Source organism: Pseudochaenichthys georgianus, chromosome 23 (genome assembly GCF_902827115.2).
Source record: "Pseudochaenichthys georgianus chromosome 23, fPseGeo1.2, whole genome shotgun sequence".
NCBI lineage: Eukaryota > Metazoa > Chordata > Actinopteri > Perciformes > Channichthyidae > Pseudochaenichthys > Pseudochaenichthys georgianus.
Genome location: NC_047525.1, coordinates 11,678,136 through 11,800,031, shown reverse-complemented (window position 1 = coordinate 11,800,031; position 121,896 = coordinate 11,678,136). Strand labels below are relative to the sequence as shown.

General features: G+C 41.8%; 1 protein-coding gene across 1 annotated transcript; it reads right to left on the bottom strand.

Moving 5' to 3' along the window:
- Positions 1–760: 760 nt before the first annotated feature.
- On the bottom strand, positions 761–81,776 carry LOC117468321 (muscarinic acetylcholine receptor M2-like). Its single transcript, XM_034112381.2, has 3 exons — positions 81,561–81,776; positions 45,211–45,351; positions 761–2,483 (listed from the first exon to the last, which is right to left on the bottom strand). The coding sequence occupies exon 3, from the start codon at positions 2,440–2,442 to the stop codon at positions 940–942; it is 1,503 nt and encodes a 500-aa protein (XP_033968272.1). The 5' UTR covers positions 2,443–2,483; positions 45,211–45,351; positions 81,561–81,776; the 3' UTR covers positions 761–939.
- Positions 81,777–121,896: the final 40,120 nt, after the last annotated feature.

Genomic DNA, 121,896 nt, shown 5'->3' with positions numbered 1-121,896 from the left:
ATATCTTCCAGTCCTAATGTAACCACTAAAGAGGCAATCTACGCAAGCTGCCCCACTTTATTCTACATGTGGCTGTTTGGAAGTGCCATGATAAAGATCACAGACAGACAGTAAGCAGAGGGGCAACCATGAGAGTACACACTTACTCAGAGTCAGCACACACCCACATGTGACATAAATATCGAGTCTACACTGATATGTACAGTTATCTACATGTATCTCTACTGAACGTCAAACTTCTTAAGTTTGAAAAGTCAGACAGCCCTTTTTCCCATTTGAAGTTGTGTGTTTTCGCACAGTGCAGATCTTCCTCTGCTCTTTATCGTTCCTAGTTTTTTATCAGCTCAGTGTCAATCCCAAGTGCTCCGTGCTTTACACAGCACATAGCTTACTGTTGAGTAAGATAAACACTTGAGTGAAACTTAATTTTGCGCAACCTTCCTAATCTGTTCTGCTTCTGCACGACACATATTGACGCAACTGGAATCAGTTACATTTGTGTGAAGTGCTACAACCAGTTTTTGAGAGGGAAATTGGAAAACGAAAGGATCAAATTAAGGGAACTAATGTCGAATGGACTCATGCAGGCTTTATCATGCTCACAGAACTCAAACACACACACACACACACACACACACACACACACACACACACACACACACACACACACACACACACACACACACACACACACACACACACACCACACACACACACACACACACACCACACACACACACACACACACACACACACACACACACACACACACACAAACACACACACACACACACACACACACACACACACACACACACACACACACACACACACACACACACACACACACACACACACACACACACACGGACACACACACAGATGGCACACACAAACGGACAACTCATACTTCAACTCTTCCTCCTAAGTGGCCCATATTTATCTGGCGGACCTACTATTTTTATATTGGCAGAGGAGAAGGTGCTTGAATGTCTTTTTGAACGTGACATTGCACAGAGCGTAGCAGGCTGGGTTGATGGTGCTGTTGATGTAGCACAGCCAGTAGCCGATAGTCCACATTGTGTTGGGGATGCAGCTTGAGCAGAAGGTGTTTATAAGCACCATCACATTGTAAGGAGTCCAGGTTGCAACAAAAGCTACCAGGATGGCCATTATGGTGCGGGTCACTTTTTTCTCCCGTGATGGCGGTCCTTTCTTCTTCTTGGGAGGTTGCTTTGTCATCTTCACGATCTTCCGCGCCACGTGATTCTGCCGCTCTGAGGCCGGGACGATCTCAACTGTGGCATTTGTTGGGGTGTAGCAGTCACCCTTGGGCGATTTACTCTTGATCTTGATACAGGTCAGCTTGGAGCCCCCTGCCTTGGCTCGCTGGCGGGGGAGGGGCTGGCTCGTTTCAGCACTGGAGTTAGCGGCGGAGGGTGCCGCCTCTTCATCCTTCTGATTGGACGCAGCCACACTGCCAGATGTTGATTCATTGGAGCTTTCCTTCTCTTCTCCAGGAGCGCAGTTCTCCCTCGTCACATCGTCACCTTCGGTTTCTCCCTCAGCATTTGTCGAGGAAGGTCCCTTGCCATTTTGCAGTTTTCCATCGTGCTGGTTAGCTCCATCCTTGGCATTCTGGCTCTGGCAGCCACCTGTGTCCTCCCCCTGTACGTTGTTATTGTTGGGTTTTGGAGTGTTATTCCTCTGAGCAGGCATCAGGGGCTCTGGTTTGGCTGCTGAGGGCTTGCGGACATCCTTCTTCACGCGGCTCTTGCTTGCTCTGGAGATCTGCCAGTAGAGCTGAATCATGATGATGACAGGCAGGTAAAAGGCGGCAATGGCGGTGCCAAAAGTGACTGCAGCATTGGAGAAGAACTGTATGTAGCACTCCCTCTCAGGCACTGTCCGCCCACCGACAATGAACTGCCAGAAGAGAATAGCTGGTGCCCACAGGATGAAAGACAGGACCCAGGCTCCTGCAATCATCATTCCCGCCATCTTGGTGGTCCTCTTGACAGGGTAGCTAAGGGGCTTGGTGACACAGAAATATCTGTCAAAGCTTATGATGAGAAGATTCATGACAGACGCATTGCTAACAACATAATCCAAGGCCAACCACAAGTCGCACACCACCGGGCCCAGGGGCCAGTAGCCCATTACGATGTAGACTGTGTACAAGTTCATAGAGCACAGTCCAATAATCAGGTCAGCACATGCGAGGCTGAATAAAAAGTAGTTGTTGACCGTCTGTAAGTTCCTATTAACTTTGATGGAAAGCATGACCAGGATATTTCCAATAACTGTAACCAAACTGAGAGAACCGGCCACCAACACGATGAACACCACCTCCACAGTCTTGTAGGCGCTTTCGCTCTCTTCCACAACTTCTGTGCCATTGCCTTCGGAGGCATTCCAGTAAGTGAAATTAAATACATCCATGGCATTTGGTCTTTCGTTGCCACCTCCTACTCAGATGGAATCTAAGAGAAAGAACAAAAGAGAAGAGAAGATTTGTTATGAGGCATGAAAGATAACTGTGTCAGTTTAACTTTTGAGTCATCTGAAGTCTTTTTAATGGCATAAATAATAGGTTCATAGCTTAATCACAGTTCAATTATGCTATTAAGGTACATTTGTTTCACTCAAAGGAAATCCCATGCCTTTCATTCAACTTGGCATGGAACATATATGTTCAAAATATCCGGAAAACACTAGGAAAACATTACTGTGGGACTTCAGCAGTATTTTATTATTTAACATGGAGTTACTATTATTGAATATGTCATTATTAGTTTCAGTCACATTCAGAAAAATAAAATCACTTTGCTGCAAAAACAATGCCATTGTTAAATGTGTTGATCCAGAGGTAGATTATAAAATATAACTACACTGAACAAAAATATAAACGCAACACTTTTGTTTTTGCTCCCATTTTTCATGAGATGAACTCAAAGATCTAAAACATTTTCTATATACACAAAATAACCATTTCTCTCAAATATTGTTCACAAATCTGAAAAAATCTGTGATAGTGAGCACTTCTCCTTTGCCGAGATAATCCATCCCACCTCACAGGTGTGGCATTTCAAGATGCTGATTAGACTGCATGATTATTGCACAGGTGTGCCTTAGGCTGGCCACAATAAAAGGCCACTCTGAAACGTGCAGTTGTGCTTTATTGGGGGGGTCTGGGGGGTCCCGAAAACCAGTCAGTATCTGGTGTGAGGGGTAGAGGTAGGGTTAGGGTTAGGGTTAGGGTAATGTTGTGAATCGAGTGGCCTGTGTTCGTCGTCCATACCATACGCCTGCCCATACCATAACCCCACCACCACCATGGGCCACTCGATTCACAACATTACCCGAACCCTAACCCTAACCCTACCCCTCACACCAGATACTGACTGGTTTTCGGACCCCCCCAGACCCCTCCAATAAAGCAAAAATGCACGTTTCAGAGTGGCCTTTTATTGTGGCCAGCCTTAGGCACACCTGTGCAATAATCATGCTGTCTAATCAGCATCTTGATATGCCACACCTGTGAGGTGGGATGGATTATCTCGGCAAAGGAGGAGTGCTCACTATCACAGATTTGTTCAGATTTGTGAACAATATTTGAGAGAAATGGTTATTTTGTGTATATAGAAAATGTTTTAGATCTTTGAGTTCATCTCATGAAAAATGGGAGCAAAAACAAAAGTCTTGCGTTTATATTTTTGTTCAGTGTATATATCCCGCTATAACATCCGAATGAGCAGTGTGACCTTTTCTTACATCAGCTTTAAGCTCGTCTAAAAGAAATTCATCAAATAACAGTACCAATTTGTCTGTATGCCAATTACATTGGTAATTAGCTGCTAAGATATCTGGCACAGATATTTTTCCTAATTATTGCATAAATAACATCTCCCCATTAGACACCTGCTTCATTATTGAGAAAGAAAAAACTCTAAAATTGGGACTGCACGATTGAAATACAATGGCTGATGAAAGATAAGATGCTTGGAAATGAGGCAATCAAACGCAATTTATTTCAAACTAATGAGTGGAAGAACGAGATTGTTCCTTTACTGGACAACTGAGTTTATGTTATGTATAATTCTTTATTAAAGTATTTCATGTAGTCCTGTTTGGACCAAGTTACATCTGCAAAACAAGGATAACAAAACACAAACAGGCACTGGCAACATATTTTCCAGTGTACAAATCCATGCGATGAATACAAAATACATTTGCACATTTATTTTTTCATGCAAAGTGCTCAAAGCTGTTCTTTTTTTCAAGGCTTTTGTTCGCCTATCCACTTTGATGGATACATTTTTGACTACATAATGCCTAATGACTAGCCTTTGGCTTGAATTGCTGTCTTTTCATTTCTGCTGAATGTGCTTCAAAACCCCTATATTTGAAGTTGTTGAATCTTCGAACGACCAAGAATACATATTTTTAGACTGTGCAATGTTTGCCCGTACATTCTTAAAAAGATAGGGAAAAGTGTAATTAAACCCCATTCACACACATAATCCAAATGAAAATTAGTTCAATGAAAACTTTAAAAGGAATTATTGACACAATTAGAGCTGACATTTTATCATCAAAGGTCCATTTCCAACTCGCACTTTAAAATTCTCTTCATACAGCACTATAAAATTCATTTGATGCCCAAGTGACCCACTAGTTCTTGCCCTTAACCTTAAACATGTGCCTGTGTTGTAGACCTTGCTTTGATGTATACACTGCTCAGTCTTGTGTTCACACGCCTTTGGTATTAGGAGTAATGTGGTTTGCCTTCTCTGCCTCCCGAGCTGGGCCACAACTCTTAGAGCAGTTCCAGGCGCTGTAGGTCAGATTTTATGGCACACTCGATGGCATATCACTTCTCAGTTTGACATAAATATCATCAGGCTGGGGAACTGCTTCAACTTTTTCCACAAGCTCCTTCTTTTGTAAACTAATCAAACTTGATCCGCATGTGGTTATTCAGCCTGTAAATGAAAAGCCTTTTGAAAATACCATTCAGCTCAGAAAGATCAATATGCTGTCCAAGAACTGAATACAAATTTGACTAAAAACAATGAGGTGAGCCACAAACATTCATCAATGTTCAGACAACATCTGGAGTTTAATCATGCAAAAGGGAATCGAATTGTCTGTTCAGTTGGGAGATTAATGCTACATCTGAAGAATGTAGACATACTACAAAAAAGCTGAGTCATTAGCCAAATAAATATATGACCAGTATAGTTACAGTCATATATTTTATGCCACAGCTCTTTTGCAATAGCTTTGTACTTTTTGCTGTTAGGTGTGAAGACCTTACTCGACGTGCTGTATGTGAGCTAATATATTAGAACTTGATGAGGACAATCAATGATTTCATCATATGGTTGATGACTAGTGTTGAACTAATGTATGAGGTGTAGCGCATTCAAAGTGAATAGACTCTAAAGTGTTATGGGTGACACACTACTGCATGGAGAGCGGTCTTCTCCAAGACTTTGCCATTTCGGCTTAAGGTCTTTAACAGTTTAGCGCAGTTGCTGAGTAACTAGTGAAAATTCACTTATCTGCTGTGCCAGAAAATCCCTAATCATTGCATTAGGCATGGAGCTAAACTGGACTAATCCCCATAAAATGTTTAAGTCCACCGGTTTATATTCAAAAACACCAACAATACAAATGGGACACACTTGTGGCTCGCTTGAGATTATAAAAGTTAAGTGGATCAGTATTGATGGTCAAAGCACATTGGACGCAGTTAACTCCCTTTGCTGCTCTTTGTCCACCTCCAGCTGCAATAAGCCCGATCCCACACCTGAAATCTCTGCCACAACACAGCGAAAGCTGTGCTCCGGCTAGAGTCAACTAAAGATGCACAAATCCTTTTCAGCTCAATTTGAACAGCCAGGGGAGTCTGATCTTTGTTTTAAAGCTTCCATCCACATATTGTGAGCCATGGTAGCATCAACCTACTGTGAAAACAAACTTTGGCTTTAAAAGGAAAGCCACAGCTTTGCTTCATTTGATCAAAAAGGCCTTAATTTTACAGTTTCAGTTTGTACAATTATTTATTTGTGACCCCAATTGTAGGGAAGTTGTACTGAGCAGGAGGAGGACGTCTTTGCTTCAGTGCTGTTGGTAAAAATGCTGGCATGCCAGCCCGCTGAGAATGAGTGCAGTTGCCATCGCCTGGGGAGAGCAGCAGTGGCACTCTTAGCATAGCTATCAACCACAGAGCCTACCTGCTAGTCTCTGTACTACTGCAGTCAGCGCGACTGCATCTGACAGAGCACAATCACAACATGAGTGACACTTCTATTATTATCCAAAGGGTGATGAATATTAAGACTTGTGCACATCCTAGTAGATTAATGTATCTATGTATACTACATTTAAGAAGATATATTCACTGTCCTTAAACTTCCTAACTGAATTGAAAGTGTTTGAGAGGATTCCACAATCCTAATTGTGCCCTTTTTGTTTAGTGTATTAGAACAAAGTGAGAAAAGTCAGTTGCTGCCATGGGAGGACGTGCATAAATGAACTTGACTATTGTTCTGTGTTCAGACTTTGGTATTGGGGGAGCTGGCTCACTAGAGCTTAAAATTGCTTCTGCCCTCTGGGAAGCAGACAGGGCTAACCTCATCCTTTCTACACAACTTCTGTCCTCCTTGTCTTTTGTAGCGGACTCCTGGAGTGCCAGATCTAAACCCCAAAAACTATAAAGTAGGAAACAATCGATGCATTTTTTTTTCAAATGGCATCTGCTTGTCAAATTCGGACAGTGCAACAGGTCTAAACCTCTGTTGATGTTGCTTCCTAGATATTCAAGAAATATTGTTTTAACAAGCAGCTGAGTAGTTGCAATGATGCCGATGCATTTGGCTGCCTCCCTCGTGTCCAGATTCCTTTTCCCCATTTCTGAGCACCGTCCAAGGTAAAGCCCAGGGCAATTGTTGCATGTCTTCAATGATTACATGCATTTTCATCGCTGGCCCTCTCCATGGGAGCATGCAGGGTTAGGCTTTCGTTTACTTGCTGTTTGCAGAGAAGCATGACTGGAATTCAAAACCCATCATTGCTGCAGTACAGCTGCTCCACAGGGTGAAGGTCCATTTGTCGTATTACAGTTCATTGATATAGGAAAGTTGTATAAAATGAAAATAAACACTTGCTCATCCAAATCTCAAGGATGTCCTATTGTAAAGAAAAGCCTGACAAAGTAAAGATAGGTGTAACTACAACGGTAACAATTTAATACGACAATGAGGGACTGTTCAATGTAGGCTATTAAATATAAAGCGAAAGTCGTTTTCTTCACTGATCACATCTTTTTGGACTCTGCAGTGAGGTTAAGTTCCTGCTTAGGTAAATATTGGCTCATTTTATCAGTGTATGTAAACTACTCTCCATCAAGGCCGTCATTCAAACAGGGATACTGACAAGGAGCAAGGAGTTACACAGACACATAAGCGGATACAACTATTTGAAGAAATGTTTAGCAGGAAATGAAAAAAGCTTTTGAGATGCATGCTGAAGTATAATTACAAATTTGCATTCATTTCCTCAAGCCCTCTCCACTGTCTTAGGGATGTCAGAATGTCAGGGATGGATCTTGGCAGATTCCTGAACAGATTCAGGGTAAGTATTTAACCAGAGAATGATCACAGACATGTATCCACTCCTTTTTAGTCATTTTATTAGGTTGTACTGGTGGTGGGTAAACAACACCCAGCTCTACCTGGGGTGTTCCCTGCCCGGAAAAGATGGGCAATTCCTGCAGCAAATTCTTTAATTTCAACTAAAAGGAGAAGGGGTTCTTCCAAAAGCTTCCTTTGGATATCTGAGTTTCTCACTCTCCCCCTTTAGGTCCTCCCAGGCATGGCCGTATCTACCATTGAGGTCACCGAGGTCCGGACATCGGTAATATTTGTCGAGCTGTGTATATAACAAAACGTGTGAAATAATTGCACTAAACGGGGTTCTTTGTAGTACTTCCATTTACTGACGATGGGGGCGCTGCATAACTACATAGCCTCGATTAAAGCAAACAGAAGAAGATGACATGTATCAACAAACCACCGCAGCCCGGGCCCTTTCTCATTTCATCAAATCCCCCTCCTCGACTCCTCGACTCCTCGACTCCTCGACTCCTCGGTCCTCGGTCCTCGGTCCTCTGGTCGTGACCCGGAAATGAATTTCAGCGCGCCATGTTGAAGACATCTCATTTCTCTAAATGCACTTCGAGGACCGAGGATCGAGCGTCGAGGAGGCTCTCCGGAGGAGCTATAACCGAGGATACACTGATGGGTTCTCCACGGTCCTCCACGGCTCCTTCGTGGATGCATTTCCGGGAACAGAGATGTGACGCACGGCCGGACTTATCTGAGACAGCTGAGACATCCCCCTGGATATTATTTTATTAACTGCTTTCATCGCGACGTGATGTTTACAGTGAGAACAGCTGTGAGGTCCGTGCAGAAAGCAGAGCAGTGTGTATAATATATATCACTCAGTATAACAGGCCTACTCTACTCGATATTTAAAAAATGTCTAAAACCATTTAGTGCTTCACATAATAAAATACACAATGGCTGTAGCCTGTTTTAGGAACTGTATGTGTGTGTGTGTGTGTGTGTGTGTGTGTGTGTGTGTGTGTGTGTGTGTGTGTGTGTGTGTGTGTGTGTGTGTGTGTGTGTGTGTGTGTGTGTGTGTGTGTGTGTGTGTGTGTGTGTGTGTGTGTGTGTAGGTGTGTGTGGTACAGTGTGTAGGTGTGTGTGTGTTTTACAGTGCGTGGATGCAGCGGACAGACAGGTCTCAGTTGGTTTGGTGTCCTCTGCTTACTTTTAATACTTGTAAATAACACTTTTGGCCCGTAATTAATTAATATATGTGTGTGTGTGTGTGTGTGTTTGTCCCCGCATCTGTAGCCTGTTATTGTCTCATTATAACGCACTGTGAATGAATCAAAGTAAATATAGAAGTCATCATGAACACATCTGTCCATCAGACAGAGGGCTGCTGTGCCTCCTGTCATCATTAATGGACGTCTCTTCAAAATGACCGCTCAGAGGAGAGGAGTTCTCATTTCTCTAACCGCCTGCTCTCCTCTGTTCCCCTCCTCGGCTCCTCCGCTCTCATCTCCTGTGGGCGGACTAAGTATCGAGGATAGGAGTCGAGGAGGGGAGGCGAGGAGGGGAGTTCGAGAAATGAGAAAGGGCCCCGGACTTGAACCGGAGCGTCGGAGGAGTGATGAGGTATTTAGAGATCTGAGTCCAGCGGGCTGCTTGTGTTTCTGTTCATCAGGACATCTTATGACCAGCAGATCCTGTGTGAACGCTCTACGTTAGTCAGTGGACGTCCGAAAACATGCACACTAACTGATATTGCAGCTATAGGCTATACTTTGGTTTAAATTGCCTGAATAAACTAGCTAGAGAGCTACAGTTAATTACATTCATCCAATGTCAGAAGGATTAACTTTTAACAAACGTTTTAATGGTTTTCTTTCATTTCAATTTGAGTAAAACATTGGAGATATAACATTGTATTGTTTTCTTTTTACACTGACTCAGATGTAATGAAAAGACTACGTCAGTCGAAGCTCAGCGTTGGTAAGGAAGAGACAGGACAGGCAGAGAGAAAGAGAAAGTGATGGAAGTCAGGGAGGAACTGCAGCCAGGTACAGTCGGACAGAAGAATGTAGGCTTAATAACCCCATCTATCTATCTATCTATCTATCTATAACAATAGTCTTCATTTACAATAGGCATAATTTTAAAACAACATACATCTATTGCAGTTATGATTTCATAATAAAACACCATTTGCTTACATCTTTGTTCTCTTTTGAGAATCAAACAAAACAGGTTTAAATAAAAAAAAAAAATGCAAACAAACAGGTGAAATGAACTAAATGGCTGAATTGCTTTTAATTCACTGGCAGGAGCGACAAGTGAGGAGGAGCAAAAAGTGAACAATGAGGGAGGGGTTGAACAAAGAGAAAGAGTAGAGGACAGAGAGAGTAATGAACAGGAAGAAGACAGAGAGACTAAAGAAGATGGAAGAGAGGGTGCAGGTCCTTCTGCATGTCCAGATCATTAATAGTAACAATCAACTGATTCATGTATTACACTTTCAAAAATAATTTATGCTGCAGCCCACTGACATGGTTTGAAATCAATATATTATCCAATGTGTGACCCCCCACAGGACTTAAAAAGCACCTAACTAGATCATGAAAATCCCCAAAATCTCGGGGGTATCCCCCGAACATGTTTGGACCTCGGTATTTAGGAAATCCTGGATACGGCCCTGCTCCCAGGTAACCCCAGATAGAAGTTAGTATCGGCTACTTCTATCCACAACTTCATCGTTTCGTTCTCTACCCTGATGCCAATAAAGTAGATCACTGTGTAAACTGAGAGCTCAACTCTTAACCGCAGCCGTCCATTACAATGCCTGCATGTCAGTCAACCTCATTCTGTCTTACTCTCAGGGAAATGTTATTCCGCTCAAGTAAGATTTTCAAACCCTGCCTACGTTCCTTCACACCTGGCCAATCACTCAGATTCTTGTTTTTCTAAGGAGAAATTGTCAGACACCATTCGCAACACCCAATTCCAACAATGGAAAGGTGCCAAGGGTGGTTTTCTAAGCTGGACAACTATCCCACAAGCTCTCTTAATTAAGTATTGGCGGCAGCATATTACTTCAGACCCAAATTAAGCAATCCCGGATTATCCAACACGGTGGCAATGCCTCAAACTTGGAGGCCCCAACTGCACACTTGTTGCTGAATAATCCACTAAACATGCACGTGGAATCCTAATGTCTAAATAGCCCAAACTTCATCCTAGTTTTATAAACGACTCACAGCAATTGCCTACATGACATATACTGTATATTGGCTCTAACAAAGTGGACCTCGGAAGCATCTCATTGATCTCAACACTTGGCTGGTGACTGAAGTCCAGACCGTTCCACGTGTTGTATCCAGAACACCGGCTGTGCGTAGAGATGAACACAATTTGATCTAGTTGGTACTGCTCACACCCAGTGGCGGATTTAGAATTGTAGGAGATCCGGGGCTTAGCCCAGGAGTTGTTGGGGGGGTGCAGGGGTAAAGTACTATTTTTTACAAGTGGGGGGTGGACCGAACATCCTTTAGAGGGGTCGTCGCCTCCTCCAGGGGGGTCCGGGGGCATGCTCCCCCGGGAAGATTTGTTTTGTTAAATATTGAAGTTAAAAGCATCAATCTGGTGCACTTTGAGAGCAACATTAACCCTACCTTAATAATACCTTAAAGCGGACAAAAGGCACTGGAGAAGTGTTCTCCATTCTTCACTAACACCCTTTAATGAAGCAAACTAATGCCTTAACTCACTCAAATACAGTCGTTTACTTATTTTGGTAAAACAAATGTGCGTAGAATTTTAAAGGATGCGGATAGTCTCACCTTGATTCTGGCGCATTGCTTATCGCTTTATAGATCTGTTCTCATCCACCATCTTTGTTTGTGACGTAAAGAGTGTAAGAGTCACGTTTCTGAATCGGACACTCTGAGTGGATGCAGTCACAGCCAATCGGAGTCTGATTCAGAGGGTTGCCTGTCAGTTCCTTTGCTATGGTTCCGTTGTTATGAGTACTGAAACGAGAGCCGGTATAATTCCATGCGCGAAAACACAATAAAAATTGGAATACGTTATTTTAGTTTCTTAAAAGTAGACTGAGGTATGAAGGGTTAACGTTACATCTTAGGATAATTTTTATTAACATATAAGGGTATACTTAGTGTGGTTACTCCATGTTTACTAGCTATAACATTAACGTTACATCACTCTTTTTCACTTCTTACTCAGTCAGCCAGAGTGCAGATATCACCATTAGATTCACAAACCTGAAACATCATCAATTTCTTCACTGCTGGTGATGACATTGATACTGCTGCTGCTGCAGCTTGTGGTGCCTGCTTCGATGAAAATAACTTTCTAATATCCATAACTTTATAGGAGATTAGCTTAAAACTTGTCAGGCACTAGGAAGGATCACTTCTTCAGGGCAGGGAAGGCTACACAGTACGCAGGCTAATGTCCCACAGCGGCTGCCTCTCTGGTGGACTGCACATTACTCCCGAGACATTTTCAATAAAATGTTTTTTTTTCATAAAACATCCGGGGATTGAGCCCAAGTAGCCACCCCCTAGCGCTGCCACTGCTCACACCCTCCAAAAACACTCATCACAGTCTGAATTCTAGAAGAGGGTTAGCTGATTCAAGCAGTCTTGATGTCAATTTAAACCAGGCTTCTTACTTGGGTCTAATTTGTTTTGGAAGCCACTACCAGGAGCTTTTGCCCCCTGACAACTCCCAGAGTCACACAACCTCTCCAGCATGATAAGCCTGTGCTTAACAGATGGAGTATCAAACTTATAAAGAATAAATTGACCACGACCTCTCATTAAAAGTTACACATTAGCATTATGCATGAGGGGATCTAATTACAGGGAGAATCTTTGCAGGTGTGATGAAGCCTCTCAAACCTCTATTATCTGGCAGTGCTTGTGTTAAGAGGACATGAAGTTAATGGAGTGTTAACGAGCAGGAAATGGAATTCAAGCGGTTGGAAAACAAGCTGGGATAATCTGCAAACAATCAACTACCCATTGATTCCTTAGAGAACAGGTGGCCATGTGTCACTGGCCCTTTCTCATTTCATCAAATCCCCCTCCTCGACTCCTCGACTCCTCGGTCCTCCGGTAGTGACCCGGAAATGAATTTTAGCGCGCCATGTTGAAGGACATCTAATTTCTCTAAATGCACTTCGAGAACCGAGGACCGAGCGTCGAGGAGGCTCTCTGGAGGAGCTATAACCGAGGATACACTGATGGGTCCTCCACGGTCCTCCACGGTCCTCCACGGTCCTCCACGGCTGCTTCGTGGATGCATTTCCGGCAACAGAGATGTTTCAAAGAGTCGTGACCCATGGCCAGACTTATCTCAGCCAATGACAGCTCTGCATGCATCCCCTGGATATTATTTTATTAACTGCTTTCATCGGTACGCGATGTTTACAGTGAGAACAGCTGTGAGGTCCATGCAGAAAGCAGAGCAGTGTGTATAATATATATCACTCAGTATAACAGGCCTACTCTCTTTATTTGCTTTAGTTTAGTAGATATCTACAAACAAAGAGTCGATATTTTTCTAAAACCATTTAGTGCTTCACAATAAAATACACAACGGCTGTAGCCTGTTTTAGGAGCTATGTGCGTGTGTGTGTGTGTGTGGTGTAGGTGTGTGTGGTACAGTGTGTGCGTAGATGCAGCGGACAGACAGGTCTCAGTTGGTTTGGTGTCCTCTGCTTACTTTTAATACTTGTAAATACAACTTTTGGCCCGTAATTTATTTTCCTCATTGTAGCGACCAGAGGGGAGAGGGGGGGGGGGGTATATCCAGTCTCTGATAGTGTTACGTTATTATGAGAGTGCTCTGTTTGATTCTGAAATTGTATATATTTATATAAATATATACATATATATGTGTGTGTGTGTGTGTGTCCGCATCTGCAGCCTGTTATTGTCTCATTATACCGCACTGTGAATGAATCAAAGTAAATATATAAGTCATCATGAACACATCTGTCCATCAGACAGAGGGCTGCTGTGCCTTCTGTCATCATTAATGGACGTCTCTTTGGAGAGGACCGCTCAGAGGAGAGGAGTTCTCATTTCTCTAACCGCCTGCTGCTTCCCCTCCTCTCTCCTCGGCTCCTCCGCTCGCATCTCCTGTGGGCGGGACTAAGTATCGAGGATAGGAGTCGAGGAGGGGAGGCGAGGAGGGGAGTTCGAGAAATGAGAAAGGGCCACTGTGTGCCAAGTGAGGTGGATGAGATAAAAAAATACACTGGAGAATTTGCATGTCTTTGTGTGTGCACAGATTTTGATTATGAATACAGCGAGGGGGTGTATGAATACAGGTTTTGGCCAGACTCTCCCTAATCTTCCGTTTCAATGCGGTCACCTAAATCTAGACCAAGTGAATGTTCCACTCCCTCTTTATTTGCCTTGATGAATTGTCATGAGTCTTGACAGCAAGAGGCTCATAAGTCTTTCACTGTGACCTTTAGATGCCACTTCATAGAAATTATATTCAAAGTGATTTACCGCAAATTATCCTCAGCATTGCAGACATGTCATTTTAAGGTGCCCTCTATTCAACTACACCCCCTCCTTACCACTAACCAAAGAATGCGCAGAGATCAGCCTATTGATATTCCAGCTTTTTTTTGCAATGGCAGCCTTCACACCATCTGTGAAAAATGACAGTGTCACATACGACCTCTGCTGCTCTGTCAGGCAGCCAATCCTAAGACTAAGATTCACTGTGAGCTACCACATTCAACACACAAATCTGTAAAATACACACAATTTAAAGATAGAATTACCGCAAGTCTGTTTAATCCTTCTAACGGGCATAGATGGAAATAGCAGGAGCCACGTATTCTGAACAGATGTGGGTCAATGGAAAGATCAGATTTGGTTTTAACTGCAGATGACAGTTCAGAAGCCACACTGTTTCGGAAATATCACCAGATTTCTGTGAGGCACAAAAAAAACCCCACTAGAGCTCAGCCAGTAAAGAATGAACAAAGGCCCGAAGCAAGCTGGGAAGGTAAGGGAGACGAGTAAATGTTCTCCTGTCATACGGAGAGACCCTGCAGCAGCGCCGACTTGACAAACACCGTCACGCTACCGACTCAAACGCTCCCTATCTCGCCTCTCACTTCACATTAAATGTTTTATTTCATACAAATAAGTTACCCACGAGTGAAAAACCCTGCACCGTGTATCCTCTGTTGATTTGGCTTTAATTCGCAGATTTCCATATTTCTAATCATAATTGCTTCTCAAGAGTAAATGCGTGAGAACTTCCAGTCCTACAATTTCATTAGGCTGAATCTCAACGGAGAGTTTGTGTCTTAATAAGTAACATCGACCATGTTTACAATATCACCACAAATATCCGCTATTATCAGAAACCTTAATCTAAAAATACCTATATCATCATCTGCCCTTAAAAAGTCCATGTTAGCCAAACCCTTTATGCAGATCAGGAAACACACAGCTTGCCTCTTTGACTTTATCCTCATTTAAATTGTCCCAGGTGTCCCAGGTGTCCCTGTTAGCGAATACATGACAAACATTTTTCACTGGGCACCAAGGACATTTGCAGCAGCCATGAAACGAGCTATAATCAGCCGACAGACTTATTAAGAAACATCTGGCGGCCCAGGGTGACATGCTCCAGGACATTGCCAGCAACAGACCGTTTCCAGACTTGTGCAACGGTAATGCTATGGATGGAATAATCTAAAAATGCATCCAACAGGAAATCCTTTGAGCTAGAATAACTGTATTGACATTTTTATTTATTCTCCTATAAATATAAGCCCATTTTTGATTATCTAATCTGTGTCTCATGTGGGAAAAAATAGAACATCGATGATGCCTTTCTCCACAGCTCGTCTTTGACAGACCGACTACATTTTGAGCCCTGACTCAGATACATCCAAGCAAATGGAGCATCTGTTAAGCTATCCTTGGCATGAAACACAGGACATCTTGCCATATATAATGTACCACATTATATATGGCAAGATGATGTCATACCCTATTGTTGCTATCAGCTAAGAGCATGTCCCATGTAATCTAAACCACCATTAGAATGACAATATAGCCTGTTTCCTTTTCTATATAGCCTCTGGGACTCCCCTGCTGTCCTTGCTTCTTCATACTATGCATGGCAATGAGCTGGCCCACTTGTCTCTCCAGGCAGTTGCTGGCTCATTACTGATTTCACATAGAGCATAGACTTGGACGCACTCTTCACCCGACCTCTGCATTTATGTAGTGGCTCAGTAATCGTCTCACCAGGTGAAGCAGAGCCCTGCTGGTGCTGCTCTCTGGTTTCTTCTCTGGGGTTTTGTTCGATTAACCCTGCTCTGAGCTGCCACCACGGAACAAATATGTGTCGCATCACCAAGAATAGGAAGGGAATATAGAGCAGTAATGGTGCTACAGAAATATGCTAAGAGAAAAAATGTAAAGCAGAATCTGCGGCAAACAAATAAAAAGGTCACCTTCTATCAATGTTGCGCCTTATAGAAATTAGATAGTGTTACGCAAGTGAGCTCTCAGACCAAGTACAGAGTGGTTCTGATCGCGCCACCGGCTCTCTGCGCACACTAACTTTATGACCAGACATTTTAACTCAGGCCGATGTGCAATTATAACTCACCCTTCTACTAGAGCAGGGGTGTCAAACTCAATTTCATCGCGGGCCACATTAGCATTATGGTTGCACTCAAAGGGCCGGTTGCAACTTTAAGACGATATAAATATACATATATAAATATAGAATATATATTAAATAATTTATTATACTATTGGCTCCGCATTGGATTCTTATCAGTCCTGGTAATAACTTCATAAATAACTACGTCTGAAAGCAGAAGTCTAGGGCACATCATTGAAAGCAAATATTCAACAATGAAAGAACATCCATAACATGAATCTGTTTGCAACTTATATATATCAATATGCCAATTACTTGTATATAGACTATTCTGCACTATTTCTATTACATTTTATTTTATTTACTTGCACAATTGTATCCGTTTTATTGTGTTGCACTGTTGGAGGAGCCTGTGACCTAAGCATTTCTTTGTCATAACTACACTGTAGCTATGTACATATGAAAATACAATTGTATTGTATATTATATTCTTTGCAAGCTCTTGCGGGCCACATCAAATGAAGTCGCGGGCCGGATTTGGCCCCCGGGCCTTGAGTTTGACACCCCTGTACTAGATTGTGCTTAGCGGGAAGAACATAAGCCTATTAATGTCACTCTTAATGGGAAGGAGAAGGTTTAACTGCTTCTCAAAAAGGTGTTGAGCACATTGTTAGTATTCAGTAGTTGAGAAAAGTCATGTGATAGTAGACACACACACACACACGTCCTAGCTGTAGTCCTTGAGTCTCATTACGAGACCAGTCTCAAGGGCCCTCGTTTGAATGATCCTCTACTTGAAGTTCATTTTTTCCTCCTAATCGAAAGCATTGAAAAAAGCTAGCTTTATTGGCAACAATAAAACTACCATTTCATGACTGTTTCAGGCCTGTCTTAAAGGTCCCATGTCATGCTTTTCCGGTTATTACCCGTCCCCTTGTGTGTTATGAAGGTCTTTATGCATGTAAACGGTCTGCAGAGTCAAAACCCTCAAAGTACACCCTGTAGTGAGTAAAACTCTAACACAGAAAATACCTCCCCAAAACGCCTCGTTGGAGATACGTCACTGTCCATTTGATTCTTCCGGGTACATCATGATGTCATGTCGTCATCGGAACGAAATGGACCAATCCGTGGAGCCGTTACGTTATGTCCGCGAAGCCGTTACGTTAAGCCCCCGCTGATTGGTCCAAATTTACCAATCCACGGACTTCCTCACACACTCAGTGCAGGCAGCTCTGCTGATTTCTCCTCCCTGGCTGCAGGCTGATAACAGACAGTTGGGATCGCGGCGAAATTCTCTCTGCAGACCCATTCTCACAGCGTTGATCAGCCTTTTTCTTACTCAATATCAAGCCACACTTATTGTTTTTACTTCGGCTGTGACTTTGTGTGTGCTCAGGGTGAGTTTCGCAGTGTTTTGCTGTGTATCGCTAAACAAGGAAATCACACCTCCACGGAGCTTAGCGCGATTCACAACGTCCCGACTGGTCCCGACCAATCGGAGCACACTGGGCTCACAGGGAGGGGGGGCAAGAGCTGCAACGAGCCGTTTAATGGAGAGAGTGAATACACATACTTTACAGAGATGCATATGCGAAACCAATGTGAGTTTGGAAAATTGCACAGTATAAATCTATTCTAGTAGACCTCAACAATGGAATTATGATCAGTGGAAATGGCCATGACATGGGACCTTTAAATACTAAGATCATTTATTTTGCATTTGAAAATACTGTTAAGAGTTTCTCTTTTACTACTCTGTGAATCTGCATGCCTATAGCACTATTCATCGTTCTGCCAGCATCACTGTCACCCTGCTACTGTCCTGTCCTCGTTCCTTGTATGTGCCCTGTCTGTGATATATCACACTGGCACCATCCCTCGATAGAAAGCTGTGGTGCTCATTAAGATAGCGAAAGATAGCAACAATGGAAAAAAGGCAGGGAAGGCGAAGGGAATGAGATAAAGCTTGTGCCTGTCGGATTTGTTCCACTTCATTGTTTCTGTATTCTGTTGCCCATCCTCCCCACACTCCGTCTTTCTCCTGTGATTCCGAGTTTAGTGATAAAAAGCAGAGCTATGTTGCCCTTGGACAGGTTGTTCTATTTAAAGTACCTGTTCTAGTTTTCTCTTAAGTTACAGTAAGCCAGAGGGATACATTCCATCGCAATGTATATTCATCTACCGAAGCACTCAGTGAGGATAACGTGAGTAATATATATTCTTTCAAATTTTTGGATGATTTCTCATCGGTTTTTGATTTTAAAAGTCGGACCAAAAACTAGGAGACTATAACAAACGGTCTATTTCAGTTGCATGTTAGGGGACGTAGGGTCCAAGAACCACTGATGTATGAAGCCTCCACTTTGGTTTTTCCCTTTCAGATGGATCTATCTCACACTTGTAAAGAGGCAGCTTCAGCTAAGTCTGATAAGACGGGAACACAATGTGCCACAGCCATTCACAAGAGGCATCCTTGGCAGTAACCTGCACTCTGAAGCCTAGTGCTGTTGCTGTAAATAAAGCTGACAGATGCTAACCCCCGGAAGTCGATCTGGATCCAAATAACAGATGCGCCATGACCAAAAACCAAAGTGTTCGAACCTGATGGCCTGTCAAGCCACGTGTCACACACAGGCAATTTCGACAGGATCCATTTATGAGGCTTTTCCGATTTGATTACCTTGTCACTACCTCTCATTTATCCGCTGATGAGAGGAGATTAGTGGTGGTGGTTTTTTTTTTATTTCACCTCAATGCTCTTTCTACACAATGTGTCGTCATAACACCGTTGGTTATTTTAAGCGTGAATTTGTCTAACACTCCAAAAAAAACTAGTAGGGGGCCACTGCTTAGCTATTCTGAAGAGTAACATTCAAATAAGCTTCCACCCATTGAATCTGCAATATTTCCCAGACGTTGTCATTAATTATACATGTAATATTTTAAATACTCCAGCTTCACTAACTATCAGCCCTCCATGTATTACTATTGCCTCAAGAGGCTGTCCCGCCTGGAATACCCATCCATGATGGTGACTGCTTAGATAAATTAGCTTTGTCAAGTTTTAAAAAATAAATAATAATCACAAGAATTCTCTTAAAACAGCACTATATATGAAGAGCTGGAGAGGCCTTTAGATACTGCTGCTAGAGAAAGCATGAAGCATTTTGAGAGACAAGAGGCATGCTCCTGCATCATATTTGATTTATTTGAGCCATCTATCTTCCTAGTAGTAGGGTCTTGACATCCAGAATGTATGGCATTGACAACCACTGCTCCCTGTGTTGGAGTAGGAATAACAATGTAAACATTGTGGTCACAACATATGTTATATGTTTTCTATACAAATATCTACAAACAAAATGCTAACACAGCGATGCACACTCAACAAAGCAGTTGTTGGGAAATTAAAAAGCCTGAAAAAAAATGCTTTGCAAAAGGATGTTTGAAGGCAAGGTGTCAGCTATGTAATTAGCCCATCTTGCTCTGTCCTCCCATTGCTTTCAGTATTTCATTCCCTTGAGCTCTGACTGACAGCTTTATACTTCAGGTGGACCGTGCCACTACTCACAAAACATTCTCCAGTGTTAAAATGTGACTAAATTGGTGTTTCACATTTGCTGTAGCAACAACAGTGCAACTAACCTAATATACTTTAACAAACATTTTGCCTAGAGCTTACCATACCCTTCCAACTAACATTCATTAGCAGCCTTGACAATAATGATGGTTATTTTGTTGACATTAGCGCATGCAAAGGAAATCAGCCCAAGGAAACTTGTTTTAATTTCTGATCTTGTATGGTTATGTCTCTTGTAGCCCCAATCCATTGAAGGGCCAATCTTTGACCCATTTTCCGCAATGAAAACATCTTTAACTGGTTTGTAATTTGGTTAAAATGGATGCACTATTATTCCAAAACCTCTACTACAGCTGGTAGTTTGTTAAATCTGTATCTTTGTTCAGGCTTTGTGTATTGCCTTAAGGTGTATTTACAGAAATATCTCTGTCGATATATCTATACAAGTGTGACCTGTTGCTTTTGTAAGCCTGCAAAACCCAGTGGACCTATTCTGGTATTTGAAATTACTTAAGATGACCTAATGAAACAGACAACTCGAAGATCAGATTAATGATGGATTAATGATTAATGATGGTTCAAACAAGGTCAGGTTTTATCATATTTTACTGTAAACACTACAATGTTAGAGCTTTGGACCATACATTGTCTCTTTCGTAAAAATTCACATTGAGAGGGGAGTTCCTCAAGGAACCTGCCTTGGTCCTCGACTATTCTCAGTCATAAGATCTACCATAAGGCCTCATTAATGTCTATGTGAGCTTTTTCATTCACAAACTCACTCAAACATGTTTTAGTTAAACCATATCAATAGAACTAGAAAGTCTACACATTGTGATAAGAGACTTTCATTGTCATACTAACTAATACTCAAGTCATAATCAACCTCAATTTAACCAAAAAACAACCTTTCCCTATTAAATGTACACAGTTATCAATTGACATTCATTCTTAACTGTGCCTAATGTTTTGTATCTGTTCAAAACCAAGGAATTAACTGTTGCATGAGTGCGAGTTTAAACAATTATGCGCATATTATCGAATTATGTTAAAAAGGCTAATGTATTGTGTCATTCTCTGAGTGTTCTCTGATTGCCATTCTGCTTTAACTGAATTATTCTTTTGGCAGTTGTGTTTGAAACATGATTATGGCACATGACTCGAAATCATATTCTGTTAATACACAGTGACAAACCAACAAGTTGCAGCACATGTAGCAACAGCAGGATGTATGGTTGGTGCCACGCCCTGACACTGCATCACAGCCAACCCCACATCTAAATCTCACCAATGTACAGAAGTTCAAATCAAGTCAAGTTTTAAAGTGTTGGTTATAGTGTGACATTTAAGCTACAGTATGCGTTCACATCAGCAAACGAAATGTGATATCCCGCCAACTCCTCCCCCTTTTGGTGGTGCAATTCCTGCCACAACACTTGATTTCCCTTTACTAAATTTCTACCATTGTTACACATTGATCCAACACATTAAAAAAAACTGGCCTACACCCCTTACTTTTTTTTTCAAGCACAGTTTACCAATATAAGATCTTTTTTTTTTTTACCACAAAATTCTGCTTTATTTCCCAACGACTGGATATTCCACTGATTCCAAAGATGCTGATGGCCATAAAATAGTAATTGGAATATGATGAGTTTACATACTGATAACTGAATTGCAAGAATATGGGTTTTTGTTTGCTGTGCTCCAATGTGTGTTTGTATTGTTTTGTTGCCCCACTAAAAGTCCCCTTATTTTGATTAGAAATGTAAACGATAATGAAGATAGTGAGGGTGTAATGAAGGGATTATTTGTCAACAAGCAGAGAGATAAACATTGCTTTCATGAGCAAACCGGTAGCAATCATAAAGTTATGTCGAGCCCAAATAAAAAAAAGAAGAAGATGACCACACAAACACACAGTACATGTGGCTCAGCAGCTGATCAGCTGATCAGCAAGACAATTAGGCCTGCTTGCCACACTGGTGATTATCGCATGCACTGCAGCTGCTCTTAATTGTTGGTCCACTTATGTTGTTATCTGCACCAGGGGCCTGTACTACGAAGCTGGTTCAACCTAACCTGGATGTATTTGAGTTAGCCGTTTGGCCTAATCCAAAACATACGCGCTCTCGCTAAACGGTACTACGACGCGGGTTATCAAGTGGATCGCTCAAGCCAGCCGTGTCCTATCTAGTTAGGTGCGCGTTCACATGAAAGGGGTGGTATTTGGAGCATTCGACTAATCACAAAGATGGACAAGCATACTGACAGCGCAGCATCATAATTCCTGAATGAAAAGTCAACTATAATATTAGACATATGAAGAAGTTAAACTTTAAACATCCATGACTTAAACACTTTATCCAGGATCAAAGCCTGTATTCACCTGCAAGGTGAATACAGCTGGTAACAGAAAAAGTGTGTGTTTGCGTACATTAACAGGTTTATGATATCACTGCCCCGTCTAAAACACTAGTGGATCTGACTTTAATTACATTTGTCTCGAGTGTTTCGTCAACTTAATGTGTTGCTAATGTGTTGCAACCTAACCAGGGGGGTATACTACGAAGCAGGATTTTCGCTTAGCCGGCTAAATTCAGGGAAAACTCTGGCTTTCCGGTCATCCGAAGCTGGTTCTCTTTTTAGCAGGCTAGATCTCCATGGTAATATATGCTAAGCAGCTAACCTGGTCGGGACCAGGTTAGGTTGCAGGCTAAGAGCTCAACTCAGTGAAAGCACCGCCTGCTGACCAATCAGAGCTCAGTGTGCGGAGTTTAAAGCGATCAAGTCATATTACAGGAGAAAGGAAATACAGAAAAACTGCCGTCGCAGGAAAAACGGCCGGCAAAAATCACCGACTGTGTGAACGTGAACATTAATAGAATATCACCTCCATCTTCAGAGCAATCTGACTATTATAACATTAGCGTTAAGAAAGCTTACTTAAATATCTGCCACAACATAAGTAACCGGATCAGAGTACATTAAGTACAGTCCGCGGCATATCACTTCATAATGTATCATATATCTCCTTATCTGAGTTAGCTGAGCCGTATCTGGCCGTGCAACACTCACAGTGTCACATACTGTATGCAGAAGTATTATTTTAAGCAACACATAAGTTGACGAAACACTCGAGACAAATGTAATTAAAGTCAGATCGTGTTTTAGACGGGGCAGTGATATCATAAACCTGTTAATGTATGCATTCAAACACTTTTTCTGTTACCAGCTGTATTCACCTTGCAGGTGCAGCTATGTGGCTTTGATCCTGGATAAAGTGTTTAAGTCATGGATGTTTAAAGTTTAACTTCTTCATTTTTGACTAGTATTAAAGTTCACTTTTCATTCAGGAAGTATGACGCTGCGCTGTCAGTGCGCTTCTCCATGTTTGTGATTAGTCGAATGCTCCAAATACCACCCCTTTCATGTGAACGCGCACCTAATTATATAGGACACGGCTGGCTTGAGCGATCCACTTGATAACCAGCGTCGTAGTACAGTTTAGCGAGAGCGCGTATGTTTTGGATTAGGCCAACCGGCTAACTCAAACATATCCAGGTTAGGTTGAACCAGGTTCGTAGTATAGGCCCCTGGTCCCGACCAGGTTAGCCGCTAAGCATAAGTTACCATGGAGATCTAGCCTGCTAAAAAGAGAACCAGCTTCGTAGGACCGGAAAGCCGGAGTTTTCCCTGAATTTAGCCGGCTAAGCTGCTTCGCAGTATACCCCCCAGGTGTAAGCCTTGGTGGATCCTGTGTGTGTGTGCATATGTGTTTGTGTTCATCTATTTTATCTCTGCAGCTAATAACTCATTACTGGACCTGTAAGTTAGTGCACATTTCTGTCTGTATGCTCGATGACCACTTGGTTTTGTTTCACAAATTAATGTTTTTGTTTCACTGGCTTACTGTTTTATGAAATGAATATATTGATTGTTTTAAACTGCAAACAGTTCCTGTTAGTGATCAACAACTGCATCAGTAGCAAAAGTAATTTCTGTTAATTATCTCGGCTAAAAACAAGCCAGATATTGTCTGGTAAAGTCCACATTTTGGCTAAAAAACTGACATACACAGAAAAGTTCCTCCTTACTGTGGGGGAAACTTCTGAAGCAATGGAGACAGGACTCAGAGAGTCACGATGGAGCTGGAGCTTTGATGGCAAACACTGATAGTTTATTTGGAGCTTCGGCTGGAGAATTCACAAGACATATCACGGGACCACGGGTTGACCACACGGTTGAGATGCCACATCAATTCTGAAGAAACCTTCCTATTCGTTATAGCTGCAATGGTAAACTTTTAAATTAATGAATCGGGGCGAGGCATTGTGGAACAGGAGGGATGGTTGCATTGCAAATTGGGATCAGGCACCTCTGCATTAATAATAAATGCTAAAAGGTGTTCATGCTCCAAGTGATTCTTTTTACAAATGGGATAAAGCTTTTTCCTTTCCCCAGCCTAATGGGGTAAATCTGACCTAAAAAGAATCCAAAGGGAGCCTCTTCAAACTTCTCTTCTAACGAACTGAGTGCAGCTTCTGAGTGTTAGAGTGCCTACGCCACGGTGACAGTGGCAATGATAAATTCAGATTAATTCCAATTAATTCATCCCGCATTTCTGCTCAAACTTTGTCATTGTCTATCATTTACTGGGAGAAAAGAGGGATTTTGATCCCTTTTGTAATAATTTGAATCAGATGACTACCGACTACACATAAAAGGATAATTGACCCGAGTGAAAGGGCAAGAACATCCTCTTGTCTGGAGAATAGATTCAAATCTGTCGGAGCTCATCATTACTCTCCAATCATGGTGTCAGTCAAACTCAGAAGGTGAACGTGGAGGATCAGAACAGAAAAGCACAGTATAACAATATGAACATTTGAAAATGTGAGAAAACAGATATATTTTGTTTTCGGCACTTGTTTACAGAAGGGCAGTATTTCCCCCAAGTTGATCAAAATAAATAAATGTCCCCCTTTTTTTGTGTGTGAATCCTTTTAAACTGGTTTCATTTTCATTGACTGCATGTTCACCCTTATGTTTTTAGCAAATGGCAGGACCTGCATATGGACTACCAATAAGCAATAAGGGAGCAAGAGATTCAGTCGGCCAACTGCAATGTAATTGTGTCAGTGTTGCAAGCCATTTCATTCAAAGGCTATTAGCTTCGTTTGGTTTAAAAGAGAAAAGCGGTTGGCAGTAAAATAAATGATGAAATTCTGAGAAAGTGAGGATTGCAATGTGTTGAGGTGGATGAAATAGTTTGCCAATATTCACCCCCTTTATAGCCCTTTAATACTATTATCTTCCTATTTGGACATTAACTTTGATTTATTTAATAAAGAAATAAATATATATCAGTTTTATAAATCCTGTTTTTAATTTGTATACACTATAGAAGCACTAGTTTTCTTGAATATGTTTAGATTAACCTTCACAATTTCTATGGACGTTTTCTATCCATTCAATTGTTTCTTTATGCACTCAGAGACTTCCAATGCACATAAAAGTTCCAGAGGAGTATGTGAAGGGGTGATATGATTCACTCATGAAGCAAACATGAAAAGGGTTAAACAAATGTCACGTATTTTCAGCTTAGAGTGTCTAACAGCAAAGCAGAAATGGCCTTCATAACTGTTGCACATAGTTTTGAGGCTCAGTTGTTTCCTTCAGTGCAGCATTTATCAACTCGGACTCTACCTACCACCTCACAGCTGCAGGCACTCAGTCAGCAGGCACTCAGTCATTAGGGGATCCAATCAGGGATCCCAAGCTGTTAAGAGCAGACATGCTACTACTCAATCTAGGAGTTATTTAAACAAATACATATGGTGTATCTTACATCTGTAAGTTATAGTATTATGTGTAATTTATTGATTTAGCTCTGAATGTTTTGAAAAATTCCCTTTATCAGAAAGTATGGTGTAAACCTACTTGACAACATGTTGAGTTGGTCTACCAGTCAGTTAGTAAAACAGATGTAAGGGACATTTGCAACTCTTAAGAGATGAACATTGTCCTACAAGAGTGTTTTAAACCAGTAAATAAGGTCAGATATAATAATGGAGACAACTCTTTGTTATCAGCAAATATAGTTTTTAAAAAAGGGTACATTCCTGTGACCTTATGATTAACGTAACATTCCCATTCATTACTCATGCTATTTTTAGGCATATATTATGGGTCTCGGATACATACAAATATATAAAAAAACATGTCTATGAACAACGTAAAGCCAGCCCACGTTTTAATAACGTCGTCATGACCTTAGCAAATCTGAAATGGCTCCGGTGAACCCCCTTTTTTAGAGATTTGGGTAAGGAGGAAAAGAGAGCATTTTGCATAAGTGACCTTTAAGACAGACATCAAAAGTTAAATAAATCCCAGCCTGATGTAGACATTAAAATATGGCTCTGCTTGTATTTTTCCACATGCTTATGTCTTTGTGTTTGCTGTCTCCATATCAATTTGAAATGAGTCCCAAAGGGAATGTGCTGCTTGTAGTACCAGTAGATCTGCAGATTTATACTCCTTCTGAGCTCTGTTGGTCGCTTGCATCATGTAATTGGATCATCTAACGACTGAGTGCCTGCAGCTGTAAGACGGTGGGTTGGGTCATATAAATATAGACCGCAAGTTTGAGACATTGGCTCAGGAATATTAAGATTACACACTGAAAAAGTATTTCGGGTAGAAATATGTGTGAACTAGAAACATTTTTGTTAATATAAATGTCAAAAGCATTAAAGAGTAACTTCTATCGTGGTAAAATAACAACACATTTTCTCCCTACCCTACAATAATGAGAAGCAGTGGGATTGGATTATTTTTGATATCCACTTTATCTATTTTAAGCCACTGTCATTGGCAGCCGGTTTGTTAATTCTCTTCTGCAACCTGTGCTTACCATGTTCATACCTTCCTACTGAATGAGAGGAGCCTACCAAAGAAGACATTTAATTTGAGGTGGATAACGGAGGTTTAACGGTCCTTAAAAAAGCCTCCTATGTTGTGTTTGCTTGGTTTAATGCTTTTGATTTGTTTGTTTTTTCTCTCTCCGTGTCTCTGTGATTTCCCTTGGCTCCCCTGTGGAGCAGTGCTAAATGAAGTGTAGTTTACGCACATACATAAACACATCCAAAGTGGCACTCTACTCTCACAGCAAGCCAGGGGGTATCCATCACTGCAGGTTGCAACCCAGAGGAAATGATTGATTTGCGTTGGCCTGGATCACATCATAAATGTTGCATCTTGGATTTAACAAAGTAATAACAAGACATGACACCTTTTGAATCTATGTTCTAAAAGGGCTTTCTTTCTAAAGGCTTTTCTCAACTGAATGAACCAAACTTGACGATCCGCTGTTGCTTGATTTCACCGTTTATTTCAGATTTTGTCTTGCTAATAAGTGATAGCTAGCCTTTGCTTGCTAATTAGTCTGATGGACATGTGCTCTAGAAAAGCCAAGGATAAATCCGTAAAGGGAGCGATTTTATGTCAATTCAATTGAGAATCATGAGAGACATACAACATGTTTACAAGAGCTATGAGTTTTAGTCCCTATTATGGCTAAAGCTCCACAAGTGCTCGTAACTTGTGTGTTTTACTGTCTAACAAACAAGTATTTTAAACTCCTAAACCCTAGTTTACAATGCAAGCTTCCTGTTAAAGATGTGTCATCTTGAGTCTACATCTGAGGTGGCCCTGATATTATTTCCTATTTAATTTCAGACTACACAATATCAGTCCAATGTTGTAGGGTGTATGACTACAAAATCGTGCTAATCTAACACCGTGAACATTGCTATAGACAGACATAGTGAGTATTCTTAAAACGTATGCATGTATTAGGAAAGAGTAGGGAACACAATGCACATTCCTGCTGCTTTACCAAACATTCTGAAAAATGACTTACCGCGGTGAAGAAAAGGCAGTGAGGAAGAAGCTGCAATTTAATAAACATGGATGTGAACAAAGTTTTTAAGAAATGCAAATGTTTTCAAGTAAAAGGAAAATGCATTCAAGGCATGTGTTTAACTATCGAGAACCTAAAAGGTAAAAAAAACTCCCTACAGCTAAGCTGACTTAAACAGAAATGTACTGTCATTGGAAACAATTCAATCTTCCAGCCTTGTGCTTGTTCAGTTTGACTGATGATGCAAACACCACAACACATTAGGAAGTGCATCATTTCTAAGAACACTTTGCATGTCCATACATTTCATACAGATACATTCTATAATACATCAGCAGGAGCGCGCACATGCAGTCAGTTATTTGCAATGTAGCCTTTTTCATGAGCTACACAAGCCCATCTCTATTAGTCTGCTCTCACACTCTCTCTTTCTCTTTCACCGTCGATGTTGTCCCTCTCTGCTCAGCTGTGTCCATCTCTTAATCAGATTAGGACATTATATTTGAGGTTGTTGGCCTAATCAGTGTAATAAAGGGTCTCTGAGAGCATTGCTGCCCATTAGCGTCATTAGGCTGCAGCTGAAAGGACGGCTTTGTAGACTCTGCTTGATCACTGCTGCTCGGAGGAGATGAGCATCCATCTCTCAGGTGGGCCTATTGATCTGTTTACTCCCATATGAGCCTGCAGGACTGGTAGGAGTTAGCCACCATGCAGGAGCTATACAAGCTGTGTTCTCCGGAAGAGCTGCTGTTGCGTTGCATAACGACTTCATTTCTGCCATTCCCTTGAAGTTTAGGATGGAAAAACTGAACTGTAGTAGAAACAACCTGATCTCACCAGAATGCGTGACTCCACCACGACTCCTTAACACCACAATGCGTGGTGGAGTCACGAACTTTGTTACATTTGCGTGTCGGCACCACGCAAACAACCCCAATGTAAAGTGAATGAGGCTCCTTTGTCGTGGTGCACACACGCATTTCTACAACGTGCATTGTGTGTAATGCAACTGTTATTTTTATTAAATTAGTTAGTTTTTAAGGAAGGCCAGAGCTTCAGCTGTGTCAAATAGATTGTTCCCTTCAGTTAACGTTATTTAAAAGATAATGATCATGTCCCCTGTATTGTATTACGAGCGTCCATTCCCATTGGATAACGGAGAATTTTACACCCGGAAGTAAGTAGCCTATTCTCCTTACTGTCGATTGATTTTACAGTAATTTACAGTGATTTTACAGTGATATCTCATCGACTCATCGACTAAAAAACACCAAATTGTCCTTGTTAATTACACAACATTGATTGGTTTGAATTGTGTACAATGCTTTTGTATTTTCCCCCTTCGATTCGGAGAAACAAATATATTTTCGGAGTTTTTGGACGGCAGAAGACACTACACTACCCAGAATCCTCAGCTATCGTTTGGGACTACACCATGTGCTTAGCTTGACAAACCCGTGATCAGTCCTCAACCTCTGTGATTGGATGCGCGACGTTTACACAGAGCGTCCAAAAGGACTTTGAAATGGAATGAAACCCATCTACGGCACACTATTCAAAACAGGAATCGAACGTGTCCTACCCCCCTCCCCCCCTTAGGTCACAGGCTCCTCCAACAGTGCTACGCAATAAAACAGATGCACAGAAAAAATTGTGAAATAGTGCAATAAGAGTCTATATACAAGTGATTGGAATATGATATATTAGATAAATAATTTCTAAGTAGCAGCCAGATGAATGTTATTTCTAAATTCAGGTGTTTAATAGTCTTCTGGCCTGTGGGATGAAGCTGTCTCTGTGTCTGGTGGTTTTAGTCCGAATGCTGTGGTACCGCCTGCCAGACTGCAGCAGACAGAACCGTTTGTGGCTGGGGTGATGGGGGTCTTTTATAATCCTGAGGGCTTTCTTTAAGGTTAACCTGGTATTTTTAATCCACTACATTTATTTTAGTTACTTTACAGATTTTGATTAATGATGTGAAATATAAACAACCCTTAAATCAGACTTTAGTTACACCTGAATGAAATTCAGTGAAGGTGATTGTCAAGTGCCAACAATCAGGCGAGATATTTGATAGTTGGTGCTTGAGAAGACTAAATATTTATCTGCAGATCCGTTTAAAGCATGTTCATTACTCGTTATTCTCTAATAGTTCATTAAAGACTGTATATAATTGCTATTTTGCACATCCCTTTCAAGATTTCAAGATTTTCTAAGGTTTATTGACATATCATATACACAACAGTGTAGTTATGCAATGAATGAAAAACTTGGGTCACAGGTTCCTCAACAGTGCATTACAAGACATCTATCAATGTGTGTATACTTCCACCATTACACTGTCGTATTCTGCACATTTCTTTAAATAAAGCCTTATTAGTTAGCACATCCTCCTATCAGGCACTAAACTGTTTTACTCTAGATATCATTTGAGTATCTTCTTGATATTTTCTATTCTATATTTATATAATTGACCTTCTACTTTCCCACTATGTTGTATGTACTCTTAATATTTGAATGTTTTCATAAAATATAACACATTCAAAAGTGCTATACAAAAATGAAAGACATTAAGAAAAAGGCATTTTAAACAGTCATTAAAAAGCAACACAATCTTCCTGCATTGCAATTACTCTAAACGTGTAATAACGTGCTTTAACCAGTAGGTGGTTTGGGTTAAAAGGCTGTCAAGTTTACAGTGTTAACAAAATAAAATATACTGCTGTTTAGTTTACGACGAATATTATTTTGTTATGGTTTTGATATTTGTAACACAAAAGCGATGGAAAAAACCCATAGCAACCAAAAAAAGATGGCCTTAACATGACCCAGTCGTATAGTAGTTAATAAAAAACAATAATATCAAAACAAAATATTACTACTAACTTTATTGTGAAATTAAAACAGAACGGTAAAAGAATAGTTTCCGGTGTATTCTGAGCCCGATCTCTGTAGATAAATAAAGAACTAAGACAGATGTGTAATATTTAATGCAGCCAAACCATTTATTACAATGCATTCATGTGATGACTTTCAAAGAGTAAAGCAAGCACTGCTGAATAAAGTATGATTTTCTCTTTTACGAAACCTTTCATATGGAATGCAGTTGGAGGTCAACCAATCACAGAGCTTGAGGACTGATCACGGGGTTCATGATGTAGTCCCAAACGATAGCTGAGGATTCTGGGTAGTGTAGTGTCTTCTGCCGTCCAAAAACTCCGAAAAAATATTTGTTTCTCCGAATTGAAGGGGGAAAATACAAAAGCATTGCACACAATTCAAACCAATCAATGTTGTGTAATTAACAAGGACAATTTGGTGTTTTTTAGTCGATGAGTAGTGCAGATATCACTGTAAAATCAATCGACAGTAAGGAGAATAGGCTACTTACTTCCGGGTGTAAAATTCTCCGTTATCCAATGGGAATGGACGCTCGTAATACAATACAGGGGACATGATCATTATCTTTTAAATAACGTTAACTGAAGGGAACAATCTATTTGACACAGCTGAAGCTCTGGCCTTCCTTAAAAACTAACTAATTTAATAAAAATAACAGTTGCATTACACACAATGCACGTTGTAGAAATGCGTGTGTGCACCACGACAAAGGAGCCTCATTCACTTTACATTGGGGTTGTTTGCGTGGTGCCGACACGCAAATGTAACAAAGTTCGTGACTCCACCACGCATTGTAGTGTTAAGGAGTCGTGGTGGAGTCACGCATTCTGGTGAGATCAGGTTGAGTAGAAATGCTGTACAACACTGTTGGTTCATTTTAAAGCAAAGAGAATAGTCAAAGTTGTCGAAATAGTTGGGTTATGCAATTGCACAAATATCGTTCATGTTCATGCTTCTTCATCTGTATTTTAAAGAGACTTAAATGTACGCACAGGACTTGCATTGCTCTATTATGTCATGGGTGGATGAGTGTTGTTTTTGGAATGCAAGATCAAACATCTGGGACCAAACTCACCAAATGTAGCTGAGCCGTCAGTGTTTAGGGACCAAATACTGTTTTTCAGTTCAATTTCTTTTCCAGCAAAGGGCAAACGGAAAATAAACAATAACTCCATCTGGCTGCAACCCAGAGCTATGACTTTTGTTGAATCTATTCTTATAGTGATGTTCGTTTCTTCTTCCAATGACATAGCACTGAGTGGTTTTAATCTGCAGGCTTCACGCTGTCATGCTGTCATTGCACAGTGGGTTTGATAAACCACTGCTAAGCGCTGTGTGCCTGCAATGGCAGGAAGCAGGCAGAAGCACTACCAGGCGTCAGTCCAGCTGGACGGCCACAGCTAGACTCCAGAGGCTGGCAGCAGCATGCTACACTCAGCTACGCTGCCTTTATGTGACTGAGAAGGAGTGGCTTTGCCAATTTGATTTATATCCCCAGATTAGCAGCTGCATCGGAGGCTGGAGGTTGTCATCCTCTTGTGCTTATGGAGAGATGCTCTTAGGGAAGGTCTTGAGCAAACAATTTCAACTAAAAGCCAGTGTGTAGAGGCTCCATTATGCACATCATATCCCTCCTGTGTGTGTCAATGTGTATGGAAATGGTCAACTGCATGGTCTGTGGGCACTGGGCAGCTCTCTGCTCTCAGAAACAGTCATGAAAGGCCCATTATCAATGACCCCTGCAGTAATAGAGGCAGCGGCTTTGTGCATGAGAGACTGTGGAGGCTGTAGTGATCAGCCAGCAGGGCCAGACCTCAGTAACGGGTCACTGCACGCTCTTAGCATAGAGATCCTCCAAGAAGTTTCCTCTGCCAGTTTAAGTCATCCGAGGAACGTTTCTCTCACTACAGATTTCCCTGATGATACTGCCAGAAGTTCAGAAGTGCATATTTATTAGGTCTGTAACTATTAAGGAATATTGGCAAAGTAAGTAATAGACTATTCCGCTTTAAGGAAGTTAGCGGTTTTAGAGACATTAGTAAATTGGAATCATCCTAAAGAGCTGACTGGACTTTAGATCAAACTTGACAATGAAACTGGATAAGTACCAAACTTTGACCTGGAACTCATCACCTGTTTGTTGCACGGTAGCTGTACTGTATACCTACTGAATACTGCAGTATTATGTGAAAAATGTTGTTGTGACGATTACATCGTATGTATTGAAGCTAACCTAATGTAAAAATACTTAATTATAGACTTTAAATTAGGAATCCATATTCCAATTTCAGCCCATGAGCGATTCAAAATAACTTTTGACATGCTTAAATCACCTCTGTAAATGTTGTACACAAACGTACACATGCCAAAACACATTGTTTCTCAAACGTTGAGGTACAAACAAAAGTCAGTATAAAACAAGTCAGTATAAAGTCCCTTTTTAGGGATTGTTCCACTGGAGTGCCAAAGCACAAAAACAAATCTAGTTAAAAATGATGTATTACTACTTACAACACTTTACTCCCTTTGGCACCATTTTGTCACAGACAGGAGGGCAATTTTACGGTCCCATTCAGAACTATAATTTGCAATTATGCCTTCGGTTATGATGTTATGATTTCGTATTTATCGCCTGTTTCTAATTTGACAGCCAAAAACGATTAAAGTCACCCATCAGCCTGTCATTTAAAATGATTCACCACACAGACAGCCATGGTACATTCCAAAAAAGAAATGGCATGATTTAAGGTTTTTCATCTATATTCAAACATCCCATTTGGGTGACAGAGAAATGAACTGTGCATGAGCTATTGGTGACACATATGATGAAAAATATGATGTTCTCTTGGGCTGTTGACAAGAGTACGACCAATATATAAGCCTGTATTTATTGTGGAGGCTATAAACCTAGCAGAAGTGAAAGCTTGGGGAGAAATGAGAGCTTGCAGGTGGTTACTTCCCAAAAGAAATTCTAGTGTTTATTGATCTAAATATCTGAGCGATTAATCCAGAGGTAAACAATAATTGCTATTGAAAGATTGTCAATCAAATGCATGTGTCTGAATTGAATATCTGACCGTGCTTCTTGGAATATTGAACGGATAAAGATTTTCCTCTCTGCTGGCTCTAACATTGGCTTAGATGAATGGGACAGAGGGGTAATCGCTGGTGAAACAGAGCGATTTTCCATTATGCCAGAGTCGTAGAGAAGGGAGGAGGGTGTCTGAGAAATGACCCAACATGCGCAAGTTGATCACATCTTATTAATTCAGCATGCTCTGCTCCTTCAGCCCTGCCCTGCCTGCGTTTGACCAACTATAGAAACTTCACTCAGAAACACAATCATCCAGGACACTAGGGCATCGCTGAATGCAATTACAACAGCACTGCTCAAAATGGGATCTAGTAACACTGGTCATGCCGAGGACTTATAAAAGAGGAAATAGTTGAAACTGTCTCTTTGATGTACCCCATTCAGATCAAACATTCAGTGCAACAAGAGTGTGCAACTAGGGCTTAAAAAACGGCTGTGCTTCCAGAGAACCAGCAGGAAACTTAAAATGAGGTTGGATAAAGTTCATTCACATGCTTGACACAGAGACTTTATTGAATTCCTGCAACTTCCGACAATAGATCTGAGTCCAGAGTGACTGTGTGACTTTCTCTTTTTCTGAATGTATTACTCCATTATTGACCTCCTGCTCCAATCTACCCTGAACACTCCCAAGCTACTGTAGGCTACCAGAGTTCCTTCGATTTCTATATCATCATATCTGGCCAATCATCTTGCTGTCCGCATTCCTTGAACCAATCCCTTGCTGCTGCCTTTCAGACCTACAATTGAAGAACCCACACCCCCCATCACCCCCATGATGTACAGATTGTTCCAGGAGATTCAACTATGAGATTCTGTTTTCCACCCCATACTGGCCTTTCTCAACCACCATCAGAGTGTAGAGTCCGGGGGGATCTGGTCCCATCTCCTATCTGCAGCTGTCCGAATATAATGAAGACACTGCAGATTGATAGAATCCCTAGTCTCTCTGGCTATTTCAGTAGTGATGTACGTTTACAATTTCCCTCAATATCCAATCGTAATATATTTTATATAATGTTGCACTCTTTATTAAGTCTCTCTCTTCCTCAATAAAGCTGTTGTTGCTATTAGCTCAATGACATTTACACTGCAAATTACTTGCAATGATGGAGATGAAATGTGGCAAAAAACAGTATGAACAAAACCCCACAATGTGTGATAGAGCTTAATGAAAAGAAAAAGGGAGGAAAAACACCAATAGCGTTTTTTGTGTGGATGTGTCATTTTCACTGCCCTGTGCTAAGCTCCTATAACAGCTACAAATTGTGTCCCAAGCTGACAACACCTTCATAACAGATCAAGGTGAACCGACATTCAGTAGCAAGAAAGGGGAAATTAGAGCAGTGGAATAGAGGCATGTCTGGCACGTTGCCAGCCTAAGCATCTTAGAAAAAATTCTTCAACAATGTCCTGTTGCTTCCATTCAGTGGTGGGATTACCTAATACGATTACTAGGGCCACCAATCAACCGTGGTGAATGTAGCCCATCATTACAGTGAGAAGATGAGGCAGGTGTATGACAGAGATTAGGAAAGGTGAACTCCAGTGAGCCATACAAAGCATGGCCTCGCTCAGAAAAAAGCATTCAGTGTTTACGACTAAGTGTGAGTGTTTCAGAAAGTGTAAGCTCTAAACAGGAAGTACCACTGAGGCTGATGAGAACAATAGTTCTGCAGGTATTTGGTAAAAAACAAACGTGTTTGACAAATTAATACCTTGACCTGATATTGATGTAAAAAGGGTTTGGGTTATTTCACTCAAAAATGGAAACACATGGTGTTACCAGAGAAAAATTCAAAGGATAACAAAAGATAGTAAGATTTATCCCCTGCGGACCACCAATGTAGGGAGAAAAATAGCCTTGGAAATTAATTAAATCAGTTTGGACCAAAGTGATGAACCAATCGACATTGCTATCCCTAAAAGCAATGTAGCTGGATAATAATCCTTGGACATGCATTCCTTTCATACATAATAACAATACCTGCATTACTAGGTAACAAGGGTCGAGCTAGAAAATATGTTGGATTTCGATGAGATGACCCTTTAATTTTGGTTATAAAATACAAGTTGACAAGCAAAACTAGTTATTTAAGCCACGTATTGTCACCTTTCTTACGTGGAAGACCATTGATTTTCATCTCGTATAATAGATGTTGACATTTCATTTGCTTCACTGCAATGGGACCCCAAATCAATTGCAGCCACCTCAACGATATGGTAACTCTTCCCAAAAGACATGCCTTCAGTTTATGTATTAAGCGTGATTGCTATGCTATTACATTTGTGGTGATATGTAGATCGGGACATAAATACATGTTTTTGTTTACTGTTACTTTCATTTATTTCAATAGGAAAGAAGAAGACTCTTTATGAGACATAATAATATCTCCCAGGGTTAGGTTTAGGGTTACAGTTATATTTTATGATTAAAAAAGTCAGCAATTTAGGGTCTGCAAAGTAATTTAGTACATCTGGTTCTGTATGTTTTAACTGCTTGCAACCCAGCACATGTAATTGATTCCTAGACCACCTGCTCTGGCTGTCCTAATCATCATCCATCTAAAGTATTGATGGATAGCTTTGATTTAGTTGACATGACTGTCTTCCAGGAAGTGAGGCACATGTGTTTAAAGGATTGTGTGCTCGTAGTTTTTTCCTTTGTTGTGAATGCATTTTTCATGCTTTGTTTGCTAAAAATAAATAAATAATTTAATATGATGCTGAAGGAAAAATAATTCATGTTAAAAGAAACAATATTTGCCACAAACTAACTAATTCATCATTAACGGGCCCATGTGGCACCATGTAGGCCTCACTGCACAGTAGGTTGCCACTTAGCTATCACTTGTGTTCCAGAGTCTGGCATCTTGTCATTTGGCTCATTTGAAGAAATGCAATCTGTTTCTCGAAAGCTGAACAGTTCTATCCCTCAGTCAGTATCCAAGCCGTTTCATGAAAACATGCACAAAGTCAAGGGCATTTTGTTGCAGTACACACACAGGTAAACAAATCCTGATGAGATACACTCAAGGTCTTTAATCTCAAAATAGAAATCTTCACTTTCTGTATTGCATGCATCCCAAGGAAAGAAATGAGCCTTATCTCCGAGGAAGGTGGCCATCCATCAACAATGTCTCTCAGTTTATCAGCCTGCCCAGTCGAAACGCACAATGATGTCATGCATTAATCAAATGCTGACACCTCACATTCAGGACGGACACATGTACCCTTTTCTCTCTGCGTAAATCTGGCAATTTTCCCGCTCTCTGGCTGCAGATTAAAACCCTTTCGTTGCTGTGCGACAATATCAAACAGCTGGCGGATTGTGCTGGAGCCGTGATGAAAGTGCGTACACTGAATATCCAAAAAGCACCATGTAAAGACTCGTGTACTGCAGCCACTTCATTACTGTTTTATTCTCAAAAATGTGTTGCACCAGTGCTCTTAGATGCAGCCCCCTCGCAGAGAGCAAAGTCGAATAGACTTTTACATGTTCTGTGTTACTGTACCCGGACCAATCTCGTCACCCAAAATGCAGTAGGACAAGGAGAAAGAACTTCTTGTGGCGAAGTCTCTTCTTCTAGACTTTCCCACCGGCTACTCATTCATTCTGTTTAGAAATTACAGAGTGCATTGAAGTGCTAAATCGAATCTCTCACGGGAGGCAGGGTTGTCATAAATGGAACATCTTGGACACTGTTGGCTCACAGAAACTCTCCAAGGGGCGGTATTCATGTCAGAACATTCATCTAATGTGGGAAGCCAAAGGTTTTGACTATGTAGAGCAAAATTGAAAATGTCTGTCACTGATGTAAGTGTTTGACTCAGCCTCAGAGATACTTAAACTGCCGTAGTCATGAAATCCTTTTGGAGGACTTTAATTTTCGGATGGATGATTATCTGGATTCGAAATAGCAGGGAGCCAGATGTGACCCTGGAACACATCCCTTCATTCCCTCTCTACTGTCCGAGGAGGATTTGGATTCGGTAGTGGTTGAACTCGATACCTCCCTATGTTAATATACAAATCACAAGTTTTTGCTTGGCATTCAAACTGACCTCTCAAAAAGGGGATCTTACAGCATGGTTATGATCCATATCGTAACCTTTTAACACAAAACAAAGCGTGTGTAAGAGCCATTTAGGCACATTTATTTTGGTAATTAATTATGGTTTTATGAGCCAATTGAATATTCTTTAATTTAACTTAAATGAGCTGATTAACTATGAATTATTATTATACTGTTTTTGTAACGTGTCATCTTGCTTATGGACAGCTCTAGTTTATGTGTTGTTATTATTTATACAAAGCAATAGTAGGGGCGTGCTCAGGTATAAATGACGCTGCCTGCATGACACAGCAGGAAGTCTAGAGAGGCAGTTGGAAAAAGTTTTTGACCGCACACATCCGTATGACCAATGGATCTTATTTGTTTATTTGTTTAAATACCGTGCAAATGTTGCACGTCGGCAGTGGGCCGCCAGCTGATCTATTGAACCTCTCAATAAAGCACCAGAATGGAACGAGCAAGGTATCTGAGTTTTTGAATATACGCGAGTCAATACTCGAGCTCGCCTCCTAGACTAAGTGGCCTTTGAACATGGATTTCTTTGGACAATTGGTCACTACAGCGTGTATCTTTTCTAATCAACTCATTCTACATAAATGTCAGGTATCCTCTTGTGTGCTCCCAAACAAATGTAGTCATATTCAAATCCTGCCAAATAACCCACTCACTCAACATCTTGTTAATGACCATCTGCTATTCTGATACCTTAAACCCAATGAACAAACAAGAAAGTTGATTGTGCAAAACCCTAGATTATGTTTCCAATATCAGTATTGTCTGTGAGGAAAAAACCTTATCGGATACTTGGATGTGTCACTGAACGAACGGTAGATAACCCCTGGCAAACAACCAAGATTATGTTTTTATCACGAACATTTTGGTGTCATAAAAAGGGTCTTTAGTTATCTTCAATCTCTCTGAAGCGGCCACTTTTGGAGACCACATCTTTACGATTAATGTGACACTCTATCGCCCAGCACTCCAGGCTATGAGGGATGACTGATACAAAAATGCAGCATTTCTTTTACTAAGATACCAGCCTGTTCAATAAGAGACTTTTGCACCAACAGTCACAATCATGAGCAATGATAGCAGCAGTGTAATTACAGGTGACTCTCGCTCTCTCTCTCACCCCTTCTCTCCCTCTCACAGTCTATGTCGCACAGAGCTGCCATCTTTAAAAAAGTGAGAATTCACGCAGAACATAGCATTTTTCATCTTACCCACACACTGCCTGCTATAACATGTATGCAAATGTGTATGACCGAGAACCCTTCCCAAGTCAATGACCTGATGGGAATGCAAAAGCTTGTAATAGAAAATGATGTACTGTATGTAATGTGTGTGCACTGAGAGGTACTATGTGGCTTTGTATGAGGGTATCTATTCTAATGATAATAGCAGTGATGAATGGTAATGATCTGAGCAGCCTTATCGTGTTCACACTGCTAATGCGGCAACAACCAGCCACCATTTACGATTGTCCTTTACCCCCCCTGCAGCAAAACAGCGTTTGCAGATAATTCAATACCTTTCGGCATTACAGTACGATAAGAGTGCTGTTTCGATTGACACAATGCTGATGTCCTTCCCTGGTTGTTTTTAAATAACCCAGGCTGTAGTATCTTCCTTTTACAGTTAAATAAACAGCTCTTAAGTAAGGCAACATTACAGTCCTTTATTGGGAATATAAGGGAATTCAAGGTGATGTGTTTCAATGTGCTTCAGGTTTTATCAAGATTTTATATTTTGTCTGAATGCACCAAGACTTTTTCTAGCACTGTAACAACATGCTTCTTCCACCAATAGCGGACAACCATTTAAATAATCCACGAGGTTAGGCAAACATAGGTCATTTTAATCACTTGAACAAACATCAATTAATGCCATTTATTTTGTTGACGAGAGTCTCATACAACTGGAGAACATTCAAAGGGAAATAAATCCTCTCTTTATAATAACCTCCATTAAACAGCTATCCTCAAGCTGAGTGTGATTATATGTTTTGTTGGGAGGAGTCGTCATCAATCTCCATGGTTCAACAAAGCAGGATCTGGGAACAATTGTGTTGTAAAATAGAATATAAATAATACAAATTCAGCAAGATAAATGGATTTCATTGCAAACCATAAAGTACCATGTTGCTATTAAAACGAGATTTGGAGATGTTCCCTTGCCTAGAATCCCCATAGGGCCAGTGAAAGACAGGACTGTAATCAATGACCTGGTTTCAGTAATTACTGTTTACTTTAGCTCATTATTCTCAGAGCCTTGATTAAGCAATAGTCCTTATGTGAAGGATATGTGGCCTTAATTGGTGGTTGCCAGGACGCTCATCTCCAGCTTTTGTTGTAATGCATATTAAGAGGAATGGAGTTCAGGAAGTGAGAGACAGCAGCTATTCTCGGCCCTACCTTTGAGTAATCCACATTCTTTAATTGTCAGAGGATCCAACATGTGACAAGAGATGAACAGCAGTCTTTCCTCCGGCAGAGCAAACCCTTCACACTGCGGAAGACAATTGTTCATATGTTGACATTTACAACCTAATTAAAACCAAGAAAGGAAATGATCCACGCAGGGTTAGATGCTCATTACATGCAGGTGGTTACACATAAAAACATAAACAACCTTACAAGTATTCACACGGACGACGATAGGATCCTACACGCCGTTTAGCTTCTCTACACACATTTAGCAGAGCATCGCTAATCCTGCCCGGCTGGCAAAACCTGCTCATTTGAATCACTGAAATCCTGAGATGATTAAAATGTATTACCATGTCACAGAATCACATACTCGTGATATTAAAGATGTATGTATGCACATAAATTCCCAATTGCCTCCTGTGTTTTGATTAGGGGCTGTGAGAAAGATGTAGGTAACAAATAAAATGTACGAAGGATGGAATCAGCACAACAATGTTGCCTGAATACTTTTGCACATTATTGCATTATGTGTTCACAAAGCTACCCCCGGCTGAGCAGAGTGGGCTGTCACATCTACTTATCTAGAAACATGCCTCTCAGCCAGTTTCAATCTCGCTGGTGTTATTGGACATAAGCTGAGCTTTGGTCTGCAGGTTGAAGGATTTTTGTATATACAAAGAGCATGAAACACACGGTGCTTATTTCTGTTTTCTTCCATTGAGACATCAAACTGTCTCGTAGTCAACACACTGATGATTGAAATAGCCATATTAACAGTACACCAATATCCTTTTTAATAATTCAGTGACTACATCAGAAAACACCTGAAGCATTCCCCAAGCTCCATTCATTAAAACGTCCTTCGAGTCCTTCCTTACGAAAAAGAATACCATCTAGACCTCACAATTCACTTCGTAACAATTCACATAACCAAGTGCACGCTGCGATGATACGCCATGCTGTGTTTGCATGTGCAGAACCTGGTGTTATGAACCTCACTGAATGCTGAACAAAGAAAACAGAGTCATGTCTTCCAGCTCTCCAGTTTATTCTTGCTATCGCATTTTAATTATTGACACAATATTAGGTAGGGGCCAAGAATGTGGTGTTTTGATTAAATGCTCTAATTCAAAAACTAATAAGACAAATGCATTCCTAATAAAGATAAAGCACTAAGCCTCATCACAGGAAATTATTTGACTATATATTGAAAAACATTTGTCCTTCCATCCACATTTCAGCTTCTGAATCCAGTAGGTGCTTATCGTTTAGTGTGTGTTAATCACATGCAACACGCTTTCTGGCTTTTATTTTCACGGGTAATTGGCTCTGCAGCACATGGAACCAAAAAACCTACAGACGACACACAGGAAGGGGAACACTGGGATGGAGATCACCGAAGCATATCATTTTTTCCCCCTCCATTTGATTACTCCATCCTGTTGTTTACTTATTACATTGTGCTCTTTCCCTTTAATCAAACACCCCCTAGTCTTGCCGATTGTCTCTATATTTTGAGTTCTTTAGATGTGCAGGTATTTCCTCCATTTCTCTTGCCTCACCTTCATTTTCCTCCTCGTTCCCACTCCTACTCAGAATGTGAGTGCACCCATATCTCGATTAGACCTCTGGAGACGCCTGTGCAATTTCCTGGAAGATTATAGTGATGAATTTACACAATATCAATCAGAGAAAATGCGCGCCCCGAAATAGCCCTCAACTATCGCAGAGAGATGTTTTTTGAGGTCCAAGAGCCCTACCAGAAACAAGGGTGACGTAAACATTTTCAGTTACGCTTCGGCATGCTTTTGAACGTTTCTCTAAGCTCCGGAGTTAATGTTGTCCTCGAGTGTTTTTCTTTAAAGAACATCATGGTCTAAATAAAACATTTCTGCTGTTAAAAAACAGGCATCGGAGAAGTACAGGGCGCCTGACAGCAGCCACTCCGGATCAAGATGAGCAATCCTCTGGTGACTCTTACGCGACTAGTACTTTCAACAGGCGGCTCTGAATGAGGTCACATTCCTCTGACCTCGGGGTATTATTACCCTGTAATCATGTGTTGCTCTGCATGGCTACATTTGTTATTTCTCGTTGACAGCCTAATGTTAGAAGAAAGCAATTTTACCTGATGGATGATCATACGAGGGTGGAGAGGCTATATCAGCTTCATGCCTTGCCGGTGAATTATGCACAAGAAAATCCCATATATGCCTGAACAGGCTACACCCACCGTCTCAGATATACTACATGTTGGCTTATTATAGCCAGGACTTTTATCAGAATGTGCATGAGGCCTATTGATTACCATAGCATTTACTTGTCCTATTAAATCAAGCAGGCTGTCAGTCCTTACATTACCACAGCGCTATGAAATATTGTTGACTAATTTTCAAGCCCCATTGCTCGGGCGACTGATTCATAGGTCTCACGACATTCATGATCATAGAAATCAATCGGCGCTGCTTCTTTGGTCCACAATTCGTCTGTTGGCGGCAATAGGCATAACATGTCAAAGTGGGCCTCCTCAATCTTGTCACTTTAAGAGCAATCAATACTGCTTCCCCACCGACCGTATACACCACCCCTCTCCTCACACTAGGCTGAACATTTCAATCAATATCTGACTGAAGGCTAAAAACATCTACAGAAGCAACAACAAAAAGCAAGGTAGAATTAAATGCTTTGCAATATATACGGAAGTCCACGACACTTTCGATGCAACGAAAACAGTTGGATACATAAAAATGAAATGGAATTCTGAGTCTACAAATAACGTGTTTGTGATGTGACGATGGTTCACATTTCAAAAGAGTTATTTTCTCTCCAAACACGTGCATGATTGATCTCGTATTACTTCGGCTCAGCAATTCAAGCAATCACCGCTCAATTACGGATCCGATCCAATCTGCAGAACAGAAACAACTTTTCATGTTTAAATACAGATTTTGCAACCGGGTATTTCCACTGTGAGTGTTCTGTCCCCAAAGCCTCATTCATCATTGCGGACAATTCTCAATGCATGGCCCGCCGTCGGCTTCGAGACAGCTCCAATCCACAAAAGGAAGCCTCTGGCCAGCGTACCTGTAAATTAGTCTGTCTAAAAAATTCTCTGAGCCCAGGGAGAGGTTTGATGTGTGCATCTATGGTGCTTGGCCTTAGAAACGATTGTATGAATTGCCTGGAGGATTATGGGACATAGACCTCCACTCCCTCATGCATATTTGACACTTCTAGCAGCACTCTCAGGCCCCGGTTGCAACTAATGGATGATGTTCGGCACTGTGTTGCATATGTATAAGCTACAAAGTTATGAGTGGGTATGCAGCATTCCCTGTGCGTGCCTATCTGTCTGAGCATGTGTGTCGGCTCTGTTATCTTGAGCCAGCCAGGGTAAGCGTTGGGCTGGGTGGCCCGGGTTGCCGGTTCCTAATTGGTGCGACTGCTCCCACTACTCTTGCCCTCAAAGGCTGGCGCTGCACTCTCCTGTTAATCTGTGCCAGGAATTTGGCTGGCTTGACGCAACACTGACCTGACAGCCCTTGGGGGGGGGGGGGGGGGAGCGCCAACAAACACAAAGGGAAAAAAAGTAGACGGATGAATATGCAGCCACTTAGACACACATACACAAATGGAATGAACTCAGATGCAAATGAGAGCAACAGATATGCAGTTAGACAGACAACCGCACACAGACGTCTACACACACACACACACACACACACACACACACACACACACACACACACACACACACACACACACACACACACACACACACACACACACACACACACACACACACACACACACACACACACACACACACACACACACACACACACACACACACACACACACACACACACACACACACAAACCACACTACTGTTTGATGCTGTTCCACCAAAACACTGTCAAGAGCTCTCCCTCCTCACCATAGCGATACTGTCCAGAACCATATCTGAAATGAAGTTGCGGCTCTTTCATATCACCTGATGATCACTGATTATGTCCACGCACATTCCCGCAGAGTGAAGTGAGGTTATTGATATCAAGTGCTCGCACACTGATATACATGATGTTCTTTTTGTCTGCAGGGACACCACTGACACCTGATCTGATGGCCTTTGAAAACTCATGGTACCAAGCTAAGCACTACACTTTTCTTTGTTAAAGGTCTTAGTATTACTGTAGCACAATACAGTGTGTGAGGATTCACAACACCACTCTTTAGTAAGATGACACATGTACTGACAAAAGCTCTTTTGTATCTCTTGATCTAGACTAGCTCTTGAAACTCCTTTCACATGTTACAAAAATGTCAAGTGCAGATTCTGTAAAAATGGTTCAACAACCATTAGCCGGACTAAATTGTAGGTAGCTCTTCAAAGAATATCAGATATCATTTGATGTGCATGGCCCATTCAACAAATTACCTGTATGCATAATGAACACAACTTTATGTATGATGAATACATTTAAGTCGGATTCTGAATAAATTATTCAGTGTATTAATGCTAGCTGCCAGGTTTGTGGTTCTGCCTATACAGTAGGAGGTATAATATATGCAAATATGTCATTTGTGTAAATACATTTCAGGCTTGCCAATTAAATTCATTGTGAGCACAGACCTACAGCAGGTCAAAACGTATGTCAAGAGAGACATGGACATTTTTGAAAAAAAATGTAAGACACTCACCCTCTGCAAACGTGTGCACCATGTGTGCAGAGGGTGAGTGAGATACCTTACTACAATATTTGAACAGCAGCTGCATAATTCGGTAATGAGTCGTTGGGATATTGGAGCTGAGGATGAGTTGCTCTGGTTGGGTTTGACTTGATGTGAGTGTCATGAGTAAACACTCAAAAGCTAACACTGTGGTGTCAGAGTGTGTTGGTACTTACAGCGGGTGTTAAGCGGTCCGTTGGGCTTTGGATGGCATACTCAGAGAGTGTGTGTTCAATATAGCACCAGAGAGGCTCTGTTTGACGGAAGGAAGCGATGGGAGGGTCTGGCTCCAGCTTCATGGTTAATAGCCATGGCCACTGTTGAAAAAAGAAAATAAGGATGAACAACAGGATTCAAATTACCCCCAAAAGCTGTTGCCAATATTTTATTAATCATTCAAACATTGTATTCACTGACAGGACTTGTTCATTGATGGTTCACTTCCAAAGGCTTCAAGTGTCTTGGAAGCTTTGTGGTTAGGGTTAGGGTTAGGATTAAGGCAATACATCTATTGTTATGAGGACATATTTGTACTTGTATGTTCTTGCCACGAACATCAATACCACTTTCATGTTCACTAAATATGGCTATAAGGATTATGGTTACATTTAACTAAGCAAAAATAAGTGTTAAACAAGTGGTTTTGAAAGTCTTTACAATAAGCCAAGCTAAACGTCTTCTCGTCGACACAGCAAACCATGTCAAAATTGAATAAAGATTGTATAATTTTACTGGAAAGAAAAAGAGCACATCATTGTCTGCATTATCTGAAATCATGCTGAGCAGAATGATCCACTCCATTGTGTTTACGAAGGGTTTGTGCACTCGTCATTCATGATCAGAAGTGTTTCTGTTCACGGGTATTAAGGATTTAAGTTTCAGTCCTTTCTATGTAAATTATACATTCCTCAACCCCTGATGAACCTCTACACTCCCACTATGTGCACATTCTGCCCCACAATCAAAGAAAAATTATGGTGGCTCTGACCGCCTCCAATGTAAATGACTGTGGCCTAAGTTCACTACATGTGCACCCTAACAGCCCTCTCCCAGAGTACTGCAGCACTCATATTTCAAGACAAGCGTCTAACAGGCACACCTCGTGTTTAAATGCACATTTCAAAAGAGAACCTTGCAGGAAACACAGCAGTTTAGAAATATGTTAACCTAGGCCTTGAACACTTATTAAAAAAGACTCTTAAGAAGCCACTGTTTATGTCTTTAACAAATGAAGAGCAAAAACGAAGCAATGTCACACCTGCTTTTGAACTTTAGGCAGAGAAATAACTTGAGCTGAAGAGGATGAGGGAAAGACAGGGACGGCTGATACAGGGATTAACCCCGGGGCTACAGTGTTTAGTACACTTAGCAGTCTGTGCTGTGGAGAGATGTAGTGTGATGATAAAAAACTTCTGTTTATAGCATATCACTGCGTGGACACATTAGCCATTACTGTCTGCTGCATGACATTCACTGTTATGACTAATCACAGAACAAAAGACAGTGGAGGAAACGCAGATGCCTCCACAATTGAAACCAGATGGCTGCCTTGAAGAAAGTAGGGTTGTTTTGGGCACAATGAAAACACCAGCAGGGCTTTAGTGAGTGAAGAATTTAGAAAAAAAAAAAACACAGTCTCACTCCCTGATAGTCCAATAGCGACGCTTGGTCAGGGTCCTTTGGCGTGCAGTTGTGGCGTGCCAAGTCTCCTTCAGCTTCATAAACGGACGCAAAGAGCTTTCAACTTATTGCAATATATTCCCATCGCCGGTGGTATTTCACGCTCAAGGAAGCACCGCATCAGTCCATGTCGGCGGCAGTTAAAGGCAATGTGAACGTCCATTCCCATTGGATATCGGAGAATTTTACACCCGGAAGTAAGTATTCTCCTTACTGTCGATTGATTTGACAGTGATATCTGCACTACTCATCAACTCAAACACACCAGCATATCCTTGTTAATTACACAACATTGATTGGTTTAAATTGTGTACAATGCTTTTGTATTTTCCCCCTTCCATTCGGAGAAACAAATATTTTTTCGGAGTTTAGGATGGCAGAAGACACTACACTACCCATAATCCTCAGCTATCGTTTAGGACTACACCATGTGCTTTGCTTGACAAAGAACGCATCCCTCTCCATAAAAGACGATGTCGCTATAACTCCTATGAAAATGTTCAAAAAGTGCTTCACATGTGTGCTAACAGTCCAGCCGCGAATACATCTATGGGACAGTTTTGAGATGTCTTCAAATGTCGTTGCCATGGCAACACAATGCTGGCCATGAAACACGGTTTTCTCATAACTTTAGTGAAAATGCTCCAAATGGCCCAAAACTTCACAGGTTTGGTAACGATGCAGCCATCAACGCATCTAAGCATATTATGGGATGTCATCAAATGCCGTTGGCATGGCAACAGATCATTCACCATCAAGTTGGTTCAAAAGTTTGCAGTTCAAATATTCTGCTGCTTTTCCAAGCCTTTTTCTTTTCTTCTCTCATCACACATTCAAGCCCCCAGTGTTCATGTATCATTTCAATCTAAATTATTCACCTTCTTCTTACACATTACATTTCAGCATAGCAGTTTAGTGTCAGCTTTTCAGCATAAAGCATTCCCACTAGCAATTTCTTCAGGAATTGCATTCTCTAGTTAGTTTGTCTGATTTGCAATGTAACGGAGGTGATCTCTGGGCCCATAGATCTCGGCCTCCGTTACGGGTAATATAGCATTAAAAACATTGCATGGGAATATATGTAATTTATGTAACTAGTTTGTCTGTCTCTGTTTCCTGGTTTCAAGTTAAAAGTGTTCCCCTTCCCCCATGTCTGTGGCTGTTGAGTGTGTGCACCTGGTGCCCTGTGTTGTCTCCTCCCCCCCCCACCTGTGTCGAATTGCAGATTAGTGTGTGTATTTAGGGTCTGTTGCCCTGTCTGTTTTGAGGCTGAGAGTGTGTGTGAGATCCTTGTGGCTGTAGGCTGTGGTCAGGGAGAAACAGCAGGATTGAGGCTGTGTGTCATGTGTTCCTGACTTAATAAATGCCCACACCGGGTGGTATTTGGACGTTCTGCCTCTGCCTCCTTGCTTGGTCTGGCTGCTCAATTGTCAGCTTCACAAGTGGTGTCAGAAGTGGGATTGACCAATTGAGCTGGTGAGAGTGATGGAGGAACTGCGGGAGATGATGAGGTCACTCCTGCAGCTTCAGGGAGCCGGTGGGCAGCAGTTCGCACGGGAAGAGGAACGGAGACTCCGGAGGCAGGACGGCAGATTGGCTGGAGGCTCGACGGGCGCTGGCTCTGCCGCTGAGGCATCAGAGATCCTGGCGGAGAACCAGAGATTGGTGCAAGAGCAGAAAAAGGAGCAGCTCTGGTTACAGAGGGAAGAAGAGAGGAAGGCAGAAGCATTGAGAACGGTTGGGAAGATGGCGGCGCACACTCAGAAGAATAACAAGTCAAGGAAACCTGGAGGAAAGGAGTCGCAGCTTTTGATAATTGCCAAAACTCCGGAGTTCGTCCGGGAGGTGATGGGTTCCAGCGCCGGTGCCGGCAGCGGGGAGTTCCACGTTTACCGGCACCTCCGACGTAGGAAGAAGGGGGAAAACTGAAGGGCAAAATGCGGATGGCAAAGATAGCCGAGAAAGTCCGTCAGGAGAGAGAGCGCGTCAGACCGCAGAACCAGCAGGAGTGCATGGAGAGGAAGAAAGGGAAGCTTCTTTTCGACTTCACGGCCCCCCCTGAGGAAGCCAAGATTCCTAAGACATTGTATTTCCTGGGGAGAGGGGTAAGGAAATGTAACGGAGGTGATCTCTGGGCCCATAGATCTCGGCCTCCGTTACGGGTAATGTAGCATTAAAAACATTGCATGGGAATATATGTAATTTATGCAACTAGTTTGTCTGTCTCTGTTTCCTGGATTCATGTTAAAAGTGTTCCCCTTCCCCCATGTCTGTGGCTTTTGATTGTGTGCACCTGGTGCCCTGTGTTGTCTCCTCCCCCCCACCTGTGTCGAATTGCAGATTAGTATGTGTATTTAGGGTCTGTTGCCCTGTCTGTTTTGAGGCTGAGTGTGTGTGAGATCCTTGTGGCTGCAGGCTGTAGTCAGGGAGAAACAGCAGGATTGAGGCTGTGTGTGTCATGTGTTCCTGACTTAATAAATGCCCACACCGAGTTGTATTTTGGACGTTCTGCCTCTGCCTCCTTGCTTGGTCGGTCCGCGCAATTGTCAGCTTCACATGCACATCCTCCTATTAATATCTTTGTACATCTGGCACTAAACAATTTTATTCTAGATATCATTTACAGTATCTTCTTGATATGTTTCTATTCTATATTTCTATCATTGACCCTCTACTTTCCCCCTATTTTGTATGTACTCTTATTATTTAAATGTTGTCATCAAATATAACACATGCAGCAGACCTTAGGCAAGGAAAGTTTATTTATGTAGCACCTTTCAACTGTGTGTCTGTGGTGTAGCCTTCTTACAGTGCAGACGCTTTTCTGCTTGCTCTTGCCTCTGCTTACTTTTTTATGCTGTTTTTCTATTTTTCTTTTCTCAAAACTTCGAGCAGCGGCTCCTGGACATTAACCTATGACTGGGACAGTTATTCTTCGTAAATAGACGGAGAACCGGAGATCTCTTTCTGATGACCTGGATAACCTGTCCTCTTCACACAGCAGGGTAAGGACCAATAGCTACTCCAAAAGTAAAAGGCTAGAGGGAAAGCTAACGACTGGTCCTGAAACTCTGATTGTGGGTGACTCTGCTGTAAGAGATGTAAAAAGTCTGTGTAGTAAGAACAACACCAAAGTACTCTGTTTTCCCAAGGATATGGTCTCTGACTTGGCTGAGAAGATCCTGCATATTGGGGCTGAACATCCGACTGTGAAGAATGTGGTACTGCACATTGGAACAAATGATGTTGTGAAACAAGAGTCAGAAGTGCTGAAAAAAGACTTTAAATGTCTGTTGGAAACTGTCAGCTCTCTAAATGCAGAGGTGTTCATCAGTGGCCCTCTGCCGCCAGTCAGAAGAGGAGTGGAGAGATTGAGCAGATTGTTTGCACTGAACACCTGGCTTTCAACTGCCTGTACTGACCATTCTGTCCATTTTATTGACAACTTTAACTTTTTCTGGGACCGCAGACATCTTTTTAAGGCAAATGGAATTTGTCTGAACAAGTCAGAAGTGAAATTGTTTATCTCTAACGTATTCAACTGCCTACGTAATCAATCTGTTCCCTCTGCCAAGGACAAGCAACAAGAGGAATCAAAACAAGAGAAAGACACAACACATTGTTCAGAAAACCATGAAAATCTATCACTGCACCCACTTGAGGAATGTCTTGATTATGGGAGACAAATGGAGGAGTCTCCACCGCCCTTCACCCCCCCTATCACCTCTGAGGATACTCTTCCTTCACCCCACAGCTCTCTCTACTCTCCATTCACCCTTTCACCCTCGCCTACCCTCCTGGAGATCGCTGAACACACAAAGGAGATACAGAGGGTTGGCACAGATTCCTTCCTGGAGTTCAAAGACCAAACTAAGGCAATACGCAGGGTTGGCAGCATGTCCTTTACCCCCGCTCCTCAACGACGCCCACCAAAATCACAGCAGAGACACGCACCATCTCCCCCGTCTTCATCACCGTGCCTACGTCAACCACCTCCCCCCCTGGCAGCATGTCATCTACCCCCACACCATCTCCCCCGTCTCCATCACCGTGCCAACGTCAACCACCTCCCCTCCCTTCAAGAAAGCATCTGTAGTCTCCGAAGCCTGATAAGGATGTGTGTGTACAAAACGCAACAAACTCTTACTGATATGTGCTGGGTCCAGGCTCAAGGGCGTATGGCACTCTCAACTCTTTCCAGGACATGCCAGGGCCCTGCATGCCAGTAGCTTTGCCGACATCTGTGTTGATAGGTAATAGATTAAGAGCGGTGAATCAGCTTAGAAACAGGAAGTGCTCAAACGTTTGTGTGAGTTTATCAAATTTAGCAGTGATTCCATGTCAGCCACAGCTTGTCACAAAAAATCTTACTGATAGTGTATCTAACAAACTTAAACTAGCTTTATTAAATGTCAGGTCTCTGGCAGGAAAAACATTTGTAATCAATGATTTTATCACTGAGCACAATCTTGATTTTATGTTTTTAACGGAAACTTGGATTGAACAAAATAAGAGTGCAGCTGTTCTTATCAAATCAACCCCTCCCAACTTTAGTTTTATGAGTCAGGAAAGAATGCATAAGAAAGGGGCTGCAGTTGCTATTTTGTTCAAAGATTCCCTTCAATGCAGGAAGACATCTTATGGGAACTTTGCTTCTTTTGAATATGTGGCCCTTCAGCTGAAATGCTCCTCTCGAGCTCTGTTCCTAAATATCTATAGACCACCCAAATACTGTGCAAGCTTTTTTGATGACTTTACTGAACTGCTGTCTATAGTGTGTATTGACTTTGACCGTCTAGTCATTGTTGGTGATTTTAACATCCATGTTGACAACCCCCAGGACAGAGGGGCTAAAGAACTGTTTTGTGTTCTTGATAGCTATGGACTGACTCAGCATGTGACGAAGCCCACGCACAATAAGGGGCACACTCTGGACTTAATTATCTCAAAGGGTCTGAATATCTCTAAGGTTGTGGTGACTGATGTTGCACTCTCTGATCATTCCTGTGTGTTCTTTGAGAGCTCTATTTCTGTTCACAAAAATGTTCAAAAAGAGGTAACCACAAAGCGATATTTAACGGAAAATACTAGGGAAATGTTTACTCAGAATTTTTCTTCCACACTTGCCCCTGCTAACATCTCAGTTAAAGGAAGTGCTAACATCTCAGTTAAAGGAAGTGACTGGGAAGAAAATATCTCCATGGAGAAAGGCCATGACCGTGAGAACAGAAAAAAGAGTGTCGAAAAGCTGAACGTAGGTAGCGAAAAACAAATCTCCAGGTTCACTTTTAAATCTATAAAGAGAGACTTTATAATTTGGAATTGAAAAACGCACTACAGTCTTTCTTCTCTGACATCATTACCAAAAACAAAAACAATGCACATGCCTTGTTTGCTACTGTCAACAGACTAACTAACCCCCCAGTGTCAGTAGCCTCTGAATTTCTATCCACCAGGGCATGCAATGATTTTGCCTCCTTCACTGACAATTCAGAAAATCATACAAGTAGTCAGTGCCTCTGCATCAGGTACAGCAAATGTGTTGTACCACTGTCTGGCTGCCTGCATAAAGTCAAGTGCTCGGCGCAGTTGTGTGGATAGAGCGCTCCTCTGTTTTCATTTAAACAGCTCCTTATATCCGTTAGCGCAGCTAGCTAGCACCCGATGCTAACAACAACAATGCACGTAAGGTCTCTCCCTCGCTCGCTCGGGCCACACATACACACACCCTCCCGGTCCTCCCGATGGCCAGTCGGTGCCTGCCGGTGAGCGTGGAAGTGTGGTCTGCCACAAGCAGGCGGCAGGAGCGGGGCTGTCAGCATCAGCTTAGATGGTATTTTAAACTCGATGCGCTCTGAAACTACGGGGCGGCCGAGGAAAAAAAATACACATGCGTTAATGGCGTTAAAATAATTAGTGGCATTAATTGTGTTGTTATTAACGCGTTAACTTGACAGCCCTAGTAAATACACATCTGAGTTGATAAATATGACATGTGGGGTTCCTCAAGGCTCCATCTTGGGGCCTCTTCTCTTTAACATCTACATGCTACCACTGGCTCAGATAATGAAAAACAACAAAATAAGTTACCATAGCTATGCAGATGACACACAAATGTACGTAACAATTTAACCAGGAGACTATTCTCCAGTTAAAACACTGAGTAAGTGCATTGAACAAATCAATGACTGTATGTGCCAGAACTTTCCCCAATTAAACAAAGATAAAACTGAGGTAATGGTTTTTGGAGCCAAGGCAGAACGTATAAAAGTTAGCGCTGAGCTTCAGTCTGCAATGTTCAAAACAACATATAACGCCATAAATCTAGGTGTAGTCATGGACTCCGACCTGAGTTTCAACAGTCACATTAAAACAGTTACTAAATCAGCCTACTATCACCTAAAGAATATATCTAGGATTAAAAGACTAATGTCACAGCAGGATTTGTTCTCCATGCTTTTATCTTCAGTAGACTGGACTACTGTAATGGTGTCTTTGCAGGTCTCACTAAAAAATCTATTAGAAAGCTGCAGCTAATTCAGAACACTGCTGCTCAAGTCCTTACTAACACTAAGAAAGTGGATCACATCACTCCTGTTCTGAAGTCTTTACACTGGCTTCCTGTGTGTTAAAGAATAGATTTCAAAATACTGCTGCTGGTTTATAAAGCTTTGAATGGTTTAGGCCCAAAATACATTTCTGACCTACTGCTAAATTATGAACCATCCAGATCTCTCAGGTCTTCAGGGACTGGTCAGCTTTCTGTCCCCAGAGTCAGAACTAAACATGAAAAAGCAGCGTTTAGTTATTATGCTCCAAATATCTGGAACAAACTCGCAGAAATCTGCCGGTCCGCTGCAACTCTGACTACTTTTAAATCCAGGCTGAAGACTTTTCTTTTTGCCGCTGCTTTTAATTGAACTATTCACATCTTAAACTGCACTGTAACTTTTATCCATGTATTTTTTCTTTTAATGTTTATTTTATTATCTTTTCTTTTTAATGACTGATTTGAATTGCCATTTTCTTAATGTCTTTCGTTTTTTGTAAAGCACTTTGAATTGCCTTGTGTTGAAAGGTGCTACATAAATAAACTTGCCTTGCCTTGCCTTGCCTTCAACACAAGGCAATTCAAAGCGCTTTACAAAAATGAAAGACATTAAGAAAAAGGCATTTAAAAACAGTAATTAAAAAGCAACACAATCTACTGTACCTGCATTGCAATTACTCTAAACGTGTATTAACGTGCTTTAACGAGTAGGTGGTTCGGGTTAAAAAGCTGTCAAGTTTACAGTGTTAACACAATAAAATATAGTGCTGTTTCTGGTTTAGTTTACGACGGATATATTTTGTTATCCACAGACAATCACACATATATTGTTTTGATATTTGTAACACAAAAGCGATGGGAAAAACCCACAGCTACACAGAAAAGATGGTCTTAACATGACCCAGCGGTCTAGTTAATAAAAAGTAATAATCTCAAACAAAATATTACTATTAACTTTATTGTGAAATTAAAACAGAACGGTAAAAGAATAGTTTCCGGTCTATTCTGAGGTCCAATCTCTGTAGATAAATAAAGAACTAAGCCAGATGTGTAATACTGTATGTAATGCAGCCGAACCATTTATTACAATGCATTTATGTGATGACTTTCAAAGAGTAAAGCAAGCACTAGCTGAATAAAGTATGATTTTATCTTTTACGAAACGTTTTTTTCATATGGAATACAGTCGGAGGTCAACCAATTACAGATTTTGAGGACTAATCACGGTGGTTTGTCGAGCAAAGCGCATGGGGTAGTCTCAAACGATAGCTGAGGGCTATGGGTAGTGAAGTGTCTTCGGCCATCCTAAACTCCGATACAACTATTTGTTTCTCAGTCGAAGGGGAAACACACAAAAGCATTGTACACACTTTAAACCAATCAATGTCATTTAATTAACAAGGATAATCTGGTGTTTTTGAGTTGATAAGTAGTGCAGATATCACTGTAAAATCAATCGACAGTAAGGAGAATACTTACTTCCAGGTGTAAAATTATCCGTTATCCAATGGGAATGGACGTTCACATTGCCTTTAACTGCCGCCATGGACCGATGCGGTGCTTCCCTGAGCGTCAAATACCGCCGCCGATGGGAATACATTGCAATCAGTTGAAAGCTCTTTGCGTCCGTTTATGTAGCTGAAGGAGACTCGGTGCGTCACAACTGCACGCCAAAGGACCCTGACCAAGCGTCGCTATTGGACTATCAGGGAGTGAGACTGTGTTGCAACATGTTGACGCAGTATGACGCATCGCAGAGGTCTCACATTGTTAGACAATACATTGTCCAAATGATTTCCCCATGGTGAAAATCTGCCTAATGATCTCTGGTGCTCTAATTCATATTATGCTAATAGGAAACCCTGTTAGTCTGTTAAGACGTTTCATAAACATATGTGTTCTTCAATGTTCGCTCATCATGTCGGATCAGGATTTCAAGGAAGGAGTTTTGTTGCATTAAAAAGAGGATGGCAATTATTCCTAAAAATTGTCAGATGATGATAAGGGTTTAAAATATCAAATAGGCAGCCTTGGACAGGGATTGCAATCTCCCTCGCAGTTAATTCCCCCATGAGAAAATCTGAGAATTCTGAATAAATGTGCACTAAGGATTAAAATATTCAGATGACATATCATGCATACTGATTGGGTGTACCCTAAGATAAGTTGTGCAGCTCCAAGAAGTGGACATACTGTATATGTGTCACATTGAAACTGTCTGTCAATGCTACTGTATAAAGGATAGTAGCCTACTGTTCTCCCGGGGCACTAACCTGGGGCTGTCTTTATCCACAATCTATCTCCTTAATCTCCCAAGAATCACCTCAACCTCTGGGGAGGAAGGGGAACTCTTATTAAATAAAGTGACCTGTACAGCAGAATGTCATCACTGAGGAACACTCAAAGTTTGCAGGTTGAACTGCTCAGACACTTCGCTGAGCATGAAACCCTGAGATGTGTCTTAGCCCTGTAAAGGTTATAACTTGACGGCTGAGAGATAATTATAAATTGGTTAGTTTGCTGACGCTTAGCTCTAGTTAACTAGCACTGCTTCTGTCCTATTATCAAATAACAAAATGTGCATTTTCTGGCTTGGTTCTTCAATCTGATATATATTCAAATTGACCTGTTCTTTCTACATCCGTTTTCACACCTGTGGTTTCACAATACATAATAAATGAGATGCTTTAGCTCGTTTGGCTGCATTTAAATCGGACATTCTGTAGATGTGTGTTAGAACAAACCAGACTGATCTCCCAGATTTATGCAGGATTTAGCCGGAATAGTTAAGTAACGTTTATTTTTTTAAATCTCTCTTTGATATCGGTGCTCAGAAATGTGGTTTTTTTAGGGCAGCTTGTCTCTGTATTTGATTGCTGAATGTCATGTTCAGGAGATTGGCAAACCGTGGGGGATGAAGGCTGTAAAACACTCTGGTAATAGTTCTTTAAATTGATTGTGCATCGGCATCGGTGAGTAATAACGATGGAGCATCTGGGAAGATAACAGCTATGCTCCTCAAGGGAAATGTTTTTGCTTGTATGCTCATTTTAGCAGTTCAGTATTTTTCAAAAATTCTGTAAAATGATGTGATTTCAGCATCTTTGTTGTGAGAAATTGCTTATTTTCTTTGTATTACGTAATGTTACATTGAGAAATTAACGACTAAAGCTTCAGCCATTTTAAAGTTATCCAAATGTCCATACTTTTATTATGAATATAATAATAATAATAATAATTCATTTATTTTATATAGGTGCCTTTCAAGGCTCTCAAGGTCGCCGATATGTCGTGAATATGGTTTACTGTTGGTTACTTGAATATAGCAATACAGTGAAATTCCATTTATGCAGGTTACTGAAAATTAGAAAAAGGTGCTGATCAAGCTAGATTTGATATCCATGGAGATGAAACCATTCATATCACACTTTCATATATCACAACTTCCCCTCAAAATACCCCGGAGGGGGGGAGCTTTAGAGAGCTCTCTCCTGAAAGACTGAGCGGCTCTGATAACCTCAGCTCAGTGAGGTAAAGGCACATCTTTATATGATCATTATAGTTATAACAAATAAGAGAATAGATAAAAAACAGGTATAAAATACTATATGACAGTAAAAAAAAGTTGTTATTAATAAACAAGAATACAGTTTAAAAGGGGAGTGATTTGTAAAATATCCATAAATAAAAAGAAAATCTGCTTACAGTTCTGCTTCATATGGATGTTGAGAGAGGTATCCATAGATCTCTTAATGTTGCTCTCAAAGTGCACCAGATTGATGCTTTAACTTCAATATTTAAAAAAAAAAATCTTCCTGGGGGAGCATGCCCTCGGACCCCCCTAGAGAATGTTAGGTGCACTCCCCACTTAAATCATGTTCAAATGGATAGGATACTAAATACATTTGCACACATCTTGTGTCATTTGGGGGGGGGTGCGCCAGCTAAAATCTTGCCTAGGGCAGCAAATTGGTCAGGGCCGGCCCTGGCTCTAAGAGTGCTGTTTGTTAAGCGTCTTTATAACAAAAACATGTGCACACAGCTCAGAACTGTCAGAATCGCTTTGGAAAACCCTCATTGAAGGTATAAGCAATAAAACAAGCCCTCCAGTCTTTCCATTTTTAAATACTCCGAAGGGAAAGCCTGTAAAGCAATTTCCTAGTACTTGGTTTCCCCAGACTGCTACTGCCGGGGCCTTTCTGTCAAGAGTGGGCTGCTGCTTTATTGCAGCATCAGCATTATGATGTTGAGGAGGGAGGGGTTGCTTCTTCAAGTCTGAACCTGGTCATAGCTCTCTGCGGACATATACGCTATCTCTTCATTATCTGCTCTCAGCCAACATCCCAGCACGGGGGCATGTGTCTGGATAAAAAGCCTTGATTATGTAACTGTCTGGCTGCCTGTATATACGCTGATGCATCAATCTTCCGCTCACCTCTCTGAAATATCCGGACGGACTCTATACATGATCAACACATCCTCACTCCCAGGTCGGCCTATGTTGACGTTATGTCAAGTCCCCTGCCGGCTTTTTCCAACGCAAGGGGGGGGGGCCTTAGCGTTCATTTTCAGCTTTCCGGGATGTCCATGTGCTTCTATGGACGCTCATGGAAGCACGGCATTCGTTTGCCCTTAAAGGCAATGAAGACACTACACTACCCAGAATCCCCAGCCGGCAGGGGACTTGACATAACGTCAACATAGGCCGACCTGGGAGTGAGGATGTGTTGACATGATAGATGTTTGCCTGGTCTGCTGCTAAATGTCGTTTAATTGCCTACTCTGATCAATCAGGGAATAACAAGTCACTAAACATGCATGGACAAACCCCCATCATGTATTGAATCTGTGACTAATGGAGACATCACTCTTATTTCAGTGGGTGGATGTTTCTTCACCTGCGTACTTAGCCAAATGTTTGAGCTGGAGGGGAAAGCAAAGCTGGAGAAACACAGACGTCCATGGCTCTGGGTGCCGCTTGGATAAATGCAAAACCCAAACCAAACAAAGAGAGTGATTAGTGGATCTGTTTAACCTCAGGGCAGAACAATCCCGTTATTAGACCGGAGAGTTTACTTAGCTTTGTGCTCTGCCTTCTGCCATCCTCCAGTCCTCTCTCTCCGCAGTGCGTCCTGACTCAGAGCTAACGGCGCTAATTAGGGACGGCACCAAATCCTTTTTTCATCCGTGCCAATCATTCTGTTAAATCTAAACTGTAGTAGCCTTTTTACTCAAGTACTGGGCTTGAGTACAAACCTGGGGCATTTGTACCATTTAGCCACAATTGACTTGTCGCTGACATAATGTTGTAAACACACGTATTAATACTGACAACTTTTTTTCCCACTCCATCGTTTTTGAATGTCAAAAGTAAATTTCTCAATTTGTTTCTTTGCTGAGTTTTCTAGAATTATGCTTTACCAATAACCATTCTACACTAAATAGTTTTAATCTCTCATTCCTCATTTTATCTTCTACATTTAGTAAATAATATAGTAATGAGTTTGAGGGTTCACTGCACTTGAGTTTTTCTCCAGTCTGCAACAAGACGTTAAACCTGAAAAGAAAAGTCTGTCTGATGTTGTAACAACATCTCAATGCGAACCTGATCTCACCAGAATGCGTGACTCCACCACGACTTCTTAACACCACAATGCGTGGTGGAGTCACGAACTTTGTTACATTTACGTGTCGGCACCACGCAAACAACCCCAATGTAAAGTGAACGTTCGATTCCTGTTTTGAATAGTGTGCCGTCGATGGGTTTCATTCCATTTTAAAGTCCTTTTTGATGCTCTGTGTAAACTTCGCACACTGCCACTCCAACATCCAATCACAGAGGTTGAGGACTGATCACGGGTTTGTCAAGCTAAGCACATGGTGTAGTCCCAAACGATAGCTGAGGATTCTGGGTAGTGTAGTGTCTTCGGCCATCCTAAAACTCAGAAAAAACATTTGTTTCTCCGAATCGAAGGGGGAAAATACAAAAGCATTGCACACAATTCAAACCAATCAATGTTGTGTAATTAACAAGGATAATCTGGTGTTTTTTAGTCGATGAGTAGTGCAGATATCACTGTAAAATCAATCGACAGTAAGGAGAATACTTACTTCCGGGTGTAAAATTGTCCGTTATCTAATGGGAATGGACGCTCGTAATACAATACAGGGGACATGATCATTATCTTTTAAATAACGTTAACTAAAGGGAACAATCTATTTGACACAGCTGAAGCTCTGGCCTTCCTTAAAAACTAACTAATTTAATAAAAATCACAGTTGCATTACACACAATGCACTGTTTTTTGAGAACACAAATTCGTAACTAATGTAATTCTTACATTCTGACGAAAAATAAAAATTATTATGAATACAAATAAAATAAAAGAAGCCTCCCGTCAGTTACTACAAGCTATAAAGTAGATTTAAAAAAACATTTTATAGAATAAAAGCTCACTGCGGGACGTTGTAGAAATGCGTGTGTGCACCACGACAAAGGAGCCTCATTCACATTGGGGTTGTTTGCGTGGTGCCGACACGTAAATGTAACAAAGTTCGTGACTCCACCACGCATTGTGGTGTTAAGAAGTCGTGGTGGAGTCACGCATTCTGGTGAGATCAGGTTGGAAATATAGCATCAGACGAGACAAGCTTTTTTAAGATGACATGAGGACAATGCTAACCGCACAATACATTACAGCTCCGACAGGTGAAGTAGAAGAACACCGCAGCCCTGACAGCTCTATGCTGCTATGAATAAAAATACATCAACACCCAGTTTTACATATGGAGATTGATGTATTTGCCATATACAAGATGGTGCGTTAGACGACTCTGTTCACTGTGTCTCTCTCACTCTTTGGCATTAGTGAGTCCATTAAAAACTGTGATTTTCCTCAAATAATTGCACTGCACTCTAACTGTCCTTTGAGGCTCACATGTTTATCAGCATGAGACAGGTGCAATACATGATCTGCCCACCGTGGCCATTTAAGTAAGTATTTACTTTAGCACACTTATATAAGAAGCATGTGCATAGACTGTGAGACACTTTAATAGACCTAAACTATGTGATGGATGTTTTAACTGTCAAACAAGATGTTTGTTGGGTCTGGCCATCAGATGGGATTTAGAAAATGATAAATAACAAGTCTGATTGTGGTGCTAATAAAATGCACCCAACCTGGAGCATTGTACATGAGCCATTAAACCTGTTAAGCCCGAGAGACCCCGGTAACGGGAAGTCGTGGTGGAGTCACGCATTCTGGTGAGATCAGGTTGTCTCAATAAGTTGGATTTGTTTTCTGAATTGATACTCCTCTTTTTGTTGAACAAACGCGTATGTGTAAGGCTGTCACGAAGTGAAAATGAAAAAAAATACAGCTAGTAACATGATTCGTTGGTAATACCCTTTGTGCTCTTGTGCTCTGGAAAAAGTTCTTGCTTGGGAGAAATGTTTGTGTGTTAAAGAACTTTATTATTAAACTAAATCTATGATTTAAAATGGAACAGACGCATGTTTAAACTTCAGGAGTCTGTTTACTTTCAGAGTGAAAAAAGTCAGATTTAACCCAACCACCTGCACCGTGCCTTTCAAATCCATGCTATTGAAAGATGTGCTTTTACACTGCTCATCTTTACTTCAGTGAAAATCACATCCTGGGATTGAAGAAACATTTGGGCATGTAGTTCAGGGCGTTGAAGTTCGAGGTTAGCTTTGCACATTAGAGCCAATCTGAAGCTCCTAATAACCCCTCAGGAGATTAGATGAAATTCCTCTTCGTTTTGATTCTAAAATGATCTTGATGGCAACTGTCTGGACCTTTTTATACAATGCCATCGGGGATTTTAATCACATTATGTCCGGGGGCTGCATTTCAAAGCTCCAGTCAAGAGGTTGAATTGAGAGAATCTTTGTAGGCAGCTTTGTATGAGACTTCAATGGCTTAATTTCACTGTCGAAGATAGGGGTGAAGTAGCATGGCATTCTCTGCTAGCACTGTAATTAATTTCACAATGGATACATTTTTAAGGAAAGACTAACTTAAATCATATATTCACACACCGGGGAACATTTCAGCAAAGAATAGCACAGACATGTGGGTTAAGCAGACATTAGTGGAAGTTATTTGCTCTACTCTCAAAATTCTGTTAGTGTCATTTCTTTTGTGAATTTAACATCCTTCTTACACAAACTGACATTAATTTGTGGGATGTTTTTGGTTTTTAGGACAGCTGAGAGCACATTTAAACTACTTTTGATCACCATAATCCTGTTGGAGGATTAGGAGTAACACTTTGGAGAAAATATCAACTTGAGCAGCTTTTCAAATCAAGCCTATCGGACAGCAGTGTGGGGTATTGCAGAGGTTTATTCGGGTTTTTTTCTGAATTTGCATGTAATGAGCCTGTATTTTTCATAAAATCTATTATTTTGTGGACATTCCTGGGTATGAAGTGCCACACAGGGAACCACTCCAGATTCCATGCTGTGTTGTTTCTTTTAAATGATTTACTGCTTGGGGCAAATCCCATGGGGCAAAACGCCAGCACGGTGTTTACAAGTGAACAACAGTTTTTGTACTCTTCCTCTTGAACTAGCGTGTACAAGGAAATATCCATGTTAAGCCAAATTCAGACACAGTATCAGCCTGATAATAGCCTGACCAAACAGACGTGGGGCGTCAGGATTGAAATAAAATGTCTCTTTTGATCAATAAAGTCAATCTTATCTTTATCTTTGTTTAGTTACAAGGTGTCATAAACCAATTTATTGAGTTGTCGGTAATCCAATTTCAACCACAAATAACAGCAAGGGAAAACAAAGATAAGCAAACATAGCTTTAGCCAAGGCTAGCCGATGCCATGTCAAAAAACTAGGTTTCACTTGATACAGCTTGTCAACAAAGAGATGCTAAATTTGATGATCTAAATACGTTTTTGTCCTGTCTGGTGTTGTATCGCGCTTTCCTGTTTTTACATGAAAAGCAACTCTCCCTCTAGTTTCTGGTGTCTGTGCTTCTTGCCCTTGTGTGTCCCGCGTCTGCCCTGATTGTTTCCACCTGTGCCCCCTTACCTTGAGTATACATCCCTTTGTCCTGTGCCAGTTCTTCTTGTCTAGTGAGTCAGAGAACCAGCGCATCGTCAAGCCAGAGAAACCTTTTGACTATAGTGCCTTGCCATTATTTATATGTTTTACTCATAAGAGGGATTTTTTTACATGAAACATTTTTCACTCTCTGTGTCTATCAGTAAAGACTCTCTTTTAAAACCTTTGTTGTCAATGAGTTGTGCATTTGGGTTCATGCCCCAGAGTTTGGTCGTGACACAGCTCTTTCTTTAGCTGTCCTACTCTATATGACAGAGATAGTAAGAAGATTATCAGCATACATTTCTGGAAAATTGTATGGCACAAATTGCAGTTATAGCTTGCTGCTTTGTAGGGCAGATTTGCTCATTTTATCCCATTTGGTGTGTCAGAAAAGACATCTGGGACATGTCACAATGTTCCAACCAATTCACTATCATGTCAGAAATGTTTTGCCTTCTAGTAACACAGTTTAACAACTTCTATGACATGAATCCACATAGGAGAACAGAGCGCTTCTTTGTTCAACTGACGAAAAACGAAAGAGTAATGATGTTCAGTTGTATTATACCACATTAATCACACCTGTGGGTTACCCTCTGCACACATATTTATGCAGATCATCAACACAATTCTTCTCCCTCTACTAACCGGCTGAGTCCACTTTCACCGCAGTGATGAGTTTCCATTCTCTCTTTTATTAAACCCTGATTACATACATAAATGTATGTCACGCAAGTTGTGAAAGACAGCAAGCTTTCCTTAGGGGTCCAAGATGGATTTTTTCTTGTCTCTGTGATCATCTCAAAAGTCTAATGCCGCCTTCGCACTTCCTCTATGAGTATCACTTTTGTTTCAGCATCCTGATCAAAGAAAATCATGCCCACACATTGCAATGAAACAAAGGAGACCATTTTCTCACATTTGAGCTACATTTTCCTTTAAAATATGAGCAAAGCCTTAAGGTTACACGTGTTCATTGCACACATTTAACAATGTATTAAAAACATGATGAAATATTTGTATTCAAGAAATATTGACATACTTTTTCACAAGCTGCAAATCATCTTGCAGTCTTCTGGGAGGCTCCATCCCGCGGTCTGCTCCAGATTAATACCGAGCTATTTCTTTGGAATTGATTATTTGACTTTTTTTCTTTTTAGTGTTATGTTTTATCTCAGCCCAGCAGAATGGCTTGGCGCTGCCATAGAGGGCTTTGCCAGTCAATTGAAATTCTTTGGTGCAGGTGTGAAAAGCAGAGTGGTGAAGACGCTCCTTCACTTCTGCAATCCACTGATAACTTTAACATTTGACCAAGTATTGTGTTCTGGCAGCAGGTCTTATGAAAGCAATCAGCGATGCTTTCCTCCAAACAGATTCACATTAATGTTCCTGCACAACTTTGACGTTTACAAAGGAGAGGAAATAGATGGAGCACAGGTTCAATCGCTGCACAGGCTAGATTAATGAGCGTTTCTTATCAGCAATATGCTTATTTTGTTGCTAAATTGGAGAAAGCTTCGGACAAATTGAACTACTCACACTGAGTGGGAAGTGAAGTGAATTCTTAACAAGATGCACGCTGCTTTTCCCTCCACAGTGGTCAAGTTTGAAATGATTATTTCAGATAGTCAGCAGTTTCTGCCTCTCTCAGATTCAGGTTATAATAACTGAGAGTTCTAGCGCTCACATGGCTTTATAATGAATTAGTCAAGCTTGAAAATGAAAACTTCGGCTGTCAGCTGGATGGCAGTCAGACCTGTACTCGCGGTTGCTACGAGAAGAAGTGCTTGCAAGTTGATTTTCTATCTAGGTTATTGGTCGCTCTCTCCCTCCTTCTTGCTTTAACACCATCTATTTCCTCATCTTCTTCTCTGGCATAAGGCTCTTAGTGTTTCCTAGATGTCATGTTTATAAATTGCTTTCATGTTCCCAAACATAGCTTCATTTTCTCTATGGAAACACGACAATTTTCCTAAATCAATCAATCAATCAATGTTTATTTATATAGCCCAATATCACAAATGTTACATTTGTCTCAGTGGTCTTCACAGTGTGTACAGAATATCAGTATGACAATACGACACCCTCTGTCCGTAGACCCTCACATCGTACAAGGAAAAACTTCCGAAGAAAACCCAGTTTAAAGGGAAAAATGGGCGAAACCTCAGGGAGAGCAACAGAGGAGGGATCCCTCTCCCAGGACGGACAGACGTGCAATAGATGCCGTGTGTAAATTGAAAAAATAATACATAAATAAAACACTCTGACCTTGATCTTACTGGCTACATACACATTCAATGAACCATTTCCATGCAACCAACCAACCACCTCCGCCCCTTCCCCCATCACCAATTCCTGCCTTCACACCGCAGTCATTTTCCGGAGCCATTTCAGGGGATAATAGCACTCACAAATCATCCATTGGGCAATGAAGCCCATGAAATTGATGTGCCTTCATTTCAAAACAAAAGAGGTGCCTTATGAGGAGCCTCATGATGTCATAACTTTAGCAGCTGACAGGCCATGCAGGTGTTTTTTGGACCCAGGATTGGCACCGGGCCAATGAAATCCAGGTAGGCACAACATAATCGTTCGACGTATCGAGGAACATAGCAAGATGGTGGTGTAAGCAGCCAGCAGACATGCTCCATCACTTTCTCCATGCTGAGCAACTGACAGCATTTACTGGGAAAACCAGGTCTCCTTATCTCACCGTTGAGTTGAGTAATGCTTCTCTCTCTATCTGAGGCGATCTCTCTGGAATTTCCATTATAGCAAAAAGGTCCAACGAATTTAAAAAAAGCAACGATCTAGCTTTTATAACTCTTACTATCCAACACAAAAGAGTCTGAAGTTGCTTGGGATCCATCGGAGAGATTGGATAATAAATAATTGATGTGGTGAAGAGAAACAAGGCTATACATCGTTGGTGTTTTTTTAAGTTGGAAATGAGTGGGCTTGGCATCCTGATTTTAACATATTTATTACATTAAAAGAATGAACTATAATTAACATTGGGTTTCACCATTATCCATCAGCAACATTGCCTCTTTTAATTAAGCCCTTGTTGACATTTTTCATAGACGGTGCATGGGTTAAGCATAACCTCCTGTGTGAAAAGCCACTCACATGCTAAAAAGAATTATGGATGACTGAGTAGCATGGCTTGATTGGAAATTGATTGACTTGGCTGCGCTACACCTGGTCTCATGACATTCCACATCTCTCATGCATAGGGAGCGATGCATTTTTCAACAGGCGGCTGCATGACGTTAGAACCTTTCCATACTGGTGTCTCTCTGTGGAGAAGGTTGTGCGGCTGAAACCGTGTTGCTTCACCAGATCCATGCCATCACTTCAAAGAGGCGGGGGGGGGGGGGGGTGATCTTTGCATGACGGATGCAGCTTTCCTAGGAAACAGATACCTCATATCTACGTTTCATGTGCCATTGCATCTGCCCTGCAACTGCTACAAACAAAAAACCACACCAGTGTCGTCAAAATCATGTCCACTTGTCATCCAAGATGGATGCCCGTCATTTTGTGAAGCCACTGATTGTGTCTGCTGAATGTAGAACTGTGCAAGATAGATGATTTTCAAAATGTCACTTTAAATTGGTAAGAATTGGCTACTGTAATAAGTCTTTCAAATGTATTCCTCTCAATGGGACCAATCTGGTTAAATAAAGGTTTGAAATGAAATGAAATTCCAATGAAAGTATGAACCCACTTATCATCGGAGCCTGCATGTTCTAAACTGGGGGGGGCGCTCCATCAAACGTGCAATAGGCAAGCTGCAATAGTTTTCAACAAAACAAACACACTTGTCACACTTGCATGGGCGTGGAAGAAATCTGTAGGAATTACAAATTGATCTGCAAAGTGTGAGGTGCAATCATTTCTTAAAAGGGATGTCGCTACCAATTTCAATCTGTATATTAGCAGTGCTCGCAAATTGGTTTTATAAAACAAGCCCCAGATGTTGAATCCAATTTTACCAGCTGTTATGTATGTCAAGTCGCCAAATCAGAGAATAACATTCCTACAATTAACTTTGATTCAGCGATAATCGCATAAAGCAGTAGAAGCATATTTTAAAGGCTCTTGTTATTTGGCAAAAATAGTTAAACTTCATAACCCAAAACAAAAAAAGAAATAACCAGAAATCAAACTGCACAGCATGCTGATTTATCGACTTTAGAAAATACCAAAGGTTTGAAAGAGGAGATGCTTCAAGCTTTAGCAGAATTAAGAAGATGAAGTTCTTTGAAATGGCTGCCGGTGCTGTCAACTAAGCTGCACATTTTTTCATTTTTCCTTCCAAAGACAACAAACAACATATTATCTTCTAATGCAGAGGTTCCCAAACCCCGGACATTTATTAAATCTAAGGCCAGAAGAAAGCATTGAAAATCAGCCCAACAACAAAAAAACTGAATAATTCTGTAAAAGCATAAACAAAAGAGTGTCCAAACCCACATCTGGGCCTACATATATTTGAATTAACCATGGATCTAGGCAGAGCATCTGTTTTTGTTTTTACATAATGGTGAAGCATTACATTAGTGTACAGGAGAAATGTTTCAGACCTAATATAGTGTTCCATAAATGCATTACACACCCAGCTAGGGGAGCATGAGTGGGTTTAGCAGACAGATACCATCTTTGTGATGGTGGGAAGACATGCATGACTGCTATACAGACTCCAGACGGACTGACACTGACAGGAGGAACATGGGGACGGCCCAAAGAGGAAACTCCTCACGACTGCCTATGTACGTCAGCGGGGTCACCGGCACAGCAAGCCTCTGATGTAAATTAATCTAAACACAACGGCAGACAGACAGACGCACACACCTCTCCATGAGCCGAGCACATCTCCGGCTGACGGATTGGACCGAGGAGGTTAAGGCAAGTCAGAGTGGTGGAGCAGGGGAAGGCAGACAGCTTGTCAATGCCGTTGACAACCAGATGGATGAACCAATCCCATTGGGAGATACAGTTCTACTTTCCTGTTCATTAACACACACACATGCACTTGGACATGCCCCAAAATGCCTATAGGCTACTGCTGAGTTATTTACTACGAGCACATTGTCAACAGCTCATTTGAACATTCCCTGATGAGTACATTTGAATTTCTATTCCCTCATATATGCATTCTGTCTGCATACCTCTCAGTCAAAGCCATTGGGTTCGGTTTGCTAATGCTGGAACATTTATTTGCCACTGCTGTATGTCTTGGAGTAAATATCTGATCCCAGAGTCAACATTAACATGGTTTTTCTAGGGCTGCAGCTTCATTATTGAGCTTCGGCAGAGTGAACCACCCCATTACTGCTCTGGAGAGATAGACAGGAAGAGAGTGAGGCTGAAGCGAGGAAAGGAGATGGAAAGATGAGTGAGGATGCAGGATAAGCGGAATGATAAAGCTGGGAGAGGGAATGAGGGAGTGTGAATGAAGGATGCTAGCACGGGGACGGAAGGAGAAAAAAAGTGACCAAATAAATCACTAGCCAACAGATAATTGGACGAGCTGCACTCAAGGGACGGTAGCAACGCCATGAAAAGTGACACTGTGATTTGCAATTAACTCCAAGAGGAGAAATGGGGATTCAGTTCCCTTTGGATTAATTCCAGGAATGTTATACCTGACAAGATGGTGGCTTTAATGAATCTGTAAGGCCGGAGGAATCGTTATCATCATGTAACTTTTATGATGGAGCCATCTAGGCATAGGTGGATTTTGCGGGGGGCAGGGGGGGCATTGCCCCCCCTAGTGGCTGAAATATGTTACAGCATTACTACTTCTAAAACTGTTCCATTACAAATATTTCATATATAAATATTTTAATAGATGTAATATAATGATTGTTCAATACAAATCTGAATAATATCATATTATTTTGTTTGAAATAATTTCATTTTTGAGCAGTCACATGTTGTGACGTGTGTGTGTGTGACGTGTGAGGTTAAGGACACAAGTTCCCTCGCTTTTTTTACATACAAGTGATTCAGCTATTGTATTACAATAAGATATGCGGCGATTTTTAAAACGTCCAATTTCTGGGACGTTTAAGGCGTCTACTTCTGCACTAAGTAGGACACTGGTTAATAATATTGTAGCATGTTTAAGTAACCAAGGGATATAGTAGTTATCGAATAAGTATAAGATGTGCACAGTTATGATTATGAGGTTTTACAGATGTAATGCACTGTTGTTGGGGGGAGAGACCGCCCCTTCCATATGAGTGTGTGTGTACGGCGGGCATGAGGCGTGCATGAAGCGTGCATGACAAGACGAGTTGTGTTCGTATGTGGGAAAGTCATACTCAGTGCGGTGAATGCTGGTTTGATTGCTACTGTATCCGTAGCATCCCACGCAATAGTTGGGACTACTGACGTCAGTAAAAAAGTTTGCCCCCCCAAGTGCAAATGTCAAACTCCGCCTATGCATCTAGGGAGCAAACCTAGATGCAGGAAACATTCTGGATGTAGACCTGGAGAACTAATGACCCCGAGCAATTAACTAGTACAGCCATGACGGGGCTGAACGCAGAGTGTAATGGCGCATTTCCACTGCAGGCCTCGCTCGGTTTGGTTAGGCCTTATTAGGCCCGGCTCACTTTAATGCTGCGCTTCCATTACAGTTTAGGAACTGGGGTAGTTACTATAGTAACGCAGTGTAGGCGGAGCCGTGACGTCATCTTCAATGAGAGCCCCAGAAAAACAACACAGCCGTTAGCTCTTAGCACTCAGAGCTCACAGCTCTTCATATCTGTTCAGAAACTAGACAAAAGTTAAACAAGTACAAACCACAGACTGTCTGTGTCATGGCGAATACAGTCGCTGGTTTATTTATGTCTGTATAGGCCGTTGTTGTGAGTGTGGACAGTCGGAGCATATATAACGTTAGCTTAGCCAAGCTACATTTAGAAAACACGCATTTTAAAAGGGTTTTTCGCCTGCCGTCTGTCTGCAGACTTGTCAAAGCATTAATTCATGGTGTTTACTAACCGGTATCAGTATGTTGTTACTTCGGGATCATTTTTAAACGTGTATTACAATTAAATCAGTCAATAATTGCCAGCGATTCTCTCTCTAGTTTAGCATACTCAGCAAAGTGACCTCAAGGACGAGATGATTCAGTCTCTGAACAAAAGTCGTTCGACAAGGCCGTAATTACAAGGAAGACACAATCACACTCTCACAGTGGTGTAATTTAAAGATAGGATCGCACCGTTACAAGGTTTGTGTCTGTTATCTACAAAAATAAATGTATTTCCTAAAAAGGACGTTTTGTGTAAAGGCATAACACTTTCTTGTTTCGCTTAATTAAGATACAAATACATGGGATGTATTTTTGTTCCAGTGTAAGCCTTTTTTTGGCAAAAGCAGACAATGGGTTACCACAGGAAATATGGAGGGGGGGACAAAAAGGGAATTACATGTTTTTGTTGTGTTTAACCCCCCTGTTGTGTTTGTTTCCCCCCCTTACTTTGGTGTTCGCGGTTTCAAACTGTAAATATTGTATCCGACTACTGGTATACATGAACAACTGCAGTAAATATGCAAAGAGTAGACACTGAACATGTATTGCGTGAGCCAGGTGTGATCCATGTGTGATCCATGTGGGGGGGATGGGCACATAAGAGCGGGACATTTATCAAATTAGCCGCGTTCACACTGCGGTACTTTTCCCACAAAGGTTCATGCGAACTTAGTTCATGATCGCGTTCACACCAAAAAGAGCCGGTACTAAAAGTAGTTCATGCGAACCTTTTTACCCCCTCGAAAGTCCCTGCTAGAGAGCAGGGACTTTCGAGCGGCTCTTTTTTGAGAAAAGAGCTATATTCCTGATTGGCTGGGTGAATTGCAAACCACGCCCCGTAAAACTCCCAAAAAGTTTTGTGAAGCCGCCATTTTATTATCCTCGCATTAGCATTATTAGCATTAGCATTAGCCCAGCGCAGAAACGCAGAGAGACTAACTTATGGCAACACAAAATAAAACATGGGAGCGGTGGAGATGAGGAGGTGTCGGCGTTCTGGCGATTTACTCGGAAGAAGCTGCTGGAACTCCCAGCAGCTTCTTCTGAAGCCAGTCCCCAACTCCGGGGACTTCCGGCCGGGGACTTTGGGCGGCAGTATACGCCGTGAAGTAGTTTGCGGCCTGCCAGTAAACCCAAAGCAGAAGAAGAAGAAGTGACGTCAGCGGCTTCATTTGCCTAATCCACCCCCAGGGACTTTTTCTGGTGTGAACGCGATCTGTACTTAGTTCATGCGAACTAAAGAGTTCTCATGAACTAAGTTCGCATGAACCTTTGTGGGAAAAGTACCGCAGTGTGAACGCGGCTATTGTTCTGTGTGTGTTTGTGTGTGCCAGGTGTGATTCACATGGGGGGGATGGCTGGGTGTGTATGTGTGTGTGTATGTATATGTGTGTGTGTGTGTGTGTGCGTGTGCGTGCATGTTTTATCTGATCCGTATGGTTATAATTCCTTTTCTTTATGACGGTCATTCTTTATGACCGGGAACACCATGGGGTGTTACAAAGTTGACTAAATTATCCAAAATTCAATGAAAGTGGTGGTCACCAATTGTATATGTTCAAATGTCGACTGTGAAGGATATCATAATAAAGCCTTAATGCAATCGTATGTAAAATAAAAAAGTTGATTGATGAAAGTAGTACATCGGTCAGATTTGACCCGAACACAACAGGAGGGTTAAACCTAGCATGTCATGGTCATGTTGTATTTTTGATTATATATAACAATGCCAGCCACATTTTGTGTTGGCACTTCTAAAACTCTATTTGGAAATTACCTGGATCTAATTGAAAACAGACTAAACCTTAATGACTTTGATTATGAAGCTTGAAAACATCACCTCACAATGGAGGCTGTCCTCGTCTGTTTGCAGTTAACTGGTTGACCTTTTCAGCAACACCTGCCTCTCATAAAGCACTAATTAGGATCTGGGAGAAAATAAGATGCTGAGGACTGATCACTGAAGATTGTGTAGGCTCACGAAATAAACAAAGTTCAATGCGTTTGAGGAGTCATCTAGCAATGGAAAATGTCAGTTTGAAATAATTCTGTTGATGAAAGATCAAAGAAAGGACAAGCAATGCATGAAGGCTAACATGATACAAGCCATTTCAATACGCTTTACTTTTAAAGTTTAGAGTTAACATCATGATTTTAAAAATAGATTCAGTCTAAGCCCTGACCAATTCTAAATGCTATGATATATGCTCAACATTGTATTCCGTGGTTTATTTGGTATAACTTTCCCATTCCACAGTTTTTTCAATAATGCATTTATTCAGTTTGGTAACTCACAATACTGCTTTAAGGCTTACGTCTCAGTGATTTCTCTACTAAAGCTTCAAGGATTTAAATTATTCTCGACTATCCAAAGTGGAGAATAAGGAAGTGCCTTTTTAACTAGAGAGATCCAACACTTGAGCTTTAGCTTTTAGCACAAAGCTAATCAGCCTCAGAGTCATTCTACCAAAAGCCGAGCCAATTGTTACTCATGTCCTGTCCTCCATGCTAACAGCTTCCAATTAACAGGCAACTGGGGAATGAGACCTCCCTGATTCAGCCATGTTGGGCAGTATCGATTGGACTGGAAAACTGTGTAAAATCGGAGCAGAGCAGGATAACCTTGTCTCTTGTACTCCTAGTGAATGACAAACAAAGGGTAGACAGCTGTGGAGATGTTCCTGCATAACAATGCTCAGATCCTCCATACTATTTTGAGACAATGAAATGGTTAGAACATTGTTACCTTTTGAAAAGTGACTGAATATCAATGAGTATAAGGGTGGGCAATACTCCAAAGGGAATGCAATGCAATCGTTCAGATGTTATTTTTCACTCATCTGTTGAGATACATCCCAACTCTCATTTGATTTGAAAAATGTCTGTATCTGCCTCTTTGTGGTTCTCCTGATGCACTGGATGTTTTTTTACACAGAATCCTCAAAGAAAATGAAGATTGGAAACTGTTCGGAAAATGGCCGGCACATACTTGGAAGATGATTGGATGAACCATCTGTCTATCATCATCAATCATGGGCTACCTTCAATAATTCAGATCAACGAACCATAGGACTAGGAGACATTGATGGAGAAGGCCACTCTGGGTGTGTTAGTACACCATGACATCACTGTGATATAAATAATGCTATTTGGTCAAAGATAAAACAGATTTGAGATTTGCATCCAAAAAGGGCAGAAAGACAATGGGATTATGTCTGGTTTATAGTAATAGCATGCCTGATTGGATGCATCTGTTAACATACCCAGCCAAGCTTGTAGGACGTGCATCAAAGTGAACATTTAAACCACTGGAGGTTAGAATAAACTAAATCTTCAATGCGTGCTAAGCTATTCTTTAACATCTTACAGTTAGAGAAAACCTCACAAAGACCGTATGTATATACTAAAAATGCTATTTGACATATTCTGAAGGATAGAATAACAACTAAAGTAAAGGCATTTCTTATTTCACTGTGCCTTTAAGTTTTTTTTCATGTGATCACACATATATTTTCTCTGCTCTAAGTGCCCTAAGAGAGGGCTGTCAGAAAGGGCCATCAGAGAGTGCGCCTCACACAGTATATCTATCCCACAGTCTGTTTGTGTTCCACTGACACAGCCTTAGTCTCTGGACTCTGTTGGCAGTCTTGTTCCTGTCAAGTCAAATAACAGTATTTCAAAGGTGCTTCACGCTCTGACACAGTGAGCCGGCTCATCGGGAGGCCAGAGAAGTTTGAAAAACCGATTGGGCAATGTACAGAAATCCACCGTGTGTAAACTGCAGAATGCAAAGCAGAAGCCCTACATGATCCAGGACACACACCCACACACACACCCACACCCACACACACACACACACACACACACACACACACACACACACACACACACACACACACACACACACACACACACACACACACACACACACACACACACACACACACACACTTGGACAACCTGAAAAGTGCCCAATTTCCTTCTTTCTGACATTTCCTTCAAATGTCAAATCATTCACCTGGAACGTGTTACACAGACCTTCAGGGATCTCCTTTGAGAATGTCAAGCCAAACTATGAATCTGTACAAAGCTGTGGATGGAGTACAATGTCCACTGGTTTCTTATAGTGAAGCTTGAGAGAAGGAAGTGAGACATGAGTCTCAGACGCCTAATGTAATATATATATATATATATCTATATATATATAGATATATATATATAAAATCTCTGGCTATGTTTTCTCTCTTCAAGTAACCCGGTCATGTTTATGCTTTGAAGATATCTCATGACCTTCCTGTGCAACTTGGAATAATATTATACGTCCGTAATTTCCTCTTTGGGCCCCCAAGCCCCAAGGCACCGCACAAACGGGACATTTGTTTTCCGAATGAAAAAAAGGGACATTCACCAAATGCCATCAAACTAGACAGTGGTATTTACTACCATTAACTGGGTTTTGTCTCTTTGTCACTTTGAAATAGACAGTGTAGACAGAGCCTATAAATTGAACCGGCTGACCACATAAAATGAAACTACAGTTTACAATGCCTCGGGGCATTAAAGAAACACAGGATGAACCCAGTTATACCTGAGGCAATAAACAGGTCTTCACTTGCAAAAGCGCAGGAATAAAGTGAGAGCTGACACCGAATCCAATAACTATAACAGACAATAATGTTCACTGGAATTCAAAGCCTGCACCACCTTTCCATCACATTGCTGGCTCAGTGAGTGCTATAGTGTCTGTTTACCATTTGATTTGATCCTGTTGAGTGTGTACGCAGTATTGAACTTTGTGTCAAGCTGTCTGTCTTAGAGGCAGCTCGCTTTGAATTCATGCTTGTCCTTTATCTAGCTTTGAATGTGAAAAATATAATTTTTCAGTAAAGTGTTGGAATCATTTTTAGACTAACTGCCCAAATGTGATTGTTATTGTCTCCTGTACATATACAGTAAGACTTTTTTTAACCTTAAAAACAACCCCTCAAGCTATTTCAGCAAATGTTTTTGTTTAAATGAGTGATTATAATAACTGTGGCAGAGGAGACAGTCGGAGCTCTTGTGGTTGTAATAGCCTTCCTTTTATTAAAGTGGAAAGGAATTGAATGTCCTGCCAATGCCCCCATGGAGAGATATCTTTCATCGTGAGATACATTGAGAGGGAATGTGGTGTTCCATTTTCACTGGCAGCGTCTGGTTAATGGATATGTGTTGGTCACAGGGGAGCACATTTCTTAGGAAAGCCCAGGGACACATTTTGCAAACAGAGAAAGATAAAGATTGTAATTACCGAACGTAATAAAGCACAGATTTATCTTTTTAACAAGGGTCTGTTATCAGATTGATGAAGGTGGATCTTTCATCATTTGATATTTTTCAAGGTGTGAGTCGATGAAAATCATGCACAGTCATTCCAGCCAAATCCGAACCTGAGAAAATGGGATATTACACAGCATATTTATGTAGCAACAACTTTATCTTCAGGGTTTTAGTAATGTAAAGCAGACAGTAATTCTGAAAAATTGAAGTCCAAATAAGATTACGCACATTTTCTCAAAAATGCATTAAAGTACATTTAAGGAAGTAGCTGTTTATGGTGGCTATAACTGAATAAAAAAGACTAACAGTGCCAACATAGTCTGCAGTCATGTTAGTTCTGTGAGGCTGTAATTAGACATTAGCACGGTAAAGGCTCACTATTTCATAGCCTACTGCTGGAAAGTAGATACATGTACTGTATGTTTACCATGTTTAATCAAATAAACTAGACTTTAGGGTTATGTGTAGTCATACAGACCCTGTTGTGCAAGCCTCCTTAGTCACGATCCAACCATTTGACCAGATGATAGAGCTTGATTAAATGGTAACAGACAACTTAAATCATTCAAATTCATCCTGAAGATGACATGAATGTCTGTACAAAATGTTGTGGTAATTTGTGTCATGGCAGGACATGTCATAAAAAACAACCTTATGGTGGCGCTCAATGAAAAACCCAGTAATCAATCCATTTAAGCAATTTAGGATCTAGCAAACTAGCCTGTATTGTTTTACTTATTAACATGGTGGACTGACCAACAGACCATCAGACTGTATCCTGACTGAGCAGCCGAATAACTATTATAAGAGGGCAGTGATTCATTATTGACGTCAATTACATTGTGCCTCCATTTGGCAATAATTCCTGTTTATCAGCTGCAGGCAGGCCTGTAATTAGGACAGCAATACCTTCAGGGGTACAGTTTGACTTGTATTGCCTTTTCAAAAAGAAGGCAGGTGCCAGCAGCTCATTGATTTGCAATTAAAAGTAGATGGATTAACACTTTGCTACTTCTTATGCATCCCACATACAGCAGTGTAATCTGTATGAAATCGACACAACTCTTAATGCAATGTTGTAGGTCATATATGTGCGTCCTAGTCTAGTGTTTGGGCATAGTCTGCTTTATTTTCCAATGATCTCTTGGTATGTCCGAATTATTATGAGCTACTTTTGTATCTGTATCAGTGGCTTTTGCTTCCCAGAACAAGCAACCTCCTGTCAAATACAGAAAAGAGCAGTTTTAGAATCTGTAAGCTATGGATTTCGTCCCCCGAAATACCAACCGCCCTTCCTGTGGGCTAATTGCTTGTTAGTGCTTCTGGCCCACGAGTAGAAAAAGTCACATCGGGCTACTTCAAAAAAACACCCACACAAGGAGCATCCACAGCAGCACAGCGAGATATTAGGGCACCCTGTCATGTTGGCACCGTTTACAAGAACCTATGTCACCAGCCTGAGCATTTCCCCTGTTCCTAAAGTTGCAGCACAAACATTAAGAACATAATTTCCATATCTAGTTGTTTCCTTTTTACCTACCGAACTCGAAATGTTAATCTCGCTTTGTTTAGACCCCAACTGTGTGTGAATGCATACTCTATAGGTCAGGTGGGAAGCGCTAATCTACCTTTTTTATTATTGTTTTATAATCTCTCATCATGGAGGAATTAGGCCCTGCAGGCAATTACAATAACCCCTCCAGAGCAGACGAGCACACTGCATGTTTTATGGAGCCAATGATGAAGGCAGAGCCAGAGCTTAAAGTCGCCGGCATGAGCTCCTACTGAGGTTTAAAGTAATTAAGAGCATGAAATGGCCGCCTGTCATTGTTGCTGGATGAGCGGCTGAGCTGAGGAACACCGGAGTCTTTTGGAAGCAGAGAACATTCAAAGGGATCTCTTGAGAGTTCGAAGGTCGTACTACACCTGCTCCTGCTGCTGCTGTGTGGAGTTCATAATGACTGAAATGTATTATTCTATTAAGCTGGCATGCAATGGTGACAGAAAATGAATATATCTAGCATTGTCACTTACCAAGGAAAATGTACAGCCAGTTTGATTTAAAAAAAAAAAAAAGTTTCTTCAACAGTGACAGGGAAAAGATGGCATTTCCACAGTGTATTGAAAGCGGGGGTTAGCTGTTTCTCTTCAATATGAGCAATTGTTAATTTTTCTTTTTCTGATTGGAATTCAGCATCACCACGGTGACCTGTTTCTGTGCGAGAGCACAGTTGGAGGAGACCAAAAACAGAGCTTAAGGGAATATTGGTTTTAGCCATTTGGCCATTAACAATGTAAAGAAATACTAATGCTCCAAATCTACTGAATGTGTACAGTAAGTAAGCGATTGTTTGTTTATAAGTTTACTATATCCACAACTTGTTTCCATTGCCTCCAAGTGGCCACAAAATGTGTCAGTGCATCAATGCAACTTTGAAATAACTATGAGATGTGAACTATAACCGACTATATGATCACATAGGTACTACGACCTTAAAGAAAAGGAATATTGCTCTTCTTACACTGCACTTGTTTCTATGTTATCCCCAGGCTGCACACATTACAGCAGTGTTAAGCTATGATTTACTCTCAAACACTAGTGAAACACATCACTTTCATGACTGCAACGTGTCATTTTACGTGCGGTTTAAGTGCCACTGAATCCATTTCTTTGTCGATGAAATATGCTGACACGATGCTGTATGTAGTGATGAGTCTATTGATTCCAAGTCTTTTGTTACAAATGCAATTACAATGGTTTGTTTCGTCTAACTATTTCGGTCTGCTAGATAATGACCTTAAGGAGGAACCTCCCTCCTCCCATCTTTTCCAATCAATGGCACTTTGTGCAGTGGTTTAGCGGCACTTCATATTGTAAAGCTCTGCAATCACTCAGCATCTGATAAGAAGCCCAGCTAAAGGCTACACTAGCCATTTGTCCAATGTGGGAACATCATATGGAAATCTGATGATGAAACCATATATAGATAAATCAACCTGTTAGTCTTTCCCCTGGCACAACCTTAACCACCCATACGTACACACACTTGTAAACTGCATGGTCACTGTGATGTAACACCCCTTCACAAAATATTTTATCCTCTCTTCCACAAAATGTCCACATATTAGCAGAGCCAATCTTCTCTTTCTGCTCACCCAGCCGATGCTGCGCGGACTGCCCGGCCCATCCACACAGTGCAAAAATAACCTTTTTAATTGCGCAAAAATTAAAAAAAACAAGGGTGTAATGATAAAAAAAGAAAGCGATTAGCGCAGGAGCTCAGTGCAAATAGATGAGCCTACTGCGGTTGAAAGCGTGATAATTAGACATTCCTTTCTGTGTGTGCCAGCTACACAGATGCACTAATGTGCACTGTGCAGCCGCTCTACAACCAAGAAGCTTAGGTCCATGGAATGAGTTTACAAAAGCAACGTTGCCTCAAACACGTTTTCCACCGCTGCCAAAACCACAGATTTAGGAATATGTGTGCATTCATGCTACAGTAGGAGCGTTGGCATGAGCCTCCTCCTTCAATCTCTCCTCCACTCTCCGTCCTCCATGTGAGTGTGGCCAAGAAAGAGTCATACATTTTGTTTTGTGTGTGTGTGTGGATACACATTTAGCAATCAAATATTTCAATATGAAAGAAATCAGCAATGAATTCACTCAATACCTGTCAATGTCCTGTTTTCACCACAGGGGACGATAAGCTTCCCTTTTTAACACAGCTGCAAAAATCTGTTGTTGGTGCCTCAAACATTGACATTCGATGACATTTGAATGTACATCTGTCATTTGACACTTATCTGCATTAACCAACATGCCAATAAGCAATTTTCCTGCAGAATCGCTGTCTAAGCACCATACACAACATTTGCTACCACAGAGAAGCACCTAGTAGAAATGATACACAGTCCATAATATCTCCATCACTAATGGAATATCAATAGAGTTAAGGGAGGGTCTTCGGAAAAAGAAAAAAACCAGGCTGGCCTCGATAAACATCAGTTGGCCAGCAGCAATTGAAAACCCATCAAATAACTGTCACAGTGCATCCAACACTCATACATCAACATCAGGATATCAAAGAGGATGATAAGGAAAAGGGAGAGAAACTTCTGCAAACTTGCAAAGAGATGGCAGCACAGATTGGTATGCAGCCTTATTCTAAGGCTTAATATTTATTTTTTACGGACGTATAAGGTTGTTAACGTGCGCCAAAGTCTGAAGATAACTTGAAGGAAACAAAGGCTGAGGACAAATACAATAATTCAGAGAAATTGATTTGAGAGTTCAGAAAAAAACAATGTTTACAACATAAACAAAGGGCTTATTTACTGGTTGTATGATAATTACATTTTCTCATTTGACAATATGACTATAATGTGAATTCATGACAAATTAGCATTTAGAGTTTTTTTTTTTATTAAATAAATGATTATTCCCTGCTCCTGTTTTCTTTAAAAAACACAATAAGCAAACATCTTTATCTACAAACAAACAAATGGGTCTTATGTGAAGCCTTTGCTTGAAGAAGTGTAGCAGATGGCAGTCATGATCAAGTATCCAGCTAAAAAAATCTGAAGGAGCACCAAATTATGTTTGTTTCTTAAGCACTGCATCTGTGATCAGTTTGATTTACCTTGTGATCCCAAAGTTGGATCAGGATTTTTGCAAGGGGGATACACATTATTCTGCACACAAAGAATCGACCCTTAAGTATTCACTTGTTCCCCTGAAGTGCTGATGGAAACTTTTGAATGGATTCCAGACAGAAGCAAAATGTAAATCGTCTTTTTTGTTGGCAAGACACCGAATCCGGTTCCTAATAGGAGATGTGCATAAATGTGCAAGAACAAAACCAGCATCGACCTACACGCGAAAATAAGGCGACATTAGTCCTTTTTGTTTCCCTGTCATCTCTTCAAACAAAACCAATTATAGCGAGCTACTTAATCAAGGCCACGCCGCATAAATCATTCACACACGCTTCACAATAAAATGATAAAAGTATATGAAATCCCTGCACAGTTTGGTGCTATGTGTGAACTGTAACAGCAGAATTTTAATTTGGGATCCTGCTGTAAATATCAATAAGCCATGACAAAATAGTACATATTAAATACAAATCAGAAAAAGAGAGAACAAAAAGTCCTTAAATGTATGAAACAAGGTGGCTCATACTGTAAACTTTAAGCATACTTTCTCAATGCAAATGGAGAAATAATTAATAAATAATCAGATTTTCTCTTTAAGGTAACAAGTCAGATTACTTTAAATGTTTAGTTTTACCAGCTGTTCTTACCCAACTCTCCCTCTTAAATGTCAGATTGAAGTAAAATGTTCCAAAACCTACCTCTATCCATCACAAGTAACCCTCCTCCATCGAGTTATCCAGCCAATTGATAGGGAAAGAAGACATATGCCCCCCTTTTCATTCACAAGGACGCAACCATTTTCTGTAATTGTCAGCCTGATTCCTCAAAACAACAAGATATGCAGCTGTAGAAATTGTGGCGAATTACGGAAAGCAGTTTGATAAATCCCAGCTTTACCTCTGTGAAGATCGAGTCCTCCAATAGATTTGTGCACAACAAGATCAAAGCATGATAGAGGAGAGTCACTCTGCGCGTAAAACATCTCCACGGTAAACCCACAGTCACACAATCCGACTGCAGTCTCTGGTCTGTTCCGATGCGCTTTTACGCAATAAGGCGCGTCGGAACGCGAAATCACCTCTCATTCTATAGGTTTCTAAGATCAAAATGCATGCACAGCAGTTGAACTGATGTCTTTGTTGACTTAAAAACACAGCAATCATGTGGCAGCTTAAAAACATGGATTTTTTATTTGTCCGTTTGCTGTGGAGATCAAACGCGTTGAAACCAAGAATGATTGATTGGATTAAGGAGACAAGATGATTCTGCTCCTGGGAAAATACATATTTACACATATCTACATCTATGCTGTATTTTAATGATAAGACATCAGGGTTTTTTCTTTTTTAGCACAGATTTATCATCAAAAGAATGTCGGAGAAAGCTCTATTTTGTGAATGGAACGAGATTAGCTTTTATCCAAGGTGCGTTAAATTACCATGACACCATAGATTACTGTTAAATGGGTGTTTCTTAGTTTACAAATATAAACAAAGTATTCAATTCTTAAAGAAAAACAGTTGGAAATATGGTTAACATGGTGATACAACGCGCAATCGCCTGTTAGTACAGGGGGGTTGGATGTAATTGATTAGAAAAAAACTAATGATGGCATTAAACGATACTACAGCATGGTTTAATATGGAGACTATTTCTCTCCTCTCTCCGTCCAAAATGCGCATATGCCACAGGCAGCTGTGGATCCAGCGTAAAACAGCTCGTTTTCCTTGCACTCACCATGCAAATCTTCCACAGATATACATATTGTCAGGCATGTTTTGTACGCGATATTTCAGCCGATTACATGACATCGACTTTTACCTATATATCTTCCTGTAAATAAAGTTACAGAGTTGGCTGAAAGAAGCAACTTTGAAATCGTAACGAAAAGAGAGTTTTCATTCAAATCGCCTTTTTACGCGCTGGAGGATCACAGGTGTCTACAATGCTGATCCTGTATTTGAGAAGTCTCAGGTTCTATACATGGTAACAACTAGTAGTCCCTTCTATCTGAGTGTCCTTGGGCAAGACAACTAAATGAAACCTGTTCTCTGCTCACTCACGCACTTTATCTACTGCTCTGAAAGAGTCAAATAAACTATCGATTCATTTTGGTTCTATCTGAGAAAACAAGCTCCAGTTCATAAGGGGACATATTATTCAGGTATCAGCTTACCTGCTTTCATGCTGTCAAGCTGGTGGCGTCTTTTGGTTCGCTTCATCGCACCGAGGCTGCATGTGTGAGGACATGCTTCTGGAGACAGGCTTTGGAGACGAAAAGCGCCTCGGCTGCAAGGGAGAAAGTGGGAAGGTGGGGGAGAAGTGTGCGCGCCTGTGTGTACATGTGTGTGTGTGTGTGTGTGTGTGTGTGTGTGTGTGTGTGTGTGTGTGTGTGTGTGTGTGTGTGTGTGTGCGCGCGCGCGTGCGTGCGTGCGTGTGCGTGTTAGAACAGAGATAAGGAGAGAGAGAGAGAGAGAGAGAGAGAGAGAGAGAGAGAGAGAGAGAGAGAGCTATAAGAAGTGGGCTGGTATTTCTTTGCCGATAATGACAGTCGTTATTTGCATTTTAAATTCCAGGAAACGGGCTGAGCGTGTCCAGCAACACGTGATATTAAACAGAAAATCGCCCAAAGCCTTAAATTGCATTATTCACCAATATACCAATTAGACCTCATGCCGGAAGGATCAGACATACAGTATGCTACCAATTTTCAAGGGAATCATCTCATTTAGCCTAGGACTAGGTTCAGGGCACTGACATGTTTTGCATATGTATGTAAAGGCTAATTAACTGTGATGTGATTAGTATCAATTTATTTGGATGAAGAAAATGAAAAACAATGCAGATTAGACGCAGCTTTACGCAAACTTTTTTTTACTTTCAGCACCGAGGAGAGCGGACATTTGGAGAGAATGTTGAAAAACGTGCACACTTACTGTATACGTTTTAATTCTGAAAGACTGAATACATCGGGTACTTTGAGAGGACACTAGTCTCTGTAACACCCTTTTGGTATCCATGCAACTACACCAAACGTACTGTATGTCTTTAAAGGTCTTGTAAAACCAATTTCCACTGTGTTGGAGACCAATCTGTTCCTGAATATCTTAAAGCAAGCTAAAATAAATGACTACAAAGTTACACTTGATTATATACATTACCTGACACTTATTTCAAATGGAAACAATCTAATATAGACAAAAGAAGAGTTTATATTTGTGTTTATCTTAGTCCCCAAAGGGAGCCTGTTGCTCATCTGAACACATGGCCAACAAGTCCTGCTCTTCGTCACATTGTTTACAACATGAACCAGGAGCTGCTGTCTCTCCTCTCTCTGCAAACAGCTGCTAAAGCCCAATGACTCGTTTTATCATAACGGACTGGCACTTATTGAGGATTTACCCGCTTAACACTGTTTGAAAAGGAGGATTCCTGCCTGATTTATTACAACATTGCATTTGAGAATAGGGCACCTGGTATTAAAGGCTTAGTGTGATTTGACATTATTTAGTATTTACTTTTGAAACCTGCTTTAGAGCCAAAATTGTTGGGGAAAATAAACAGAGGATGGGAATGTTTTACTGACATCTACTGGGGAGAAGAAAATCACAAAAAGCTCTTTAATAGGTGTATAAGTGTGTGTGTGTCCAGCAAAAAAGCCTCTTTTGCCTCTCTTTTCTCCTCAAACTCACAATTCTATCATTCAAGATGTTTCCCATCACTATTAAAAGCCCTATGTGTTTTCAAATAGGGTGGAAAAAACAAGCCATTAGGCAGTTTGAATCTTGCCATCCTGAACCGTCGCTGTCAATTAAAAGTGTCGGTGCTTTGGGAAAAAAATACATCCTGTACTTGAATTATTTAACAATGTAACTCTTGTAGGAACTGAGAAGTATAAACGAGTGCGCTGAGGTTGCATTGAAAGTAAGAATGTACTTAAGAACAAAAATAAGATGCAGATGCACTCTTATCTTATCTTTCTTACAGTGCAGACGCTGTTCTGCTTGCTCTTGCCTCTGCTTACTTTTTATGCTGATTTTCCTATTCTTATTCTCTGAAAACTTTGAGCAGCGGCTCCTGGACATTAACTTATCACTGGGACAGTTCATCTTCGTAAATAGACGGAGGATTTCAGCCATATTTAAACATGTTTACGACGACCTCAGTCTTACAGTAGCGTGGCCTAGCAACAGCTAAAGCCTGGTAGGCTACATGCCTCCGTTCTCTACAGATGACTTCCACAAACTTCTACAGAAGATGGCTGTATTGGAAATGAAAATGCAATGGTTGGAAGTTAACGTGGAAGTGAATGGACTATGTCGTGGGAATGACACCACTTTACCAGTGTTGCAAAATAATGAAAAAGGGTATTCTAACTCACAGCTAGTTAGCAGCTACAAGGATTCCAAGGAACAGGAGGGCTGTGTACCGGGTAATAAATCTACAAGTGGTAGTCCTCCCTGGAACTCTCTGGATGCAAAGCCTAAGAGTAAATCATTTCCATGGGATTTGGGAGGACGGATGACAGGCAGAGCCCAGTGCTCAGAAATCTGTGATGCGACCGGCTGGCCTGCATTCTTATCACCCAGGAAGAGCGCCTCTTCAACCCTTGTTCCTACTAGGAAACAGTCGTGGACAGCTGCTAAAGGGAGAACTACAAACAATCCTCCTAAACCACCAAGTGTGCCAATCCAGAACAGATACGCTCCGCTGACCAAGAGCCGGAGATCTCTTTCTGATGACCTGGATAACCCGTCCTCTTCACATAGCAGGGTAAGGACCAATAGCTACTCCAAAAGTAAAAGGCTAGAGGGAAAGCTAACGACTGGGCCTGAAACTCTGATTGTGGGTGACTCTGCTGTAAGAGATGTAAAAGGTCTGTGTAATAAGAACAATACCAAAGTACTCTGTTTTCCCAAGGATGTGGTCTCTGACTTGGCTGAGAAGATCCTGCATGTTGGGGCTGAACATCCGACTGTGAAGAATGTGGTACTACACATTGGAACAAATGATGTTGTGAAACAACAGTCAGAAGTGCTGAAAGAAGACTTTAAATGTTTGTTGGAAACTGTCAGTTCTCTAAATGCAGATGTGTTCATCAGTGGCCCTCTAGTCAGAAGAGGAGTGGAGAGATTGAGCAGATTGTTTGCACTGAACACCTGGCTTTCAACTGTCTGTACTGACCATTCTGTTCATTTTATTGACCATTTTAACTTTTTCTGGGACCGCAGACATCTTTTCAAGGCAAATGGAGTTTGCCTGAACAAGTCAGGAGTGAAATTGTTTATCTCTAACATATTCAACTGCCTGCGTCATCAATCTGTTCCCTCTGCCAAGGACACGCGGCAAGAGGAATCAAAACAGGAGATAGACACAACACATTGCTCAGAAAACCCTGAAGAATTATCACTGCACCCGCCTGAGGAATGTTCTGATTATGGGAGAAATATGAGAAACATGGAGGAGTCTCCACCGCCCGTCACCCCCCCCCCCCCTGTCAACGCCTTTGAGGATACTCCGTTCACCCTTTCACCCTCGCCCACCATCCTGGCGATCGTTGAACACATGAAGGAGATACAGAGGGTTGGCACCGATTCCTTCCTGGAGTTCAAAGACCAAACTAAGACGATACACAGGGCTGGCAGCATGTCCTTTACCCCCGCTCCTCAACGACGCCCACCGAAATCACCGTGGAGACGCGCACCATCTCCTCCGTCTTCATCACCGCGCCTACGTCAACCACCTCCCCACCCTGGCAGCATGTCCTCTACCCCCGCACCATCTCCCCCGTCTCCATCACCGTGCCTACGTCAACCACCTCCCCTCCCTTCAAGAAAGCATCTGCAGTCTCCGTATCCTGATAAGGATGTGTGTGTACAAAACACAACAAACTCTCACTGATATGTGTGGGGTCCAGGCTCAAGGGCGTATGGCACTCTCAACTCTTTCCAGGACATGTCGGGGCCCTGCCTGCCAGTAGCTTTGCCGATATCTGTGTTGATAGGTAATAGATTAAGAGCGGTGAATCATCTTAGAAACAGGAAGCGCCCAAATGTTTGTGTGAGTTTATCTAATTTAGCAGTGATTCCATGTCAGCCACAGCTTGTTACAAAAAACATGACTGATAGTGTGTTTAACAAACTTAAACTAGCTTTATTAAATGTCAGGTCTTTGGCAGGAAAAACATTTGTAATCAATGATTTTATCACTGAGCACAATCTCGATTTTATGTTTTTAACAGAAACTTGGATTGAACAAAATAACTGTGCAGCTGTTCTTATTGAATCAACCCCTCCCAACTTTAGTTTTATGAGTCAGGAAAGAATGCATAAGAAAGGGGGTGGAGTTGCTATTCTGTTCAATGATTCCCTTCAATGCAGGAAGACATCGTATGGAAACTTTGATTCTTTTGAATATGTGGCCCTTCAGCTGAAATGCTCCTCTCGAGCTCTGTTCCTAAATATCTATAGACCACCCAAATACTGTGCAAGCTTTTTTGATGACTTTACTGAACTGCTGTCTATAGTGTGTATTGACTTTGACCGTCTAGTCATTGTTGGTGATTTTAACATCCATGTTGACAACCCCCAGGACAGAGGGGCTAAAAAACTGTTTTGTGTTCTTGATAGCTATGGACTGACTCAGCATGTGACGGAGCCCACGCACAATAAGGGACACACTCTGGACTTAATTATCTCAAAGGTTCTGAATATCTCTAAGGTTGTGGTGACTGATGTTGCACTGTCTGACCATTCCTGTGTTTTCTTTGAGAGCTCTATTTCTGTTCACACAAATGTACAAAAAGAGGTAACCACAAAGTGATATTTAACTAAAAATACTAGGGAAATGTTTACTCAGAATTTGTCTACCACACTTTCCCCTGCTAACACCTCAGTAAATGTGCTAGTAGATCATTTTAATTCAAAAATTAAAAATGTTATAGATGCCATTGCTCCAATTAAGGTAAAGGAAGTGACTGGGAAGAAAATATCTCCATGGAGAAAGGCCATGACCATGAAAACAGAAAAAAGAGAATGTCGAAAAGCTGAACGCAGGTGGCGAAAAACAAATCTCCAGGTTCACTTTGACATTTATAAAGAGAGACTTGGCCTTTATAATTTGGAATTGAAAAACGCACGACAATCGTTCTTCTCTGACATCATTACCAAAAACAAAAACAACGCACGTGCCTTGTTTGCTACCGTCGACAAACTAACTAACCCCCCAGTGTCAGTAGCCTCTGAATTTCTATCCACCAGTTCTATTTCACTGACAAAATTCAGAAAATCAGACAAGCAGTCAGTGCCTCTGCATCAGGAACAGCAAATGTGTTGTCTGTGTCCACTTAACATCAATTCAGACATCATGACACAATTCCATCAGATTAATGATAAAAACCTAGAGGACATTATACAACTTCTAATATCCTCCTCCTGCTGCCTTGATATTATTCCAACAGGATTTTTCAAAGATGTTTTACCTTGCATGGCCTCAGAACTACTTCATATAGTAAACAAATCTCTTCACTCAGGTATTTTTCCACAGGCCCTGAAAACTGCAGTCATTAAACCGCTCTTAAAAAAGAATAATCTAGATGCTTCAGTAATGAACAATTACAGGCCCATATCAAACCTCCCATTTCTAGGTAAAATCATTGAAAAAGTTGTTTTTCAACAGTTGAGTAATTTCTTGTATTTAAATAACTGTTTCGATGTGTTCCAGTCAGGCTTTTGTCCAAACCACAGCACTGAGACTGCTCTTGTAAAGGTCTTTAATGACATTCACTTAAACACAGACAGTGGCAGAACTTCAGTGTTAGTATTATTAGATCTCAGTGCTGCGTTTGACACTGTTGACCACAGCATATTACTAGACCGACTGGAAAACTGGGTGGGACTTTCGGAAACAGTTTTAAATTGGTTTGAATCCTACTTAAAGGACAGAAACAACTTTGTTTCTATAGGTAAATACACATCTGAGTTGACAAATATGATATGTGGGGTTCCTCAAGGCTCCATCTTGGGGCCTCTTCTCTTTAACATCTACATGCTACCACTGGCTCAGATAATTAAGAACAACAAAAAGTTACCATAGCTATGCAAATGACACACACATTTACGTAACAATTTCACCAGGAGACTATGCTCCAATTCAAACACTGAGTAAGTGCATTGAACAAATAAATGACTGGATGTGTCAGAACTTTCTCCAATTAAACAAAGATAAAACTGAGGTAATGGTTTTTGGAGCCAAGTCAGAACGTATAAAAGTTAGCGCTGAGCTTCAGTGTGCAATGTTCAAAACAACAGATAAAGCCAGAAATCTAGGTGTAGTCATGGACTCTGACCTGAGTTTCAACAGTCACATTAAAACAGTTACTAAATCAGCCTACTATCACCTAAAGAATATATCTAGGATTAAAAGACTAATGTCACAGCAGGATTTGGAAAAACGTGTCCATGCCTTTATCTTCAGTAGACTCGACTACTGCAATGGTGTCTTCACAGGTCTCACTAAAAAATCTATTAGAAAGCTGCAGCTGATTCAGAACGCCGCTGCTCGAGTCCTCACTGACACTAAGAAAGTGGATCACATAACTCCTGTTCTGAAGTCTTTACACTGGCTTCCTGTGTGTCAAAGAATAGATTTCAAAATATTGCTGCTGGTTTATAAAGCACTGAATGGTTTAGGCCCAAAATACATTACTGACCTCCTGCTAAATTATGAACCATCCAGATCTCTCAGGTCTTCAGGGACTGGCCAGCTTTCTGTCCCCAGAGTCAGAACTAAACATGGTAAAGCAGCGTTCAGTTATTATGCTCCAAATATCTGGAACAAACTCCCAGAAACCTGCAGGTCCGCTGCAACTCTTACTACTTTTAAATCCAGGCTGAAGACTTTTCTTTTTGTCGCTGCTTTTAATTGAACTATTCATATCTTAAACTGCACTGTAACTTTTATCCATGTAGTTTTCCTTTTAATGTTTATTTTATTAGCTTTTCTTTTTTAATGCTTAATGTCTTTCATTTTTTATAAAGCACTTTGAATTGCCTTGTGTTGAAAAGTGCTATATAAATAAACGTGCCTTGCCTTGCCTTGCCTTGCCTTGCAGAAAAAATGGCGGCTCTCGTTGTGACAGATGTCAGACACAATTTTACATATTTTAAGTTTGAGGGAATGTATGAAACCTGTTAAGCCCTGAGCCTGTTGTTCAGGTCTCAGGCTCGAAAATGACATTCTCAGAACAAATGACCATATCTTCCCTTCTAAAAGGGTTAAATTAATAATATTTTTTCTCAAAGTAATGATAAACCTGTGAGCTGGATGTAGAAAAGTCAGAATCAATATAGATGTTTTTTATTTTAAAGAAAATTGAACATGGTAAAAAACTGTAAATTATAGTGTCCGTCCAAAAAATATGTTACTTATAGTGAAAACGCGTTACTGTAACAACGTTATTTTTGGCAGTAACTAGTACTCTAACGCATTACTTTTTAAATTCAGTAACTCAGTTACCGTTACTACATGGTGCGTTACTCCGTTACTGCGTTAGTTTCTCACTATTTCACTTTTGTCGAGCACAAAGAAAAGAACGTTTTAGTTAAATGTAAGTTGTGTCCTGGCGGGTCAAAGAGCCTATCTACTGCCCAAACCAGTCATTAAAATCTCTTAAAACATCTGCAAAAACAACATGCTGGGACGAAGCTAGTAGCTAAGACCACAGAGACTCAGCCGACGCCACTCCACCTCCACCTGCACCTAAGCAACAGCGGCTGGATTTTAACCAAGGGACTGCTAGCCAGGGAAAAGTCGATAAAGCCATTGCACGGTATGTTGTAGAACACATGCAGGCTATTGCTACAGTGGAGTCACCCGCTTGCAGGGAGCTAGTTAGCATGATAGCATGTCCGGGTGGCACACGGCATATGGGACGGAAAACTTTTTCCAACTACCTGGAGAAAGAATATACAAAAATGTAAAGCCAGCTAATATCGATGCTATCCAGATTGCATGTCAAGTTGATCAACAGATTATATTATTCTCCAATGCAATAACAGTACTGAAATGAAGGCTATAAGGGCATTAATATAATGGGAGCCCTTTTTTTAAGTAACTAAAACGTTACTTTTCACAGTAACGCATTACTTTTTGGTGTAAGTAATCAGTAAAGTAACTGAGTTACTTTTGAAATGAAGTAACTAGTAATGGTAACTACAGATGTAGCGCTTCGTTTCAGACGCCTACCCGTGCGGGTCCGTGATCGGCACAGGGTGGGCCCCTGCTGAAAAGGAAAACCCCCCGCAGGACTGGAAACGCCCCCTTGATAAATACATTTAATTATAATGAAACCAGCTGCAATGGATCATGGATCCACCAGGGGGAGCCGTGAAAAGCTGCCACACTGGAACTCATGTGAAATAAACAGCTGATCTACAGGTATCTGATATAGCGGATATTTGTTAAGATCCATATGTCACGGATAGGATCATATTCTATGCTAAATAAGAGACATGTAATCATTTACTAAACATCACCATGTTTTTATTTAACAAAATAATGTTTAATTCACGTTGGCCTAAGTACAACACCATCGCTATGTTTTTAGATCAGGAAATGCATCCAGACTCAAACAAACGATTTTCAATCATCATCCTCACAATCATTTAATGTAGGCCTTCTATCATATGTTCGCGAGTTGAAATGAATGCACTAAATTTAATCCACGTGAGTTTACAACAACAAAAATAATCGCTTTGTTTTTATATCACATCCGACCGGAGGAAAATGCAGCGGCTCTCACTACCGATCATCCTAATCCCACGGGCAAACAATAATATGTACAGTGTTAATAGTTTACTGTATTATTAGTGTCTAATATTACTGGGGATTTCGGAATGGTAGGCCTACTGGATTTTGATGTATTGTATCGGCTTCATATCGCAATATAATCCCGAAGTCTGAAATGCAAAAATGTCCCACATTCCCACATTCACCCTACATTTAATCATTCAAACAAAATCATATTTCGTTTCTTTTTAACAAAATAAATGTTGTTTAATCCACATAATTTACTGTGTTAATAGTGTACTGTAGTATTGTGCACATTACTTTTCGCTGCTTGTTGCACCAGGTTAGAAGCTAAACTGCATTTCGTTGTCTCAGTAGGCCTACCTGCAATATGTGCAATAACAATAAAGTTCAATCTAATCTTGAGCAGGAACAAATATATGTATACTTAGTACATATCTGACATAAACGATTAAACACATTTGTGCATTCTTTAAACCGAGTCAAGCCGAGTCCGGAGGCGGCGGCACATTAAAGTGTGCACCTGATTGTTTAACTTGAAGGTGCCTGATGACATTTAATCATTCAAACAAAATCATATTTCGTTTATTTTTAACGAAATAAATGTGGTTTAATCCGCATAATTTAGGCCTACTGTGTTGATTGTTTACTGTAGTATTGTTTAACTTGAAGGTGCCTGATGCAGAGTCCAGCATGGGTCTGATTTTCAAGACCCGCTCCCGCCCCGCGACGTGCAATACCGAACCCGCCCCGCTACCCGCACATATTGCCAATTAGTTCCGCGATCCGACCCGTCGGCACAAGATCCGCAACCCGACCCGAACCCACATAGCCTAGCCTATATATGAGTAGTGAAAACGTGCAATTATTAACACATGCAGTTGCATATTTGTCTCAAAAAGCATGGGATGTGGGTTATTTTCTCCATCTAGGATGAAACCAAAAGCCTCCCAAACATTGGATTTCGCTCTTGAGGAAGTGTTATTGAAAATGCTGTATTCTCCACTTTCACCTCAGCCATTTCGAATGTGGCGCGCACAGCAGCAGATTGATGCGCTGCAGAGGTTATGATTATGCACAGTCCCGCGGGGGAGAAGTCTGAGGATTTAAACATTAAACTAAATTATTATTATTTTAATATATTTATTATGCAATACCCGCGACCCGACCCGCATCATCTTTGTTTTACCCAGACCCGAACCCGGGAAAGCGAAAAAATACCACCCGCGAATCACCTTTTATGCGGGTCACCCGATGCAGGACTCTGGCCTGATGTGAACATTTCCAGAAGAACTCTAGCTTGAATGGCCTTTGTATGTATACAGTAGGCCTACAGTATAGCCCAACCATGTACATCTTCCTTTTTTCCCGTCCAAAGTTTGAATTGGATAAAGGTAATGGTTATCGATGGTGCTTTTATAGCCTATTGTATAATAACTGTGTGATTTATATTGCTTTTCAAATGCATATGGCCACCCATTTACACGGCTCTTCCCGTCAAGAATATGAATAGAACTTAGTTAAATTAATTTTTAATCACACACGTCTCTCCACGTCTCCCCGTCCCGAAAATGATAAATAAAATAAAAAGAGGAAACAATTTTCAAGTTCAGTTTTCAACGTTTTATTTAAAATAACTGACATAACAGACACCGTATATTGTAGGCCTATCTGCTGCGGAAACCAGGACGCTATTTTGGGATCTGTTTTTCGGGGGCTCCCTCTCATTTACCCGGCTCCTGATCTTATGCCACTGGTCAATGTTCAGATTTGGGAACCAATTGGAAACATAGGACTCAATCTTTTTCAACCTCTTGACGGGAAAAAAGGAAGGTGTAAATGGTTGAATGATGAATAAACAGGGTGGGGTACAGTATGAATACACTAGATATACACAGCAGCCCAGCCTGAGCAGTATGAACACCAATGAGCACTCAGCTCGAGATACCAGCGAGTCGAGAGAGAGAATGATATCTGCATTTTCTCTTTTGGTTTGATTAGGACACATCCTGGGGATTGTGTTTACAAACATTGACCAGACCGCTCACAAGCCCCCACCCCCCATGTTGCCTATGCTGTCCTGTGTTTAAAACGAATTGGCCATCGGAATGTGTGGAGGAAGGGACACATTCCACAGCTCTCCCCCCCCCCCCCCACTCTGTAGGTTTTTGTTTGCATATTTCTATGCCGTAATTCATACTGGTCCTCTCACGCACATACATTCTCCTCACAATATACATATAGGCTATATGAGTCCGTGTATCTACGGACCATTTGTTTTTCTTTATTAAAAAAGTAAACGGAAGAGCGTCTGAGAGGCGTTTTTGCCCTTTTGCTTTTTACCTTACTAAATGGTCTAATGGTCAGTGGAGCGAGGGGGGGGCCCGCAAAACTTGCGGAAGTGATTTCAAAACAAAAAGCACTCGTTTGCTTGGAACAAAGAAAACGGCCAAGACACACATTGAGTCTAGAAAATGAATGTTATTAAGGGCTGTAAATATAATAAGCCTGTGTCTAAAATTGACAACAGGCTTATTATATTTACAGCCCTTAAGATACACTTTTGTGTTTAACAGCTGACCACCATGACATACTTTGTTTTAGTAGATTTCGCATGAGAGCAAAATGTATAAATATGAGCATTACATTATATGAATATGAGAACAAAATGCATGAATGTGTGAGTGACAATATATGAATGTGCGCATTGAGATATGATAATATGAAAAGTGAAAAACAATGAACAAGACTTAACGTATTCATCATAATTAATTATATTTATTTCGTATGGATGTAGGATTTTTGACTTTGTTTAGAGCAGTGATCTTCTACTATATGAACATTTTGGACCCAAAATCACAAAAAAAACGTAAAAAAACGGATTTTGAAAATGATATTATTTTTCATATAGGTAACACAAACATACACAACGAAACCATTTAAAAGCTGGAAATATATATATGGGATGTCACTATGATAATGTGAAAGTTTGATTGAGGTAGCATGGGATTTCATTCTGATAAGGCAAAAGTGTTATTATAAATATAATACAAATATATATATATACACATTATGTACAAAAATCAGTTTGTTCTGTCTTTATCTGTGCCAAGCTTCAAAGCGGTTTCTGTCAACTACGACACAGAGGGCAACATCACAGATTCCTCCTCCTCCAGGTCAAAAAACAAGCTTAAAGCTTGACTCACGTTCAGAGTTCTCTTCATCATAGTTGAATCTTCAAAACTCTAAATCTATCTAACTATATCTAAATTCTCAATGTTTATCTGTCACTTTACTTCAATCGCAGTCTCCCGCCGTCTCTCTTCGTCTCTCTTCGTCTCTCTTCGTCTCTCTTCGTCTCTCTTCGTCTCTCTTCGTCTCCCGCCGCCTGTCTTCGTATATCTTCGTCTCTCTCCATTTCCCGCCGTCTCTCTTTGGTTCCCACCGTCCCTCTTCGTCTATTTTCGTCTCGTTTCGTATCACTCCGTTTACCTGATTACCTCAGCCTCTCCCTGGTAAATACATCCTGTTGAGCAGAATCTACAGTTTCCAGTATTTTCCGTTTCGTAAAATGATAAAATACGGCGAAGATATTAAAATATGTGCTTCCATTATTCATACTTCTGAAATATATCTGTATTAACTTTATATCATCGTATGTCCGTGTTTATTGGGTATTTTTGCATGAAACAAAGACTGGCATATAGTTTCAAGCCAGTACTTTCGACAGAAATACACATATACATCCTGTTGAGCAGGATCTACAGTTTCCAGTATTTTCCGTTTCGTAAAATTATCAATTACGGCGAAGATATTCAAATATGTGCTTCCATTTTTCATACTTTTGAAATGTATTAACTTTATATCATCGTATCTCCGTGTTTACTGGGTCTTTTTGCAAGAAACAAAGACTGGGATATAGTTTCAAGCCAGTACTTTCGACAGAAACACACGGCAATGTTGTCCGGACTGTTGTTTTTATGCGGCACCGGCTTGAACAGGTCATGTGATCTGATCACGCCGGCGTGACGATCGACTCCAAAGGGTTAATATTAAATACATATAAGTATTTTTACAACTTGTATTTAGAAATACTCTGTTGTAATTATTGATGCATACATGTGTTCATCCATTCAATGTGGCATCTGCTATAATGGGGTTAATGTATGATATTACTTAATAATACAATACATTATAATATATGATATGATAATTACATTTTAGTTTTATTCATTTCTTATTTCATAGTTTCTCATTATTATTATTTTTATCGCTCATCTTATTTTTGATTTTATTAATCTGTGTGAATCTGTGCTGTCCTGTTTTTCACTCTCACCCTGTTGCTGTTTGAACTACTGAATTTCCCCACGGGATTAATAAAGGTCCATCTTATCTTATCTTAATGTATAAGTTGATTTACTTCAATCTACTGTACAATATTACAAGAAATATACTGCATAAAGAAAACTATATACTTTATTTGATCTAAAATATTGATGTTTCTACAACACCCATTGTGTATTTTGTGAATGAAGCGCCATCTCATGGTTAAATCCTGTAATTGAACAAATGGGGAAATTGGGCAACGCCCTCTAGCAATTTGGCAACACCCCCAGCCACTGGCATCCGTTGGGCTTTTGACTGGGACACCCCCATGTGAGTCTGATCTGGAGTGCTACATCTGTAGTTACTGGTTTTCAGTAACTAGCACAACACTGGTGAAAACTAACCTTGGATGATGGGTTAGTAGACTAAAAGCTTTAGGAATCCAAAGTACAACATATAATAAGTACCCTGTATCAAGATTGATGCAAAACAAGTGATAGTTGACCTTTTTAGACAGATTTAGCAAAAAAAACCTCTTCTGGGGGCATTTGGGTGGATTGTCCTTATCTCTGGCCCCCCTTCTTCGATGTTGACATGTGACATCTCTTTCTGACCGTTAGAGCCTATAGAATCGAAGGGAAATCTCCCCGCACACACTCATGTTAAAAAAAGATGGCGTCTTCGTGCACACAGTTTTGCTCCAGAGTGAAGCTGTCTCTAGGTCTGACATCTCAAAACCGAAAAGCAGATTTATTGCTCATGGATTATCAGAAATCATTCAAAGTGACACAGACACATTGGATTAACCTATGGATTAACTTCAGCATCGTTTTTATCGTTTTAATGCCATTGAAGACCACTTTTGACCAGACTACCACACAGGTGAGCCATTTTGCCGTTTTTAGCTAACTAGCTCCATATGTTTTGATGTGTGTTCTTGTCATTATCTCAGAGAATTCGTATAATTGAGTGATAATGAGAGTACCCATCGATTACAGTATGTGTCCCGTCACGATGTGCAACGATGGGTTGAGATGTGCAGCAAAGATAAATAATAAGGTTCTGTGAGTGAATTTCGGTGCAGTCATCTGTTAGCATTTTTCGCTCGTTGCTAATTCAGAGGCTCAGCGTTAGCATTGTGGGGTTTTCTTTTAATTTTTTTTTTTAAATGATAAATTAGATGAGTTTCTTTCCGTTACATGGATATAAACATTCATAGTTTATTAAATGAACATGCCATCAGACACTGTTTTCTGCAAGATATTGCAGGAGGCCCCCGTTACCGGGGTCTCTCGGGCTTAACAGGTTTAATGGCTCATGTACAATGCTCCAGGTTGGGTGCATTTTATTAGCACCACAATCAGACTTGTTATTTATCATTTTCTAAATCCCATCTGATGGCCAGACCCAACAAACATCTTGTTTGACAGTTAAAACATCCATCACATAGTTTAGGTCTATTAAAGTGTCTCACAGTCTATGCACATGCTTCTTATATAAGTGTGCTAAAGTAAATACTTACTTAAATGGCCACGGTGGGCAGATCATGTATTGCACCTGTCTCATGCTGATGAACATGTGAGCCTCAAAGGACAGTTAGAGTGCAGTGCAATTATTTGAGGAAAATCACAGTTTTTAATGGACTCACTAATGCCAAAGAGTGAGAGAGACACAGTGAACAGAGTCGTCTAACGCACCATCTTGTATATGGCAAATACATCAATCTCCATATGTAAAACTGGGTGTTGATGTATTTTTATTCATAGCAGCATAGAGCTGTCAGGGCTGCGGTGTTCTTCTACTTCACCTGTCGGAGCTGTAATGTATTGTGCGGTTAGCATTGTCCTCATGTCATCTTAAAAAAGCTTGTCTCGTCTGATGCTATATTTCCAACCTGATCTCACTAGAATGCGTGACTCCACCACGACTTCTTAACACCACAATGCGTGGTGGAGTCACGAACTTTGTTACATTTACGTGTCGGCACCACGCAAACAACCCCAATGTAAAGTGAATGAGGCTCCTTTGTCGTGGTGCACACACGCATTTCTACAACGTGAGCTTTTATTCTATAAAACGTTTTTTTAAATCTACTTTATATCTTGTAGTAACTCACGGGAGGCTTCTTTTATTTTATTTGTATTCATAATAATTAAAAAAATTCGTCAGAATGTAAAAATTACATTAGTTACGAATTTGTGTTCTCAAAAAACAGTGCATTGTGTGTAATGCAACTGTGATTTTTATTAAATTAGTTAGTTTTTAAGGAAGGCCAGAGCTTCAGCTGTGTCAAATAGATTGTTCCCTTTAGTTAACGTTATTTAAAAGATAATGATCATGTCCCCTGTATTGTATTACGAGCGTCCATTCCCATTGGATAACGGAGAATTGTACACCCGGAAGTACGAATTCTCCTTACTGTCGATTGATTATACAGTGATATCTGCACTACTCATCGACTAAAAAACACCAGATTATCCTTGTTAATTACACAACATTGATCGAGTTCCCTCTCAAGTATCCTCTCGAGTTTCCTCTCAAGTCTCCTCTCAAGTTCCTTCTCGAGTCTCCTCTCCTGGGCCTTCTCAGGTCTCCTCTCGAGCTACCTCTCGAGTCACCTTTCAAGGCACCCCTCCAGTCCCCTCTCGAGTTACCTCTCGAGTCCCTGTTCAAGACACTTCTCAAGTTCCCTCTTGAGTCTCTTCTCAAGTCTCCTCTCGAGTCTCCTCTCGAGTTCCCTCTCCAGTCTCCTCTCGAGTTCCCTCTCCAGTCTCCTCTTGAGTTCCCTCTCGAGTCTCCTCTCGAGTTCCCTCTCCAGTCACCTCTCGAGTCCCCTCTCAAGTTTCCTCTCGAGTTCCCTCTCAAGCCCTCTCTCGAGTTCCCACTCAAGTACCGTTGGAGGTTCCGCTGGGGGTCCTGCCAACCCTTTGTCCTGTCCCGTTGGAGGTCCCGCCGTCTACTCTTCTGCCAGGGGTCCTGCCATCTCCTTGTCCTGTCTCGTTGGAGGCCCCGTTGACTACTCTCCTGCCGGGGGTCCTGCCAACGCTGTGTCCTGTCCCGTTGGAGACCCCGCCGTCTACTCTCCTGCCGGGGGTCCTGCCTATCCTGTGTCCTGTGCCGTTGGAGGCCCCGCCGACTACTCTTCTACCGGGGGTCCTGCCAACCCCATGTCCTGTTTCGTTGGAGGCCTCGACATCACATGTCTCGCCGGGGGTCCTGCCAACTCCTTGTCCTCTTCCGTGGGGAATCTTGCTGACACCTGTTCCACCGGCTCTGGTTACTGTCCGGTCAACACTGGCTCCTGCCCGGTCCCCTGAGATCTGTGGTCTTCGCCCCTCCTTGAACTCTGCCTTGCCCCCGGGCCGTCCGCCCGAGTCCCCCTTTTGGAACTCTAGCTTGCCCCCGGGCCGTCCGCCCGAGTCCCCCTTTATGAACTCTGCCTTGCCCCCGGGCCATCCGCCCGAGATCCCTTCCTGGTCCTCTGCTGTGCTCCTGGGCAGTCAGCTCAGTCCCGTCCTCCTGACCCCCTCCTCCCACCCTGGTGGCCTAGTGATACGTCCCTCCTCCGGACCCCCTCCATCCACCCTGCTTGAGGTTTTGGACTGTTGTGTTTTTTTTTGGGACGTCTGGGATCCGCCCCTTGAGGGGGTACTGTCACGATCTGTCTTTATTGTATTTTGTCTTGTCTTTTTCTGTCTTTTGTTTTATTTTGAAAGGTCTGTACCTCCTGTCTTGCCTGTTTCTGTCTGTGTTGTGTTTTGTCTTGTCTAGATCTGTATTTGGTTTTCTGTCTGCGTTGTGTTTTGTCTTTAGATCTGTCTGTGGTTCCCTGTCGTTAGTTTCCCTGGTGTGTCTTATTACCCGATTGTGTGCACCTGGTGTCCCTGTGTTTTCTCCTCCCTCCTCACCTGTGTCTTGTTTGTATAATTAGTCTTGTGTGTATTTAAGTTCTGGTTTTTCTGTCTGTCTTTGTCGGTTCGTCTTGTGTCATGACTAGTTCGTCGGTGAGTGTTCTGTTTTGTCTTTGTTTATATCCTAGCCTTGAAATAAAGGAGTTTTTTTCAGTTTATATCTGGATTTTGGGTCCTGCTTCCAACATACACCGTAACACTTTCTATACATTTTAAGAGCTCATCGCCACTTCGAGTTTTAACCGGTTTCATTGGCGACACACTTTACCTCACATTTATTATATACAGTATTGACTGTCCTTCCTCCTTAACTTCCAACCATTTGGACGCAAACTTCCATTCCCCCATAACGATGTTGTTTAACAACCGGTGTAAACTGACCTTTGCGCGCTATCAAGCAGTGAGCGTGCGATGTCCTGTTCAGATGACGTCAAATCCAACGGGACGCCATAAATAAACTACACAGAATCACACTACACATCTACGCAATGATTACATTCAGGCAGACTGTAGAATACAACCACTTTGGACAATTTATGTACTTAATGAAAACAAGCTACAAAATACCTGAGAAAATGCCGTTTAATACTTTTTAATAGCCTTAATTTTCGCTAAATTGATTTATCAACTTTTAATACTTTTTAAGACCCCGCGGACCATGTACTAAAAATACTGTAAATAATTATACAAAAGTGTAAAAGATGTTAAATGTATTTTGTAATCCTGTATGAACAGAATTTTGCACCAGTAAGTGTCTTAAAATGACTATAACAATGTTAATTTTGGCAGCTATTTTTGATTTAGTCTTTAGACCAAAATAGTTTTAGTCACATTTTAGTCATTTCTATCCTTCATAGTTTTAGTCGACGAAAACTCAAAACGTTTTAGTCGATGAAAAATAACATTTGAGTCAACTTTTAGTCAATGTTTTCTCTCTTGAAATCAATTCAGTTGTTAACCGAATTAATTGCTTTATTTAAATGTGAAATAAATAATATATATATAATTATGTTATTATATTGTACTGTACTTGAGTAAAATGTTCACGTACTTTACTGGAGTATTTAAATGTTTTGCTACTTAGTACTTTTACTCCACTACAGTTCAGAGATAGATGGTGTACTTCTACTCCACTACATGTATGTAATACCTTTAGTTACTTTACAGATCTGGATGAATGATGTAAAATATAATCAAGTCTTAAATCAGACTTTAGTTCCACCTGGAGTAAATTCACAAGCTACCCTGCAGTAAACAAAGTCATTCAAACTAGCTGCACCTTTACCAGCTTTGAGAACACTTTAATGATCAACAGTGTTGTGCTAGTTACTGAAAACCAGTAACTAGTTACCATTACTAGTTACTTCATTTCAAAAGTAACTATAGGTTACTTACGTAACCCCAGTAATCAGAGTAACATGAAGTGAGATGTCTCACTATGGGATGCGCCTCATCGCGGAGCAAACAGAAGCATCAATCTCATTACGCCAATCCTGATTGGCTGGTGATCTTGACGTCAACGTCAGGGGAAATCACCCCCTATAAGTAGCCTGCGCCACGACGCATGCGTCATTCAAAATAAGCACCTCTTCTCGCTTCATCATAGCAAGGAGGGCCATCTGGTGAGACATCTCACTTCATGTTACTCTGAGACCTGGGGTTACGTAAGTAACCTATAGTTCTCATTCATAACACTCCGTTCGATGTCTCACTATGGGATATTGTAGCTCACGTATTGCCAGACGAGCTTATCTCGAAGATCACCGATCAACCACAATTTAACAGATGGAGTCCCGACTCAACAAGGTGCCCAGCACTGCTCGGGCCACGCTTGGAGCGGAGACGTCTAGCCTGTAAAAGCGGACAAAAGTGAGCGGCGAAGACCAGCTTGCCGCTGCACAGATGTCTTGGATGGAAACACCCTTGAACAAAGCCCAGGATGTAGCCAGGCCCCGAGTCGAGTGAGCCCGCAGACCCGAAGGTGCTTGCAGATTCTGACTCGTATAGGCCAAAGCAATCGCCTCCACGATCCAGTGGGAGAGCCGTTGCTTAGTAACAGGCTTACCCTTGTGAGGATTAGCCCAGGACACGAAGAGTTGGTCATTAAGACAAAGCTCTTTTGATCTGTCCATATATGTGTGTAAAGCCCGGACTGGACACAACAGATCCTGCTGCTGCTCCCCGGAGGAAACCAGCTGCGGAGGAAATGCCTCAATGTCAATTGGGGTACACGAACCAACCACCTTTGGTGTAAAGGCAGGGTTGGGTTTCAACAACACTCTCGTTTGCCCTGGGGCGAACTGAGTGCATGAGGGATGTACAGACAGTGCATGGATATCCCTGACCCGCTTGGCGGATACCAGGGCCAGTAACAGCACTGTCTTGAGTGACAGATGTTTCATGTCAGCTCCTTCCAGGGGTCATTTTGAGCCCATTTAAAACCACTGCCAGGTCCCATAAGGGCACCAGCGACCTGGAGACAGGGAGGAGCCTGCGAGTTCCCTTCATAAAACGGCAAACCAAAGGATGTTGGCTAGCCGTCTTACCCTCAAAGCCCACATGGCATGCAGCAATAGAAGCCAGGTACACCTTGATCGTGGAGAAAGCTCTGTGTTTTTCGATCAAGTCCTGTAGAAATGATAAAATCACCCCGACAGGACATTGAAAAGAGATGTGTCCTTCTTGAAGGCACCACTCCTCAAACAACCTCCACTTACAGTCGTAAAGAGACCTGGTGGAGGAAGCTCTCGCACTCTGAATAGTGTTTATCACCTTCTGAGGGAGTCCCACTGTATTCAGATTGTACCACTCACGGGTCAGGCCCATAGTGCCCCGCGCTCTGGGCGTGGGTAAAGGATCACCCCCCCCGCCTGAGACAATCTGTCCCTGCCGTACATTGCGGGCTAGGGCGGAAACATCAGAGTAAGTGTGTGGCGTTGCTCCTTCACTCTAGCCAGAGTTGGGGGTAACAGAGCCAGGGGTGGGAACACGCACAGGACCCGGAGGTCGATCGTGTACGAGTGTGTCCCCGCCTAACAGTGAGTTTAAATCGTGCATGAAAGAGAACAGCTGTCATTGAGCATTTTCTCCTTTTGCGAACAGACTTAACGCGGCTCCGCCGTAACGCACCCACAGCGGACTCTTGATCCTTGGATGAGGAGTCCAGTCTGCATAGAGTGGTGCACCTCTGGACAGTAATTCTGTCCCGAGGTGCATAACTCCCGGTACCTGTGTCGCTCTCAGAGAGAGGAGACGTCTGCCGCTCCAAGGGATCAGTTTGTGTGCCACTGTGTGTGACTGGAGACAACGCAACCTCCCCTGGCAGTTCATACACGATATCGTGTTGTCTGTCCTCACGAGGACATGGTGTCCTCTGAGAGAAGGCAGGAAGCGTTTTAGGGTGGGGAACACCGCTAAAAGCTCCGGGTAGTTTACGTGTGCCCGCTGGAGGTCTCTGCTCTAGGGACCTCTCACCGGGCGACCTTCGTAAATACCCTATCAGCCTGTCTGACCTGCGTCCGTGGTGACCACCTTCCGTGAAAGGACAGCACCCGTAGGCGCGTCCCGCATTAGAAAAGTCGGGTGCAGTGCCACTACGCATTACATAATAATCAAAACTCTCCGCACGCCGTGGACATTTTTCCCCGTAATCCTCCGCTCGGTGGACAGATGTCGTGAGTATCTCCTGCTGTATGCTCCTTAGAGCCAGCTGAGATGTCACGCTTACGGCTCCGGCCGGCACTGCGCATGCGCGTGACGGAGGTGCCCTTACAGCTCCAGCCGGCACTGCGCATGCGTGTGACGGTGGTGCCTTCACAGCTCCAGTCGGCACTGCGCGTGCTGGTGGTGCCCTTACAGCTCTAGCCGGCACTGCGCATGCGCGAGACGGTGGAGCCTTCACGACCCCAGCCGGCACTGCGCATGTGCGTGGCGGTGGTGCCCTTAAAGCCCCAGCCGGCACTGCGCATGCGTGTGGCGGTGGCTTCACGGACCCGTCAATAATCCGCCTCTTGAGAGATGCCGTAGCTGCTCTCAAAAGGGGAAGAATTGGCGGGCTGTCCTTTACAGCTCTAGCCGGCACTGTGCATGCGCGTGACGGTGGAGCCTTCACGACCCCAGCTGGCACTGCGCATGTGCGTGACGGTGGTGCCTTCACAGACCCGTTTATTATCCGCCTTTTGAGAGAGGCCGTAGCTGCTCTCAGAAGGGGATTTATAGTTAACGGACTGTTTATTGTTTTTCTTTTCATTTTTTTGAGCTGTGCCCTTGGCCGAATCCTGGATGCGTCAGCGGAAAATGGTTTATTTAAACAACAAAGATGTGACATGTGTTTTATGCGGACTTGAGGATGACGTTGAGGCATCTCTCGAGGCAGCGGGGACACGTTTAGAGCCGGGGAAAGAACTTCCAGCTCTGTCACAGAGGGGAGAAGGAGGGGCTGTCAGGCCGCTCGCTTCTTCTTCCTCGACTGCTGGCCGAAATTCTGGGTTGGCTGCGCCTGGGCTGCAGCCGGAACCGGAGATTTTCTAGGCCAACTCGCCCTCGTCTCCTGCCTGGGCTGGGGACTCAGGGTGGCCTGCGACCTCTGCTGTCCTGGTACTTTAAACCTAGCAGGGTTCGGTGCAGCGGCTGGACCCTTCGAGGGAGACAGAGGTGGAGGGCCTCGTCTTCCTTCTTTTTCGACTCGCACTTCCTCTGCATGGAAGCGAAAGTGGAGCCGAAAATCCCCTCGGGAACGATGGGCATGTCAAGCACATCTTCCTTTTCCCGGTCTGGGAGGTTGGTGAGGTTGAGCCATCTAGCTCTTTCCTGCACCACCATGATCCCCATTACCTCGCCTGGACGGCGCAGCATTGGACACGGAGACAAATGTCTGTGACCGCGGCTATCTCGTCCAGAGTGGCCGGTCCAGGATTGCTCGACAGATCCTCACAGAGCTCCGCTTGGTACGCGGTTAGCATCGAGGAAACGTTCAGAGCCCTGGCGGACAATGCTGCGGTTCTGTAGGCCCGTTCAGTCATGGTCGACTGGAATCGGTCCGTTTTTGCTGGCAGCGTGGGGTTCCTGCTTGGTGACGGGCCCATCCTCGGTAGGAGGTGGGCTGCCACCAGCGGTTCCATAGGCGGTATGCGGAGCAGGCCGAGCCTCTCCATACCGTCACAGTCAAGGGAGGAGGCACCCTGGATTGGGCCCTTGTTGCTAAAGGGCCGGTCTCTCCATGAGACCGACACCTCATCCAACATCTCCGGGAAGACCGGAAGGAGCTGCCTCTTCGTCCTCGTTGTTTGGGGAAAATGTTTCCCCTCGTAACGGGACCTGGAGGTCTCCTTGGCCATTTCGGGCCACGGGATGTCTAGCCTGGACGCAGTGCGCTGACACACGGCCTGCAGGTCCATGCTTAGACAGGGCGAAGCTGGTGTGCTATCGCCCGGGAGAGCAGCCATCGCTCCCGGCTTTGCAGCCTGAGCCGATCACATGAAGATGTCGTCTTCCTGCTCATCCGAGTCAGACAGGAGGAACTCAGAGGTATCCTCTTCGTCCTCCATGTAGTCTAACTCTAGGACATCTTCTGCGGGTGAAACCATGGTGAGGTCCAGCCGGGAGCCCCAGCTTGGTAAAGCGTGGGGGCCCATTCCCGCGTCTCTTGCCGCCACCGGGTCTCGGCCTGATATGGCGCGGGATTCCGGTTCTGCGGCTGCCGCTGTCGATGAGCCCCAGACCCGACCCAGTGAGGGGCTCCATCTCTGCGGCGGACGCCCCCGTGTCTTGATTGCCAGCCGGCAAACCAGTGGACATGAGGGGGTCCTGTCCCGACAGGCTAGCTTGTTGTGCTAACCTTCGGCGGAGGCTCTTCACGGTGAAGCGGGCACAATGCCCGCACGAGCCGGGGTTGTCAATGGCCTCCTGGGCGTGTTCCAGCCCGAGGCAGGACGAACAGATCTGGTGTGAGTCTGTGCCTGACACTTTCAACTCGCAGCCGCAGAGCCGAGCCTCCGAGTTCCTGACTCCTCTGGTGTGAGGGAGAGAGGCGTCCATCTTATACGCTGCGTGGCGTGAAGAGGACCCGCTCGTAACAGGTACGTCGAGAGAAAAAATAGTTCCCAACCTGTCTTTAATCTGTAGAAAAAGGACGGTGTGGGTCTTTTTTCTCAAAGAATATTACCTGGTGTGGTAATATCCTTTTAATCCTTTTTCTCCTTCGTGGAAGAAAAAAGTAAAAAATCCGTCCTCGCTACCGTGGTGTCGGCAGTGAGGGAAAAAACAAGCTAGCAGCAGGTGTGTTGCTAGCTTGAACAATCAAAACCTTACCTTCATTCCTGAGGAAGAATGGCGAGGTTGATTATAATAATAACTGGTGTGTTAGTACTATACTCTTCTACGAGGCAGAATATGGTAGCCGGCTAACGCCCGTCGACCGAAAATTAGCTTTCGGTTCAGTCTGTGGACTGTTAAGCTAGCCCGGCTACCATTAGAGATGTGCTCTGAAGCGAGAAGAGGTGTTTGAATGACGCATGCGTCGTGGCGCAGGCTACTTATAGGGGGTGATTTCCCCTGACGTTGACGTCAAGATTACCAGCCAATCAGGATTGGCCTAATGAGATTGATGCTTCTGTTTGCTCCGCGATGAGGCGCATCCCATAGTGAGACATCGAACGGAGTGTTATGAATGAGAACTCAGTTACTTTACTGATTACTTACACCAAAAAGTAATGCGTTACTGTGAAAAGTAACGTTTTAGTTACTTAAAAAAGGGCTCCCATTATATTAATGCCCTCATAGCCTTCATTTCAGTACTGTTATTGCATTGGAGAATAATACAATCTGTTGATCAACTTGACATGCATTATATGCAATCTGGATAGCATCGATATTAGCTGGCTTTACATTGTTGTATATTCTTTCTCCAGGTAGATGGAAAAAGTTTTCCGTCCCATATGCCGTGTGCCGCCCGGACATGCTATCATGCTAACTAGCTCCCTGAAAGCGGGTGACTCCACTATAGCAATAGCCTGCATGTGTTCTACAACATACCGTGCAATGGCTTTATCAACTTTTCCCTGGCTAGCAGTCCCTTGGTTAAAATCCAGCCGCTGTTGCTTAGGTGCCGGTGGAGGTGGAGTGGCGTCGGCTGAGTCTCTGTGGTCTTAGCTACTAGCTTCGTCCCAGCATGTTGTTTTTGCAGATGTTTTAAGAGATTTGAATGACTGGTTTGGGCAGTAGATAGGCTCTTTGACCCGCCAGGACACAACTTACATTTAACTAAAACGTTCTTTTCTTTGTGCTCGACAAAAGTGAAATAGTGAGAATATCTCCAGGTGGAGAAACTAGACTTGAGCTCCGCCGCCGCCATGATAGTCTTGTTAGTAAACAACACAAACACGCCCACAGCCCGTCTCCGCATGTGACACAGGAAGTATTTAAGTACATTTACTCAAGTACTGTACTTAAATACAGTTCTCATCTCTGTTCACCTGGCTGTTGACTATATAAAAAAACTAACGCAGTAACGGAGTAACGCACCATGTAGTAACGGTAACTGAGTTACTGAATTTAAAAAGTAATGCGTTAGAGTACTAGTTACTGCCAAAAATAACGGCGTTACAGTAAGGCTGCAGGATTTTGGGAAGAAAAAACGATATATTGCGATTGCGATTCCATTTGCGATATTTCTTTTTAAGTGACCCAACGGAAGTTTATTGTAAAATGTGGCCATATCTCCGGCTAGGAAGGTCGCATCAACATGCTCCCGTCTCTGGCACCCCCGCAGCCCGAGCTACGAGTGAAAGAACTAAACTTACATGAAACTTCTGTTGGGTTGCTTTAAAGTCAAGCTTCAGTTTAAGATTCACCCTGTAATAGATGTAAAACATGTGATGGAGCATTACTAACCTGACTCAGATGATTTCACAAAACCATCTAGGAAAGCTCCATTGGAAGCCATTGGGAAAGGGCAGGCACTTTCAAAAATACTTGGCAGATGATTGGATCAATCTGTCTATCACCTTCTATCATGGACCACTTCTGATTAGTTAACAATGGCTGGTACATGTGGAGCACAGCACTTCTGATTGGTGTGGATGACTGACACACAAGAAGGTAAAAAAAATGTAAAAAATAAATGTAAAAAAGACATTTTTAAAAAATCGCGGTTTCGATTTAAAATCGATTAATCGTTCAGCCCTAATCGCTCACCGGTCCGTCACAGCGGGTGGAGCTGCAGGATTTCTGCTTCACACACGTTGCATACCGCTATTTTATTGCCATTTTCAGACACCTTAAAATACTACCAGACCAGGGCTCGCAATTAACGATGTCCCGATGTCTCGGGGACCATAACAATTCCTACTGGCACACGAATCTATTTTGTCTGGGACTATTTCGGGACAGTGACATTTTTTTTAAAAGTAAACTTCAAAATGGGTGTTATTTGCAAAGTCATTGGGCTGTCAAATCATAGAATGCATTACACGTCATCCACTCTGCTGCTGACTGCTGCTAGACTCGCGCTAATGCAACGGTCACGACAGTTAAAAAAAGAAGAAATAAATGCTGAGGTGGTTGAATAAACAGCCCCTTGATGCAAGCCCCAATTCTGCCGACTCCCGAAACGAAAACATCCCAAGTCCTGGTCATGATGCATCGTCTTCCACTGTGGTAAGTTAGTATAAGTGTCAATGTTAGCTAGCGCTAACTAACGCTAGCAACGGAAGTGTCAAGTGTGCCTTATCATGCATACAAACGTCCTAAAATGCGGTGTCATGTTCTTTTGAAGTTTGTGAAAATGATGTAAAATACAGTTTATCAGAATAAGAGGTGTAGCCTATCATTTTTGTATTTTCTTTGTCAGCCAGTCAGTGACCAGGCTAGAATCTTTAGCTGCAAACACGTAAGGCATTTAGCTAATCATTTAGCTTTTCATCTTTTTTTATTGTTTTAGTTTTTTTGGGTGAAGAACGTCAGTCAGATTGGGTGACGCGATTATAAAGGGGGTCGCAAGGTAATTTTAGTTTGTCAATCAACTCTGGTATGAGAATAATGTGTCATGTTAAGAGAGAGTAATGTTCCAGTTGTTTTGTGCCTAGGGGGGGGTGGGTGAATGAGTGAGAGCAAGATGATTGACATTCATGAATGAAGATAGAAGATCAATTTATATTCCTATAGTACTACTGACTTGTGAGGATAACTTGTAATTAGAATTGAAAACAGATACATTTATTAAACTGTATTATGGAACTTCTGCTTTTTTTATTATCATTCATACCACTTTTATTGCCAGATAGAGGGTTCTGATCATAAAACACAGAGACCATACAGTCATACCATATTGAATTGAAAAATACAAATCAGAATTCTTCAATGTTGACATGACAATGATAAATTAGTCTGGATATTGAGAAACAATCAAAAAACATGTCTTAAAACAACTCTCTTCCCTTCTACTCTAGGAGAGGCAACAGATCAGACTAATATTCATATGTTTAAAAGAATAAGTATTTTAAACTTACATGGTGGACCAGAGTCTATGGTGTGATGAATAAGTGACAAAAAAGTATCAAATTATATGTATTCTGCATAATTGGGGGGGCGACGATACAAATTTAAATTTGGGACACTGCTGGTTATATCCGGGACAATACAAAGTAGAATTCGGGACAGTTGTGGGACACTGAGGAAAAAAGTTAATTTCGAGCCCTGTACCAGACTGGTGAAACCATTGTGGCAAGCTTGTTTTGCCACGCATTGAGAAAAGTGTCATGTATTTTACTTCATAATTTTACGTCATGCGATCAGCATTTTTAGAGAGCACCGATCGATCGGCAGAGAGTGAGAATCGGCCGATATCGATCGGCGGCCGATATCGATCGGGGGGCCGATCAATCGGAGCATCCCTAATAATATATTTATTTTTTTAGCGATTTTACAGGTGCTCAAAGTCGCTTTACAGAGATAGTGAAAACGATACAAGCTTCACAAAAACCTTCCGGGATTACTCGACACACGCTCCGAATCCTCCGAATCCTCTGGGCTATACGTAACATCAGTGACACATGTTAAAGGTAGTGATGTTACATCACTACCTTTAAGATGTGTGGTTGATTGTGAGGCGTGTAGCCTTCACAGCACCACATTGTTATAAGAATAATAAAGGAAACACTGCAGGAGATTATATTAGCGTCATTACATTGTATTTAGCTGACGCTTTTATCCAAAGCGACTTACAATAAGTACATTCGACCAGGAAGACACAACCTTGAAGAAAACAGAATCATATAAGTACATCAGGTTTCATAGAGCCAAACATTTCAAGTGCTACTCAACTGGCTATAGATAAGCCAGTCCTTTATTAGTATATTGGTGCTCTGTTAGCAGTTCTTTGTTAGTAATTCTATCGCTCGAGGTGGAGTCGAAAGAGATGAGTTTTCAGTCTGCGCCGGAAGATGTGCAGGCTTTCTGCTGTCCTGATGTCAATGGGGAGCTCATTCCACCATTTTGGAGCCAGGATAGCAAACCCACGTGTTTTTGCTGATGGGAACTTGGGTCCCCCTCGCAGCGAGGGTGCAGTGAGTCGTTTGGCTGATGCAGAGCGTAGAGCACGCGCTGGGGTGTACAGTTTAACCATATCCTGGATGTAGGAAGGGCCAGATCCATTCGCAGCATCGTAAGCAAGTACCAGTGTCTTGAAGTGGATTCTAGCAGTTACCGGACGCCAGTGGAGGGAGCGGAGGAGCGGAGTGGTGTGGGAAAATGTAGGAAGGTTGAAGACCAGACGAGCCGCTGCATTCTGGATGAGCTGCAGAGGTCGAATGGCACATGCAGGTAGCCCAGCCAGGAGGGAGTTGCAGTAGTCTATGCGTGAGATGACGAGAGCCTGGACCAGAACCTGCGTCGCTTTCTGTGTCAGCTCGGGACGTATCTTCTTGATGTTGCAAAGTGTGTATCTGCAGCAACGGGTTGTAGCAGCGATGTTTGCAGTGAAGGACAGGTTGTTATCTAGGATCACACCCAGATTCCTTGCAGTCTGAGTCGGGGAAACAACAGAGGTGCTGATGTTGATTGTCAGGTCAAGAGTGGGACAATCTTTTCCCGGAAGGAAAAGCAGTTCAGTCTTGTCAAGGTTGAGCTTGAGGTGATGAGCAGACATCCACTGAGAGATGTCAGCTAGACAAGCAGAGATGCGTGCGACGACCTGCGTCTCTGAGCGGGGAAAGGACATAATTAATTGGGTGTCGTCAGCGTAGCAGTGGTATGAAAAACCATGCGGGCTAATGACTGATCCGAGCGACTTTGTGTACAGGGAGAAGAGGAGGGGACCAAGAACAGAGCCCTGAGGGACCCCTGTAGTTAATTGACAAGGGTCGGACTCGGACCCTCTCCAAGTTACCCTGTAGGTACGGTCTTTGAGGTATGAGGTGAGGAGGGAAAGTGCAGAGCCTGAAACTCCAAGTTCTTGGAGAGTGCGAAGGAGGATCTGATGGTGCATTAGCATCCTTCATTATTTGTTATAGGCCGTTGACAGCTCATTATAGAGATGTCACAATAGAAAGACACTTCAAGATGGTGCCTGTGTCGGCATGCCGCTCCCTCAGCTCTCTGCCTTTAGCTGTCCTGTTTTTGTTTTATGTTTGTCCGAATGTCCCTGCTCTGCTTGTCTATGATCGCCAAGCTCTCCTCCACCTAAGACCCTCACTGGAGTTTATACTGCTGCCCAAACCTATATCTGGCTGCCCCCCCCCTCTACTGTCAGATATTCCCACCTACCTGCGCCGGTTGCCCTGCATCCTGCCTCACCGAAAGCGCTTAGGCGACGGGGAAAGCGTGGTGGCGCGCTTGTCCATCAAAAAGCACACCTGACGGCTTCTTCCGTGACTTATCCACGCATCAGATGTCATGGCCCTCCCGCTGCATGCCATCCCAGTGTGCGAAAAAGTACACGTCCCACCTTCCGGGACGTGTTATTTACAATATCGGACAACTAGATCTTTCAATTGACTTGTCCGGTGGACAAGTGACGTTTTTCGCCGCGATTTATTGAAAAATTAGTGATCAATTCAGTTTACAAAAGGCAGAACTCATTCGCAAATTGTCCGTATCCACCATTGTTCGTTTAGAAATGTTAGTTTCGGTTCTGCTTGTCGATTCATAAGGAAATGCATCTCGCCGCTTTCTGTACAGTTAGACGGGGGCGGGGCGGGAAGTGTAGCAAAGTGGCAGGGTTGGGAAGCAAAACTCGGTTCCGAGTAAGAACAAATAACAATTGTCCGGTCCCGGGATTAATAAGAGTTGTGAGGACAGGAGGGGAGGCCTGCAGCTCTCTCTCTCTATGCTCCGTATCAGCTGATCGCTGCACGGTGCAGCTCAGCATCTCTCTCTCTCTTTCTACACACAGCGGATCCGCTGCCCGTTTAACAGCCTCATCTTTGTCAAACTTTCTTATGTTCTTTCTCTAACACGTAATGATGGTTATTAAGCGTTTTAGCTCCTGTGTTGTTAATATTGACCGCCATTTCCTTTATGAAGTGAAGCAGCCTCCCTGTCTGTGTCCTCACATCCCCGGACCCCCAGACTCGGAGGAGCACAGGGATGTCAGTATTGTTTATGAAGCAGGGTAGAAAGTACATTATTGAAATGCTATTTATACTATTTATTTACTTTTACAAACAGTGAGTAGCTGGGCAGCTGCAGCATGTGTATTGCAGGACATGTGTAAGCCTGCAAGCGTCTTTGAGTTGTAGAAAAGCACTAGTATATATATAATAATAATAATAATAATAATAACTTTATTTGTATAGCACCTTTCATACAGGGGATTGCAGTTCAAAGTGCTTTACATCAGTAAAAAATACACATACAATCAGTGTAAAACAAGCAGCAAGAGCAAAGCATAAAGTGGGATAAAAATAATTAAAAATAAAAACATGGGGAATAAAACATAGAGAAATAGTGCAATGTCAATCACAGAGAATAGTGCAGTATAATAATGTAAAATCAGTAAAATGCTTTGGTAAAGAGCCTTTTAAAAATGCCTAATGTATTGGCTTCCCTAATATTGTTGGGTAACGTGTTCCACAGTTTTGGGGCGTAGTTTACAAAGGCTGCATCACCGATCTTCTTATGACTCTTTCTGTTGACCTCTAATAGACCTGCATCTGATGATCGCAGTGTTCTGGCGGGTGTGTAGTTCATTAGAGAGTCAGCAATGTAGCTGGGTCCTTGTCCATTTAGAGCTTTGTATATGAGGAGAAGCACCTTAAAATCAATTCTAAAAGTTACAGGAAGCCAGTGTAGAGTAGCTAAGACAGGACTAATGTGTTCCCTCCTTTTGGTATTCGTTAGTAGTCTAGCTGCAGTATTTTGAATGAGCTGGAGTCTTTGTACATTCTCAAACTGCACCACTTAGAACTAACTAATCAATGCAGAGATTATTTTTATATAATTGTATTCAATAACCGTAAGAAATTAAACATTATGAAGTGATTTGTAAATAGGAATACAGATTTGACTTAATGTTTTCATAAATATATTTTTCTCCCAGTTTGTCATGGGACTTATTTTTACCCTCTCAAAGAACCGGAATCAAGAACAGAAAATAACCGGAATCAAAAAGCAGAACCGGAATCGTTAAAATACAAACGATACCCAACCCTATGTGTGATGCAGTAAAATCTTACTGCTCACTTACGTTAGCGGTGTCGTAAAAACCGTGGGAAAATGTAAAAAATACGATGACGAAGAAGAAGATTCCAGTGGCCCCAATTTGTCTGGACAAGTGAAAAATGTATTCGGACAAGTAAATTGCCAAACTCACTTTTCCATGGACAAGTACTCTCTAAAAACTTTTGCTCACACTGCATCCGAGGGTTCGGTGGATTCGCCCTGTCTTTCCGAAGCTGCGGCCTCGTGCTGAGCCCGCTGGCAGCTCCTCCTGCCCGACTGACTGCTCCCGGTCCACGCGGCGTTCAACACGCACATCTTCGTCAGCTGAGACGCACTACACCTTCGGCCAGCCCGGAGAGAAAACTCTGCATGGCTTTGCTAAATGCTAGGTCAATAGCAAACAAGACGTTCCGGTTAAACGACTTCTTCACCTCTCATGATCTGGATTTAATGTTCCTGACGGAGACCTGGGTCCACACCGGCGAGTATGTACCGTTTTCTGAACTTCTTCCTCCCGACTGTACTTTATTCAGCTCCCCCCGTACCACCGGCCGTGGTGGGGGTATAGCTTCAGTGTTTAGAGCTAATCTCCAATGCCGTTTGCTTCACCCAGTAACTAGCTATGCTAGCTTCGAGTTGCAGCTTTTTGAATTGAACCTAGCCTCGCCTATACTCTGCGCAGTCGTGTATCGTCCGCCAAAGTACAATAATGATTTTATAACTGACTTTTCTGACTTTCTGTCCGGGATCATGGTGAAATATGATCGTGTCTTGATCTGCGGAGACTTTAATGTCCGTGTGCTGCGAGTCTAACGGCCCGTACACACTACAGGCGTCAAAAAAGGCTTCCAACGCTTCGCCCATTCATTTGAATGGGGTGACGTAGGATATTTTCAAAATTCGCCGAACTGCATTGTGGGTAGCATGGCAAGGCGTTGCAAGCCTCGCGAGCGTCTATCGGCGTCAAAAGTTTAACAATGTTCAACTTTTGAGGCTCGAGGCTTGCTCGAAGCTGGCGTCAGCCAATCAAATCCCGTTTTTTAATTCCCGTCATTACAAGCACCAACCAATCAAACCGCGTGTATGCAGGTCTCGACTATTTTCCTTATGTCAGAATATGGAGGACAAATTAATCATTTCCGTGGCAAATGTCCCAGTCTTGTATGACTGTACTCTGTTCACCTACCGGGACCTAAACCGGAGGAACCAGGCATGGCGGGAGGTGGCAGAGACAGTTGGTGAAACTGGTAGGTTTTCAACTGTTTGGAGAGTTTATATCCAGTTTACTTCGTTTTAGAATTGAACAGACAGCTAGTAATGTAGCATAATAACATATTGTGGTGACCACCTTCGATCGCCTCCGACTCCCATATCTCTCGGCACTACAATATCATATATATTAATAAAAAAATATTATAAGCATAATATATAACATAACATATAATACATGCATAGCTATCATGCATAGGCAGTATATTTAGCCAGCTAGTAATGTAGCATAACATATCATATATATTAATAAAAAAATATTATATATAATATAAGTATAAGCATAATATATAATATAACATATAATACATGCAGAGGGTGTCGTTTTTTCTCATACTGATATTCTGAACAATCTGTGTTGTTGTATTTGCTGTAAAGTGTCTCTACTGTAGGCTCATTTTATTATATGTACAGCACTTTGGCTCGACCAAAAATCGTTTATAAATGTGCTATATAAATAAAACTTGATTTGATTCACAGCTATCAAGCATAGACAGTATATTTAGCCAGCATGGAATGTAGCATACAAATAGCATTCATTAATGGAGGAATAATTTAGTAAATTAACGAAATTCACTTTATTATTTATTAACTTTATTATTTTATTTCATTTCATTAGAGAACGTCTGCAAGAAAAGATGAAAGAAGTCTGCTGTCTGCTGTGACCAATTGCCCAGCCAACCCCACCAGTGGTGGAGGAGGAGGAGGACTTTCAATTCTTCAAGAGCCTCTTGCCCACCATGAGGCAGATGACAAAGGCACAGAGGGCAAGAGTCCGCCTCGGGGTACACCAGCTCATTTTTTAGGTGGACCAGGAGAACAATGTATAATTTTATAATTTTTTCACACATACTGATCCACATTACATTTGTTTACACTCATCACACACACTTCACTCAAATAAAACATTATTTCAAGTATGTTATGGCTATACTGTGTCTTCACTTGTTCATGTGGTTTGTCAGTTGCAACATACCAGAAGCTTCATGTATGTTGGAATATATAATGTGCTTTCTTCTGTAATTGGTCATGTGAAAACATATTGTAATTATGAGTGGTTTATCAGTAAAAACAGGGCTGAAAGAAAAAGGTTGTTAGTCATATCATAATATAATAATATCAATTCAAGAAACATGTTTATTTGCAATGTTAGATTTTAAAATGGCTCATTTGGAATATTTGCTCTTTAAAGAAAATGGGTAGCTCTTAAAAGAGCTTTTTGTTTGGAGGAGCCATGGTGACCCTACACCACGTTATGCTGCCATGACACTACACCCTCCTCATTGAAATAGGAGCAGAAGGTGTCCCGCAGTTGGATGGATCGGCGTGTGGCGTTGTTTGAGCCCATCATAGGTGCATCGCGCAGGGTTGGAGCTTCATCACTCGACTTTGCGACGACAGGTGTGCATGATGACCTTCCTATTGTCTTCCTGCGGAGGACGTTGTGCAACACACAGGTGGCCTTCACACACATCTCTGTTACCTCCGGGCTGGTGGTGATGACACGCCGGAACATTCTCCACTGAGATGAGAGGATGCCAAACGCACATTCAACCACCAACCTGGCCGAGGCGGTAGTTGAACAGCCTCCTGTGAGCTGACGTCCAGGGAACGGACGCAGCTGGTTGTCCAGCAGCGGAAAAGCCTCATCTCCAACCAACACATGGGGGAGAAGGCCCAGCCGCTCTGCTCCTGTGATGACGGTGTCAGGTGGTAGCTGCAGACTGCCATCTCGGAGGCTCTCTCCAAATGCAGAATTCCGCAGGCTTCCACCGTCGCTGCTCCTTCCAAAACCTCCGACATCCACTACCCTGAAGAGGTACTGGGCATCCACGACAGCCAGCAGTACCAAGGAGTGGGTGGACTTATAATTAAAGTAGAGGGACCCAGAATGTGACACACACACACACACCAACATACCAGGGGAGCAATACTGCGTTTTATCTAGCTATCTTAATTAATGTCATTCATCTGAACTAAATCACAGACTTCATTCATCCATTGCATGCATTCTCTCTCTTTATATACAGAGTCATATTAAAGAAGTAGAAATACACAAAACGTACCGTAGGCAGATGGCGAGTCGCAGATGTGCTGAAACAGTACACCATCCAGGCGGATCTCTTGGACAAGAACGTGGTATTCCCCCCGTTGCAGACGTTTTCTGAGTATCGGATGTACCCAACAGCGACGCACTATACGTGGCCTCCTGCGAGACATTGAATAAACCAACGCTACCGTTGCTACAAAACCGGCATCCATTTTGGCAATAGTAAAGAAGAGCCGGGCTTTTTTTTGCTTTGTATGCCGGGGGCGGGTGGGAGATTCATGATTGGTTGTTGGTCGCCTTGGGCGCGAGAAAGCGCCAAGCCTCGGACACGCCCAGCTTCAAGCTTTTCTGACGCCTGTAGTGTGTACGGGCCGTAAACCTCTGGTTGGGGATTTTTTTAAACCTCCTCGACTCTTTCGGTCTTATTCAGTCTGTGGCTGGCCCAACACATGATAAAGGACACACCTTAGGCTTAGACTTAGTATTATCGTTTGGATTGTCTATCTCTGTGGATGAAATATGTGCAGGAACATGTATCTCAGACCATTTACCGGTTCTGTTTACAACCTTGATCCCTTCTGAGTCGAATCACGTGCTTCTGCGCGTTGTCTGCGTTCAATTAACCCCTTGACTGCCTCACAGTTTTCAGATGCTTTCAATACTTATCCGATTTGTAAATTAGAGGTGAACTGCGCTTTTAGCACAGATGAGCTTTTCTCTTTGTTTGATTCGACATGCACACTAATACTGGATTCTGTTGCTCCTTTTCCGCTTAGACGCAATAAAGTTCTCTTAGAGCCGTGGCTCAATGATTGTACTCGCGCTTTTAGACGCGCTTGTAGGCGTGCAGAGAGAAAATGGAAAAAGGATAAACTTAATGTCTCCTTAGAAATTCTTCGTGCTTGCCTTTCCGATTATCAGACGGCAGCCAAAACAGAGTATATTTCTCTGTTAATCTCCAAAAACAGCCATAAACCTCAAGTTCTTTTTAATGTCCTCAATTCGATCATTAATCCTTGTGATGCTTCTCCAATTATGCCATCAACTACTCTCTGCGATACATTTCTTACATTTTTTTATCAAAAAACGATCTGCTCTTAGTCTAGCCTATACTAGTGCTACCTCAGATCCTGCGCCCTTTCTGTGCCCTGCTGTCCTTGACCATTTTGAGCCTGTATCCCTCTCTTCTCTTTCGGAAGTAGTCAAGCACTTGCGGCCGACAAACTGCACCTTAGACAGCATTCCCTCTCGCTTCCTTAGAGATGTTTTTGAATCAGTTGGAGCAAGTGTTGTATTGCTTGTAAACACTTCTCTTAGCTCAGGATTTGTCCCAGCTGTCTTCAAACATGCCGTGGTTAAGCCACTACTTAAAAAGAGAGATTTAGATCCCTCCATTCTCGCAAATTTCAGGCCCATCTCTCAGCTACCCTTTTTATCTAAAGCCCTGGAGCGATTAGTCTACGTCCAGTTGCAGTCATTTTTAACCATGCATGTTATCCATGAACAATTTCAGTCTGGCTTTAAACCTATGCATAGTACTGAAACAGCCCTTTTAAGAGTTGTTAATGATCAATCAATCAATCAATCAATCAATCAATCAATCAATCAATCAATCAATCAATCAATGTTTATTTATATAGCCCAATATCACAAATGTTACATTTGTCTCAGTGGTCTTCACAGTGTGTACAGAATATCAGTATGACAATACGACACCCTCTGTCCTTAGACCCTCACATCGTACAAGGAAAAACTTCCGAAGAAAACCCAGTTTAAAGGGAAAAATGGGAGAAACCTCAGGGAGAGGTGATCTGCTCTTAGCCGCCGATTCAGGCAGCCCAGCTGTTTTGGTGCGGTTAGATTTAACTGAGAGTGTGCAAAGCCACCTCACCTGCCCTTTATATTGTGTAGCGGCGCTACAGTGATGTTCAGGATATGTATTTTGGCTGTAAGTTTATGGTTCACTTTTATAAAACTGCCAGCATACTCTAATTAAAGGCATATAATAAAGATTAATTTAATTAAATACCATAAAATATAAGAGAATATGAAGTTTATTAAAGAAGTGTGTTTATTGATTTACAGCTCTTTTTAGTGTGGTAAAGTGGCGTTTCTCCTAACTTTAGTTTGAATATTTATATGATTCCTCCTCACCAAGTTGTTACACTTCAAATCCTGTTTAGTATCCGTTTATCACCTTCACCTTGTTTTACTACTTCAAGTGCTCTTTGTACTCAGTAGGATCTGTGTTTAAAGACTACTTATTGATCATGGAACTGTCAATCAATGTGAACAACTGCTCTCCAAGCTGGGGAGAATTGAAAGATGTATGAAGTGTCATTCTTGACTTAAAAAAGAAAGAAAGAGTTGTGGATGGTCCTGGAACAAAAATGAGAAAATTATTTTCTTTTGAGTTTAGGGTGAACATTTAAAATATGTATTAAACAAAGTGATCAAATAAACTCCCAACATACTTTCAAATGTAAATATAAAATCAGTCATCTACAGTCAAAATAGACCCAAATGATCCTAAACATAGCACGAGAATATACTGCCTGACATTTGACCTCAAACAAATGACATAGCTTTGAATTGTTCCACCAAAAAGAGACATTAAACGAACCATTGTAGTGGTGAGTTCATAATCCAAAAATCTAGTCTGTGTGTTATCTGGTAAATTAGCTGGATTCGTCTTAATCGGGTTTGGCAAGTTTCTGACCAGCTGTACCCACAATCCTCTCAGGACCACTAAAGCAAAAGACCAAGCAGAAGGGAAAGCCGGCAGCAGAAGGAATACGATACGCTCAAATCAATAGAGACGATGGGAAAGGCGATTCACCTGCAATCCAGGGAAATGGGCCAAACAACTGTCACAACATTTTGATTTGCAGGATCATTAATAGCTCTCACAAAACGGCGCCCAAACACACTTTTTTGTGTCATGAGTATTCATTTGAAGAGTTAGATGTTGTTCCGTTCCAGTCTTTCCACCTGGTATGTTAATTTCCCTTGTACTCTTGTTCAGAGTTATGCAGAATAACGAGTATAGCTGTTCTGCATTCATCAGCTTTTTGAAGTATTTTCCACTAGAGTCTGGTCACCTGTTTGCTGTTTTCTATGATTTGCTGAGGTATTAGTCTTCGTATTTGACGGTGTCATTAGCAAATCCACCGCTTCAGCATTATTCAACCCACTACTGGACACACCCGGGATGGAAATTCACTGTAGTTCTTGTTTGATTGATGTGGCAATGACTTGCTAGTGCTTTACTCTTTCATGCATTTGTATGAAAGGGTATGTGTTTTAGGATGGTTTTTATTTTGTATTTCTACCTTTTGAGTGGTTAGAGAATATTTAATGTAACTCTAATCCCTTTCGCTCCACCTTGCATGCTCTGATAGGGGTGTATTGTGTTAATAATGAACACTTTGGCTAGGACGAGGAGCCCTGCGTCCATCTTTCACTTAGGCTGTGCCAGGTGAATCTAATTAACACCCACCTTTCACTTATGCCGTGCCAGGTAAATCAAATTAAGTCACTTGTACCTAATGGGAGACTTAATCTGTATGCAGGGAACAGAATATGGTCGATTGTATTTATAAATGGACATCTTTTCCGGTTGACATTTCTCAACAATTCTGTGTAGCAACGCATTCTGGATCTACGAGGTTGTGCACTTATTTTTGGTCAGTGAAGCGGATATTCATCTTCAATCCATTGAGCTAACTAGTATTTCAGAACAAATTAACGCTTCAAGCTCACATTTTCTCCCCATATACCATAACAAGAGGAAATAAGGGAGAAAAGAGGCTTATCATGCCTGGGGTTAATTGCCCACAAACCAGGATCTCCTTTTGAATGTTTCCACGTCTCTAAATGAGTTAATTAGCAATTCTTTGCAATTCTTTTATAGTGTCGTAATTGAGGGTAATTAAGTGAAGTGATGGCATTAGTGGATTGGTGGACAAAGCATCAAAACCACTGCTAGGGGTCTAGCATACATGAATATGTCATTAATGGTGACACTCAAGAATAAACCCCACAACCTCTTATTGTGATAAAGCTTTAGATGAGCAATGTGTTCATTTGCCTGAAACGTTTTTTGTTATTTAGATAAGTGGGATAATTGGAATCGAGATGAATGCCATATTAGAGTGCAGATGTGCTATGGAGCTTTGTGGAAGACCAGCAGGGTTTTGCCCTCTGTGTCACGCCTCAGGCTCCCACACCTCTCCCTGGTGAACAACCTTAAATCAGGGAGCAGTTCTACAATTACGTGTAAAAAGACTCAACTGAAAGGATGCATTAACGCTGGCATGTACACATTTAGCTGTGAAACGGTCAATGCCCTTAAAACGTCTTGTGTACCTCTTATGGTATCGAGCCATAAACATGGTTTTGCTTTAACACACACAAGACTACTCACTGCATACTGTACATACTGAATTTCTTAAAACTTTCATTAGAAGTAACTTGAAACTGTGAGGAAGGCAGAGCATTGAAGTGTCCATGTGCGTATTGGACTGTTGCTAATTATTTGAAAAAAGTCAAAGGTGAGAAGCAAATTTGCGACATCTCTTCCAATGTGTGAGTTTGGTATTGTTAGTTAAACTTGAGATATCCAGGGTGTGGGATTTCTTTTTGTATACAAATTGCTCACAGCACATTGTTTCTGGAATGAAGCATTGATTTCCTCCCAAGAAAAGTGACAGCATCAGTCATGTTAGCAAGTGCCCAAAAGCACCACATGTTCACGTTCAAATTACAGAGCCGGTTTGCTTTTCTGTCAAGGACAAATCACAATGATTGCAGTGGGAGGTGATTGAATGGGTCAACAAATGCTGTCCACTTCCTGTTAATACTAAGGGTCAATGTTGGGTTTTATTTTACCCATGACCACAACTCTCCCCTGACCTTAAGTCGTTAAGGTATAATGACCTATACCCTTCACCACGATATTTCCCTTAACTGATGCTGTGATCAGTTAAATTGTTACATTAGTGAATTGGAACAACTTTAGAAGACGCAGGCCATTATTTTTGACCTGCCTTAAGAGGGGGGTCAAATGACAATTTGAGGAGTTGTTCCAAAATTATTTATGCTCACGTTCAAATGACAATGCCCTCTGGCAGCCATTAAAACTACATCTGGAACAAAGCAGGAAATCAGGTTATCGTAGAGCCACACAGACAGAATTCAACTTTAAACTCCACTCTACACTTCTATTTCCCACCAAATGTTAACGTTTTTTCTCCTACCCTAAGCTTTAACACTAACATTGTTTTGGCAGATTTCTTCAGAGACCAGATTTTACTTTCAGAAAAACTTATCAGCTTATAAGCCTGCATCATATGAATGGATTTGGTCATCTCTGCCTGGAAAATGTCCAACCCGCACCTTGCTATTACCAAAAAGGAATGAAGAGAAAACAGTACTTGCCTAGGCTACACAGGCTGTTGTTTTGGCTTTGCTCTGGGTCTGTCTCATTGAAGATACGCAACTCCTCCTTAAATGGTGCTTCCACCTGTGACCGCACAAAGGGAATGTAATAATAATAATAATAATATATTTTATTTATAAGCACACTTTTCATTTGCGTAAACAAAACTCAAAGTGCTAACAATGTCCTCTTACACAAGCAATGTAAGAGGACATTGCTTGTGTTTTTGTGAATACCTCCCCAACAGCAAAAGCTCTACGCTGCAATGACTCAGAGACTGTTGTTTTGATATAAAAAGGCACCATAAGAGGCAATTTGGCCTTTTGTACCGTGAGCTGAGACGAAAATGCTCAGATTACATGTTAAAAACTGTCCTATTCTGACAGGTGTTGTGCCCATAATAGAAACTCTGCCTTTGCAAGCAGACAGGGGATACTTAAAAGTCAAATCTCTTTTGTTTCTTTTCAGAGTCTTCTTTTAACATTTAAATTGTCTCTCACTTAGATAAGGCTGTGCTATTTCACACAGAGACAACTGGAAATTACAACTACAACCAAGACGTGTAATTCGCAGAAAACAGCCAGGCCCACTGGGAGCAGTGTGTGTGCTGGTCTAATGATCAGTTAGAGATGATTAGAGCAAAAGCAAATGCTCTGTGACAATGCTGCAAAGTCCTTAGAATGGAAAATTGCTTTAAAACGTTATGAGTTGGTTTTCATGCAAACTGTGTGCAAGCAGCAGCTGGAGCTGTTTAGGGAAGAACAGTTTCTATCACTGAATTATTAACTTAGTAGACTCATAGGACATTTTCTAGAAAAATCATATTTATAATATAACACTTGCATTTGCTCCTGGTGTGTCATCAAGTTACAAAGCTCACATTCAGAGGGATTTCATGGGAATCGAGAGACAGTGTGAGTCATACAAATTAAAATGTTTTTCTATGGGATGTTACTCTTCATTTGCCTCCATACACTTCTGTATTCTATTGTTCAGACGAAAAGCTGGAGATTGGAACTGTCTAACACATCTTCAAATGGCCAGTGTGTAT

Excerpts from the sequence above, each read along its gene's own strand:
- LOC117468321 (XM_034112381.2), bottom strand. The coding sequence starts at position 2,442 with ATGGATGTATTTAATTTCACTTACTGGAATGCCTCCGAAGGCAATGGC.